The sequence below is a fragment of the Gymnoscopelus braueri genome (genome assembly GCF_963280865.1).
Source record: "Gymnoscopelus braueri genome assembly, chromosome: 9".
Lineage (NCBI taxonomy): Eukaryota > Metazoa > Chordata > Actinopteri > Myctophiformes > Myctophidae > Gymnoscopelus > Gymnoscopelus braueri.
The window spans coordinates 5,703,972-5,848,150 of NC_137610.1; the positions used below are offsets into that span (position 1 = coordinate 5,703,972).

The 144,179-nt window shown below is 41.9% G+C and overlaps 4 protein-coding genes across 6 annotated transcripts in view; 1 reads left to right on the forward strand and 3 right to left on the reverse strand.

The window, feature by feature from the left end:
• Window positions 1-281: 281 nt before the first annotated feature.
• On the reverse strand, window positions 282-30,861 carry LOC308091541 (protogenin B-like; the record flags this gene model as incomplete). The annotated part of the gene is made up of 20 exons (XM_080437203.1): window positions 282-345; window positions 3,742-4,121; window positions 4,242-4,340; window positions 4,701-4,784; window positions 5,898-6,054; window positions 6,459-6,582; window positions 7,338-7,529; window positions 8,392-8,562; window positions 9,356-9,483; window positions 11,640-11,829; window positions 12,564-12,659; window positions 16,754-16,963; window positions 19,176-19,496; window positions 20,050-20,214; window positions 20,945-21,192; window positions 22,319-22,478; window positions 23,377-23,670; window positions 24,392-24,525; window positions 25,018-25,177; window positions 30,552-30,861. Coding segments are annotated over 20 exons (3,687 nt in total), but the record flags the coding sequence as incomplete, so codon positions are not given.
• A 16,791-nt stretch (window positions 30,862-47,652) lies between these two features.
• LOC308091542 (low-density lipoprotein receptor-related protein 1-like) lies at window positions 47,653-75,213 on the forward strand (the record flags this gene model as incomplete). Its single annotated transcript, XM_080437204.1, has 11 exons — window positions 47,653-47,664; window positions 48,398-48,523; window positions 49,587-49,668; window positions 52,310-52,522; window positions 62,755-62,840; window positions 62,964-63,080; window positions 66,561-66,748; window positions 68,143-68,351; window positions 68,848-69,036; window positions 69,745-69,893; window positions 75,202-75,213. 11 exons carry the CDS (start codon window positions 47,653-47,655, stop codon window positions 75,211-75,213), a joined length of 1,383 nt encoding a protein of 460 aa, XP_080293330.1.
• Window positions 75,214-96,118: 20,905 nt separating this feature from the next.
• On the reverse strand, window positions 96,119-114,115 carry LOC308091543 (aquaporin-9-like; the record flags this gene model as incomplete). Its single annotated transcript, XM_080437205.1, has 6 exons — window positions 96,119-96,362; window positions 96,877-97,094; window positions 100,657-100,775; window positions 104,161-104,298; window positions 111,606-111,732; window positions 114,014-114,115. The coding sequence occupies 6 exons, from the start codon at window positions 114,113-114,115 to the stop codon at window positions 96,119-96,121; spliced, it is 948 nt and encodes a 315-aa protein (XP_080293331.1).
• Window positions 114,116-114,749: 634 nt separating this feature from the next.
• Window positions 114,750-144,179, reverse strand: part of LOC308091678 (cingulin-like protein 1) — a 32,936-nt gene continuing 3,506 nt past the window's right edge. For all 3 annotated transcript variants that reach the window (XM_080437347.1, XM_080437345.1, XM_080437346.1), the window contains exons 4-22: window positions 143,381-143,551; window positions 142,811-143,013; window positions 141,405-141,526; window positions 140,050-140,101; window positions 139,389-139,484; window positions 137,721-137,869; window positions 137,454-137,595; window positions 135,077-135,289; window positions 133,936-134,142; window positions 133,703-133,807; window positions 133,450-133,602; window positions 132,285-132,455; window positions 127,719-127,871; window positions 125,362-125,451; window positions 124,803-124,886; window positions 124,050-124,174; window positions 123,858-123,966; window positions 117,024-117,187; window positions 114,750-116,860 (exon numbers count right to left, since the gene is read on the reverse strand). In XM_080437347.1, the coding sequence (XP_080293473.1) occupies window positions 116,791-116,860; window positions 117,024-117,187; window positions 123,858-123,966; window positions 124,050-124,174; window positions 124,803-124,886; window positions 125,362-125,451; window positions 127,719-127,871; window positions 132,285-132,455; window positions 133,450-133,602; window positions 133,703-133,807; window positions 133,936-134,142; window positions 135,077-135,289; window positions 137,454-137,595; window positions 137,721-137,869; window positions 139,389-139,484; window positions 140,050-140,101; window positions 141,405-141,526; window positions 142,811-143,013; window positions 143,381-143,551 (2,579 nt within the window). In that variant the 3' untranslated portion in view covers window positions 114,750-116,790. The remainder of the gene's footprint in view (window positions 116,861-117,023; window positions 117,188-123,857; window positions 123,967-124,049; window positions 124,175-124,802; window positions 124,887-125,361; window positions 125,452-127,718; window positions 127,872-132,284; window positions 132,456-133,449; window positions 133,603-133,702; window positions 133,808-133,935; window positions 134,143-135,076; window positions 135,290-137,453; window positions 137,596-137,720; window positions 137,870-139,388; window positions 139,485-140,049; window positions 140,102-141,404; window positions 141,527-142,810; window positions 143,014-143,380; window positions 143,552-144,179) is intronic.

A 144,179-nucleotide genomic window follows, 5' to 3' on the forward strand; every position in this document is an offset into this window, starting at 1 on the left:
ACTCTCGTTGACCTCTCAAGCTTGAAATCAAAAGCACGATAAAGACCTAACTAAATCTTGATGTTAAAAAATACCTTTTCCAAGGTTCAAAAGCCCTGGAAAAAATACCATCACATTAATAAGCAAATAAATGGGTTTGTTTTTTCTTTCTTCCTTCAAAATGCAAACCAAAGAAAATCACTAAATAACAGAGATTTTTCCACACATTTCTTTGGTCACAAAGATATAATGATTATGTTGCTCTTCACACCGTCGTAGGGTTTTTTATTTTATTTTGATCGTCACAATCCTTTGTCATTGTCACACCTGGACAGGGTTGTCACACCTGGACAGTCATTGTCACACCTGGACAGGGAACATTATTTAGAGTGACAACATGCAGCGTTTTCTCCAACAGGGTTCCATTTGTAAAAACTACAAAATCTTGCTTAACCCATTAAGACCGGGGACGCATCTGCGTCTCATTTTAAGATTTCTTTGGGCTATTCAAAAATAGCAGATATACAAGCTCATAGCGCGGCACCGAGTGCCGCGCTATGAGCTTGTAGATCTGCTATTTTTGAAAAATATTGAAAAAATATTTTCCAGATTTTTTTCAAAAAACTGTTGAGATTTAGATTTTTTAAAGAATCGCCTCAGGTTTTAATGGGTTAAAAGGTCATGCTCCTTCCAACCTCGTTTTGCACAGGCTTTCTGATCCGAAAAAAAGAAAATGGGGAAAAGTTGGAGACTAATTTTGGACAGAAGCATCCGCAAAAGAAAAATAAAACTTGTGAATGAAAATAAATTGTGAATGATGTCAAATTGTAGTTATCACCTCCCTCTCCGAAAAAAAGAGAAGAAAAAAGTTCGGACATTGGAAGAAGCATGTATTGCGCTTAAGCCCCATACACTTGCGAAAATAGCTGATCTACAAGCTCACAGCTTAAGCTATTTTTGAATTCATATTTTCTTTTATATATTTAGAAGAAATTTGGCAAAGTTTAATTTTACATTTTTGAGAGAATTTGCCACAAATGTGGCATGCCAATGCCATAGATTGTAATGAATTGTGATTTTATCAAACATAAATATCAGACAGTCTACATTTCCCAAAAGGTATATGCATGTAAATGGAACCCTGTTTTAAGACCACTGTCACTGTCACTGATGTTGTGACCCCCGTATTATTCACCACAGTCACACTGATGTTGTGACCCCCGTATTGGTCACCACAGGATTAAAAGCTATCATACCCATTCATTATTAAACCCATACTCCTGCGGAGGCAAAGACAACTCTTTGGATAATAGCATCGTGATCTAGAAGGCAAACGTTATGGTGCTAATTAAAGCTTTTCATCAGCACATTAAGGTAACAACAAACGCTATGGTGCTAATTAAAGCTTTTCATCAGTACATTAAGGTAACAACAAACGTTATGGTGTTAATTAAAGCTTTTCATCAGCACATTAAGGTAACAACAAACGTTATGGTGTTAATTAAAGCTTTTCATCAGCACATTAAGGTAACAACAAACGTTATGGTGTTAATTAAAGCTTTTCACCGAAACATTAAGGAACATTAGCATAAATGAACACCGAAGACTAAATAATTTATACTCTGTGGAACGACGGTGTCATTGTAGCTTGAAGTTAATCTAGAGCAGTAATTTCTTCATTTTTTTTTTTTTCAAGGATTCCCAGTTTGATATGCATTAGATTAGACCATAGAACCCCTATCTGATACCCCTTGCATCTCTGGGAACCCCAACAATCTACACTGCATTATAATCAGTATTAATCTAACTCTGAGAGTGTACGGGTCCATTTGGTTCCATTCGTACACTCTCAGAGTTACAGACCCCGTAAGGGTCCATTTGGTCCCCCTGGAACCTCCTCAAGGACCCCTGGGGGTCCCGGGACCAGTGTTTTAGGCAGAAAACAACACTGTTAGTGCGATGGTGTATAGAATAATTAAAGCATTCCCAGCACCATTCCCAGGTTAAATTTACACCATCACACAATAATGCAACCTGAGCGTTCTTCTCTATTGGACACGGACAGTCCATCTTTGGGTATAATCTTCTTCTTCTTTGGGTTTCATTATCTATCATAATAATATGCCAAAAAAAAGCCCCTTTCCCACGTTAAGGCCATTTTAGTTTTTTTTGTTTTGTTTTTAAAGCTTTTCAAGTTCAGTGCACTTAATGACAAACAATATTTATACTTATACGACCTCACTCACATCCTTTGAGAATTTATAATACACTTTCTTTTTCTTTCACCTCCACAACTTAACAACTCAAATCCAGTGGTGGAAAAAAAAAGTAAGTACATTTACTTAAGTACTGTACTTAAGTAAAATGTTGAGGTATTTGTACTTTACTTGAGTAATTCCAACTTCCAATACTTTTAATTCTACTCCACTACATCTCGGATCCAAATATTGTACTTTTACTCCGCTACAATTATTTGAAAACTTTAGTTACTAGTTACCACTTCAGCCCTATATACATTTTGGCCATTTCAAAATATCAGATCTACAAGCTCACAATGTGTTTGCGATGCGACACATTGTGAGCTTGTAGATCTGCTATTTTCAAAAGATTTGTATACATTTGAAAACTTGAAATGGGACATTCTGCATAATGAGTACTTTTACTTTTGAATGATTTTGATGCCAATACTTTTGTACTTTTACTCAAGTGCATTTTGAATTCCGAACTTTTACTTGTAACAGAGTATTTCTAGATTGAGGTATTGATACTTTTACTTAAGTGAAAAATGTAACTACTTTTTCCACCACTGCTCAAATCATGTGAAACGAAAAAAACAAAACTTGACTTTGAACGTTGAACAGAAAAACTTTCTACCCGACGCTCCAAAAAAAACACCTTAACAAGATGCGGTGAAAACATGAAACGTCATAAAGATGACCCCTGAGTCAGAGAAAATACTGCATCCATTCATTGATTCACTCATTCACTCACTCATTCATGTGTAAATTCATTCGTTCATACTGCACTGTGTAGTGTAAAAAAGGAGGTAGTCGTGCTTGTACAACAAAACAGAGAACTGAGGTAGACATTGAGCAAGCAGGGTTCAAACCCACAACCCTCTGCTGCAGTGGAAACTCATTAGAACTCATTAAATAAAACTTTTTTAAAAAAAAATTCATTTTGGACATTCATCGTTTTGGTGAGCTTTGGTTATTATTAACCGGAGTCATATATTTAAGATGCGTTGCCGCGGTGTCACGCCCCCATAAAACCGCTGAGTAAGAATCAGACGTTAAGGACAGACAGACAGACAGACGTAAAAGTAAAAAATCCTCAGGCAGAGAGGAAGTGAAACCATGATAAAAACCTGCTTCACTTCCTGATGTTCTGCTGTAAACCAAGGAGGGCGGAGTTCAGCATGGAGGTGGGCGTGGCATTGCTTTAAACCCCTCCCCGCCCTGCCAGGCTCCAGAGGAGGGTGTCAGGGGCTGTGTCCCCCCAACAACCCAGGGGGTCCTTGGACCCCATTTAGAAAACCACTGCCACAACAGTGGGCGTGGTTTAGTCAGCGTGTCGCCTTCGCCGGCCGTGCAAGGCACGCCCACATTTCAAATGTATCCAGATGATTGGTAGCTGGAGATAGGAGGAGATATCCCATTGGCTGTGCTATGAGAGACTAACATCCCACTGCCTGGAAGGCGGGACGAGGGACGTGCCCCCCCCCCCTCTCCTCAGGAGGGTCCCAGAAGAGAGGAGGGGTACCGGACAGGATGAGACAGGTCCAGGGGGTCCTGGAGGAGGCAGCGAGGTTGTAAGACCACAGCGGTGTCAGGGAGCAGAGCCACGGCGTGACAGAAGGACGGACTCAACGTGTCCTCCCTCGGCTCTCCGTCGGAGCCGCTAGACCCACATCTGGACGAACGCTGGCGGTCGGCGCGGTCGGCACGGTCGGCGCGGTCGGCGCTGTCTTCGTTGGAGTAGTGTCCCGAGTCGCCCGTCTCCCCGCTGCCCTCGCTGCTGCTCTGGGAGGTCTCGGAGTGGAGAGGACCCCCGTAGACGAGTCCTCTAGAAGCCAGAGCCAACCGTTCATCGTAGCACAGAACTGTCTTACCTGCTTCGTACAGGCAGGCTCTGTTCTCCACCTGCAGTAAACAGTTATGAGTATTAATAGTCTATACAGTTATGAGTATTAATATTCTATACAGTACACACAGTCCACAGTTATATGAATTACTTAAGCCCCTCCAAATGATCCAGAATGCCTCAACACGCTTGGTCCTCAACATGCAGGTCTTGGTCCTCAACATGCAGGTCTTGGTCTTCAACATGCAGGTCTTGGTCTTCAACATGCAGGTCTTGGTCTTCAACATGCACAGAGCCGTGCGGGAGAAATGCGGGGCCCTGTGCGAACTCGCGTGCGCGCCCCCGTCCCCGCGCGCGCGCGCTTCTTTTTTGGCGGTTTTGGGCGGATATTTCCGAGTTTTTGGTGGTTATTTGCGGTTATTTCTTTTTATAACTCTTAATAAATGTGATTCTGTTCATTTTTTTTCCGTTTTTTTGCGGGGCTCCCCCAAGCGCGGGGCCCTGTGCGGCCGCACCGTTCGCACTACCCTTGGCACGGCCCTGAACATGCAGGTCTTGGTCCCTGGCTTCTTCAGCCACAAAGACACACACGTTCGTTCACTGATTACATTTGAACTCGTTACATTCTGTGAACTCACGTCATTCTTGTTGGGAAGGTGTTTGTCTCTGTTGAAGAGCGTCCACCTCTGGCTGACCGGCCCGTTCACACTCATCACCACGTCCTGAAACAGTGAAAAACAACAGGCCTCGTTCACTAATGTGTGCCTACACACATGCTGCACAACAAATCAGTGTTTAAAAGGAGGATTTGAGGCGACTGTCACATTTCTGGTGGCATCATGTATTCAGTATAAACCAGGCCTTAGTGATTGAGTAACTGTGATGCTGCGTTCACACTGGCAGATACAGAGCTACAGGCTACCATTCATTTTCAATGGAAGCCATCCACATGAACTAACTTTATATTTCTCTCGCTTGTCGGACGCACTCTGACGTCAACACGACGACACGACGTCAACACGTTGATTCAATACTTTAACTCATTCAGTGCCAAAGACGTGTAACACGTCAGTGTTTACGCTAAATGGGACTGCTCGCCAACCTCTGAGTGATCCTATTTTTTCTGTGTTTTTGTCGAGAACAAGCTATATTCAACAGCCAATAACTAAAGAACGGAGGGTCGCGGTGACACGCTTTTTTTTTCTCCGATGGAAGCAGTGACACTTCTCCGTCTTTTGCGACACTCAGTGTGTCGATCGTCCGGGAGTGAAATATTTTGTGGCTCTTGAAAGGTTAGTAAAAATGCTCAAAAACGCTGGCACTGGCTGACTTAAAGATTAAAGCTCTATATTCTGATTGTAATCATTACTATAGAGTGTTTGTTCAGTCACAGGGGTCTCCCTGTATCTCCAGCTCTTTAATAAACAGAAAATACATTTTCAGGTAGGTGACAAAATTCAAGCCAATTCCAGTTCCGATTTGTTCTGCTCCTTTCTTGTTTAATCTGTATCCTCACTGAGTTCTCTATCCTGATTGGATAAAATTGGTATCCTGACCTGAAAATGCATTTTCTGTTTATTGAAGAGCTGGAGAGACATGGATACTCCTGTTACTGAACAAACACCTCTAAAGCAATGAGTACTATCACAATATAAAGCTATTTAACACTTATTTTGACCAAAGAAAATCACTTACCCTACCTTTAATTAATTAATTAATTATTACAGATATGCCATATCGACTTGTATCTTTGTATGTCTTGTAGCTGCCAGGGTGAACTCTGCGTAATCATCAACATCAACATATAGAGATGATATGAACACCTCAGGTGTCACCTTGTTGTTGTGGTTGAAGTGTTGAGGGGACATCATGGGAACCAGGACCTCAGAGTTGTCAGGATGCTGCTGCTCACCGGACCCCCTGGACGGACCCCCGGGGTGTCGGGGTCCCTCCACGATCCCCATGCCCACCACCTTCGGATTGAACGACTTCCTGTTGTCGTAGAAATTACAAGATCATCATCCAGGACCAGTGTTGGGCAATATTACTCAGGAGAGTAATATGCTAACTAACGTTGCGATGGGAACGATGTACAAAAAAGAATTTCACCCACTTTTTTACCTTGTAAACCTGTGATGTGACAATAAAACTGATTCTGATTCTGATTCTGATTCTGCTACTTATTACATATTACTCCTTAAAAAAGTAATAATATTATATTAATTATTACTTGGAATCAAGAGTAATGTGTAGTTTGTATAGGTGGTTGGTAGTGTGTAGTTTGTAGTTTGTGTAGGTGGGTGGTAGTTTGTAGTGTGTAGTGTGTAGTTTGTGTAGGTGGGTGGTAGTTTGTGTAGGTGGGTGGTAGTGTGTAGTTTGTGTAGGTGGTAGTTTACCCGGAGCGGCTCTTGCTGATGAGGATCAAAGCACACATGACGATGCACGCCAACGCGATGACCACGCCCACGATGATGCCCGTCATGCTGCGTTGGTCCATGTGGTACAGACTGTCTGGGAACACTGAGAAACAAAAGGTTCATTTATAGACCGTCTGGAGCACTGAGAAACAAAAGGTTCATTTATAGACTGTCTGGGAACACTGAGAAACAAAAGGTTCATTTATAGACCGTCTGGGAACACTGAAATAAGAGATTTATCAGGTTATGTCTTTCTGTTCAGTAAATAGTTGTGGAAGACAAGTTCCTGATTTTATTGGGTTTAACATAATCTCTCAAGACAGATTCTGCTGACAAAGGGGAAAAAATATCACTTTTACCAAATTGTTTGCCAGATTGGGTTTAACAACAGTATATAGGACCACAATGGAAACAAGTGTGTTGTGCTTTTAGCATAGATTGTTAATTTGTACTGCCATTCTGTTTAATCAAACAATCAATCAATCAAACAAACAAACAAACAAACAAACAAACAAACAAACAAACAAACAATCAATCAATCAATCAATCAATCAATCAATCAATCAGTCAGTCAGTCAACACTTAGCAGTTCAGCACGTTCACACAAAGTGTTTTTATCATTAAACATTTTCTACTCACGTACCCCCTGTAGTACCTCCACGTACGCCTAGGCTTACCCTAAGGGTACGTACCCCTCGTACGTACCCCTCGTACCCCCATTTGACAATCACCGCTCTATGCTACGGCTGCCTCCAAAAAATGCAGGGGGTGCAGTTTATTTCTGCACCACCACTTGTATATTTATCAATGGTTCTGTAATCAATTCTGTTGATGGGTTTGAGTGGAGGTATATCTGACCTGCGGGGTCCTGAGCCGTGTTGTCGGGCGGGTGGGAGTGTCGGTTCCTGCGGTGGGACCCCGCACGGTGCAGGGGGGCCAGCTCCACCGGGCTGCAGAAGGGTCCGTCTCCCACCTGGTTGGAGGCGGAGATCTTCACCAGGTAGGTGTTCCCTGGTTCCAGCTTCTCCAGCAGAGCCATGGTGTTGCTCCCTGTTCAACAATTTGCATATTAACCCTTTAAGACCGGGAACGCATCTGTGTGTCATTTTAGATTTAATAGCCTATAACCATTATTTTATACTAAAAAATAATAGCAGATCTACAAGCTCATATGAGCTTGTAGATATCGTGAAAATTTGTGGAAATCTTTGAATATATTTTCTCAAATCTTTGCTTCTGGGGAGGTCCCTGGAACAAAACCTTTTTCATGTCAAGGACCCCCAAAATTATATGTATTCGGCCGCGGACCCCCCCCCCCCCCATCACAAAATATTTTGTTCCAGGGACCCCCCCCAGGAGTAAAGATTTGAGCTAAAAATGTTCGCTTAAAAAAATTATAATTCTATATTCAAAGAGTTGCACACATTTTCATGTTTTTTTTTCAAAAATAGCAGATCTACAAGCTCATAGCGCGGCACTCGGTGCCGCGCTATGAGCTTGAGTATAAATGAGCTATGAGTATAAAATATGGATAAAGAGGTTACACAGACGCGCGTCCCCGGTTTGAATGGGTTAATATTACTAACATTCATACTGGTATACACAAATAATACATAATAATAATAATGTATTTTATTTGTATTGCACTTTTCATTCACAAGGAAATCTCAGAGTGCTTACGGAGTGAAAAGCATGAAATCAATCAATTACAAAATGTTAAAAACAGTGTCAATCACAAAAGGATATTATTACTGACAGCAGCTGCACACGATTTAACAGGAAAACGCCTTCCTAAATAGAAGGGTCTTTAGGCCGGACTTAAAAGAGTCCAGGGTCTGCAGTTCCCTGACTTAAACCTCTACCACTCACCCTCAGTGTGAATGACCTCTGACCTTTAGGACAGTCCACTCACCCTCAGTGTGAATGACCTTCCAGCGTTGCTCCATCCAGGCCTGGTGGTCAGCGTACAGGACGGTGTAACTGGTCACCAACACGTTGCTCTCCTCAGGCTCCCTCCAGGACACCAGGGCCACGCCCTCCTCGATCAGCATGACCTTTAACCCCGCCGGGGGTTGGCTGGGCGCTGGAACATCACACATTATTATTATTATCACAAGAGTATTACTTTTTGGTACATTGGTTCAATATTTATAAAACACACACACTTAACACTTAACCCCTTTCACTTAAGAAAAATTATAATGATAAATAGTTAAAATATCAAGTCTACAAGCTCACAACACGTCACATAGCGACCCCGTTGTGAGCTTGTATACTTGATATTTTTTGTGACTTTTGACAGACACTCGATGACGTTGGGCATTAATTTACCCAAAGAAATATTTAAAGTTGAAACATGACATTCTTTCTTTCTTTGTATTTGCTTCGAACACCATACAATAAAAAAAAAAGTCACAACAAAACAATAAAGTAACGAATACAAAATATTCTAAAAACTATTCCAACTATCTCAATGAACAATAAATCAGAAGTGTTCGAAAAGGAGCAGGAAGAAGCTAATGCTTATAATATCCTACCCCCTATTACATGCTCTGATGAAGGCTCATGGCCCAAACGCCTAAGTGTTGGTTTATTGGTGTGTGAGCCAATAAAAACAACATTGAAAAGTGAGTACCCTGACATTTGGGATGAGATACCTTTTTGGGATTTGTTTTAAATTCCTGTTTTTGAAACATGATATTATGGACAAGGTTTCTGGCCTGGCATTAAGCCAGACTGATAACGTGGATTCACTCACACGTTCCTCCACGGTAGAGGAACGTGATGTGAGTGAATCCACCTTTCACAGATATTCATGTAATCATGGATGGGTAACAGACTTTATTGTAAAAACTATCTGCAAGTAACAGCCCCACCTGCTGGCGGGGTGTGGTGGTACACCACAGAGCTCCAAGGACTGGACCTCTGATCCACACGAAGACGAACCACCAACTCATAACGACTGTTCTGGTCCAGATCCTGAACCTCCACACTCTGTGTGGTACTGTGGAGAGAACCAGAGATATTTAATATGTTAATAATGAACCTCAACACTCTGTGTGGTACTGTGGAGAGAACCAGAGAGATTTAATATGTTATAATGAACCTCAACACTCTGTGTGGTACTGTGGAGAGAATCAGAGAGATTTAATATGTTATAATGAACCTCAACACTCTGTGTGGTACTGTAGGGAGAACCAGAGATATTTAATATGTTAATAATGAACCTCAACACTCTGTGTGGTACTGTGGAGACATACAGTCAGAGTTAGGGTCAGGGGTCAGGGACATACAGTCAGAGTTAGGGTCAGGGGTCAGGGACATACAGTCAGAGTTAGGGTCAGGGGTCAGGGGTGATTCATGTCTGACTATGATGTCTATAGAGCTGTTGAACCCTAAAGCCCGCCGTGACACGAGAATAGGTACGACGGAGCATAAATTATTCAGCGACAAAACACTGCATAATGCTACTGCTGCATACAGTCAGTGATTGATTGATTGATTGAATATTTTATTAGGCAAAAAATGTAAACAGCACAGTTACATTTAAAATACTTTGTCTAACAGGTCCGTTCATAAAAGTCCTTGCGGACTTGTTTCCAATGAGGGCCTTGGTATTCAATTCATAGGCATATATAGTGGCACCACAGTTCAAATATCATTACAAAATAAACAGCAAAAAAATATATAACACTATGTACAACAAAAAAATAAAAAAGAGGGGGAAAAAAAAATATGTACAAGAACAGGGGGGGGGGGGGGGGTCTGCTGTCTAACGGGAAAATGGTACTACCTCCTCCTTTGGCCTCCTGAAAGGTGATTTTTTAAGGCTCTTTTAAATGAGCCCAGTGAACTGTATTTTTTGAGGGATGGAGTTAGACTATTCCAATCCTGGGTGGCAGTGCTGTAGAAGGAGAATTTGCCCATGTTTGATTTATGGGTGGGTGGTACCAAATTGTTGTTAACGCTCCCTCTGGTATTGTGACTGTGGGTGTCGCTAACCTTTTGGAGGTATTTACTCAGATATGCGGGAATAGGGGGCATATCGGGCAAATTTGCATTTACAATTTTGAAGGCCAGTCCCATTTTTAGTTGTTTAACCCTGTCTTCCACCCTGAGCCAGCCTAGGCTGGCAAAATGGGTGGGAGAAAGGTGGGTCATGGGCCCCAATCCGAGGAGTAGCCGAATCAGTTTGTTTTGGGAGGTTTGAAGCTTAGTCTTCAGTGACACTGAGGTGTTGGAGTACCAGGAGGTGCAAGCATAGTCAAAAAGTGGTTGAATCAGGGCCCCAGAGAGGGTCCTGAGGGCCTGAGGGTTGACAAAAGAGGAAACTCTGCCCATAAATTTGGTTCTCTGGTTTACTCTTTTGACCACCTTTGTAGCCATGCTTTCACCTGTCAGGTATTTGTCAAGAACACAACCCAAATAGGTAATCTCTTCTTTGCTAGAGATAATTGTGTCATCGACTTTGACCTTGAAATCATTTACATCCATCTGTCTGAGGGAATGTTTGGTCCCAAAGAGAATGGATTCAGTTTTCCCAAGGTGTAGTGACAGTTTGTTATCGGTAAGCCAAGTACGGATTTTTGAGAGTTCGGAGCTGAGCGCCTCCTCAACTTGCAACTTGTCCTCTCCCGAGATCAGGAGTGCCGAGTCATCAGCGAACAGGAACAATTTGCAGTTACAGGCAGCACTCATGTCGTTAATGTATAGAAGAAACAGTAACGGCCCTAGAATGCTGCCCTGAGGAACCCCACAGCTCACCGGGAGGGATGAGGACATGGTTCCGTTGATGTCAACCACTTGTTCTCTTCCCTCCAGGTAAGATCTCATCCAGTTTAGTGATGTGCAGTCAAAACCAATCGCCCTCAGCTTATCAAGTAAAATTGAGTCTGTCTGTCTGTCTGTCTGTCTGTCTGTCTGTCTGTCTGTCTGTCTGTCTGTCTGTCTGTCTGTCTGTCTGTCTGTCTGTCTGTCTGTCTGTCTGTCTGTCATATCATATCATATCATATCATATCATATCTAGTCCACTTAGTTAGTAGCAGTGTCTGAGTGCGTGTGAGCGCGCATGTGCGTCCACAACTGGTTCCGGCCCACCTCAAGTCACCATTTGACCAATCTGGCCCCAACCCCAAAATGAGTTTGACACCCCTGACTTACACAGTGAGGTATCGTACAGCCTCAGCGCTGTGTGTTGCTACAGGCGTACAGCGGACGGTGTAGCTAACGATCCGCTCAGACGGGAAGTTCGGCCTCCTCCAGCTCAGGAACACAGAGGAAGAGCTGCCATTGGCCACGGCGGTCACATGGTCAGGGGGCGGGGGGGCGGCGACCGGGTGGTCTCGTGTAGCTGAGGAATACACACACACACACACACACACGCACACGCACACACACACACACACACACACACACACACACACACACAGGTTTACTTTTACTATACTTGTGAGGATAACAACATTTTTAACCATAAGCCAAATCCCCAAAAATAGCCGATCTACAAGCTCACGATGCGTGGCAGCGCGACACATTGTGCACGACGACACCAGTGAGCAACTATATGTAAACAAAAGGCATTCTCTCTAATTCTAACTCCTAAACATAACCTCCAAATGCCTAATCCTAACCCAGACTGAATTAAAGTTAGACAATAAAAACTGCTGATTTCTTTGCAACTCATTGTGAACAGATCCTCAATTTTCACTATTTTTGAAACAGAGCTTAATGGGTTAATCCATAACATGCATATTTATGTACGTTTGGGTCAGAGAGTCTACAAATGAATGGAGTCACAAGAACAATATGTGTCTTTGAAATGTAGTGAAAGTTTAAGTGAAGTAAATACTCAAAAATACAACAAAATGTAGTGCAGTACTCAAGTAAATCTAATTTGTTACTGAACACTACTGCATGTTGAACAAAAACCTGTGTGTGTGTGTGTGTGTGTGTGTGTGTGTGTGTGTGTGTGTGTGTGTGTGTGTGTGTGTGTGTGTGTGTGTGTGTGTGTGTGTGTGTGTGTGTGTCTGTGTGTGTGTGTGTGTGTGTGTGTGTGTGTGTGTGTGCGTGCGTGCGCGTACTTACACACACATCCAGGCGTGCTGACAGTCTGGTCGGCATGGTAACCGTCTCCAGCATCACTGAAAGCCAACAGTTTGACCTGATATTTCCTCCTTGGATCTGAAACACAAATAAATAAATAAATAAATACATAAATACACACATAAATAAATGTATGCTTAAATGTTTCAGAAACTTATTCCGGTGCTGTTTATCTTTAAAAAAAACATGATGATTTCAAAATGCATTATCATTGTGTTTGGAAAACGTATTGACAGCAACATGTCATGATGCATTTTTTGTTCAAATTGGTTGGTACCTGCTGATCCATTAAGATGGACTTTTGGGGACTTTTCATAAAATAATACGTTGATTGATTGATTGATTGATTGATGTACTTTATTTAGTAAGTCATGAGAACAACAGTACATGGAAGTACACATTCACAATACAAGGTCTACTAAACTGGAAGACTCATTAAGCACTGAGCTTGTTTAAGATGAGATCCCCATGCACACAAATCATGATAACATATAAGAGACAGACAGATATACACACTACTATACAGAACGTCATACAATCAGTTTACAGATTACTGGTATGAAGAGTGAAAAATATGTACAAGAGAAGAAAAAACAGGGAGGGGGGGTGGGGGGGTAGGTTAAGATTTAGACAGCGGCCGAATTGCAGCCTCCTGAAGGTGTATCTTTAGGGCAGTTTACATGAAAATGTATTCAGTTTTTAGCATCTATCATTAACTCTGTGACCATTATGACATGTTTATGATCTATAAAGTAACTCGGTGATCGTTATTACAAGTTTATGATCTATAAATTAACTCTGTGATCGTTATGACAGGTTTATGATCTATAAAGTAACTCTGTGATCGTTATGACATGTTTATGATCTATAAAGTAACTCTGTGATCATTATGACAGGTTTATGATCTATAAAGTAACTCTGTGATCATTATGACAGGTTTAGGATCTAAAGGGATATGCTCTAAAAGTGTGAAAACTATTTTAAAATTTTCATTTCAGGCAATCTAAAAAAGAAACTCATCATGCCACTAGGTGGTGCTATAATGCTGATGTAAGTCTCATCCAGACAGCATACACAGCAGTGGCTCTCCAACTCTTTCATGTCAAGGACCCCCAAAGTAATATGTATTTGGCCGCGTGGACCCCCATCTGAAAACGTGTTGTGCCAGGGCCCCCCCTGAAGAGAAGATTGATGTTAAAAAATATATATAAATATTATTCAAATTGTTCCAAACATTTGAAAATAGCAGATCTACAAGCCCACAGTGCGTCGCGATGCGACACGTTGTGAGCTTGTAGATCTGCTATTTTCAAATAGTCTAGGTATAAAATAGAGCTAAAGTGGTTAATGTATGTTTTATAATGTAATAATTTATACCTGCAAAGTAACTAAAGTTTTCAAATAATTGTAGTGGAGTAAAAAGTACAATATTTTGCCTTTGAGATGTAGTGGAGTAAAAGTAAAAGTATAGACAATTGGAAATACTCCAGTAAAGTAAAAGTACCTCAAAAGTGTACTTCAGTACAGTTCTTGAGTAAATGTACTCAGTTACTTTACACCACTGCACCAGTCAGTCCAGTCAGTGTGAATAAAGGTCAGCCTGTGAGTAGAGAGTAGTATTGACCACACTGTTGTCCAGAGATGTGGGGGAGGGGTTGTTCAGCTGCCCGGGGGACGGGGGGGGGGGGGGTTGACTGGGGTCAAGAGGTCAGGCTAAGATAGAACAGAAGGAATCCGGGCTCAGGGCCGCGGACGGGGGGCCGAGAGGGGCTTTTGTTTGGCTCTTTATGTTCCTGTGTTCTTGGCCTTTATAGAGACTTCAACTTGAGACTCTGAAGGAAAGACCCTGAACTCTACAAACACAATAATACCGTATATGTATGTGTGAACACAATCCTGTGTTATATTTTTGAACTCTGAGAATGTGCAAAATGTAACCAAATGGACCCTCACGGGTCCATTTTGCACATTCTCAGAGTTAAAAATGTATAAATTGGTGAACCTACGTACGCAGCAAACCTTTAGAGTTCATGTTAAGGTGCTGAATGTGATATGTTTTGGTTTAAAAAGGTGTTTTTTGTCTTAAAAAATTGAATTAAAAGAAAAGTTAAAGCTCTATATTCTGACAGGTCAGGATATAATTGATGCATTTAGTAGACGCTCTTTATTCAGAGAACCTTTCAATAATAAGCAGGATAAACAATCATAAAACATAGAATGCAGAGAATAGGACCATAACATCTGTCTAAAACAGGGGTCTTCAAGGTTTTTCAGTCCAAGGACCCCTTAGCTGAGAGAGAGAGATGAAGCAGGGACCCCTTGGCTGAGAGAGAGATGAAGCAGGGACCCTCACTACATATTGTATAGATGAGAGATGAACGGGGGTCCGTGACATAATGTCTATCAAACCCCCAACAGCATAGATCAGGTCACATGGCTTATTTGCATATTGGACAGCACAGAGGGAAGGGGGGGGGTCGGTCCCACGGCTAGAGGTCACGGTTCTGTGTGTTCAAGTCCAGCTGAAGGGAGGGGGGGGGTCATAGGGGTCAGAAGTCATAGGGCGTGGGTCAGTTCTGGCCTCACACACACACACACACACACACACACACACACACACACACACACACACACACACACACACACACACACACACACACACACACACACACACACACACACACACACACACACACACACACACACACACACACAGCGGTCATTATGCAAAAGCCAGGGACATCTGGACCCTGACCTCTGAACCCTAGGAGGCCATGCGGTGGGGGGGAGGGGGGGGGGGCTCCGTATTGATCAGAGATGCTAATTTATTTTTCAGTCAAATACGTTTTAATCACTTTGATTAAAAAACCCATAAAGTGTCTCTGGAGTCGCATCTACATTGATTATTACACTCCTCTCTTATGCATGGATTTTATTTAATATATAAGTGTTTATTTTGATTTTATAACAGAGTAAAAATACTCTTTTACAAGTAAAAGGCCATGTGTTCAAAATGTTACTGAGTAAAAGTACAAAAGTATAGGCATCGAAATATACTTAAAGTACCAAAAGTAAAAGTACTAATGTTTAAAAAATAGCCCATCTACAAGCTCACAACGCATCATCGCATCATGACGCGTTGTGAGCTTGTAGATCGGCTATTTTCAAATTGCCATCTACATCGATTGTTACACGAATACATGGGTTTTAAAAAATATATATATAATTATGTTTATTTTGATTTTACATACCTTTGTCCCATTGCATAAGATGACTCAGCGTTACTTTAATTGTCTTAATTCACTTTAATGTATTACAATGTGTTCATGTGTGATCTTAACAACCTGAGTTACATCATCCAGTTGTTCTCCTAAAGTAATACGTCTATTATTAACAACATTTTCAAACGTGGTCTCTCTCTCTCTACAACCTCTTCAGATGTACAGAAGGTTCTTCACATGGCATGTTGTTTAGATAGATATTAGGTTCATTGTTTAACTGATATCCTATCGTTTCTTTGAGACACTGTTTTTTTTTTCTCACATTCCTGAGACAATTATCCAATATTTGATATGAGAAGAAAATACTGGATTTGTGTACATTGACTGCCATAGACGCAGATCTGCGTTCTATTAAATTAATCCGTGGGCTGCCAGAGCTGCGTTCTGCGTTCTAGACGATCGCGCTGTTTTCTGTACATTCCGAGATCAGGTTCCCTTTCCACTTACTTCCGACTCACCCAGATGCAAAATTCAGTGGGTTCCGTTTCCGGTTTTCGGTTTTAGCTTGAAAATGTGATTTTTAGACAAAATAGGGCAAAACACGTCTGTCGTGTGTGTTTATAAACACAGCCAGACAAACGATTTTAATGGATATAACAATTCTGTGACCGGTTGAAAAGGGTTATAAAACACAAATCGCTGGCACTGGGGGAGTACATTATGAATAAACTCTGGCAGTCAATGTGTTGTTAAGGAGAAATAATGTAAACAAAAATATGTTTCAGTCATTTGTCTGGAAAATAATTTTGTGTTAAAAAACTCGTATCGTGAACTGATATTGTGATTGGAATCTTATCGTGAGTTGAATGAATCGTTTCAGGCCTAATGTAAGCTTTGAACGTGTTAACTTTAACTTCCTGTATGTGATGCCAGCGTCATGTGATCACTCACCCAGGCCGCTGAGGGTCAGGTGGGTATGGTTGGTGCTCAGGGTGACGGTGGGTTGTTCTGGTTGGTTCTCCTCGTGGTACCAGAGCCGGTAGCCCCGCACCACTAGGCTACCGCTACCACTACCGTTGCCTGGAACGCTGGCACTGTGCCAGCGTGCCAGGATGGACGTGCAGTTCAATGGTTCCAGCTGGAGCGTAGGGGCAGTGGGCACTGAGGAGGAGAACACGCGTGCGCACACACACGCACACGCACACGCACACACACACACACACACACACACACACACACACACACACACACACACAATGAACACAATATTAATGCTGTTTTTATTAATCATGTTTACACAGACATTATAACTATATACTTTGTTTTGTGATGAATCAATGCTTGTGAAGTTTGAAAATGGTAAAAGTTTCTGAATTGTTTACATTTTCTGAAATGTTCTGATTTTTTTTTTTTCTGATCTTGTTCACTTTCTCACTTTTTACCCCTATTGTTGCCTATAGATATTAATAATTTATAACTTTTCCCCAAATGAGGGACATCAGGCTGAGAGTGGTGAAACTTGGTGGTTTATAAATGACGAAGGTCAGAACAAAAGATACATGAAGATAAGGTCAGACTCAGAACTCTAAAAGATTCACCAGAAGCAGAATCTGATCATGAATGTGATTTTGGCGTCTCTGTTCCAGACACACACACACACACACACACACACACACACACACACACACACACACACACACACACACACACACACACACACACACACACACACACACACACTTCTTTATGACCCATGACTGAGGCGGCTCTCACACCACTGACAGCCCGGGTCAAAGGTCGCTGCACGGGTCCCCAACACAAAGCCTGCAGCGAGACAAAGCTGCTGCTCTGGTTGTCAACATCTGGCCCGGGGTCCCTTTACAGGTCTGTAACTCTGAGAGTGTACACATGGAACGAAATTGACCCTTACAGGTCTGTAACTCTGAGAGTGTACAAATGGAACCAAATGGACCAACAGGTCTGTAACTCTGAGAGTGTATGCTCTACAGATCCTCTAGCCCCGCCACCACACGACACATGTGAGCAGAGGGACAAAGCGCTGGCTCTGAGAAAACGTCCAGGTCTTTGTGTCATCTGGACACAATAATATCCAGGTCTTTGGCAATGGTGTAAAGTAGCTAAGTACATTTACTCAAATACAACATTTTGAGGCATTTTTACTTTACTTGAGTAATTCCAATTTCCAATACTTTTACTTCTACTCCACTACATCTCAGAGGCAAATATTGTACTTTCACTCCACTAAAATTATTTGAAAACTTTAGTTACTTTGTAGATTTTGATTATTATTACAAAACATACATTAACCACTTCAGCCCTATATACATTTTGGCCATTTGAAAATAGCAAATCTACAAGCTCACAATGCGTCGCGCTACGACAACAAACATTCCAACCGGCTCGGCCCCTTCTCATGGAGTCCCATGTGAATACCATTTCTCGTCAAAGATGCACGCTTCTCCTACTCTTTCAGCTTGCCACAGAAAATGTACATCCCTTATGATCGCGTGTACGACTGTTTAAAAACACACAGGTACGTGTGTGTGTCGCCCAGAGAAAAAATATTCCATCCGAGACATTTCCTTCTCCTGTAGCAGCAGTTTCAAAACAGCGTGTCGCATAACACGGCGGGAAAAAAAAAACTCGAAATAGAGACGTTTTAATGAAAAAGTTAAAGAGGTGGTGCCATGGTTTTGCACTTTTTCTGTTTTTCATGTGTCTATTAGGTTGATAGAACTTCATTAAGCCCCCTGGTGGTGTTTTTATGGTGTTTTATGTCTTCTCTGACTATTTTGAGTTTCTTCCTGGAGGCTGAAACCTTGAGGGTCAAACGTGCCAATAGAAAAACAGCGCTTTAATGACACAGTAGAAATATACCCTCCCCCTCATTATCATAACACAACAGGTGTGGGCATGAGGAGGAGGAGGGACTAGGACAGGTGGGAGGTGCTAAGGTGAGAACCAGGTATACTGAACTGGAGGCGTGTCCACATAAAAACATAATTTTAACACTTTCTGTACACTTTTTTGAAAAAAATCTTCCTCCTAGTTATAACCATAATACCTGATGATCATGTTTTAGGGGGGGGAAAAAACACTGAAAATCACGGCACCCCGTCTTTAAACAGGAAGCGGACGGAAACGGAAATCTTCGGATGACCGTATCCGGGTGAGTTACAGTGAAAGTGGTTATTGCGGGTGATAAAGAACAGTGCGGTCTTTTATAAAATCTAATTTAAAAAAAATATATGTTTATTACGTCTGTGGCAAATGAGTTAATGGGTTATTCCACGAGTAGGCTATTTAATCTGTCCACCAGGTGGTACTGTACAGTATATGCCGTACGATATACCTTTGGTGCTGGAGGTCCGGGGGGTCCGGTGAGAGGTCCATGCGGTGGGTTCACACCAGCCCACCCTGGTGGAAGCCGCCATGCGTAGCAGGTAGATGGTGTCTGGCTGCAGGTCTTCTAGGAGGTAGCGGGTGGCGTTGTCCGCCAGCTCCACAGTCTGCACCGCCTCGCCCTCGCCCGCCGCCGCCGTGGCGCCGCGCCACGCCAGCCGGTACGCCTGGACCCGCCCGCGGCTCAGCTTGGCGGGGAGGGGCCGCCAGCTCACCTGGATGTCTGTGGGACTGGAGCTGCTCAGGGACAGCTCTGGGGTCCTCAGCGGTACTGCAGAGAAAACACCATCATCGTCATCAGTGGTGGATAGAAACTAAGTACGTTTACTTTAAGTACTGTACTTTTAAGTACCATTTTGAGGCATTTGTACTTTACTGGAGTATTTACAATTTTCAGTACTTTTTACTTCTACTCCACAACATCTCGGATCCAAATATTGTACAAAACATACATTAACCACTTCAGCCCTATATACATTTCGGCTTTTTGAAAATAGCAGATCTACAAGCTTACAATGCATCGCAATGTGATGCATTGTAAGCTTGTAGATCTGCTATTTTCAACTTACTCAAGTCCATTTTGAATTCCGGACTTGTTCTACTCATAACAAAGTATTTCTACATTGCAGTATTGATGCTTTTACTCAAGTAAAACATTTGAGTACTTTTTCCACCACTGCATATCATCCAGATCGGTCCAACAGAGCTACAAGTACTTGCATGTTTTATTTAACTCATGAAGATCTGAGGCCCATTCTACAAATGCCTTCTAAATCAGTATTTATTTTTTTGAGTACCCCCAAAATGATATTTATTTTTCTCACCATCTTCCAGGGTGTGTTGGCTGACTTGGTCCGACATGCGACTGGCGCCCATGGGCATGTAGGCCACGATGTAGAAGCTGTAGTTCCTCGCCGACTCCAGGTCGTCGATGATGTAGCTGGTGGTGTCGTTCCCGATCACCGCCTGGTACTCCTCGTTGTTCAGACCTGAACGACGTGCAAAACACGTGAAGAAGAACCACAAAGACACGTTAAGATGAAAGCCTGACACATATGTTTCGGTTTGGCTGTTATATATATCTGCCATTATTAGACATTGGTGTCACCAATTCTGCGGCCGATGTGTGAAGCAGCTTCGCAGGGGGTCCCTAAATCGTGCCTTGTAACTAAGAGTGATCGCCGTCCGAGCTCCTAGGAATGCTTAACCAATCGTCTCAATTGGCCTCACTGACTTTTAAATCACTCTTAAAACCTATATGTTCCAGAAAGAAACAACCTCTTACCTTCAGCCTTCATGTAGTGTATGGAGTAGGTACTGTACCTTCAGTCTAATGGATAGAGTAGGTGCTGTACCTTCAGTCTAGTGTATGGAGTAGGTACTGTACCTTGAGTCTAGTGGATAGAGTAGTACTAGGTACTGTACCTTCAGTCTAGTGGATGGAGTAGGTACTGTACCTTCAGTCTAGTGGATGGAGTAGGTACTGTACCTTCAGTCTAGTGGATGGAGTAGGTACTGTACCTTCAGCCTAGTGGATAGAGTAGGTACTGTACCTTGAGTCTAGTGGATAGAGTAGTACTAGGTACTGTACCTTCAGTCTAGTGGATGGAGTAGGTACTGTACCTTCAGTCTAGTGGATGGAGTAGGTACTGTACCTTCAGTCTAGTGGATGGAGTAGGTACTGTACCTTCAGCCTAGTGGATAGAGTAGGTACTGTACCTTCAGCCTTCATGTAGTGTATGGAGTAGGCGATGACTTTGTCAGCGTTGTAGGTGGGTCGGCCCCAGGCCAGCAGGATGGCGGAGCTGGAGATGGTCTCGGCGTGGACGTCCCGCGGCGCGCCGGGCCGGTCCTCAGACATCACCACGATGAGCCGCGCCGTCGACAGCACCGAGCCCGCTCCGTTCTCCGCCACGCACTGGTAGATGGCGTCGTCCTCCAGGATGATCTGAGTGATCACCAGTTTACTGAGGAGACAACCATCCATCAGAATACACTTTATTGTCACATCAACAGGTTTACAGGTGTAAAGAAGTGGGTGAATTCATTTTCTTTCTTTGCATGCCTTCATTTTGTAAGTTTTCTATCATCAGAATGGAGATGATAGAGATAGAGAGAGTAAGAACAGGAGAGGGAACAGAAAAGGTAAATCCACATAAGGAAATATCAACGTAATCTACATGAGGGAAGGTAATCCAGCATAAGAAGACTAGATCCTAACGTAATCTACATGAGGGAATGTTAACACATTGGGTGCCAGAGGTTTATTAAAATATTATACGTTGAGTGCCAGCATTTCTTCCATCCACTTGCGTTATACATTTCGTGCTGTGAGAAGCCCTGACGCGGAAGTGCATGTAAACAAAGCGTGCGTGCGAGACGGCGGAGGGTCCCGACTAACGCCTGGAACAATAATATTTCCAACGCGACCCTCCATTGCAGCGTGATCGCCGATCGAAAACGGCTCGTTTCCACCACATTAAAAAGAAATGGAGATATTAAGCTTTTAATCAAGGAGATAACATTGAAAACGCCGACCGGAAGGATTTTTGACATGGAGCCACATCCAGCCTCTTCTTCTCAGAAACTGCTTGGGTGATGTCAAAGTTTCGTTTTAGCGCCCCACGTGGCCCACATGTATAAAAATAGAATTGGGTCAAAAACGGTCCGGACCGTTTTCGGCACTTCTCGTTTGGACCCTCAAAAACGGTCCGGACCGTTTTTGGCATTCAATGTGTTAATTCATGTTAATTAGTATTAGTTGTGGTAGTACAATATTAGTAGTAGTAGTAACAATATGTTTATATATATTATAATTCATTAGTGTTAATTAGTATTGGTAGCAATAACAATATGTTTATATTATAATTAATTAGTGTTCATTAGTATTGGTAGTGATAACAATATGTCCATATTATAATTCATTAGTGTAATTAGTATTGGTAGTGATAACAATATGTCCATATTATAATTCATTAGTGTAATTAGTATTAGTAGTAATAACAACATGTCCATATTATAATTCATTAGTGTAATTAGTATTGGTAGTAATAACAACATGTCCATATTATAATTCATTAGTGTAATTAGTACCTGTTGTACATCTGGATCCTGCCATTTAAATGCACTTCCTGTGCGTTCTTGAGCCAGGTGATGTGAGGGGCGGGCACCCCGTCAGCCTGGCACATGAAGCGGGCAGTGCCCGCCCTGGGCCTGGTCTGGCTCTCTGGGCGCTCAGTGATGGACGGAGGGACTGGAACATACATGATAATGACCATTTATTAAAGAGTGCTGTACTGGAACATACATTACATTCACCATTTATTAAAAATAAAGATAACGATAAGAACAGAGACCCGAAACACCCTATGACCCCAGGCTACAACACTGATGATACGTCCCAGGTGCATCCATGTGATGTTGTCTTTATAGTGATTCTATTTATAGTGGCTCATAGGAATAGACTATGTGACAACCAGGAATAGTTTGGTGACCACTGGAGAGACGGTTGACAGCCTGAATGTAGACGGCATCCGGGAGCAGTATGGGTTAGCGCCCCAGCCTGTGTCCTCTATGAGGAAGAAGCCCAACAAACCCACGGTGAGGCCTTTAAGGAGGACCATTCAAGCAAGCCGCAAGTGGAGCCTGCAGTACCACCACGGCCCAAGAAACCATCACGCCAGAAGGAAATGTTTGGAACGGGGGAGTCTGGTGCAACGCTCAGGTCCTGGACCTGGTGAGACGAAGGAGGAGCCCGGCCAGGAGGCCACCCACAGAGCCTAGTCCCTCCACGAGCCAGAGTATCTCCTCTCCCCCCAGTCCCGGGAGAGTAGTTCCGGAGAAGCGGACTGAGGGTCCCTGTCTTTCCCTAAGAGGACTGACCGTGGGTAGGTACTGGGATGTAAGTCGGGGCTTGATCAACCCCGGCTGGGTCACCTGGGTGATGGTGTATGTTGTTGCGAGACCCGAAACACCCGATGACCCCAGGCTACAACACTGATGATACATACCAGGTCCATCCATATGATGTTTTCTTTATAGTGAGGTTGGTATTAGATCTATAGTTTTACCCAGAACAGTGAGGTTGGTATACAGTTAGATCTATAGTTTTACCCAGAACGGTGAGGTTGGTATTAGATCTATAGTTTTACCAAGAACAGTGAGGTTGGCAGCAGCCATGGTGGAGTTGCGGGTGCCCGGCGTAGTGGCTCGGCAGAGGTAGAGTCCGCTGTGGCGGGCCTGGGCGTCGGTGATGAGCAGGTTTCCGTTGCCTAGCACCCGGGTGTTGGCGTCGATGGGCCGGCTGTCCGCCCGGCTCCACGATACGATGGGCTGCGGGTTTCCCCCCGCAACGCACTCCAAGACCACGCTCTGATGGAGAGAGGCCGTCACGTTCTGGGGAGCAGCGAGGATTCTGGGTCTTTGTAGAGCTGCAAGACCAGACCCTGTAAACAGAGACACATACACATACATTACTAGAGCTGCAAGACCACAACCTGAAACAGAGACAAGGATACATATATATACTGTACATGAACAGATATCTATTTAGGGGGAAAAAGTCAAAATAGATAGTAAGGAGTATACACGATTCCCATTTTTTGTGAATTTATTTTTGTGTGTGTGTGTGTGTGTGTGTGTGTGCACGTGTGCAGTTCTGGCTTGCACGTGTGCAGTGCTGGCTTGTGTGTGTGTGTGTGTGTGTGCACGGTGCACCTCGCAGGTCTGCATGTTACGTGTGCGCGTGTGTGCGTGTGTGTGTGTGTGCGTGCATATCTTTAAGTGGCGCATGTGTTGCACTGTCTCCTGTTTGTGTTGAATCAGTGTAACTGGTTGCATGTTTGTGTTGCAATCAGCTGCAGCTGTTGTTGCCGTGCTCGGACGGACGGACACACAAACACACACGGTCAAATGTAGCAGTGGTTGGCACCACTAAAAAATTGTGAAAATGTGTGCAAATCTTTGAATATATATATATTTTTTAGCGAACATAAAATCTAAATTCACATCGGCTATTTCCACAATTTCTCAACAGATTAATTTATTTTAGTATTTTTCTTCAACAGATGATTCTGTGATTCTACAATTCTATCGATCACGTCAAACAATACTGGTGATTATCTGTAATAATAATGTCAGTCAGGTGATGATGATGTAACTAATAACCTTTGATGACGGTCAGTGTTGCGTCATCACTCTTCACACAGCCGATGACGTTGGTGGCGACACATCGGTACTGACCGCAGTCTGCCGACCGCACGTTGTAGATCTGCAGGACCCCGTTGGGCAGCACAGTGATTCTACACACACACACACACACACACACACACACACACACACACACACACACACACACACACACAGACACACACACACACACACACACACGTGTATAAAATAAAATAAGTTGAAAAGATCTGAGCACTCAAAAGCAATGGTTAAAACTGTCTATGTGTGAACATGCAAATAATGTATCTAAGGATCTGAGCTGTCTGTCTGTCTGTCTGTCTGTCTGTCTGTCTGTCTGTCTGTCTGTCTGTCTGTCTGTCTGTCTGCTTGTCTGTCTGTCTGTCTATCTATCTGCCTGCCTGCCTGCCTGCCTGTCTGTCTGCCTGCCTGTCTGTGTGACTGTAAAAAGTATGGACAGAGTGACGCCATTTGGTTTCTACAGACCGTAAAATTAAGCCTATTTTTCAACGATTGCATGCATGCCTGTCTGTGTGCATCCATACCTGTCTGTGTGCATATGTACCTGTCTGTGTGCATCCATACCTGTCTGTGTGCATGCGTACCTGTCTGTGTGCAGAGGAAGTGCGGTGTGGTTGTGTTCCCAGGTGATGGCGGGCGCGGGTTGGGCGCGGGATGATGATGTCATCACTGTGCAGGAGAAGCGAGCCAGAGAACCTTCAGTCGTTACCATGGCGACAGGATGCTCTACAAACTCTGAGGCACCTTAAAAAAACAAACAAAAAAACAATGATGTCACACATACTGTAGTTAAAACGAAAGTAAAACATAGCGGTGAAAAAAACCTGTCATCATGATTCAATTAACAATGCATTCATTTATCAGACGCTCTTTATAGGATCATAAAATACAGAGAGACAGTGTAGTGTCTCAGTAAACTATAGGATCATAGAATACAGAGAGACAGTGTACTGTCTCAGTAAACTATAGGATCATAGAATACAGAGAGACAGTGTAGTGTCTCAGTAAACTATAGGATCATAGAATACAGAGAGACAGTGTAGTGTCTCAGTAAACTATAGGATCATAGAATACAGAGAGACAGTGTAGTGTCTCAGTAAACTATAGGATCATAGAATACATAGAGACAGTGTAGTGTCTCAGTAAACTATAGGATCATAGAATACAGAGAGACAGTGTAGTGTCTCAGTAAACTATAGGATCATAGAATACAGAGAGACAGTGTAGTGTCTCAGTAAACTATAGGATCATAGAATACATAGAGACAGTGTAGTGTCTCAGTAAACTATAGGATCATAGAATACAGAGAGACAGTGTAGTGTCTCAGTAAACTATAGGATCATAGAATACAGAGAGACAGTGTAGTGTCTCAGTAAACTATAGGATCATAGAATACATAGAGGCAGTGTACTAGTGTAGTGTCTCAGTAAACTATAGGATCATAGAATACAGAGAGACAGTGTAGCGTCTCAGTAAACTATAGGATCATAAAATACAAAGAGACAGTGTAGTGTCTCAGTAAACTATAGGATCATAGAATACAGAGAGACAGTGTAGTGTCTCAGTAAACTATAGGATCATAGAATACAGAGACAGTGTAGTGTCTCAGTAAACTATAGGATCATAGAATACAGAGACAGTGTAGTGTTTCAGTAAACTATAGGATCATAGAATACAGAGAGACAGTGCAGTGTCTCAGTAAACTATAGGATTATTGCGAACGCGGAAGGAGGCGCGGCGAAGCCGCGCCTCCGACCAAGTGGAGCTTACTATGTAACCCTGCTCAGGTTGTGTGTCTGTCTGTCTGTGTGTATGCACTACCTATGTAGAGGGCGCCAGAGTGCAGGAATTTAGACAATGCTCTGATTTAAATGCAACCACACACACACACACACACACACACACACACACACACACACACACACACACACACACACACACACACACACACACACACACACACACACACACACACACACACACACACACACACACACACACACACACACACACACACACACACTTCTCTCCCCATCACAGTGAAATAACACGGATTACAAGTCCGTAAATACACAATATTTTCGAGCTGCGTTCGCTTCCAGCGTTCGCGCGTCTTACTTGTAGAATACAGAGAGACAGTGTAGTGTCTCAGTAAACTATAGGATCATAGAATACAGAGAGACAGTGTGTCTCAGTAAACTATAGGATCACAGGTAAACCAAGAACCTACAGCATCAGTCTAACATTATAATATAAATAAAATAAATACATAAACTGTACATGTAAGCTATACAAAGTATAGGATGCCAGGTCTACAAATGAACCTGGCATCCGTCTAAATAACATGTTAGGGATAAATTACATTTTAACCTTTGCATAAGAAGGTAAAAAAAGAAGATAATACAAGCTTGAGCTTGTATATCTGCTATTTTTGAACAGCCAAAGAAATCTTAAATTGACACACATGTGTTCGGTCCGGTCTTAATGGGCGAACAGGGTGAATGATGTGATGGATGTGAATATTGATCATCATTATGTGATTCCATGATGCAGCTCCTCTGACCAGCTGAGAGCTAAGGGCTCACTATCGACCAGCTGGCTCCGATCGATGGATCAATGGATCAATAGATCAATGGATCAATAGATCCATCAGTCTGACTGATGCGGTTATTGATAAAACACAGATCAATTCACTGCCTCAACCATCATCCACTTGGACTAGAACCAGAATAGTTTAAAGGTGCATTAAGTGATATTTCTTTTTTTTTTAAATAAGTGTTAAATAGCTCTATATTGTGATAGTAATCATTACTATAGAGTGTTTGTTCAGTAACAGTGTTAAATAGCTCTATATTGTGATAGTAATCATTACTATAGAGTGTTTGTTCAGTAACAGTGTTATATAGCTCTATATTGTGATAGTAATCATTACTATAGAGTGTTTGTTCAGTAACAGTGTTAAATAGCTCTATATTGTGATAGTAATCATTACTATAGAGTGTTTGTTCAGTAACAGTGTTAAATAGCTCTATATTGTGATAGTAATCATTACTATAGAGTGTTTGTTCAGTAACAGTGTTTTATATCTCTATATTGTGATAGTAATCATTACTATAGAGTGTTTGTTCAGTAACAGTGTTAAATAGCTCTATATTGTGATAGTAATCATTACTATAGAGTGTTTGTTCAGTAACAGTGTTAAATAGCTCTATATTGTGATAGTAATCATTACTATAGAGTGTTTGTTCTTTAACAGTGTTAAATAGCTCTATATTGTGATAGTAATCATTACTATAGAGTGTTTGTTCAGTAACAGTGTTAAATAGCTCTATATTGTGATAGTAATCATTACTATAGAGTGTTTGTTCAGTAGCAGTGTTAAATAGCTCTATATTGTGATAGTAATCATTACTATAGAGTGTTTGTTCAGTAACAGTGTTAAATAGCTCATAGTAATCATTACTATAGAGTGTTTGTTCAGTAACAGTGTTAAATAGCTCTATATTGTGATAGTAATCATGACTATAGAGTGGTTGTTCAGTAACAGTGTTAAATAGCTCTATATTGTGATAGTAATCATTACTATAGAGTGGTTGTTCAGCAACAGTGTTAAATAGCTCTATATTGTGATAGTAATCATTACTATAGAGTGTTTGTTCAGTAACAGGGGTCTCCATGTCTCTCCAGCTCTTTAACTCTTAGATCTCAGAATCGTGTATACTCCTTACTATTGGTTGACTAAAACATTGCTGATCTAGGATCTGACCAATGGAGGTTTCTTTATGTTGTGGTCAGTGTGAATAAGCTGAGTCACATGGTCGTATCTATTTATTCTAAGCCTCCACACAAACCTCCACCCCATGACAATAACCATGAGCTTCGACCTTCGACCTTTGACCTCCACACCCCCCCATCCTCCGCAGTCCCAGGAAGTCAATACCATGTTGGATCAATGTCCCCCTCCCCCCTTCCACCCCCCCCCTCACCCTCTGTTTGAGGACCACTGTGCTACACTGAATGGAACAGAGCAGGACAGGGCAGTGACATCACAGAGCCTCTTCCTGGTTGACCTCTGACCCCCAGGGCCCCTATAGTTGGACAGAAGGAGAGGGCAGGCAGAGGAGGCTCCTCCCCCTCTTAACCCCTCCCTCCCTCCCTCCACCTTTAACCCCTTCACTGCCATGCAGGGTCTGTCCTCCACTGGACCACAACCTTTTAACCTCCTGCCTGCCAGCCAGCCATGGAACCCCCTCTTCTTCCTCCTCCTCCTTCTCCTCCTCCTCCTCCTCAACCCCAAACTAAACCCTTAGCCCCTCCCCTTCTCCCCCCTCCCCTCCCCCAGCCCAGTCCAGAACCTTTTAACCCCCTCACTGCCAACACGTCACTCCTCTAGTTCTCACACAACCTTGACAGTGGTTTTGTTGTTGTTGTTGACGGTATAGAACTCTGAGGAAGAAGAGCCTGACAACAACAACGGCTCAGAACTCACAATCTGCAAACAGAGGGAAAAAAAACAATCCCAAAGTCGCTTATAATAAGCAGACATGGCAACCAACACTGGGGTATGGGATGTGTGTGTGTTGTTTGCACTTTTTCCATCTATAATAATAGTGATGAAGACATGTGTGACGATAGATGATGAAGGTAGTAATGCTCTAATAGATGAGATGTAGAACCAGTTAGGTTCTCATGTGAAGCCTCACAGCGGTCTCTATGAGGAGGAGAGGAGGGGGTCACGTTTTTGTCCGTGACCCCCCCCCCCCACACCGTCCCCAAAGTCAAAATGCAAAGTGTGTGAGCGTCCGCTCAGGCCTGGTGAATAGACCCAGCTGTCCCTCCTGTCCGTCCTATACTGACCACCACAGTCTGCTGTGTTCTTCCAGGCCGGGGTCAGAGTCAAGGGTCAGCCAGGGTCAACTCAAAACAAAGAGTGGAAAGTGTGAAAAGCAACACACAAAAAAAACTGGCCTTTGGAGAGATTCATGCTGCCTGGCAGAGCAGCCCACACACATACACACACGTGTGTGTGTGTATGTGTGTGTGTGTGTGTGTGTGTGTGTGTGTGTGTGTGTGTGTGTGTGTGTGCGCGCGCACACAGACAATAATCACAAACACACAGCACAGCAGGACCTGTTAAAGCCCTTTTGTTAGTTTTTTCCTTATATGGAACAATATGGAACATTTTTGATGAAGTGCGTTTTGATCCATTAAGTCGGTGTATATATATATATATAAATATACACACTTATATAAACTTATATAAACTTATATAAACCACAACCGATCGACATGAGTATTACATTTATAAGCTTCTAGATCAACTCCATCCATGTTTTACAGCCTGTATAAAGTACACTGAACATGATACATTTTAAATCACTGGCAAGAACGTTTACATTTATTTTATTGAGTGGCTATTTCACATTGGAAATATCAAAACACTACATCACTATGAACTGAGTACAAAAGGACCCCAATTGAAACAAGCCATGGCTTCCTTGGGCTTTTTAATCCTATTTAGTTGAGCTTGTATTTGAACTGTACTTTCGTGTGCTTTTTTTCTGCAGACTTCTAAATAAAGAATTCAAAACCATGATGTATTGTTTTTTAAATGCTTCCAAACTGAAGCAGATTTGAGCTCTTTTGTTGTGTTTTTTAGGGTTCCCCCAAACCAAAGAGCTTCATCGCACTTTTTGTTGTGACTTCCAAGATCTGAGCACTCTAGATCAGGGGTTCTCAACCAGTGGTCCGGGGACCACCAGTGGTCCTTGAGGGAGCACCAGGGGGTCCCCAGCGAAATTAGTTAACATAGCGTCAGAATCATTTTAACCGCTTAGCCTTGGCTATTCAAAAATAGCAGATATACAAGCTCATAGCTATGAGTTTGTAGATCTGCTATTTTTGAAAAAACTTGAAAAAGTGTGCATATCTTTGAATATTTATATTTTTTAAAGCGAAAATTAACTGATATCTTTGCTTCTGGGGGTCCCTGGCACAAAACATTTTCAAATGGGGGTCCGCGGCCAAATGTATATCAATTTAGGGGTCCTTGGCATGAAAAGGGTTGAAAACCACTGCTCTAGATCCTTGTATTGTTTTTTCTCTCTTCTGCACTTACTTGCGATAGTCAGTCGTGATCTTTGGCTGAGGATGGCTCCGTAGCGGTTCTGGGACAGACACTGGTAGAGGCCCTGGTCTGAAGGAGAACCTGAAGGCAGGTACAGAGAGCCGTTGGGCAGGAAGCTCCGCTGGGCCTCCTCCTCTGCCAGGAGGAGGACGCCATCTTTGAGCCACTTGATGCTGATTGGAGGCTGGCCGTGGGCCTGGCAGTCCAGGACCACCGGGGTCTTTGGTACGACGGTGACGTCAGAGGGTTCTGTGATGAAGGACAGCTCACTGAAACATAGGACACCTGGAGGAGGAGAGAAAAGCACCCATTAGATCAGTGTTGATTTCGTCGACTAAAACGATGACGAAAAATGTTGGTCAACTACCTTTTCTCACTGCAAAACCAAATAAAAACTAAGCTACGATGACTAAAACTATGACTAAATATAATGACAATTTTGTCAACAAATAAAAACTAGACTAAAAAGAAAATAAATCCAGTAGAACTAAGACTAGCGGAGAAGAGATCCAGTAGAACTAAGACTAGTGGAGAAGAGATCAGGTAAAACTAAGACTAGTGCAGAAGAAATCCAGTAGAACTAAGACTAGTGGAGAAGAGATCCAGTAGAACTAAGACTAGTGGAGAAGAGATCCAGTAGAACTAAGACTAGCGGAGAACAGATCCAGTACGACTAAGACTAGCGGAGAAGAGATCCAGTAGAACTAAGACTAGTGCAGAAGAGATCAGGTAGAACTAAGACTAGTGCAGAAGAGATCCAGTAGAACTAAGACTAGTGCAGAAGAGATCCAGTAGAACTAAGACTAGCGGAGAAGAGATCCAGTAGAACTAAGACTAGCGGAGAAGAGATCCAGTACGACTAGTGGAGAAGAGATCCAGTAGAACTAAGACTAGTGGAGAAGAGATCCAGTAGAACTAAGACTAGTGCAGAAGAGATCCAGTAGAACTAAGACTAGTGCAGAAGAGATCCAGTAGAACCAAGACTAGCGGAGAAGAGATCCAGTAGAACTAAGACTAGCGGAGAAGAGATCCAGTAGAACTAAGACTAGTGCAGAAGAGATCCAGTAGAACTAAGACTAGCGGAGAAGAGATCCAGTAGAACTAAGACTAGTGCAGAAGAGATCCAGTAGAACTAAGACTAGCGGAGAAGAGATCCAGTAGAACTAAGACTAGCGGAGAAGAGATCCAGTAGAATTGAAGACTTTTAAAAAGTCTTTTAATGTTTGGTTGCGCTCGGGTGTTGTGCTCTGAAAATAGCCGATCTACAAGCTGACAATGCGTTGCGCTGCGATGCTGTGAGCTTGTAGATCGGCTATTTTCAGCCATTACGACGTCATCAAGGCACCGCCAAAATAAATTTTAGTCGACTTAATCAACTGTAGATTTAGTCAACTATAATCTTATATTTAGTCGACTAGAACTAGACAAACAGTAAAACATTTCAGATGACTAAAACTAACTGGAATTTCATTCAAAAGACTATGACTGAAACTGAATAATTTGTTGTCAAAATCAATTTACACTGTACATGACTACTGTCAGTCAAACCTCCTAACTCCACCTTCTCATTCTAATCAATGATGGACAAAACATTAATGGGGAAAAACCTCCTAACTCGACTGGAGCTGTATTTGGGTAAAGTGATGATAATATAATGACACAAGTATCTGACAATATATAAAGTCACCAACTTTGATGACTGAGGCAGGATTGTGTTAAAACATGTTTTTTTGTCATGTCACTGAAAAGTTAATATTTTGTACATAGCTGGTTTCTGCCTGACAACCGAGATATGAAGGCTCTGTGATGAAGGCTGACTCACTGGAACATGACACACCTCATAACATCCATAGGGTTTAGAAGGTTCTGGTCCAGCAGTGTGGTCCTCAACCTTTTTTTCATTTCAAGGACCCTCGGTTTGATATGAATTCTTAGGCCATGGACCCCTGTTTGACACCATTTATCTTTAAATCTCTGGGACCCCAACCTGCCGTTCTCAATCACAACATCACCTTACACAACAATGTGTGTCCTTATACAATTGGGTTACCCTGTCACCTGGTCTTCCTGGTCATGTGATCTGACTAACCAATACACGATGACACAATCTACACTGTAAAATGCTCCTTATTTAACTCTGAGAGTGTACAAATGGAACCAAATGGACCCATAAGGGTCCATTTGGTTCTATTTGTAAACTCTCAGAGTTACAGATACCCCTCAAGGATCACGTAGGATCAATTCTGCAGGCCATTGGTTCTCAAAGTGGGGTCTGCGGACCCCCAGGGGTCCTTGGGGGGGTGGTACCAGCTATAGGGGGGCCCCAGAGAAATCAGGTGATATGGCTCAATACATTTTTATACGTTTGGCTATTAAAAAATAGCAGACATATACAAGCTCATTGCGCGTCACCTCGTGTTGCGCTATGAGCTTGTAGATCTGCTATTTTTGTGAATTTTGTGAATTGTGAAAATGTGTGCAAATCTTTGGAATATAGAATATCAATTATTTTTTAGAGCGACCATTTTTAACTCAAATCTTTAACTCAAATCTGGAGGGGGTCCCTGGTACAAAAGGTTTATCTTTTTTTTCAGATAGGGGTCCACAGCAGAAATACATATCATTTTGGGGGTCCTTGACATGAAAAGGTTTATGCACCACTGCTGTAGGCCATTGGTTCTCAATGTGGGGTTTGGGGACCCCCAGGGGTCCTTGGGGGAGATACCAGGGGGTCCCAAGCAAAATTAGTTGCAAGCGTCACAATCATTTGAACCCCTTCATCCATATTTTACACTTTGGCTTTTCAAAAATAGCAGATAAGCTCATAGATCTGCTTTTTTTTATCAAGAAAATGTGTGCAAATATTTGAATATATACTTTTAATTTTTTTTTTACTCAAATCTTTGCTTCTGGGGGATTCTACAAATGTCTTCTATAAATCTTTTTTTTTTTAAAGAACGTATGTTGCTATAATATCAGTGCTTCTCAAACTTTTTTCATGTCAATGACCCCCAAAATGACATGTATTTGGCCACGGACCCTCATCTTAACATTTTTGTTCCAGGGACCCCCCAGAAGCAAAGATTTGAGTAATTTTTTTTTTATAATATTCAAAGATTTGCACACATTTTCACAATTGTTTTTTCAAAAAGAGCAGATCTACAAGCTCATTCATAGTGCCACGCTATAAGCGTGTAGATCTGCTATTTTTTCAATAGCCCAGAGAAATCTAAAACACACACACACACACACACACACACACACACACACACACACACACACACACACACACACACACACACACACACACACACACACACACACACACACACACACACACACACACACACACACACACACACACACACACACACACACACACACACACAACCAAACAACACAGCCAACAAACACACAACAACAACATTAAAGTGTTACTTACTTAAAGGTATAAATAAAGCATAGTAAAGCATCCAGGACATTAAGGACATTCCTTTCATCTTGAACTTGGTCATTTTATCCAGTCTGTGTGGTTATAATCCTCTCCTCTCTCCTCATACATGCTGCCCCTCAGGAGGGTCCTCTGTGAATGAAGGTTGGATGTCTGGGGGTCCCCGGACTCTACGGGACACGCCCCCCCCCCCCCCCCCCCAATGACCATAGCCCCTCCCCCTGCCCCTAAACACAGTGGTGTAAAGTAACTAAGTACATTTACTCAAGTACTGTACTTATAAGTGCAATTTTGGAGTTTTTTTGTTTTGTTTTGTTTTACTTTACAGGAGTATTTCCAGTTCTCAGTGCTTTTACTTCAACTCCCACTAACATCTCAGATATAATATTGTACTTTTACTCCACTGCAATTAGTTCACAATGTGTCGTGATGCGACGCATTGTGAGCTTGTAGATTTGCTATTTTCAAATGATTTCTATTCAATTGAAAACGTGAAATGGGACATTCTGTATAATGAGTACTTCTTACTTTTGGTACTTTAAATATATTTTGATGCCAATACTCAAGTCAATTTTGAATTCCGGACTTTTACTTGTAACAAGAGTATTTCTACATTGCAGTATTGATGTTTTTTACTTAAGTAAAAAAACTTGTGAGTACTTTTCCCCCCATTGGATAAACCCTGACATGGTAGTTTACCCAGAGTTTTAAGACATAAACATTGAAACAGTGTTCATTTTTAAAACAAATTCTGATTTAGTCTTAGTCTTTTGAATAACACATCATTTAGTCTTAGTCCCATTTTAGTCTTCTGAAATGGTTTAGTCTAGTCTTAGTCGACTAAATATCAAAACATTAAAAGTCTTTTAGTCTTTTAGTCTTACTCAAAAAAATTAACACTGCATTGAACAGAGAATGAATGTATAATAAAGGTAAAGACAGGATGAACAAACACATATCGATGGGTTCAGTCAGTCAGTCAGCTGCTTATGAATTAATTCACTTATTGATCAGCCTGCTGACAATGACCCTCATTCACGGCACAATGAGCCCCCCCCCCCTTCCCCCTCACCCCCCCCCATCCCAGCTGTGAGGTCAGATGAAGCCCCTCCCCCACACACACACACACACACACACACACACACACACACACACACACACACACACACACACACACACGTTGCAACACAAGAGTGTGTTGCAATGGTGGAAAAGTAGGATTTTACTTAAGCAAAAGTATCAATACTGCAATGTAGAAGTACTATATTACAAGTAAAACTTGTAAAACATTTTGACTTTTACTCAAGTATTGGTATCAAAATGTACTTAAAATACCAAAAGTAAAAGTACTCGTTATGCAGAATGTCCCATTTCATAAGTTTTCAAATGTATAAAAATTACAAGCTTGGTCTAAGAGCTTGTAGATCGTCTATTTTCAAATGGCCGGAATGTAGGGCTGAAGTGGTTAATGTAATATATTATTATATATATATCAACATATATCATATATATTAATTAATGAATTAAATTATATTTGTTCGTATTTTTTATGCAAAAAAAACTTTCCATCTTCTTCTGAGCAGAAGTTCAAAGGTCACTCTGGCCATCCGGCATGACCCCTGGGGGTCACCTGCTGGGGGGAGGGGCCTCCCCCCTCCATATGCACGGCCTCTGACCAATCGGAGAGAAGTGTGCTTACATCCTCTGGCCAATCAGAGCGCAGCGTGGAGGTTTTCCCATGATATTAATGATATGCTAATGACCTTTGGCCTATGGATCACATGACCTCCAGACCTCACCCTGACCTTCATCACTCCTCTTCCTCACACACACACACACACACACACACACACACACACACACACACACACACACACACACACACACACACACACACACACACACACACACACACACACACACACACACACACACACACACACACACACACACACACAGATACAAAGACTGACCTCTTCATATGATAATAGTGCTTTTTAAACACAAATATAACTCGTATTGTAAACAGACATTTTATATTTTAAAATTATAACAACACATTGTAACAACACAGAAACATATTTTAGATTTTTCATTGTTTTCCAGTTTTGGACAAATACAGAAAATAAAAGAATGTTAAATGTTTAAAAGGGTTAAACATGTTAAAGGGTCTGTATGCGTAAAGAGTTAAACATGTTAAAGGGTCTGTATGCGTAAAGAGTTAAACATGTTAAAGGGTCTGTATGCGTAAAGAGTTAAACATGTTAAAGGGTCTGTATGCTGCTACATCTCACAACGTGCGACCACAACTTGTGAGCTTGTAGATCTGCTGTTTTCCAAAAATCTTGAAATCAATGTGAAACATTTTGAATATCTTTTTTTTTGTGCTATTTTATAACACAAATCTTGTATGGGGGTCCCTGGCACACAATATGTTCAGACGGGGGTCCACGGATAAACACACGTTCATGTGGGGGTCCTTGACCTGAAAAAGGCTTGAGAACCGTCGTAGATGATGATTATCCTTGAGCATATTGTTTAATAAGGAAACATTATAGAACTGTGTGTGAAAATGTCATTAAATAAGCAAATTATTGCCCTCGGTTCCCTTTAATTAAATCAATAGTTATATGGTCTAATCAATAATCAATATGTAATTATACTCTGAAGTGAACAACTAGATTGGATGTCCTTATAAACCCACACGTTATATCATCATACAATGAAACACATTGTGGGACAAATGAAATGTTACATTATTATGGAGTTGTTACTTTCAATCGTAGTAACGCAGCGTCACAGTCATTTTAAGCACTTTATCCATTTATACGTTGGCTATTCAAGAATAGTGGATCTACAATCTCGGTCTCTGTCTCTCTCGCTCTCTCCCTCTTGTTATGACCCTGGCCTATAGGGGGACCAGGGAACACAACAAAAATACAGGGGAGACAAAGTTTACAAAGAAATTAGTGTTTATTAAATAATCAAAATGAAAGAACAGATCATGAATAAACAGATGAGGTGTGGAAATCAGTAAAGTCAGTAGTGTAATGTGTGTATGCATGAGTGCATTGTATAGTGTCAGTAGTGTAATGTGTGTATGCATGGGTGCATTGTGTAGTGTCAGTAGTGTAATGTGTGTATGCATGGGTGCCATTGTGTAGTGTCAGTAGTGTAATGTGTGTATGCATGGGTGCATTGTGTAGTGTCAGCAGTGTAATGTGTGTATGCACGAGTGCATTGTGTAGTGTCAGTAGTGTAATGTGTGTATGCATGATGGGTGCATTGTGTAGTGTCAGTAGTGTAATGTGTGTATGCATGGGTGCATTGTGTAGTGTCGGTAGTGTAATGTGTGTACTGTATGCATGGGTGCATTGTGTAGTGTCAGTAGTGTGTGTATGGGTGCATTGTGTAGTGCAGGGATGCCCAAAAGGTAGATCGCGATCTACCAGCAGATCACAAAGGCTGTGCAGGTAGACCACATTATATTACATGCCCCTAAAAACATCATTTTAATATAAAAAAAACTATTTTTGGCATCTGCCACTTGAATTAAGGTGACATGATTGATTGACATCAAAAAGGGCCTGTCAGCTCAAACCCACAATGCAATACTTTGTTTACAAGAGTGTTAAGCTCAAACGTCAGTAGCATTACAAAGAAAAAAACCCCCACCAATTCCATTTTCCCCCCTCCATTGTAGAGTACAAAGAGTTATCGCATATTTACTTTCACTGTCAATTAACAGTCTGATGGCCTGTGGGGAAAAAACAGTTCCTCAGCCTGCTAGGGCGCGCTGAGAGGATCTTGTATCCCTTCACTTTAGGACTTTAGAGGGGAAATAAGTATTTTATGGGGGTGGGTGGGGTCTTTAATATGATCCTCAGGGATGTATTGAGGCAGCTCTGGGTGTAGAGGTCCTCCAGACTGGGTGTAGAGGTCCTCCAGACTGGGTGTAGGGGTCCTCCAGACTGGGTGTAGAGGTCCTCCAGACTGGGCATCTCACACCCAGTGATGTTCTCTGTCCGTACAGAACGACCCTCCTCAGGGCCTTGTGGTCTCTGTCCGTACAGAACGACGAGAGGTTGTGGTTTAGCTTCCTGTCATCAAGAGCGCTGCCACTTTCCAGTGAAACCATGTGATGATCAGATAAGGAGGACATGTCAGCAGCAGCATTCACATGGTGTGATAAACGTCCGTCCAACACATCCTCCATTTTGTCACCTGCAGAGTTCAGTGGTCCTCCATTTTGTCACCTGCAGAGTTCAGTGGTCCTCCATTTTGTCACCTGCAGAGTTCAGTGGTCATCCATTTTGTATCCTGCAGAGTTCAGTGGTCTTCCATTTTGTCACCTGCAGAGTTCAGTGGTCCTCCATTTTGTCACCTGCAGAGTTCCGTGATCCTCCATTTTGTCACCTGCAGAGTTCAGTGGTCCTCCATTTTGTCACCTGCAGAGTTCAGTGGTCCTCCATTTTGTCACCTTCAGAGTTCAGTGGTCCTCCATTTTGTCACCTGCAGAGTTCAGTGGTCCTCCATTTTGTATCCTGCAGAGTTCAGTGGTGGTCATTCATTTTGTATCCTGCAGAGTTCAGTGGTCCTCCATTTTGTCACCTGCAGAGATCAGTGGTCCTCCATTTTGGAACCTGCAGAGTTCAGTGGTCCTCCATTTTGTCACCTGCAGAGTTCAGTGGTCCTCCGTTTTGATGCATATATGCTCCTCTGTCGTATGTAGGGCAGGTTGTGGTTTAGCTTCCTGTCATCAAGAGCGCTGCCACTTTCAAGAGAAACCACTTGATGGTCAGATAAGGAGAGCTGACGTGTCACACATAATAGTTAGGGAATTTTAGCAATATGTGTGGACCATCTGTGAAAAAATTTACTACCAATAGCTTTCTTCACCAATGTGTTCTTATAGGTGTCTAGAATCACCTCTCAATTAATATAAACCCAAATCCTCGCGGAAAATCCTGGAGAGCCAATCAAAGTTAAGGAGCCCAGAGGGCTTGGGTGAAAAATATGTAAGTCTAAAATGAACTTGTGAGGTGTCTAACTAGGGGTTTTCAGGGGTGCTGAATCCATTCCAACCATTATTTTTGAGTAAAAATGTCTCCCTGGCCATCTAATATTGGTATATTGGTTATTGTTAGTGTATAATCAGTGTATAATCAATGGTAGGGGATTGGGGTGTTGTTGAATTGATTCTATTCTGAAAAATAAAATAAGAAAATATTGCTAAACACTTGATAAGAGTGTACACGGGATACACTGTCTGCATGTGGGGAAGGAGCGGGAGTGTTGCATCCTGGCAAATATGTCTGGACGATTTTAAGGTACGGTAGTTTATCTACTTTTTGGCATTTATTTTCCTCTGCTGGCAAAACTTTTGATTACTGTGAATTTAGATGTCAATTTTCTCTAGCCTATTGCTTACATTGAACAACCATTAGTTAAACAATCATGACACTTGTCTTTTAGTAGACAACATGGAAGAGGATTCTGTAACTTGTGGCTTAAGGTGCTTCATCTGTGGTGGTCCTGAGACTGAGCTCTCAAAAGTCACCCAAAAAGGCTATGCATAGATTTTGTCTTATTCTGAGAGTGTGGATGATGCAGCATTAATCAGAAGACTTCATGAGGACTGGAAAAACTGAGATGACCCCAAACTAAGATACCATTTGGAATGCAAAACCGAGCTATACAGTTGTGTAAGAAGTATATCCACTGGAAGTTTTTTTTCATTGTGATGAAAGTTGCCACTTGCAGATTTCAATCCTATTCTATGTTGTGAGTGACATCATGATTTAATAAAAACTTTAAACATAATCTATTCTTTAGAGCAAGACCAACGGCCAGACAGGAAGAAAAGACGCAGGGCATTGTCTGGGTCAAGTAGTTCAAGTGCTAGCTGGCACACTTGATCTACCATAATACTTGCATCCTTTGCAATGAAGGTATCAATGTTGGCACATTGAAAAGAAACCCTGGTAAGTCTTTTGTATGTAAGATTCAAATGAATTTTTATAATTGTTTTTCTTGCTCCTCATTGTAGGCTTCCACTCAAAGTCAAATAATTTAATCATGCACATACTGTATGTGGCTACCTTTTATCCAGACAGAGCTTGGCAGTTGTATCGTGCACCTGATAATGTCTACCAGGACCGACTGAAAAGGAGTTTGATGCAGAGAGGAAAGCGACGAGGTGATGACTGGGGACTTGAAGTCGCTGGTCGCCTGGTGGCAGAAGAGGCAGTATATCATATTCGATGCAGAAGAGACTTTGAGAACCCTGTTACAAAGTCTGAAGTAACATTATATGGATACACAATACAGCTGTACAATGCAACTCACATTTCTTATCCTGAGGGAAGAAATATAATTTTCAAAATCATTTATTCTGCAAGATTGAAATGGGTCTAGGAATGAGGGGGACTAATAAAGGATAATAAATGTGAGTTGTATTGTACAGCTGTATTGTGTATCCATATAATGTTACCTCAGACTTTGTAACAGGGTTCTCAAAGTCTCTTCTTCATCGAATATGATATACTGCCTCTTCTGCCACCAAATCTATAATACCAGACAGGCGACCAGCGACTTCAAGTCCCCAGTCATCACCTCGTCGCTTTGCTCTCTGCATCAAACTCCTTTTCAGTCGGTCCTGGTAGACATTATCAGGTGCACGATACAACTGCCAAGCTCTGTCTGGATAAAAGGTAGCCACATACAGTATGTGCATGATTAAATTATTTGACTTTGAGTGGAAGCCTACAATGAGGAGCAAGAAAAACAATTATAAAAATTCATTTGAATCTTACATACAAAAGACTTACCAGGGTTTCTTTCAGCAAGTATTATGGTAGATCAAGTGTGCCAGCTAGCACTTGAACTACTTGACCCAGACAATGCCCTGCGTCTTTTCTTCCTGTCTGGCCGTTGGTCTTGCTCTAAAGAATAGATTATGTTTAAAGTTTTTATTAAATCATGATGTCACTCACAACATAGAATAGGATTGAAATCTGCAAGTGGCAACTTTCATCACAATGAAAAAAAACTTCCAGTGGATATACTTCTTACACAACTGTATAGCTCGGTTTTGCATTCCAAATGGTATCTTAGTTTGGGGTCATCTCAGTTTTTCCAGTCCTCATGAAGTCTTCTGATTAATGCTGCATCATCCACACTCTCAGAATAAGACAAAATCTATGCATAGCCTTTTTGGGTGACTTTTGAGAGCTCAGTCTCAGGACCACCACAGATGAAGCACCTTAAGCCACAAGCTACAGAATCCTCTTCCATGTTGTCTACTAAAAGACAAGTGTCATGATTGTTTAACTAATGGTTGTTCAATGTAAGCAATAGGCTAGAGAAAATTGACATCTAAATTCACAGTAATCAAAAGTTTTGCCAGCAGAGGAAAATAAATGCCAAAAAGTAGATAAACTACCGTACCTTAAAATCGTCCAGACATATTTGCCAGGATGCAACACTCCCGCTCCTTCCCCACATGCAGACAGTGTATCCCGTGTACACTCTTATCAAGTGTTTAGCAATATTTTCTTATTTTATTTTTCAGAATAGAATCAATTCAACAACACCCCAATCCCCTACCATTGATTATACACTGATTATACACTAACAATAACCAATATACCAATATTTGATGGCCAGGGAGACATTTTTACTCAAAAATAATGGTTGGAATGGATTCAGCACCCCTGAAAACCCCTAGTTAGACACCTCACAAGTTCATTTTAGACTTACATATTTTTCACCCAAGCCCTCTGGGCTCCTTAACTTTGATTGGCTCTCCAGGATTTTCCACGAGGATTTGGGTTTATATTAATTGAGAGGTGATTCTAGACACCTATAAGAACACATTGGTGAAGAAAGCTATTGGTAGTAAATTTTTTCACAGATGGTCCACACATATTGCTAAAATTCCCTAACTATAAAGACAGGGACGACAGCGATCGTCGATCAGTGCTGTTCAGGACATCAAGTGTTGATCAGTGCTGTTCAAGACATCAAGTTGATCAGTGCTGTTCAGGACATCAAGTGTTGATCAGTGCTGTTCAGGACACAAAGTGTTGATCAGTGCTGTTCAGGACATCAAGTGTTGATCAGTGAAGTTCCAGACATCAAGTGTTGATCAGTGAAGTTCCAGTTGAGAATCCAGTGTGAGTGAATCCAGACATGGATAAAACAGGGATAGTTTTCCTCCTTCTGTGGAGCTCAGGTAAGACTCTGTTTTAATGACACTTGTTGGTTGATGTGGATGTGAAACACACTGAGGCACAAAGTGTGTGAGACACGTGAAGTGATATTATTATAATATTTCTTCGGCTGCCATGATGTCATAATGTCAGGCTGCCATAAGGGTACAGACACATCGTATCTGCCTATGCAGTCTGTACAGAGGACAGGTGGTTGATGTGTTGTGAAGGTGGTCTGTACAGAGGACAGGTGGTTTATGTGTTGTGAAGGTGGTCTGTACAGAGGACAGGTGGTCTATGTGTTGTGAAAGTGGTCTGTACAGAGGACAGGTGGTCTATGTGTTGTGAAGGTGGTCTGTACAGAGGACAGGTGGTCTATGTGTTGTGAAGGTGGTCTGTACAGAGGACAGGTGGTCTATGTGTTGTGAAGGTGGTCTGTACAGAGGACAGGTGGTCTATGTGTTGTGAAGGTGGTCTGTACAGAGGACAGGTGGTCTATGTGTTGTGAAGGTGGTCTGTACAGAGGACAGGTGGTCTATGTGTTGTGAAGGTGGTCTGTACAGAGGACAGGTGGTCTATGTGTTGTGAAGGTGGTCTGTACAGAGGACAGGTGGTTTATGTGTTGTGAAGGTGGTCTGTACAGAGGACAGGTGGTCTATGTGTTGTGAAAGTGGTCTGTACAGAGGACAGGTGGTCTATGTGTTGTGAAGGTGGTCTGTACAGAGGACAGGTGGTCTATGTGTTGTGAAGGTGGTCTGTACAGAGGACAGGTGGTCTGTACAGAGGACAGGTGGTCTATGTGTTGTGAAGGTGGTCTGTACAGAGGACAGGTGGTCTATGTGTTGTGAAGGTGGTCTGTACAGAGGACAGGTGGTCTATGTGATGTGAAGGTGGTCTGTACAGAGGACAGGTGGTGATTATTGCAGATATGTACGTAGAGCATATTGTCATCATCATGGACGCCATGGAAGCTGTTTGTTTTGACTTGTTGTGTTGTTATGGCCCTATATGGTCATGTGTGTTTCCCTGTGTGGTGTTTTGTCCTGTGAATGGCTCCCCCTCATTGGTATGGTGCTGATTGGTTACCAGCTGGTGTGTGAGTGGTTATTGGTTGTGGTTGAGCGTGAGTGGTTGATCACTGGGTGGAACTAGCTGGTGATTGGCTCCTGTGACGATGGGCTCAACTATAAAGCTGGAGGTCACCAGTCGTCTGATGTCTTCCTCCTGACCAGCTCTGTGTCTAATTTATACTGGAAATATTTTGTGTCAGGGACCCCCATACAAGATTTGTGTTGTTAAAACGATCCAAAACTATTCCTAAATGTTTGGAAAATAGCCAATCTACAAGCTCACAATGTGTCACATCGTACAGTTAACACACTATTATACACACTGTACATTATAATGTTGGCCATTGCTTAGAAATAACCATCAGAAGGTTAAATGAGTAGTTCATCCAAAAAATTACTTATTTTCTATCAATTACACACCCCATGAAGCCTTGATTTCATGGAGGTGTTTTAGTTTTTGTCACATTCCTGAGACAATAATTTGATGACTAGCTGAAAAATGCTAATGTATCCGGTAGCTTTGAGTGTCCTACCGGAGAGACTGCCGGTGATCAAATTATTGGCTCAGGAATGCGACAAAAACTAAAAATGTCTCCATGAATCCAATGCTTCATGGGGTAAGTAACTGATCAAAAACTAGAAAAAGTGTTCCTCGGAGAACAGGTCTCCGCCAGGTCAGATTATTATTATTAGGTTATTGTGGCCTCCTGGTGGCGCTATAACAGGCCAATGTGAAAAGGCTGTAATTTATTCCTCTGCCTAGTGGGAATGTGTGTGCAAAATTCCACAGATATTGCACGTTATGTTCATGTTTTGATCTTTGGAAGCCAATGTTAGCCAATTAGGATGGAATATGAAAATATCAAGGGGTTTCCTGTTTACCAGTGTTGCCATGTCTGCTTATAATAAGCGACTTTGGGCTCTTTTTTTAAGTATAGTTGCTTATTTGGGCTGGCTAATGTTTTTTTAAACCGGTGGTTCCAACATTGTCTCATGTCAAGGACCCCCAGATTAATATGTATTTATATTTAATATGTAATTTCTTGACAAGGCCTGGTCAATGAGGAGGAGGGCCATTTACATGTAAAATGGCATTGTCTCATTTGTTCTTATTTTGTTCATATAAGTACTGTACGCATGTTTATTTATGTGGTACATGGTATGTTATAAGGAAGGACGTAATATGAACAGGAATTACTGTTAATGGACTGTTAATGTCTTGTTTTATTTCTGTGTAATGTGTCATATAACCCCATATGGGATGGGACTAAATGGTGGCATTACACGAAAATAAAAATGTCATTTATAGATTCATTATTTGTCTGCGGACCCCCATCTGAAAATATTTTGTGCCAGAGACCCCCATACAAGATAGATCTTTAAGTTCACAACGTGTCACGTTGTGAATTTGTAGAATTAGTTGCTTCTTTGGGGCTTGTTTTCATAGACCTGACCGCTTGACCGCAAAATCTGTCAAAACACCGATTACCTGCATTACACCTGCAGCCTATTAGGAAGTGACCAGATGAATGAAGCAACAGAAAAGGTCAATGACAGGAATAAGGTGAATAAATGGAACCAAATGGACCCGTAACGGTCCATTATACACTCTCAGAGTTATGGGGGTATGGTACTCAAACCTTTCAATTTCAATTTCAAGGAACCTCAGTTTGGTATACAGTAGACCACACTAGTCTTTAGGCTATTCTGTTTTATAAGCATGAAGCGAAAATAGATAGTTAGAGAGAATAGTTAAAATAAATCAAAACAATGTAATTTTTACATGTAACAGTGGGAATATTTTAATTGTGTTGCATCAAGTTTCTATGGAGTTGACAGTGACTGAAAGGTGATAATGGGGGAGTGATTAGAGGAGTGGCTAGAGGTTGAATAAATTACCCATTGTTCACGCCAATTACCAGGTGCTGAGGGGTGCTAGAAGTGCCAATTCTTTAGAAGGGATTTTTTCAGCTTGGACTATTATTGTTTAACAAGATTCTGATGAGCATATCTTCTTCTATTATGTTCCCATTTCAATGAATGACACGTCATTTGAAAGCTTACATTCTGCACTTTCATAATCTGTAAACAGCTGATGAATGACCATGAGCTGTTTGTGTCTCAAACCACTGTACTGAGTCACATGTACCTGTATATAAGGTTGTTTTTCTTTCCTTTATAGTCATCATCATACAGTATGTCCAGCTCAATGGCTGCTGCTGCTGCGTTGTTGTAGTTGCCGGGTTTAGGCCTATATCATCTATTGATCTATTGTCGTACCGTTTTTTGGGGGTGTGTGTGTGTTTGTGTGTGGGGGGGGGGGGGATATATATGCTGGGAGACTAACAGTGAATCACAGCAGCAGTGGTGCTGCTGATGTTGTGAGAAAGCAGTGAGGTTCCATGTATTATCTCCGCCAGGACGGACGGCTGAAGGCCGGAGTATACGATTTCACCCCTGTTCATCCGTGTGTCTGTGAGCAGCTAATCTCCGGTACCGTTGGACCAATCAGCGTGAAACTTTGCACACACACTCCCTGGAGACCTGTTATAGCGCCACCAGGAGGCCAATTTTTGCAAAGCACATTTTCTGATATTACTTCTACAGATTTTGTCCAAACCTCACATAAATCGGTACAAATGATGGATTGGCTATGATTGGCTTCCAAAGTTTGCTGGAGTGGCACACAGAAGTTTGCATAAAATGCCACAAAACATGAACGCAGCGTTCGATTGCTGTGAAACTTTAAACGCATCCATACATGTTATATTATGTATGTATGTTATAATTATCTTACTCATTGTCTTCATCAGTGAGTGTTGAACAAAAGGCAGTGAAAATATGATTGTTTTAAAAAAAGTTTTCTGGTGTCTCACTTTACCCCAGGTCTGGGGTAAAGTTTTTTTAAAACAATCATATTTTCACTGCCTTTTGTCTTGAATACATTCTGATAATTTCCATTGTTAGGAAACATCCCAAATGTATGGGAAATGTGTAAATTTTACTGATATATCATTTTAGCTCACCTAGAGGGGAGAACATGTAAAAGGTGTCTCACATTACCCCACTCTCCCCTATGTTCTTGGCATTTTCTACAATGTTTATGACATAAAAAGTAAAACATATGCAATGTAATATTAGATTAAAATATGTTTAAGTACTAAACTTAGACACTTAGGGTAAAGTGAGACAGTGTCCAACTTTACCCCAAGCCATTTGTCTCACTTTACCCCACAGCCACATTTTGGTGAAAAGGACCACTTTTAGCAATTCTGGCTAATCTACAATTAGCATTAATCACATGGATGTATAGGTTTGTAGTTCATCAACATGCATGACATAAGTTTTTCTACCTGAATCAATTTTCTTTGACACAACAGCTGATTATGTTGACAGCCCAAAAAATTACTTTTACATGCAAAAAACATATTTTAGTGAAAAAAACATGCTTACCACAACACAATGAGGTCCTCTCCTCCATGATAAGTGGGAAATGGGAGGGGCTTCAAAATCTAATGGTCATATGACCACACAGGTGTTGTGGTCAGGTGATAAGGGGGGTGTCTCACTTTACCCTGTGTCTCACATTACCCCATTCTCCCCTACATGTTAACTTTGTAGTCACTCTTAGCTCTCACAGGGAGCTCTGCAGCACAAATGTCCTTTTCTTGATGCCACTTGACCCCCTGAAAACTTGTCAGGCGTGTTCCACAGCCAACTGAGTTTGAAGGACAATTATTAGTGTGGTTGCCCGAATGGGCAACCACAGTATAGTACTCTACCGACTTTATTCTTCTTCTTCTTTATTCTAGATAAACTTTATTTCATCGCGCTATTTCTCCCACAGTTTTTTCCCCCCAAATTTCGCTATGTCAAAATCACCGGCTTCATCGGGAATCCAGGGCTTGTACTTTGCTAAGAGATAGGTTGTATAGTTTAATTGATATTGATTTATTAGTGCATTAAATGTCCCCATCCACTTTAATGGGAAAATGAAAAAACTCAAATTCAAGTATTTTTAGAGTTACAAGACCACTTTACGTTTTGGCCTATAACTCTTGAACCGTAGGTCGTAGAATCAAAACATATTTACCCCTGGATTTCTTGGGTCATGACGCAACTCCCCAGAAAAAAGGAGATCTTGTCCTGTATTTCAACAGATAAACCACAACTACAACCAACCAGCTGTTACACTGAAGCTCATTTAGTTTTTATGTTTCTCCTCAGCTCTCCAGAATGAACCAACACACAACACAACAGGTAAGACTGTCTGTCTGTCTGTCTGTCTGTCTGTCTGTCTGTCTGTCTGTCTGTCTCTCTGTCTCTCTGTCTGTCTCTAAAACTCTCATACTTGAAATATGTTGACATTTGTATTTAAAGTGAATAAAAGGTGAGTCAGTAAATACAGCAGCTTCACTGTGTCAGTGGTGTGTTTGACAAAGAGAGGAAACACTTCCCAACCTTTTTAAACATGGTGATCAATAAGTTTACATTTATAAGGTTATTTATGTATCAATATGTTACATTTATGAGCGTATTAACCCATTAAGACCTGAGGCCCATTCTACAATTGCCTTCTAAATCAGTAGTTCTCAAACCTCTGCGTGTCAAGGACCCCCAAAATTATATGTATTTGGACGTGGACCCCCATCTGAAAACGTTTTGTGCCAGGGACCCCCAGAAGAGAAGATTTGTGTTAAAAGAAATCTGAATGATTCAAAAATTGACAAAAATAGCAGATCTACAAGCTCACAGCGCGGCACGAAGTGACACGCTGTGAGCTTGTAGATCTACTATTTTAGAATAGCCAACGCTAAAATCTAAAATGAAACGGATGCTTTCCCGGTTTTTGTATATTTTAAAAGGTAAACCAACTCAAATGTAATGTCTCACTTTCTCCAGAGGTGGAGCCCTTCCTCATCGTAGCCACCAGGTACAACCTGATGAAGATCAGCTTGGACGGCTCCAGCTCCACAGAGCTCAAACAGGTGAAAACCATTAGACACATCCTATGTAATCCTATACAATATTCTACACACACTGCTTTTAACATGCTGGAATTTATTCCAGTCTGAGACTAACACAACTGATGTGGTGTGACAGGACTTGAAGGGTGCGAAGGCTCTGGACTTTGACTATCAGCAGCAGATGATCTACTGGACAGAATGGGACTATGTCACCAGGAAGGGCAGCATCAGTCGCATGCACATCAATGGCAGTGACGTCCAGGTCAGTGTGACAATGACAACGATGAGGATGAATGACAGGGAAGAGAAACCGAATTCAAATTACTTACAGAACACATGTAATTCAGAGTAGTTATGCTTGTATTTAAAATACTTTGTGACATCAGTGTTAACCCATTAAAACTGGGAACGCATCTGTGTTACCACTTAAACCATTATTGGCTATTCAAAAATAGCAGATCTACAAGCTCATAGCGCTGCACCGAGTGCCGCGCTATGAGCTTGTAGATCTGCTATTTTATAAAAATTATGAAAATGTGTGCAAATCTTTGAATGTATATTTTTTGTGTTGTATATGTAACATTTTTAACTCAAATCTTTGCTTCTGGGGGGGTCCCTGGAACAAAATATGTTTTGTTGGGGGTCCTTGACATGAAAAGGTTTGAGCACCACTGATATATTGCAACATAAGTTAGGATTTCGAAGACATTTGTAGAATCCCCAGGCCAGAAGCAAAGATTTAAGTTAAAGATGTTAGCTTTAAAAATATATATATTCAAAGATTTGCAAACATTTTCACAAAAAAAGTAGATATACAAGCTCGTAGCGCAGCACCGAGTGCCGCGCTGCGAGGTTGCATATCTACTTTGTACATCTGCTTTGCTCTGGTCTTAATGGGTTAAATATAAAAGCAGAAAACAGGGTGTCTGGTGTTTCAGTCAGTTAGTGTACAGACCATGTGCTCCTTGTGAGCCGTGAGGATGTGAGTTTGAATCTGACTCCTGGTCGTGTCTCACATGTTTCTCCTCTTTCTGTCTTTGGTTTCCTGTCTCTCTACACCAGGGCTTCACAAACTGTTACATGACAAGGACCCCAAAATAGCAGAACTACAAGCTCACAACGCGTCACAAAGCGACACATTGTGAACGTGTAGATCAGCTATTTTCAAATAGAAATGTTCAAAATCTAGAATATTTGTGAAAAACGAATGAAAACACTCTACACTGCCCTATCTAAAACATAATTGTAATAATTGCATTAACAAAAAAGATAAAACAATAAAATATAGTGAGTATATTCAGAGTACATGTATGGTTGATTGACAGGTCCTTCACAACACGTTGATCAGCTATCCAACCAGTCTGGCTGATTGGGTGGTAGGAAACCTGTACTGGTGTGACAGAGTCAGTGAGACCATAGAGGTGTCCAAACTAAACGGGTCGTACAGAACAGTCCTGGTCAACACCGGCCTGGACTGGCCAAGCTCCATGGCTGTGGATGTACGCTACGGGTAAGATCACTGTGGTGACATCATTAACCTCACACTGTGGTGACATAATGAACCTCACACTGTGGTGACATCATGAACCTCACACTGTGGTGACATCATGAACCTCACACTGTGGTGACATCATGAACCTCACACTGTGGTGACATCATGAACCTCACACTGTGGTGACATCATGAACCTTACACTGTGGTGACATCATGAACCCCACACTGTGGTGACATAATGAACCTCACACTGTGGTGACATAATGAACCTCACACTGTGGTGACATCATGAACCTCACACTGTGGTGACATCATGAACCACACACTGTGGTGATATCATGAACTTCACACTGTGGTGACATCATGAACCTCACACTGAATGTATCAACCATCCTGTGAAACACCACGGATACAAGAAGACTGAATTACATCATATTCTATACATCTTGTATGTAAGTAAGTGAAGTTAAAAAGTCACTTAATAGATGTTTTTTTAGTAGAACTAGAAGGGTAGAGTTTACCTCATGAGGAACATTTAAATAGTATCATGTAAGTTGTCACTAAATTGAGTGTGTAATTGGCACAGCCAATCACCTTGTGATTGGCTGTGCTTTCTGGAGCTCCTATGAGGCAAATTCCAAACATATGACACCTAAGTATTCTAAAACTAATGATAAAAAGTAAAGTATGTCTGATTTGTTGTGAATAATGTGTTGAATGTTGTCATTGTTCTGTTGTTATTTATTCCCTATGTATCCCATCCCTCCCCCGCATGGAAGACACACACACACACACACACACACACACACACACACACACACACACACACACACACACACACACACACACACACTACTTGCATGTAAGTGTGAATTACTGTACATGTTCACACAATGTAAATAAGCTGTTGGCTTCAGTGTGTTTTATCATATTGATATATGGTTTATGTCGGGTGGGAAACTCATACTGTGTGTCCAAAACTATTACTTTTCAGGAAATGGTAAAGAAAATAATCTGTGATCCAATGTTATTTAGTCTCAAGCTCTTTATTAACACATTGGGTGCCAGCATTTTATAATAAAAGATTACGTTATGTGCCAGAAATTTCACCGTTGAGCTGTGCAGCGCTGTTTAAGCTGTAGACTCCGCGACGTGCATTCCCTGTGAAAAAAAGCATGCCTCCATTTTGCCCGATGGTCCTGACTAACGCCTGGAACGATAACATCTCTTACGTGAGTAACAATGGCGGAGCGATCGTGCGTTTCGGAGTTATAGGGGTTTTAGAGAAGGAGATAGAACGGAAGCGGTAGGGCGCCATGTTTTTGACACGATGATCCATCTGGCCTATCCTTCTCAGAATCACCACGGGTGATCCCAGAGCTGCTCCAGCCCCTCCTGTGTGGAAAAAACTAAAAAACAAAAAGACACCAAACACGGTTCAGACCGTGTTCGGCACCAATGCGCTACTCTGTGAAAACACGGTACAGACCGTGTTCGGCACCCGATGTGTTAATACTTTTCATTGGTTAAATATATATATATAAAACCCAAAGACACACTCAACCACTTTCACTTTAAATAAAAGGCAGCTATATAAAAAGATCTACAGGCTCACAGTGTGTGACATCATGACGCATTGTGAGCTTTTACATCAGCTTTTTGCTACTTTGGTGACACTGTGGTATTGTGGACAATATAGGGCATTAATTTACAAAACAAAACAATAGTTTTTAAATATGGAGATACAAAATTTCTGCCCGACAACAACAATATGTTACAATGTCAGTAAAGATGTCAAACAGTGACCCTGACTCAGTGTCTCCCTGACAGGTACTTGTACTGGTCAGACAGAGGTAACAACAACCCCCACATAGAGAGGATGGGGATGGACGGCACCAACAGGAGCATCATCGTGAAGGATAAGATCTACAAGCCCTACGGCCTGACGTTAGACTACATCAACGATCACATCTACTGGAGCGACAACAAGGAGAGACACATTGAGTTTGCCAACCTGGATGGAACCAACAGACACACAGGTAACACACACACACACACACACACACACACACACACACACACACACACACACACACACACACACACACACACACACATATGGGAGGAAGAAGTACTCCGATTATTTACTTACATATTGTATAAGTAAAAGTAATCCCTATTATACTTAGTTGACTGGAGTCCCCCAGGGGTTTCTATAGGCCCCTCCTTTTATCCTCTTCACAATACATATTTTTTCAGAAAATAGCCAATCTACAAGCTCATAACATGTTGCAATGTGATGCGTTGTGAGCTTGTATATCTGCTATTTCCGTGAAAGTTCGTCCCAGAATAGGATCACTGGGTTCATGTGGTTAAATTAACACTCCAGAGATGTTCATTTTTACATGAAGAAAAAAACAAAGAAAACAGTGAGAACATTGTTTACTTTTGTAAACTTTATAGATGCATTTTAACTCTTGTTATAATATTCTTTATAATACTTTGTTCATGTATTTTATGATATTGTGACTCTTTTGGTTTTGTGTGTCTGTAGTTGTGAGTCAGGACATCGACAGCATCCTGGCTATTACTCTGTTTGAGGATCACATCTACTGGATAGAGACTAGGGGGATCAGCCGGGGGATCAGAAGGACCAGCTCCATCTACAGAGCCAACAAGACTCAGGGAACCAACAAGATCGGTCTCATCAGCTACCTGAATCAACCATCTGACCTCCACATGTATCACCCCTATAGACAACCTGAGGGTCTGTACCACCTACTATACAACACTCTCACTATTCACTCTTCATGCTGTTTTATGACTTTTATTTATTGTAGTGTTATTGTATTATTTGATCTGTTTTGAAAAGGGTTACATGAATACACATTGTTATCATTATTATTATGGTTCTTCTTCTTCTTCTTCTTCTTCTTCTTCTTCTTCTTCTTCTTTTTCTTCTTCTTCTTCTTCTTCTTCTTCTTCTTCTTCTTCTTCTTCTTCTTCTTCTTCGTGGTAGTGGTAGTGGTAGTGGTGGTGGTGGTGGTGGTACTAGTAGTAGTAATTTGAAATTGATAGTTCTGTTGCTTGATTCTGATTAGCTGAATCCTGTTGTAAAATACTGAATAACCACACATATGGATCATATGTATACGTGTATCACTGCTCCCACATCTTGTTTACAATATTCACCATAACTTTCCATGGATGAATTACTGTTTGTGATTTGATTCCTATAGCAAGGTAAGAGGAGCATTTACACGGCAACCTCCTAGTTGTTTACAGGCAGACAGGGACTACTTTCTTGTAGAAATTATTTTGAAATTGATATTGAATTCAGTTTTAATTGGGTTGTCTATGAATTTCATGTTGCCATATTTGGTGTTTTATCAAAGCAATAAACCATGTGAGGTGGTGGTTTACAGTGATTGTAGAACAGTTAGAGGGTTGTAGTCACTCTGCTCTGCATCGTTCCTAACAACACCTCATAGCTGCTCTAAACTCACATTAAACCACAGCCTGGTGTGGCTTATTGCTTTATTCTAACATATAGGTGTGTGTTCTCATGTTTGTTTGCATGTGTGCATGTTTTCTCCACCCTGCAGTGGCCGGTCACCCGTGTCAGACCAACAATGGAGGCTGCAGTAACCTGTGTCTGCTCTCACCTGGAGGAGGTTACAAGTGTTCCTGTCCCACCCACTTCTACTTGGCAGCTGATGGCAAGCAGTGCATGTCCAACTGCACTGCCAGCCAGGTGATTCACCTCGCCTTCACTTGTGTTAGGCTGTATGACTTTATGTCTCATGTCTGCTTTTGATACATTACTGATTCTAAACATAATCCTCTGTCTCCCCCATCAGTTTGTTTGTAAGAACTACAAGTGCTTTCCGTTGACGTGGAAATGTGACACAGTAGATGACTGTGGGGACCGGTCAGACGAACCTGCAGACTGCTGTGAGTTGAGATAGAAATATTACCTCATTAATCATGCTTTATTATCAGTGTTGGGACTAATGTGTTACTTTATAATGCAACTACTTTTTTTGTGGTAACTATAGTAACATAACACATTTTTTTTCCAGTTTGATTATGTTGTCACAACCATTGATATTTAAATGGGCACGTTATTCGTGACTTCACTTCAGAGGATGAAAGGTTTATTATGATCTGACTTCTGCTTCTTATTGGAGGTCTTTGTGCATGGGCTCTGCACAAGGACCAGGTCACATACTGTATGGGCCAAACCACAATGTGCTAAATATACACACAGGGTTAACGAGACATGACGAGACATGATGGCCTTTAGCAGGACCGGGCTGGACTGTTGGCCCTGTGCAGCCAGATCTTTCGGCGGCCATGATGTCAGGCTGGCATAATTCCATAATGTCAGAATGCCATAAGGGTACAGACACACCATATCTGCCTATACGGTCTGTACAGAGGACAGGTGGTCTATGTGTTGTGAAGGTGGTCTGTACAGAGGACAGGTGGTCTATGTGTTGTGAAGGTGGTCTGTACAGAGGACAGGTGGTCTATGTGTTGTGAAGGTGGTTTGTACAGAGGACAGGTGGTGATTATTCTCACTGTTACAGATATGTATGTAGAGCATATTGTCAACATCATGGACGCCATGGAAGCTGTTTATTTTGACTTGTTGTGTTGTTATGACCCTAAATGGTCATATGTGTGATTCCCTGTGTGGTGTTTTGTCCTGTGAATGGCTCCTCCCCCTCATTGGTATGGGGGATTGAGTGGTGCTGATTGGTTACCAGCTGGTGTGTCAGTGGTGATTGGTTGTGGTTGAGTGTGAGTGGTTAATTACTAGGTGGAACTAGCTGGTGATTGGCTCCTGTGACGATGGGCTCAACTATAAAGCTGGAGGTCACTAGTCCTCTGAAGTCTTCATCCTGACCAGTTCTGTGTCTGTCTGCATTTTAAATATGTGTTAACATGGGTTAGTCTACAGTCTTGGTAGTGTGTGTGTGTGTGTATGTGTATGTGTATGTGTATGTGTATGTGTGTGTGTGTGTGTGTGTGTGTGTGTGTGTGTGTGTGTGTGTGTGTGTGTGTGTGTGTGTGTGAGAGAGAGAGAGATCCTGGTACACAGAGGGGTCACGGGTGATATATTTATTCACAGCTAAGTATGGAGTCTAATATAACAGTGGTTTCATGTCAAGGACCCCAAATTAATTTATACTGGAAATATTTTGTGTCAGGGACCCCCATACAAGGATTCCTGGTGGTGCTATAATAGGCTCTTTTTTAAGTGTAGTTGCTTATTTGGGCTGGCTTCCTAATGTTTTTTAAACCAGTGGTTCCAACATTGTTTCATGTCAAGGACCCCCAGATTAATATGTATTTATATTTAATATGTCATTTCTTGACAAGGCCTGGTCAATGAGAAGGAGGGCCATTTACATGTAAAATGGCATTGTCTTATTTGTTCTTATTTTGTTCATATAAGTACTGTACGCATGTTTATTTATGTGGCATGTTATAAGGAAGGACGTAATATGAACAGGAAGGACTGTTAATGGACTGTTAATGTCTTGTTTTATTTCTGTGTAATGTGTCATATAACCCCATATGGGATGGGCCTAAATGGTGGCATGACACGAAAATAAAAATGTCATTCATTCATTCATTATTTGTCTGCGGACCCCCATCTGAAAATATGTTGTGCCAGAGATAGAAGGTACAAGATAGATCTTTAAGTTTTGTAGAATTAGTTGCTTCTTTTGAACCTTAAATTCTTTATCCCACGATTTTGTAACCCTATTTTTTTTACACCCAGTGCCAATTGTCTATGTAATCCTGGGCACTACCTGGCACTACCTTCCCTCTGCCAACCTAGGGAGGCCAGGGCCGAGCTCATGCCTCCTTCAATGCATGAGAGCCAACTGACCTTCTTGTCACCTGACAGGGGAGAGTTTCCCTGGTTGGACGTAGCGCGTGGAAGGAACATGTTATTCCAACCAGTTCCCTTCCCCTCCATCATTTTTTGTGAGGGTACCTACCCTAGGAGACACGGGGAGAACATGCAAACTCCACACAGAGTAGGCCCTTTCGCCAACCCCACCTAGGGTATGGCCACTGATGACGCGGAGGAGAGAACACGCCCCCAGCGCCCACAGCGTCCCCTGCGGGAATCGAACCCAGGACCTTCTAGCTGTGAGGCGACAACGCTACCGACTGCGCCAGGGCTGGGGAACATACGCCTACCAAGGGGGGGAAGGGGGAAAAAAATGGAAGGGGAGAGGGGGAAGAAGGGGGAAGGAGAAAAAAGAGGAGAAAGAGAGAAAGAAGAAAAAAAAAACGTGGAAAAGATGAAAAATGCAACAGGCACGTCTTTTTGTGCTTCTCCCCAGTGATTCATCCATGTACTTTATGAGTATACACGATAGATTAATGAAAATTGGGACTTTGTCAATTTTAGGTATGCTTGGTGAGAATCCAAAGGTCGGGGCTGGTCGTGGGTTCGATCCCCACCTACGCCATGAAAAAAAAAAACTGCAATTAATTAAAAAAATACATGTTCTTATTGTTTTAAACATCTAAATGGACCAAGAAATCGCTTTTCTCACCATCACCTAACCTATTTGTACTATTGTATGATCACATGTACAATATGTAGGCCTACATTGGCAAACTTTAATAGTCCTGTAGCAAGTCCTCAAAAAAGCCCTTAGTTTTTGAGATACCCCCACCCGAGTTAGAACAAAACACAACCATGTTTTTTCTTATCTTTAGTGTCTCCCATTAATGAAATGGATTGTTGTGAAATTTTATTTTGGGGCAAAATTAGTTTTTTGGGCTATTCTTTAGAACTACCCCAATCTCTGAAAAAGGCAAATCCGAATAGGGCAAAGGTGACCAAATATGCTATAACTTAAGAATGCTCACTCTTATCTTCATCAAATTTGCTGAGGTATGAACCAGGTGTCTACCTACATCACCAAAGAGTCAGAATGTAATTTACATAAAGAAATACTGAAATATAGTCCTTTAAACATACCTTTAGTTTAGGCGGAAATTGTACTTTTGTAGTGAGGACTCCTCTACTTTCCCTCATTTAGAAAAAAAACATACATTTATGTCAAATAAGCTGTTACTGCATAGCCTAAGATGCTATTAAACAATAACCAGTGGTTGTGTGGAGAGATCTAGTACAGTTTTATTGCAAATTAGACTTCTTTAGACATACCCCTTCTCTGGAAATAAAACATTATAAGCGGGTGCAAATATGGTTTGACCCAAAAATTATTATAACAAAAGGTTTCTCAATGGTTTATTGTAGTATCAGGTGTACTTAATAACATATCAAAAGTTTACTAAAATCTGATCATTAGAAATGTCAAATTTCCAAGATGGCCGCCACCAGTTCCTTAAAAGACCATTACTCCTTCATTATTTGCCCTACACAAGTAAGTTTGGTGCCTAACCCCATGTTTTGGTGATCTAGGAATCCAATTTGCATATATAAATTATAGTCAAGTGATTATAAGTACAATTATATATTAAAGCAATTGGTTATAAGCATATTTAACAATGTAATTTGACATGTCTCCCTTTTCTACATGCCATAATGCCCAGGATTGGTGAATTCATCACCTATACATGTAATTCACATTCTGTTGAAGCTTTCAAGATTTATTTTGATACCAATAAGGAATACATTAATTATTACTGGGTGGTACTGTGACTTTTGTAAAAACATGGCTGCCAATGTGATAGACTGGGAATATTACACAAATCTTGGAAGAAATTCCTTACCGGGATTTTTTTTCACCAATTTGTTTGTAAAGGTGTCTGGTTCCCAAACGGGGGGTCCCCCAAATGATTTTGGGGGGTCCCCAGATGGCTAGCTTGATGTGCAACATTGTTCTCTCACTCAACAGTAAACAAACCAACATACAGTATAAGTGTATACAGGGTATCTGCACATTTCTAAAGTTACAATTTAATTACTCTTAAGACTCAATATTATCTCAAATATTAGGTAAGAAAAAGACAAACATTGTGAAAATAGCCGATGCACAAGCTCACAACGCTACACTCAAAAAAGATGGCCACTTGTCTGGTCTATGGGGAAGATGGACTCCTCAGTGGGGATACAGTGGAGAGAAATGACCCCTTATGGGCCTAGAGAGGGTGTGCAAGTCAGTACAGAGCTATCACAACATGTATCTAGTGTCTGGGTGTCTAGGCAGGGGTGGAGTGTGGCGTGGATAAGGTGCAGATGTGCTTGTCACAAACATCTCCTTATTCCTGAGACTAGTAGTTGTGTGAGGTTTTAGTGCAAAATTAATTTCACATGTCTTTATTTTGTGATTGGTACTGCTGGCAATAAGCTTGAACCTTGATCTTTTTTCTGGATAATTTTAACAGCAAGAAGGTACGTATAGGGGACAGCCCATGACGCCCTGGGCTCCAGTCTCCCCATAGAATCCCAATCTAACCGACCTCCACACCCATAAGGGGCTGTGTCTCTGCTGCTATCCAACAAACAAGCATTGCATTCGGCAAACACCAAGTTTTTGTTCTGGAGCTGTTCTGGAGAGGGGAGAGGACGCTCTGAGCCATAATGATAAGTCACTGGGGGCCCCTGGGAATATTAATGGTCAGCCACCACCGACTCTCCTGTGAGCCAGTCCGACATACACCCTTGTCCGCCTGACACACAGTCATGCACCACCACGTGGAGGTCTTACAACCACCACTATGGGGGGGGGGGCCGACCCTCCTCACAAACACCTATGCCCACTCACAAGCGCCTATCTCAGGCATAGGAGCCAGCCAGACCCGCCAGGAGGTTCATTTGGGGCCAGAATACATACATATGTATATGACACAGTCTTGCAACATGTCGAGGTCTTACAACCACCACCACTGGGGATTGTCCTCACTACCTATGCTAACTCAAGAGAGCCTATCTCGGGGGTGCCTATCTCGGGAGCCAGCGTGGAGGTCCACTTGGGACCAGTGGGACTATCCAGTGAGCCAGGCGACATAGGGACACTCCTCTCAGCCTCACGCATTAGCTAAATTCCAATACCTTAATTTCTGCCTCCTCCTCACTCCGTCCTCCAGCGTGCTGTGACTTAAAAATCGTTTGCAAAAATTTCGTTGAAATGGCGTATAATTTCTGTTGGAGATTTTGCACATCGGACATGGGGGAGAGGAGAAGCTCAGGGTCTCCTTGGCTCCTAACCTTGCTCTTCTGCGCTCCAAGTGCCCAGGAAGTAATCCAGTGACCCCCATACTCCCCTCTACCCACCTGAGGGGAACCCTAGGCCCACTAAACTCTAGACCAGACCCACCCCCCATACTCCCCTCTGTCTAGGCACCCAGTAGATACTAGGTTCTGACAGCTCTACACTAACCTCCATAACCACCCCCACCCCTCTTGCACACTCACACTGATTGCCTTCCTAATGTGTTAAAACATCTATTTAATGTTTTTCAAAATCTTGTATCTACAAGATGACACTGCGCTAAAAAAAAAATATTCTCATGTATGTCGGGGAGGAGTTATGAAGTTGGGTGGGTAAGGGGAGGGGTGCAGAGAGATTGGTTCATAATGCAAGAAATTTTTTTGGGGTGGGGTGTATAGTCAAAGATGAATTTAGTTTGGGCTAAATTTGATCCACAGAGCTATCCAAAACCTTTCAATATTGAAAACAATACTATCTATCAACTGACAATATTCTCTGCCACCACCTTCTGAATTACTGCAAATTGTGACTATTAGTTTTGTTGTGTTTTGAGAATATCTTGAAGCCTTGTTCCAGTAAAATTTGGGGCAATGTTGAGGCAATTATGTATGTTAGCAAAGTACTGCACCATATTCAATCACACTCACACATGATTGCTGTGTGTGGCAGGGGCAACATGAAGCCATGTTATAAATTAATTAATGGAAATATGAATTTATGATTTCAGTAAGAACTTTTTTATATACACATCCTAACCAAAGGTGCATAGATTCATTGACTTTGTTGAGAATTGCAGGCCTCAATACAGAGAAGCATTACACAAATGGAATACTGTGATTAGGGGTATGTCTAAAGAAGTCTCATTTGCAATAAAACTGTACTAGATATCTCCACACAACCACTGGTTATTGTTTAATAGCATCTTAGGCTATGCAGTAACAGCTTATTTGACATAAATGTATGTTTTTTTTTCTAAATGAGGGAAATTAGAGTCCTCACTACAAAAGTACAATTTCCGCCTAAACTAAAGGTATGTTTAAAGGACTATATTTCAGTATTTCTTTATGTAAATTACATTCTGACACTCTTTGGTGATGTAGGGTAGACACCTGGTACATACCTCAGCAAATTTGATGAAGATAAGAGTGAGCATTCTCAAGTTATAGCATATTTGGTCACCTTTGCCCTATTCGGATTTGCCTTTTTCAGAGATTGGGTAGTTCTAAACTAAAGAATAGCCCAAAAAACTAATTTTGCCCCAAAATAAAATTTCACAACAATCCATTTCATTAATGGGAGACCCTAAAGATAAGAAAAAACATGGTTGTGTTTTGTTCTAACTCGGGTGGGGGTATCTAAAAATCTGAGGGCCTCTGCTACAGGACTATAAAGCATGACCCTTCAGAGACTGTACTTCATTCATAGACTTATATTGTAGATTATTCACTGGTGATAGATGTACACGCTACACAACTACAGTTTATATAAATGTATATATTCACTGTACATTTTATGTTTTATCGTTAAACTGTACATAATTATTTTCACTTATTTAGAGATCCACTGCAAATGCAGATCAGTCTATCTATTCTAACTAATGCTGCTGCCATTATGATAAATCTACACACTTTTTACTACTTATTTTTATTTCATCTTACTCTGTAGGAAATGTAATAATTAAACATCTTGCATATTATGACACCTGAACTTATCTCCCCTCCAATGGGATCAAACAAGATGTATCTCAAGTCTCAGAACACTGTTTCAGAGGATGATTTACAGCAAATAACTCATTGACTAATGTAGGCCTACTAGTGGAGCAGGGAAATAGAAGAATGCCTGGTATGTTACACATTGAAGTAATCTGGATCCTTGAGGTAAAAGTATAACATTCACTAAATAAAGAAAAGGTATTCAACTGCATGAAAAGTAAATATACTTTTAATCTATAAATGTACATAATACAACATTGTGATATGGGTGGAAACCTTGCATGTCCAAAATAGTTTCTTTTTTTACTAAGCCCATTTAAAAATATCTAAAATAGTGAAAATAGCCGATCTACAAGCTGACAACACGTTGACGTGTTGTGGGCTTGTAGATCTGCTAAAATAGTGAAAATAGCCGATCTAAAAGCTGACAGCACGTCGACGTGGTATCTGCTATTTTCACTCCAACAATAGTTTACAAAAATGTTCTGTAGGTGGCAGAGGGCTCACACTTGCACAATAATAACAGTCGTTGACGGACAGCAGGTGGGGTGGCCTCAACTTCATCCTTTGACCTTTTTCTTGTCTTAGCTTGCCCTACTGTACTCTGTGGCAGGTGGTAGACATGCTGAATACCAGGCGGTTGAGGAGGAAGAGTGGGCGGACATTAGCTGCTAGAAGGGGCCCATCACTGAGGGTCCCACCAAAACGACGTTTCTCAAACAGGAAAATAATGTCAGAATGAGCAAAAAAAGGCTATAGGCTACAAACAACACAATATCGAATCATCTCCTTTATCATGGTAAAATGTAACCAGCTGTTACACTGAAGCTCATTTAGTTTTTATGTTTCTCCTCAGCTCTCCAGGATGAACCAACACACAACACAACAGGTAAGACTGTCTGTCTGTCTGTCTGTCTGTCTGTCTGTCTGTCTGTCTGTCTGTCTGTCTGTCTGTCTGTCTGTCGCTCTGTCGTTCTGTCGTTCTGTCTGTCTGTCTGTCTGTCTGTCGCTCTGTCGCTCTGTCTGTCTGTCTGTTTAGGGGACCGTACCTATGTTCCCCAGGTTCGATGTTCCCCAGGTTCTATGTTCCACACGGGACCGTACCTATGTTCCCCAGGTTCTATGTTCCCCGCTTTCCTAGGAGAGCGGGGAATATAGGACCTAACCTAAACCTAACCCTAACCATAACCTTAGTGGGGGAACATATGTCCGGGGAACATAGGTATGACCCCTCTGTTTAGATTTGTGTTAACATGGTTTAGTGTACAGCCTTGGTACTGTAGCGGTTAACGTGTGTGTGTGTGTGTGTGTGTGTGTGTGTGTGTGTGTGTGTGTGTGTGTGTGTGTGTGTGTGTGTGTGTGTGTGTGTGTGTGTGTGTGTGTGTGTGCGCGCGCGCGGTCATCATGGTACACACACACTGTCTGTGTGTTTTAATTAAATCACAGCCCCTTAAAAACATCCCTCTAAAACTGCTCATATTGGAACCAGTGAAATATGTTGATATTTGTATTTAAAGTGAATAAAAGGTGAGTCAGTAAATACAGCAGCTTCACTGTGTCAGTGGTGTGTTTGACAAAGAGAGGAAACACATCCCAACCTTTTTAAACATGGTGATCAATAAGTTTACATTTATAAGGTTATTTATGTATCAATATGTTACATTTATGAACGTATTAACCCATTAAGACCTGAGGCCCATTCTACAAATGTCTTCTAAATCATTAGTTCTCAAACTTCTGCGTGTCAAGGACCCCCAAAATGATATGTATTTGGACGCGGACCCCCATCTGAAAATGTGTTGTGTCAGGGACCCCCAGAAGAGAAGATTTGTGTTAAAAGAAATCTGAATTATACTTATTTTTTTTTCAAACACTTTAAAGATTTTTTCAAAATGTTCAAAAATAGCAGATCTACAAGCTCGCAGCGCGGCATGAAGTGACACGCTGTGAGCTTGTATATCTGATATTTTAGAATAGCCAACGCTAAAATGTAAAATGAAACGGATGTTTTCCAAGTTTTTCTATGTTTTTAAAGGTAAACCAACTCAAATGTAATGTCTCACTTTCTCCAGAGGTGGAGCCCTTCCTCATCGTAGCCACTAGGCACAGGCTGATGAGGATCAGCTTGGACGGCTCCAGCTCCACAGAGCTCAAACAGGTGAAAACCATTAGACATAACAACACATCCTATGTAATTCTATACAATATTCTACACACACTGCTTTTGACATGCTGGAATGTATTCCTGTCTGAGACTAACACAACTGATGTGGTGTGACAGGACTTGAAGGATGTGACGGCTCTGGACTTTGACTATCAGCAGCAGATGATCTACTGGATAGAAGGATACACCCCCTCCATGATCAGTTGCATGCACATCAATGGCAGTGACGTCCAGGTCAGTGTGACAATGACAACGATGAGGATGAATGACAGGGAAGAGAAACTGAATTCAAATTACTTACAGTACACATGTAATTCAGAGTACTTATACTTGTATTTAAAATACTTTGTGACATCAGTGTTAATCCATTAAAACCGGGAACGCATCTGTGTTACCACTTAAACCATTATTTTATACTTTGGCTATTCAAAAATAGCAGATCTACAAGCTCTTAGCGCGGCACTCTGTGCCGCGCTATGAGCTTGTAGATCTTCTATATTTGAAAAATCGTGAAAATGTGTGCAAATCTTTTGTTGTATTTTTTAAAGCAAACATTTTTAACTCAAATCTTTGCTTCTGGGGGGGTCCCTGGAACCAAATATTTTTTGGGGGTCCTTGTCATGAAAAGGTTTGAGCACCACTGATATATTAGGGTTAGGGTTAGTTTGCAACATAAGTTTTTCAGGAAACTGTCAAGATTTAGAAGACATTTGTAGAATCCCCCAGAAGCAAAGATTTGAATTAAAGATGTTCGCTTTAACACATTGGGTGCCAGAGGTTTATTAAAATATTATACGTTGAGTGCCTGCATTTCTTCCATCCACTTGCGTTATACGTTTCGTGCTGTAGAAGCCCCGACGCGGAAGTGCATGTAAACAAAGCGTGCGTGCGAGACGGCGGAGGGTCCCGACTAACGCCTGGAACAATAATATTTCCAACGCGATCCTCCATTGCAGCGTGATCGCCGATCGAAAACGGCTCGTTTCCACCACGTTAAAAAGAAATGGAGATATTAAGCTTTTAGTCAAGGAGATAACATTGAAAACGCCGACCGGAAGGATTTTTGACATGGAGCCACATCCAGCCTCTTCTTCTCAGAAACTCCTTGGGTGATGTCAAAGTTTCGTTTTAGCGCCCCACGTGGGCCACTCGTATAAAAATAGAATTGGGTCAAAAACGGTCCGGACCGTTTTCGGCACTTCTCGTTTGGATCCTCAAAAACGGTCCGGACCGTTTATGGCACTCGATGTGTTAAAAATATATATATTCAAAGATTTGCACACATTTTCAAAATGTTTCAAAAATAGTAGATATACAAGCTTGTAGCGCGGCACCAAGTGCCGCGCTATGAGGTTGCATATCTGCTATTTTTGAATAGCCAAAGAAATATGAAATGACACAGATGCATTCCCGGTCGTAATGGGTTAAATATAAAAGCAGAAAACAGGGTGTCTGGTGTTTCAGTCAGTTAGTACAGACCATGTGCTCCTTGTGAGCCGTGAGGATGTGAGTTTGAATCTGACTCCTGGTCTTGTCTCACATGTTTCTCCTCTTTCTGTCCTTGGTTTCCTGTCTCTCTACACGAGGTCTTCACAAACTGTTACATGACATGAAGGACCCCACAATAGACACAGACTCTGGCTGGGGCCCACAATCTAAAAAATAAATAAATAGCGGATCTACAAGCTCATGACGTGTTGTGAGCTGTAGATCAGATCTTTTAAAAAAGAAACACTCAAAATAGAACATTTTTGAAACAAAATATTTGTGAAAAAGACTACACTATCTTATCAATAACATAATTGTAACTAGAAAATGTGCTCCTCGGAGCACAAGTCTCCGCCAGCAGACTATAGCAATTATATTATCATAGCAATAACTAATGAGATACAGTAGAGTAAAAGATATATACTGTAGTTAAATAAAAAGGTGTATGTTAAAGAAATATTTATGAATGAAGTGACACACCTATTTATAGAATTTTATTTCGTCATGCGTCCCTCTAGCCAATCAGAAACATTGGTGTCAACAAATTGACACGTGTCACGTGGAGCTTGCCCAATGTTAGCTTGGCTAACAATGTTTGCTCACACAAAGCGAAAACAATATCTATCGTTCCTGTATAATTTCCAGGTTTAAACTCTGTCACTGATTCTCTGTAGAGCATTCGTTCACAGGAACCACAGACATAATTGGGTCCACTTTCGGACATCTTCTTTAAGAATGCGAGAGCAGCTTCATTAACTTCTAATTCTTGTGATCTGTATCGTTTCTTCTTACTCGTGTTATGTGCTTGTTGATGTTGTCTTTCATTATTTAAATACTCTGACCAGTTCCCTTTTTTCCTTTCGATGTTCTCTTCAGACTCTTCTACTTTTTCTTCCAGAGATTGTAGCAATCTTTGCTGTGTCATATTGTAAGCATTCATGGCTAGTCTTCGTCTTTTGTCATTTAGCGATTTTTTGTCTCTGATTAATTTCATTCTTTCTTTATGATTCTTAGCTCTGTTTAATTGAAGCAATGCTCTGTTTACATTGAAGCAATCTATCATATGGGAGTCGTCATAATTGACTGGTTTGTTCAAATACTTGTCTGTCTTCTTCATCTTCATTGTCTTGAACAGTTTCAGCAGTTGATTGGTGTGTTTGATCAGCTTTGGCCTTCTGCGCCTTTGTTTGACCAATGTTAGGTGTTCTCAGAGGGACACACACACGCACGGACGGGTGATTTGGACTAGAAGATACTGTTCCAATCAAGACTGATTGATCCTGTCTTACCTCGCTTCAAAAACGTAAACGGTTTTTTGAAGTGACACACCTATTTATAGAATTGTATTTCGTCATGCATTCCTCTAGCCAATCAAAGGCATTGGTGTCAACATATTAATACGTATTAAGATTTCGGTCTTGTTGTGGGATCAATTCAACTCTAGTCCTCTTCTGTGTTACTGTTGTAGATGAGTATGCTTTCTTAGCTTTGGCCTTCTGCGCCTTTGCTTGACCAATGTCAGGTGTTCTCAAAGGGACACACACACGCACGGACGGGTGATTTGGACTAGAAGATACTGTTCCAATCAAGACTGATTGATCCTGTCTTACCTCGCTTCAAAAACGTAAACGGCTTTTTGAAGTGACACACCTTTTTATTATAGGATTGTATTTCGTCATGCGTCCCTCTAGCCAATCAGAGACATTGATGTCAACATATTGACACGTATTAAGAGTTCGGCTTTGTTGTGGGATCATTTCAACTCTAGTCCTCTTCTACGTTACAATTGTAGATGAGTATGCTTTCTTAGCTTTGGCCTTCTGCGCCTTTGCTTGACCAATGTTAGGTGTTCTCAGAGGGAAACACACACGCACAGACGGGTGACTTGGACTTACTGAAGGTACTGTTCCAATCAAGTCTGATTGATCCTGTTTTACCTCACTTCAAGAAGTAGGGGCTTTTTGAAGTGACACACCTATTTATAGAATTTTATTTCGTCACGCGTCCCTCTAGCCAATCAGAGGCATTGGTGTCAACGAATTGACACGTGTCACGTGGAGCTTGCCCAATGTTAGCTTGGCTAACAATGTTTGCTCACACAAAGCGAAAACATATTCTCCACCTTCGGCGGAGACAATAATTGCAAAAAATATATAAAACAAAAATATAATATAATATATATAATATATAAGAAAAAATCAGAGTACATGTATGGTTGATTGACAGGTCCTTCACAACACGTTGATCAGCTATCCATCCAGTCTGGCTGTTGATTGGGTGGCAGGAAACCTGTACTGGTGTGACAGTGGCATGGACACCATAGAGGTGTCCAAACTAAACGGGTCGTACAGAACGGTCCTGGTCAACACCGGCCTGGAGAAGCCACGCTCCATGGCTGTGGATGTACGCTACGGGTAAGAGCACTGTGGTGACGTCATGAACAGGGGTGCACATAACTGGTGCGCAGGTGCGCATGCGCACCCAAAATAAATAATGCGCGGCACATCAGACGACGCGAGGCGCTTTTGCGTACCAGCTGGGACAGGAATTTCCAAGCTTTTATTTTTTAGCCAAACTAAAAAATAAAAGCCTGGAGATCGAGGCTAGGAATTTACTTCCTGAAGCCACTCGCATCTCAGCCACTCGTGTCTCGCATCGCCTCGCATTGCCTCGCTGCGTGCACGCAGCCAGCAGCGGCTGTTAGAGGCACTCGTCACCGATGATGAACGCACCGTAATGTTGCAAAAATATGCCGTGAACGTCCCAATCTGACGGATAAAAACAGCGCAGCACAGGGCACCAACCTTGGGGGCTTCACCAAACGGCGTGAGAGACAAAGAAACGGCGAAAATCGGCGGAATTTGGAAGCAGAGCGTCCTTTTCTCTCGTGCAGCACCCCCCCCCCCCGTTGACAAAACTGTCCGGTGGGCACCGTGCTGAATTCCCCCACCCCCCCACCCCACCCCCACCCCCCCCACCCCACCCCCGACAAAATGGCACGGGACCATTTATTTTGTGCGCACCAAGTCACATCTCCAGGTGCTCTTCTGAGTACTAGACCTAAAAAGTTATGTGCACCCCTAGTCATGAACCTCACACTGTGGTGACATCATGAACCTCACACTGTGGTGACATCATGAACCTCACACTGTGGTGACATCATGAACATCACACTGTGGTGACATCATGAACCTCACACTGAATGTATCAACCATTCTTTGAAACACCACTGATACAAGAGGACTGAATTACATCTAAACATTAAACTGATGACATTGCATCATATTCTGTACATCTTGTAAAGTGAAGTGAAAAAGTCACTTAATAGATGTTTTTGTAGTAGAATAAGAAGGCTAGAGTTTACCTCATGAGGAACATTTAAATAGTATCATGTAAGTTGTCACTCACTGAAAACTCACTCACTGATTGGCTGTGCTTTCTGGAGCTCCTATGAGGCAAATTCCAAACATGTGACGCCTAAGTATTCTAAAACAAATCATAAAAAAAAAAAAAAAAAGCATCACGCACGCACGCACGCACGCACGCACGCACGCACGCACGCACGCACGCACGCACACATCTACAGGCTCACAGTGTGTGTAATCGTGACGCATTGTGAGCTTGTACATCGGCTATTTGTGCTACTTTGGTGACACTGTGGTATTGTGGACAATGTAGCCATTAATTTGTAGAACAAAACAAAGGTTTTGAAATATGGAGATACAAGGTTTCTGCCTGACAACAACAATATGTTACATTGTCAGTAAAGATGTCAAACAGTGACCCTGACTCAGTGTCTCCCTGACAGGTACTTGTACTGGTCAGACGTAGGTGACAACAACCCCCACATAGAGAGGATGGGGATGGACGGCACCAACAGGAGCATCATCGTGAAGGATAAGATCGACCAGCCCTACGGCCTGACGTTAGACTACATCAACGATCACATCTACTGGAGCGACTACAACGAGGAACACATTGAGTTTGCCAACCTGGATGGAACCAACAGACACACAGGTAACACACACGCACGCACGCACGCACGCACGCACGCGCACTCGCACGCGCGTGCATACACACACACACACACGCACATGTACTGGAAGAAGTACTAGATTATTTACTTATTTAGTTCCCCAGGGGTCTATTCTAGGCCCCTCCTTTTATCCTCTTTACATTAGATATCTTTGCAGAAAATAGCCGATCTACAAGCTCATAACATGTTGCAGTGTAACACGTTGTGAGCTTGTAGATATGCTATTTCCGGTGTATGTCTGGCCCAGAATAGGATCACTAGGGTTCATGGGGTTAAATTAACACTCCAGAGTGTTACTATGTATAAGAATGGATTATGTTATTTTTACATGAAGAAAAAAACAAGGAGAACAGTGAGAATATTGTTTACTTTTGTAAACGTTATTGATGCATTTTAACTCTTGTTATAATATTCTTTATAATACTTTGTTCATGCATTTTATACTATTCTGACTCTTTTGGTTTTGTGTGTCTGTAGTTGTGAATCAGGACATCAACAACATCTGGTCTATTACTCTGTTTGAGGATCACATCTACTGGATAGACCTGGGGACCGACTCCATCTACAGAGCCAACAAGACTCAGGGAACCAACAAGATCAGTCTCACCAGCAACCTGGACTATCCACGTGACCTCCACATGTATCACCCCTATAGACAACCTGAGGGTCTGTACCACCTACTGTATACAACACTCTCACTATTCACTCTCTCTGGGGGCGGCCATATAGCTGAGTGGTTAGAGAGCCCGGCTGGGCAGCCAGAGGCTCTACAGTAGTTGTAGCAGGTTCGATTCCAGCAATGTGTCCATGTGTCCCTGAGCAAAACTCAAAACCCCTAATAGCTCTCAGAGCGCCGTAGAATGGCTGCTCACTGCTCCTAGTAGTTATAGGATGGGTAAATGTTGTTCTGTTATAACCACACATATGGATCACATGTATGTGTATAACTGCTCCAACATCTTGTTTACAATATTCATCATAACTTTCCATGGATGAATTACTGTGATTTAGTAAGGTAAGAGGAGCATTTACAGTACAACCTCCTAATTGTTTACAGGCAGACAGGGACTATTTTCTTGTAGAAATTATTCTGAAATTGATGTTAAATATAGTTTTAATTGGGTTGTCTATGATTGTCATGTTGCCATATTTGGTGTTTTATCAAAGCAATAAACCATGTGAGGTGGTGGTTTACAGTGATTGTAAAACAGTTTGAGGGTTGTAGTCACTCTGCTCTGTATCGTTCCTAACAACACCTCATAGCTGCTCTAAACTCACATTAAAACACAGCCTGGTGTGGCTTATTGCTTTATTCTAACATAGGTGTGTGTTCTCATGTTTGTTCCATGTGTGCATGTTTTCTCCACCCTGCAGTGGCCGGTCACCCGTGTCAGACCAACAATGGAGGCTGCAGTAACCTGTGTCTGCTCTCACCTGGAGGAGGCTACAAGTGTTCCTGTCCCACCCACTTCTACTTGGCAGCTGATGGCAAGCAGTGCATGTCCAACTGCACTGCCAGCCAGGTGATTCACCTCGCCTTCACTTGTGTTACGCTGTATGACTTATGTCTCATGTCTGCTTTTGATACATTACTGATTCTAAACATAATCCTCTGTCTCCCCCATCAGTTTGTTTGTAAGAATGAAAAGTGCATTCCATTGTCGTGGAAATGTGACACGATAGACGACTGTGGGAACTGCTGTGAGTTGAGACCTTGCGCGCACGCACACACACACACACGCACACACACACACACACACACACACACACACACACACACACACACACACACACACACAGACACAGACACAGACACACAGATTCATTGTTGGTACTGAACAATGGACAGTTGTGTGTTGTGTAACCTTAGAGAGTTGATGAAGCTACAGAAAGACTGTGGTCACTTGTAGCTTCAGTCAGTGGTGTAAAGCAACTAAAAGTGCATTTACTCAAGTACTGTACTTAAGTAAAGTTTTGAGGTATTTTTACTTTACTGGGGTATTTCCAATTTCCAATACTTTTAATTCTACTCCACTACATCTTGGAGGCAATTATTGTACTTTTACTCCACTACAATTATTTGAAAACTTTAGTTACTAGTTACTTTGCAGATATAGATTATTACATTATAAAACATACATGAACCACTTTAGCTCTATCTTATAAATAGGCTATTTGAAAATAGCTGACCTACAAGCTCACAACGTGTCGCATCGCGACGTGTTGTGAGCTTGTAGATCTGCTATTTTCAAACCTTTTAGTACTTTTACGTTTGGTTCTTCAAGTACATTTTGATGCCAATACTTTTACTTTATTTTTACTTAAAGGACGACTTCACCGATTTTCAACCTATCTTCATATAATTGGTCCTCACTAATACTCTTGATAAAATGGTAAAAAAAAAATCTACTCGGTCTGTGGACAGTTCAGAGTCCCGTCCCAGTCCCAGTCCCCAGTGACATCATCAATGGGGAATCCATGCTAATAGAAACTGCAGGCTTTCTATTCCTGGAAAGTTGCAATGCAATAAAAGAAGCCATTGTTCGCGTGTTAATAAAAATCTAAATAAAAAATGTGAAATCTTGTTGGAAAAAAAAATCATGCCTAACGATGATGTCACTGGTGGACAGGTTTCTGGACTGTCCACAGCCCTCCTATGAGACACAGACGAAGTAGAAAAAAATGGTACCATTTTATCATGAGTATTAGTGAGGACCAATTATATGAAGATAGGTTGAAAATCGGTGAAGTCGTCCTTTAAGTAAAGAATTTGAGTACTTTTTCCACCACTGGTTCAGTCAACATATTTATGACAAACTTCAACACCTTGTAAAGTCAATGCAAGCTTCCACACCAGTTTCGCGAAGTGAAAAAGCGTCTTTTAATTATTCGGAACGAGTCCGAATTTTGCGTATATTCGCATATTCGCCGGTGTGTAACCGCCTTAAGACTTTGATTTGTATCAAGCTTGGTCGAGCGCACAAGGTACTGCCATTCACTCGAATCTGAGCTTGATTCCAGGTATCGTCTGTGATGGATTCCCCAAGTTCCCCCTCCCAGCCTGCCTTAATTCCATCCAGAGAGGTGAAATGTTATAAATGAAAGACATGAGCCCCTTTACGTGCCTCTATCCAAGATAGACTCCACTCCTGATCTGTGGGAATGTTAGGGAATGAGGGATTATGTTCTAACAAAATTGCGAATTTGAAAATATCTGAACAGGTGTGAGTTTGGCAGTTCATATTGATAGGAATCTAAATAAATAAATTAGGTGAAATACAATTAGGTCAGTGGAGATCTCAATTCAGTTCAACAGAGTATCCCTTGGCATTATGCATTAATTAGATTTTTCAAACAGAAAGTGACACAATTAATTGTATTTGCTCTATCAACAAACTATATTTCCTAAAATTGTTGTCAATACTGTATACATATTATTTTAATCTATTTTGATATAAATCATACATTTCATCATTAATTATCAGTTATTCCCAGCTTGTGAATATCAAATAAATATCATCAAACAGGAGAAACAAAGGATTTATTCCAACACATCAACAAGCTGCTGTACTGGCAGAGAGGATCCATGTTCTCTGTTAAAGTGAAACTCATTTATTTGATGATTTTTCTCCTCAGCTCTCCAGGTTAAACCAACACACAACTCAACAGGTAAACAAAGATGAAAGAAGAACAACTGATCATAGATTACAGTGTTGTAATAAAATGATGTAATGTTGTAATGAAAGTAATACTGCTTTAATGCTTACTCTGTACAGAGTCTGATGATGTCAGGTTGTTGGGAGGAACCAGTAACTATACTGGTTGTCTAAATAGTGATTAAACAAGTGTAAAGAACACCAATAGTTATTTAACCCATTAGACCTGGAACGCATCTTTCATTTTTTTATTTGAGCTAAAAAGCATTATTTTACACTTTGGCTATTCAAAAATAGCAGATATACAAGCTCGTAGCGTGGCACCGAGTGCCACGCTACGAGCTTGTAGATCTGCTATTTTAAAAAAATCTTGAAAATGTGTGCAAATCTTTGAATATATATATTTTTAAAGCCAACATTTGTAACTCAAATATTTGCTTCTGGGGGTCCCTGGAACAAAATATTTTGAGATGGGGGTCGGCGGCCAAATAGATATAATTTTGGGGGTCCTTGACATGAAAAAGTTTGAGAACCACTGACATAGAAACATACGTTTTTCAGAAAACTGTTTTAGGAGACATGTAGAATCGGCTTCAGGTCTTAATGGGTTAAGGTGTCTTGTGGCCAGGTCTTAGACTTGTGTAGCTTAGACGTATATGTGAGCAGGGCTGGAGATTTGGGGATCAACTCGTCAGTTTAGAAAGGGTAGAAAACAGCAAATTAAATGCAATTTTTTTTTTTTTGTGTTTTTCGTTTTTAACACAGTTCGAATGTTGAAGAAGGTTTGTATTGCAAAAGATAGTCGTTTTAGAATCATTCAATGGTTACATTTATATGGCAAGGTAGGTTGCTTTTTTTGCGAGTCTGTGTGTTATTTTGGGGGATTTGCATAGTGGTTTCGATTGGTCATGGCTAGGCATTGTTCTCCGGTTTCACTCTGAGCACCGCCTATCTTCCCAAGATGAGCCGGTGTTGCCAGGTATTTTTATTATAAGTTAGCCCCCAAGATTTTTATTTGAAAATAGCAGATCTACAAGCTCACAACGCGTCGCTCGCGATGCGACGCGTTGTGAGCTTGTAGATCTGCTATTTTCAAATAGCCGATGCATACAGTAGGTTTAAAGTGCTCATGTGGCCCATTGTCGCTTCTTTTGGGCTTGTTTTCCTAGACCTGGTTGTCGCTCTGATCTGCTCAGCAGAAAGGATTATTCATTCATTTTCAATGTTACAAAAACACCCCAAACCAAAGAACCATATCATTCAATAAAAAGCATTTTGATCCGATTGGTAGCCATTGTCTCCGTTTTTTTCAACTACGCGGCCGTAGCGGTTGGGGGGTGTATTGCACTCTGATACATTATAACTCTATGAGAAAATGGCCGCCGATCGGATTAAAATGCTTTTTATCAAACAATACGGAAGATACGGGTACTTAGACCCACCCGAAGTGAATTGTAACATCCGTGGCCATGATGTAAGCACTTTATATTTTAAATCTGAACGTTTATGTAGATGTACGGGTTGTAAATGGAGAGTGCAAACACCAGGTTGGAGTTAAGCCAGGACGCCGTGTGTGTCTTTATTATTAATAGGTAAACCTCGACGATAGTTGACTACCAGAGGGTCAAATTTAGTGGTGAAAGAAGCACTTGGTGGTAGCAATACCACAATATAAAAAGTAAAAGGCCTGTGCTCAAAATGTTACTTGAGTTCAATCAAAGTAAAAGTACAAAAGTATTGGCATCAAAATATACTTAAAGTACCTAAAGTAAAAGTACTAAAATGTTTGAAAATAGCTGATCTACAAGCTCACAACACGTTGCAATGCGCATTGTGAGCTTGTAGATCGGCTATTTTCAAATAGTCTATGTATAAAATACCTAAAAAATGTACTTAAGTACAGTACTTGAGTAAATGTACTTAGTTACTTTCCACAGTAAAAATCAGAAAATCATGTGTTGTAGCGCATGGGCAACATTTTAATTGTGTTGCATCAAAAATTTCTATAGAGTGGACAGCTAACTGAAAGGTTTCAATGGGGGAGTGGTTAGAGGAGTGGCTAGGTTGAATAAATTACCCAATGTTCACGCCCATTACCTGGAACTGAGAGGTGCTAGAAGTGGAAATTCTTTAGAAGGGATTATCTCAGTTTGGACTATTATAGATAACAAGATTCAAATGGTCACATCTTCTTCAAATGTGTTCCAATTTCAATGAATCATATACATCATATGAAAGCTTATATTCTGTACTTCAACAATCTGTAATAAAATGAAAAATGCCCCCTTGCGGCCTAAAGCACTGTACCCGCTCACATATGAGCTCTAGTCAAGTCTTAAGGTCCTTACACACCGGCGAATATGCGAATATACGCAAAATTCGGACTCGTTCCGAATAATTAAAAGACGCTTTTTCGCTTCGCTTTTCCGCTTTTTCGCGCCATGTATGCTTGCATTGACTTTATAAGGTTTTTAAAAAAAGCGTATTATTCGCACGAAAAAATCGCCCCGGTGTGTAAGGACCTTTAGACTTAGAGTATGGAGCTTAGACGTATATGAGCTCTAATCTAGTCTTAGACTTAGAGTATGGAGCTTAGACGTATATGAGCTCTAGTCAGGTCTTAGACTGAGTATGGAGCTTAAACGTATATGAGCTCTAGAGGACATTGTTTCATGTTAGTTAGACGTATATGAGCTCTAGAGGACATTGTTTCATGTTAGTTAGACGTATATGAGCTCTAGAGGAGGACATTGGCTCATGTTAGTTAGACGTATATGAGCTCTAGAGGAGGACGTTGTTTCATGTTAGTTAGATGTCTAGGAGCTCTAGAGGAGGACATTGTCTCATGTTAGTTAGACGTCTATGAGCTCTAGAGGAGGACATTGTTTCATGTTAGTTAGATGTCTAGGAGCTCTAGAGGAGGACATTGTTTCATGTTAGTTAGACGTATATGAGCTCTAGAGGAGGACATTGTTTCATGTTAGTTAGACGTATATGAGCTCTAGAGGAGGACATCGTGTCATGTAACATGTTAGTTATTTTCTTTCTCTTTCAGTATTGAAATATTAATTCAGTTTGTTTATGGGCTTACTGTTAGAAATGTATATTGTTGCGTATCTATTAATTGTAGGTATTATTTAACATTTAATATTTGTATTTCTCTCTTTGTGTACAGAGGTACAGTTAAACAACTTGTATTCATATTTATTATGTTCATATTTTAAATTATCATGAAGACTGCATACGATGGGACCTTTTTGTTATTTTTTATTATTTTTTATAAATGATGCATTCCTCTCTCTCTCTCTCTCTCTCTCTCTCTCTCTCTCTCCAGAGTCGGTGAGGTTGGTGAATGGGACTAGTGTGTGTTCAGGCAGAGTGGAGGTGAAGTCTAATCAGTCGTGGGTCTCAGTGTGTGAAGGTGACTTTGACCAGCAGGATGCAGAGGTGGTCTGTAGGGAGCTTGGCTGTGGGGCTCCTTCAGTACTCCAGGGGGCGCTTTATGCAGAAGTAAACACTCCAATGTGGACCAAAGAGTTCCATTGTGAAAGCAATGAGTCTGCTCTCCTGGACTGTGGAACCTCAGACTCAACTAGAAATACCAGCTCACCTAATAAGACTTGCTCTTAAGTCTCTTACCGGCTTAGGTAAGAGACTTTAAACTTTAGGTTTGGATTATTACTTGCCAAAAATATGAAGTATTTTATGCGATGAAAATGCTGCATAATAGGTTGTTAACATTACATTATGACATCTCTCAATTCAATTAATGTTGTTTGTTATAAACAAACTGTCAATTTTATTCCTGTATACATGTTATTTTCATCTGTTTTTATATAAGTCATACATTTCATCATTCACTCATTCCCAGCCTTTGAATATCAAATACATATCATCAAACAAGAGAATCAAAGGACATATTGTCCTGTATTCCGACACATCAATAAGCCGCTGTATTGGTAGAGAGTACTCTGTACTCTTACAGTGAAACTCATTTATTTGATGATTTTTCTCCTCAGTTCTCCAGGTTAAACCAACACACAACTCAACAGGTAAACAAAGATGAAAGAAGAACTGAAAATAGATGACAGTCCTGAAGATATTTTAATTAAAGTAATGTTTTCTACCGCTTATTTTCTGTACAGAGTCTGATGATGTGAGATTGGTGGGAGGAACCAGTAACTGTAGTGGCATGCTGGAAATGAAACACCAGGGAGAGTGGAGACCATTGTTGGCTTGGTTTGACTGGAACAGGATGTCATCATCTGTAGTGTGTAGACAGCTGGACTGTGGCTTTGCTGTCTCAACAGAATTTACTTCTCTTTCTACACGTCAAGCTGGATGGGTGATTCCATCTTCCTGTGTTGGCTCTGAGTCTTCACTGATGGAGTGTGGACCAGTAAAGTCTTATGATTCCACTGTCACACTGAAGGTGAACTGTTCAGGTAAAACAATTACTTCAACAATGACACTAATCTTTGCACTCTCTTATATCATTGCTCTCTCTCTCTCACACGCACTCTATAGCTTGTCTCTACTGCTCATACATCTGTGTCTGTGTGGCTTTTAAAAGTTGTGTCATTATCAAAATGCATTTAGAATGTGCCATTTCTGTTCACAATTAATTCAGTCCATTTAAAATAGTGATTTGGCACGTGTAAAGAACTCCATTTGTTATTTAAGTTGTCTCGTGAAGTTTTTTTAAGTGAGATTTGGAAAATTTGTTTTTTTCAAGTTATGGTTTTGTCCATCATAAAGAGTGTTTCAATAAATGTATTTATCTTTTGTACATGATTGATCGACTCCATTCAGTATTGTGATTAGCTAGCAAGACACCGCCCACTTCACACTGTGATTTTTACTAGATACATGCATATTGAGTCACATGACTTGATAGTAGAGCAGATCTATGTTTATACTTAATAGAGTATGTAGAGTTCCAGATGTATTCTTTAACACTCGCATGACTGAGGTTTCATACTCCTCCACCAAGCCTGAAAAAATATCATTTTGATCCCCAAATCAGGCTATCCTATTGGCCACTGTCTCCCTCTGTTCTCCAGACTAGTTCACACTTTCTCCCCCAAACAGTGGGGGGTTCCATTGTCTTCTAAAAAGCAGAGAGTTGAAAATGGGTTGCCAAATTTTGAGAGAGAAATAAGCAGGCAGGTCTATGAAAGTGTAGGCAGTAGGCTAGTGTGTATTTCTATCTGTCTCCTATATGTCATCATGATTTGTGATTTGTGTATGTGGGGATCTCATTTTTTACTTCCATGCAGTGTTGATTTCGTTAACGAAAACTAAACGAAATATGTTCGTCAACGCACATTTTTCAAAGGACGAAGACGAGACGAGACCACCACCCATGAATAAACAATAACTGGGACTAAATCATTATGCAATTTCGTTGACTAATAAAGACGAGACGAAAATGTAGTTCACTAAATAAAGACTGGACTAAACTCTATGGTCATTTTAGTTCACGAACAAAGACGAGACGAAATATTATATCATATATTTATTATATGATTTTGTCACTCCCTGTCTCCTTTGATAAGCAGCGCAGGGCATGCTGTTCCTCACTCACACACACACACCCTTTTAAAGTTGCAGCCGCGCACGCACACACACACACACAGAGTCACACCGTCAAATGAATGGCAGGAGGATTCAGATTTCAGAGCGAAACTTTACAAAATAAAACTGTAAAATGCTTTGCACGGGGCTCGGGAGAAAGAGAAGAGGTGATATGGACACATTTTCGCTACATCGATGTGGAGAACAAAACACAATGCTTGATTTTATCCGAAGCCGAGGCAAGCAATGTGGGAAAAACACAACAAGCGTTCACCACAAAGAGATCGAGTTATAAGTTAACAAAAGGTTTGCACTTTCTCCATTTACACCCCATACATCTACACAAACGTTCAGATTTCAAATATAAAGTGCTTACCTCATGGCCAGGGATGTTACAATTCTATTCGGGTAACCCATAAGTACCCATATTTTCCGTATTGTCCAATAAAAAACATTTTAATCCGATCGGTGGCCATTTTCTCCGTATTTTCTCCATGCTTTCAACTACGTGACCCTATCGGTTGGGAGGTGTAATTGCACTCTGATACACTATAACTCTATGAGAAAATGACCACCAATCGGATTAAAATGCTTTTTATTGAACAATACAGAAGTTACGGGTACTTATACCCACCCGAAGTCAATTGTAACATCCGTGGCCACGGAATAAAAACTTTATATTTGAAATCCGAACGTTTATGTAGATGTACGGGCTGTAAATGGAGAAAGTGCAAAAAACAGGTTGAAGTTTCGTCATGACTGTCATAATATGACCGTCATGTAATGCTGCTTTACATTTAGTAGCAGCAAGCGAACTATAGTAACTTGTAAACAACCCAGTGACAAACCTATATTATTATTATTCACAATAATAATATTCACATTATTGTCTGAGCGTAAAGCTCTCATTCTCTCAGCTGTCCACGTCGCTGACAAACGCGTCCTCCTCCTCCCTCAGTGCAACAAGTGAACACAATGCTATGTTCCACAAATGTGCTCAATCCTGCGCAAAATATCTGATCTTCAAGCATAAAACAGTTGCTGCGTGACAAGCTGTATGCTTAGATCCTATCTTTTTCCACCGCTTTGCAGTGAAAGGGAAAGTGGAAACTGGGTCGCCAAATTTTGCGAGAGAAATAAGTCAGGTCTATGAAAATGTTACTGCATGCGTCGTTGTGCCCTGAGAAAACAGTTAGGCATGAATGGGGTAATAGCCGAGGCTAATTTGCAACACCAGTCCCTGGTTAGACCTTTCTATATAAATATATACCTAATAAAAATGCATGAAGCTCTAATCTAAACAAGTATGAAAAGATATGTATATCTGCAAAGTAACTAGTAACTAAAGTTTTCAAATAATTATAGTGAAGTAAAAGTACAAGATTTGCCTCTGAGCTGTAGTGGAGTAGAAAAGTATTACCATTATAATGTAATTATATATATAATTATAATATTAATAATAATAGTAGAAAGACGCGAAAAACAAGCCCAAAGTCGCTTATAATAAGCAGACATGGCAACATGGACTCGCTGCTGCGTAGGGAGTCTGCTCGTCTACGGGCCGCTCTGCGGGGGGTCTAGAGGTGTCAACTGCTCTTGCCTGGGGGAGAGAGGGGGAGAGCGGTCAATTTAGCCGAAATATAACGGTTGGGATGGTATATATGGTATATATTTCATATTTATAATACGTTTCAGAAGAAAAAAAAAACGGAGATGATTTGAAACAAATATTTAGGAAAAGTCATGAAAGGGGAACTTTCTCAGAGCTTCATGAGAGAAGATAATCCACTTTAAATTCTCAAAATCGGTCATATTGATAGCTTAGTCATGCAAGTGTTAAAGATTCATGTATCCATTGTTGTGGTTTAATACATAGATCTTTTAAATTATAATGCTTACTCTCTCTCCATACTATGCAATAAATCTCTCCCTAGAATGCTTTCATGTAGTAATCATGTATCCTTTGTGGTGGTTAAATAATGTAACCTTTTAAGTAACAATTATTTATCTTTGAGCGAGACTGGATGATATTGTTTCTCATTTATTCGAAACCTCTCTCTCTCTCTCTCTCTCTCTCTCTCTCTCTCTCCAGAGTCTGTAAGGTTGGTGAATGGGATTAGTGTGTGTTCAGGCAGAGTGGAGGTGAAGTCTAATCAGTCGTGGGTCTCAGTGTGTGAAGGTGACTTTGACCAGCAGGATGCAGAGGTGGTCTGTAGGGAGCTTGGCTGTGGGGCTCCTTCAATCCTCCAGGGGGTGCTCTATGAAGAAGTTGACACTCCAGTGTGGACAAAAGAGTTCCAGTGTGAAGGCAACGAGTCTTTTCTCCTGGACTGTGGAACCTCAAACTCAACTAGTAACACCGGCTCACCTAACAAGACTGTTGAACTCACCTGTTTGGGTAATAGACCAGACATTTTCTTGCTTTGGATTAATATTCTAGAAGACAGTAATTGCATTGCATTAATGTTTACTCTATTGACTCTTTACAGTGATTGATAATGTCAGGCTGGTGGGAGGAATCAGTAACTGTACTGGTAAACTGGAGATGAAACACCAGGGAGAATGGAGACCAGTGGATGGTGGGTTTCACTGGAACCTGAAGTCATCATCTGTAGTGTGTAGACAGCTGGACTGTGGCTCTGCTGTTTCAACAGAAAGGAGTTCTGGTTTTACACCTCAACCTGTATGGAGGATTACACCTTACTGTGCTGGTTCTGAGTCTTCACTGAGCGACTGTGTCATAATGGAGACTTTTGGTATCAAACGGAAAGGTTTGATTACAGGCAGACCCACAGTGATCTGTTCAGGTAACGAAAAACAATGACTTGAACAATGACAGCAATCCACAGTCACTCATTTAATCTGTCTGTCTGTCTGTCTGTCTGTCTGTCTGTCTATATTGCCCTCTCCATGTGTTTATTTATGTCTTACTATCCATTCATCACTTTATCAGTTTGCATGTGTTCGTGTGTGCATACGCTTGTGGATGCATTCACGCGCGTGTGTGTGTGTGTGGGGGGGGTTGTATATATAACAACGCCACCTGCTCGACCAATTCTATCTATTCTAAAAACATTATAATTGTCTAAAGCTAGATCAGAGTCACTATCTGTCTGTTTTAACCAGGATTCTGTCAACACTAAAATATCTGGAGCAGCCTGAGAGACCAGAATTTTGTGATTTTTTTTGAAAAAGTGATCTAATTTATGGCGCTTTAATATGCTTCTGATGTTTAAATGAACTAGACCCAGGCCCTTCCTGTTTTTGAAGCTGTATGGGTCATTTAGAATTGGTGTGGGTAGGCCTACCAAGCCAGGTGGTAGAGGTAAAGTAGGTGGTTGTGAAGTGATATTAATAAGATGATTTGGTATAACCCCATGTGGCCTTGATATATGCCGAGGCGTGGTAAATATGAAATATGAATTAAGTACAGCAATGCGGGGGTGAGTATATAGTTCAGACATAGCAGATTTCTGTTTATTACAAAGAGGTTGCACATAGGTGAAGCTAGTGAGCTGAATGGGGGATTTCAGATTAAGTGAAGAAGAACTTCCTTCAGCGACTGGCGTTGTTATTTTGTACAGGGTGCGCAGGTGTGTTGCATTACATGATTGTCATATATGTGCTGTGATGGAAACAGCGTGGAAAATGTTTGCAGCCAAGGCATAGGAGCCCTGTGGACTAGGGTGAAGACCATCTCTGTTGAAAAAAGACGCTCGCTCCCAGAAAATATTAAAATTATCAATGTAATGGATGTTGTGTATGGAGCATTCCACCTGGAGCCATGAATGGAGACTAAGCAGCCTGCTGAAACTCCCCATGCCTCGACGGAAGGAGGGGATTGGCCCGGAGATAAAAGCATTTTTGTTGCAATCTTTGAGTTCCTTAAAAAATGACATTTTAGTTTTTCACTTTGTTTAGAAACTATATCATTTACACTTACGTGGACCACAACGTTTTTGGCGTGAGGATGCTTATTCAGGATAGATGGGACCAGTGGTTTTGTCATATCCAAAACTTTGGCACCGGGGAAAAAGTATGTTGTCGTTTTTAATTCAACATTTCTGACTATAGTGTCACCGATGATCAGCGTGTCAGGGGAGGGAGGGGGCCTAGGGGTCTGACTCTGACCCGAGGGTGCCGCTACAGAGGATGGCATGCGCTGCGGGGAGCGTGCCCTCTCTGGCCTGGACATCAGAGCCGAGGGTCGGGCTCCAGGACAGGGTGTGAAATGCACGGAACTAGGGGCACGTCGCTGAGCACTGCGGGGAACAGAGATGGACTGAATGCGTGGAGGGGGGCTGTGGTAACTGGTGAGCGGGGGAAGCTCCCTCTCGTCCAGTGTGTCAAACCTATTTGACAATTGGAGCGCTGGTGGGATGGCATGGGCTGATGACCTCCCACTTTTTCGCCCATTTTTCACCACTGTACTCCACTGGTCCCTGGGAGTGGAGCATCTTGGGGCTTTGGGCTTGGCTCCGAGTGCCAACTTGATCCGGTCATTTGCAGCCTTAATGTCCGGGACAGTAGTGTCCAATTCTCTGGTGATGGGGCATCTCGGGGCCTTTGGTTTAACTCCTAAGTGGAGCCGGTCGTCTGCAGACCGGGTGTCCGGAACGGCTGAGTCCAAAACTCTGGCGGTGGAAGTGGCGTCATCCGAGCCGCACAACACCACAGAGTTGGTGTCCCGTTCTTCCTTTCTGTCAGCATAGAGGATGGATATTCTTTCCTGTAGTATGGACATTTTCTGAGACAGACGGTGACAGCTGTTGCATCCGGATGGCGAGGTGAGTTGAGACATATTTCGTTGACACAGGTCCAGTCTGGTGGTGGTCACTGGGGAAAGAAAACAGTCTATGGCGAGTAAAAGGGGTCGTAGGTTTAGTAGTAAGCTACTGTCAGGAGTATTAGGCCTAGGCAGATAGCAGCTCGGGGCAAAACTTACTCGCAAGGGTTCCACAACGGGAAACCACAGCGGAGAATAGGCTTGAGCAGAACCAATAAACACAGGAGGTCCAACTGGGAACAACACTTACCGACATAGGCCCAGTCTGCTGCCTCACTGCCAATTGCTGTTCCATTATGGATGCATTTCAAAATGCATCCATAATGGATTCAGATTTATATTCAATAGTGGATTCATAAAATGATCTTCTAAATTCTCTCTCTCTCTCTCTCTCTCTCTCTCTCTCTCTCTCTCTCTCTCTCTCTCTCTCTCTCTCTCTCTCTCTCTCTCTCTCTCTCTCCCTCCAGAGTCAGTGAGGTTGGTGAATGGGACTAGTGTGTGTTCAGGCAGAGTGGAGGTGAAGTCTAATCAGTCGTGGGTCTCAGTGTATGAAGGTGACTTTGACCAGCAGGATGCAGAGGTGGTCTGTAGGGAGCTTGGCTGTGGGGCTACTTCAGGACTCCAGGGGGCGCTTTATGGAGAAGTAAACACTCCAATATGGGCCGAAGACTTACAGTGTGAAGGTAACGAGTCTGCTCTCCTGGACTGTAGAACCTCAAACTCAACTAGAAACACCAGCTCACCTGACGAGACTGTTGAACTCACCTGCTCAGGTAGAATACAAACTATACTTTAGGTTATCATTTTATAATGAACATAATAGTTTAGTTTTTTTACGTTTACTTTCTTGTCTCTACAGAGTCTGATGATGTCAGGTTGGTTGAAGGAACCAATAACTGTACTGGTCTACTGGAGATGAAACACCAGGGAGAATGGAGACCAGTGGATGGTTGGTCTGCCTGGAACCTGAAGTCATCATCTGTGGTGTGTAGACAGCTGGACTGTGGCTCTGCTGTTTCAACAGAAAGGAGTTCTGGATCTACACATAAACCTACGTGGAGGATTGCGTCTTCCTGTGTTGGGTCTGAGTCTTCACTGAGGGAGTGTGGAACACAGATGTCAGCTACTTCCTTGTACATACTGGAGGTGATCTGTTCAGGTAACAAGCTACTACTACTACTACAACATCAGTAATATTTACAGTTTATTTTACAGCCCTGGGTTCTGCACCCCCCAGGAGGTTTAGAACTAAATAGTAATGTGTTTGTGTATTTTTACTGTATATATTGTCTTGTGGGGATGTAACAATATTGTCATTATCGTGATATCACAATAACACATATCTCAAGATTATCGTGGGTCTGTGACGGCAACTATCATCTGTATTCAGGTAGAACATTGTATTGTTTAGTTTAGTTTGAACATCAGGTCTCTCTCTCTCTCACTCACTCGCTTTCTCTCTCTCTCTCTCTCTCTCTCTCTCTCTCTCTCTCTCTCTCTCTCTCTCTCTCTCTCTCTCTCTCTCCAGAGTCAGTGAGGTTGGTGAATGGGACTAGTGTGTGTTCAGGCAGAGTGGAGGTGAAGTCTAATCAGTCGTGGGTCTCAGTGTATGAAGGTGACTTTGACCAGCAGGATGCAGAGGTGGTCTGTAGGGAGCTTGGCTGTGGGGCTCCTTCAGTCCTCCTGGGGGCGCTCTATGGAGAAGTGAACGCTTCAATGTGGACCAAAGAGTTCCAGTGTGACAGCAACGAGACTGTTCTCCTGGACTGTAGAACTTCAGACTCAACTAGAAACACCAGCTCACCTAATAAGACTGTTGAACTCACCTGCTTAGGTAAAATACAAACTATATTTTTGGTTTGGATGATCATTTTCTAATGAAATTACTTTTTTTCTCTGATGTTTACCCTCTTGTCTCTGTACAGAGTCTGCTGATGTCAGGTTGGTGGGTGGAATCAGTAACTGCATTGGTATACTTGAGATGAAACACCAGGGAGAGTGGAGACCAGTGGATGGTTGGTCTGACTGGAACTTGAAGTCATCATCTGTAGTGTGTAGACAGCTGGACTGTGGCTCTGCTTTTTCAAGAAAGTGGAATTCTGGTTTTACACGTGAACCTGTTTGGTGGATTGCATCTTCCTGTGTTGGGTCTGATTCTTCACTGAGAGAGTGTGGAACAAAGGTATCTGGTAATTCCAATTCCAACTGGAGGTGATCTGTTCAGGTAAAACAGTGACTTCCTCAATGGCATATATACATTATTATCTATCTGTCTGTCTGTCTGTCTGTCTGTCTGCCTGTCTGTCTGTCTGTCTGTCTGTCTGTCTGTCTGTCTGTCTGTCTGTCTGTCTGTCTGTCTGTCTGTCTGTCTGTCTGTCTGTCTGTCTGTCTGTCTGCACAGTGTTTGCACATTCACTTCAGTTTTAGGATAACTGAGAACCTACCTAACTTTTTATTTGAAATGTGATTTAATACAAAAGTACTCATGATTCTTAATAAATGAGCTGATTATTGCAGATCTTTACCTGAGTCTTGATGTTGTCAAGATTTTCCTCAGTTTAGAATCAGACACATTGATTCATCAGTCTATTTAGAGCCAATGATGTTTATTATTATAACTTATTTCCAATCTTTTGATCTTTCTTTCGTTTGACGTAATTGTCATTTTCTCTCTCTGTTTATACATCTGTTGTATCAGTCAATCACCTCTGTCTTGTTACAATTCTGCCGTTTAATCCAAACATCACCTTCTTCTCCTCCTTCATGAACGGGGTTTCTGAGGGCCAGCATCAGGGGCCAAAGGCGATGGAGGGTTCCAGCTTCTCCATCAGCTGCTCCATCCAGCCACAGTACCCAGGAGGATCCTTTCACCTCACCTTCACTGGATCCAACACAACACACAACTACACCCAGCCAGCTGTCAATCACTCTGCCAACTTCCTGTTTCCTGTAGCAAACCACACCCACCAAGGGAACTACAGCTGTATTTATCACATCAATGTTTACTCAAATGACTTTTACTATAAGAGCCAGTTCCTCTCTGTCACTGTCACAGGTAACCAGAATTACATTGACTTTTCAAGTTACAATATGAAACTCAATCAAACAAAAATACATAAAGCAGGATTGACATAAATTAACAAATGTTAAATAATGACATCAAATACACTTTTTAATGAGAGTTGATCTTTACTTAATGTTTGATGTTGTAAAATATTTTCTCTCACAGCTTCTCATCTGACATCTAACATCCTCAAAGTTACAGTCATAATGCTGCTGCTGTTGGCGGTGATAAGCTATGTCCTCTATCGTGTCTGGAAGGTAATGTATACGTCTTTATTCAATCTGTATTCATCTTCATTCAATACCAGACCAGAATATAAATTAAGTAGTTCCACTGTTTGTATTGAAGAGAACCTGATCTGATCCAGTAAGATCAAGTTATGTGCTGCTGTGTTTCTCCAGGCCAACAGAGGGCGGAGAGCCGGAGTGGAGACCAGAGTTTATTATAATGTAGGACGGGAGAACGTTGAGGTGGTTTATTACAACACTGTTGGTTCCGATGCTGAAGCTGGACCCAGTGAAGAGACAGAATACCACCAGTATGAAGAGATAAACCTCCAAGAAAGGTCTGAAGCTGGACCCAGTGAAAAGACAGAATACGACCAGTATGATGACATAGATCTACCAGGAGGGTCTGAAGCTGGACCCAGTGAAGAGACAGAATACCACGAGTATGACGACATAGATCTACCAGGAGGGTCTGAAGCTGGACCCAGTGAAGAGACAGAATACGACCAGTATGACGACATAGATCTGCCAGGAGGGTCTGAAGCTGGACCCAGTGAAGAACCAGGACACCACGTGTATGAGGTGGATCTCTAAGGAGTTCATGTCACATCCATCACATAACTGTCCATCACCTCAGTCAATGTTTGAACATTTACACTGAACTGTAAATGTAGCAGAAAAAAAGTGTAAAGTGAGGTTTAGAAGAGGCAGATAACGTATTCAGTGAAAACATTAATGAGGATACAAATCAGAAGACAATGGCACAAGAACAAGAGCTCTGTGTTTGAAGATCAGATCACATTGGACCGTGTCTGTCTTCACCCTCATGGTGTTTCATCAAGTCATTATAACTATCAGTAATTTGTTATCAATAAATGCATCTATTGATCCTACTGTACACAATACATGTCAATGCAGCCCAGGTGTTTCTGTCATTGTTCATTAGTCATTCATGTCATAGATTGTCACACAGTGAACCATCAGAGTCTGAGCTACACAACTATTGATCTCTTTACATATTACATTTGCTTCTATTGGCACAATATAATGTGGAGATGTGTTAATAAATTATGTATATAGATTTCTTTATATAATTAACTTCTTACTTTTAGATGTTTAAGTATTACATGTTTTGAACACTGCTTTTGAGAATCTGTTAATAATAAGGTATTATTGTAATTGTATTGTTTTTTGTTTCTTTAAATTTGTATCCCACAATTTTTGTAACCAATTTTTTCACCCAGTGCCAATTGCCTAAGCTTGTAATCCTGGGCGCTACTCTCCCTCTGCCAGCCTGAGTAGAGCCCCGAACTGAGCTCATGCTTCCTTCAATTTATGAGGAGCAGGCCGCTTCTTATCACCTGACAGGTGACATTTTATTGTTAATTACAATCATGCATTGTGTCTTTTTTATATTGGGAAACATTGCTGTTTGATTGGTGTTTTTAAACGAGGCTTGTTATGAACAATACATCTTAATGTTTTTATTGGATAACTTAAGGGGCGTTCCCGTGGCCAAGTTGCTATTTTGTGCCACCATCCTTATCCCTAAAACCATAGACATATAAAGGTAGAAGCCTCCTTCGGCTCTGAGGCATTGGTATCTCGGGCGCCATTTTAGAGGAGGAAAGCTTCCGCTTGTGTCACAGAAGGGGGCGTTCGGTAGGCCAATCAGAGGCAGGTGGGGGCGGGTCTTTTCGTAAGAGGCAGCCGCGCAGCAAAAGTCAGTTAGACACACTGGCCCTCATTTATCAACGCGGTGCAGACCAAATAATGGGCGTACGGCGAGATCACAGCACCTTTCGGCATTTATCAATATATCCTGACGTTGGATTGGGTAGAGTGGCCGGGTAGAGTGAACTGGAAAACCGCAAGGTTCCCAGTTCGATCCCGGGCTGGGGCGCTCCCCTAGAGTTAGTGTCGAAGTGTCCTTGAGCAAGACGCTGAACCCCTAATTGCTCCCGATGAGCAGGTTGGTGCCTTGCATGGTTTCCTCCACCATCGGTGTATGAATGTGTGTGTGAATGGGTTAATGGCACAATCAATGTAAAGCGCTTTGGATAAAAGCGCTATATAAACGCACCATTTACCATTTTACACTAATAAATAATCCCTGTGAAAATATAACATTTTATAAAGTAATTTAAACAAACTGCTTTAACAGTCGTTAAGATAAGATTGCAGATCTGGCTCCATTGAAAATAGCAGATCTACAAGCTCACAAGCCAGCGTCCCACCGCGAGGCGCTGTGAGCTTGTAGATCTGCTATTTTCAAAATATACGACGAGCGCTTCTGCGAGGGCACTTTCGGGAGTTTAGACCGGTGCAGCGGCGCTGCTGTTATATTTTCATGGCCACCGGGAGATTTAACCCATGGTCCAACACGCACCAGCCTTCATCCATTAATGTTCTCTCCAGGCTATCTCTCATTAATGCGGAGCGGGACGGGACTCGCCCGTCCGACGGTCCGAGTCTCACTGGGAAATGGGGCATGACGGCTTTATTTTAGTGTAACTCGAACGCGCACTGCTCGGTATGGGTTAAATACATGAATATACAAAAGTATTCCATTCATGGTGATTGTGATTGGTATCATAATATGTCATTCATGTAGGCTACAAGCCTACGGGACAAAGATTGTACCGCTACGCTACGGATTACATGAAAGACAAAGTTATATACATACTTATTGGCTTTTCATGCTTTGTTTGGGTCGTATTCTGGTTCTTCATGTCGTGAAGTCAGGGCTTTTGTGAATATTTAAGGGCGTGTTATTTAAATGATGCTCGTTTTCAGACGTGAGATTTATCAAAGCGCCGACCTGATGTACGCTAGAATCGGCTGTATAGGATCCTTTGATAAATGTGACTTCGACGTTGGTGTACGGCCGAATATCTGGAAAAATATACGCCGGTTTATACGCTCCGTTGATAAATGAGGGCCACTGTGATTGGCCAGTAGTCAACGTGCTGTGATTGGCCAGTAGTCACTTTGAATGGTAGCCAAAGATTGTTAAAGAGCTGGTGCCATGTTTTTGCACTTTTTCTGTTTTTCATGTGTCTATGAGGTTGATAGAACTTCATAAAGCCCCCCGGTGGTGTTTTTATGGTGTTTTATGTCTTCTCTGACTATTTGGAGTTTCTTCCTGGAGGCTGAAACCTTGAGGGTCAAACGTGCCAATAGAGAAACAGCGCTTTAGTGACATCACAAAGCCATACCCTCCCCCTCATTATCATAACACAACAGGTGTGGGCATGAGGAGGAGGAGGGACTAGGACAGGTGGGTGGTGCTAAGGTGGTGGAGGAGGTGCTAAGGTGAGAACCAGGTATACTTAATGAACTGGAGGCGTGTCCACATAAAACATAATTTTAACCATTTCAGTACACTTTTTTTTTGTTGAAAAAAATCCTTACATAATAATAATACCTTATGATCAGGTTTTAGGGTTGAAAAATATCATGGCACCCCATCTTTAATATAGAAAGATACACAATCTCCATTGGAGCCACTAGAGGCGAAGTAGTACACAAATCCCACAAATGGTCTCCTAAGTAGGCGTGGTTTGCTTCTCCCCCGACCATCCCACCACCCCTCCCCCTCCCCTCTCCCTGGCTGACAACGTCATGTGGATGTGCATTTGTGTATTTTCTTCATTAAAGAAAATAAATGCTTTACATGTTTGAAAGTGCACTGTTATTGGCAAAGATGCTTTTAAGAATGAATGACTCATCTACTGATCACTGCTCAATGGATGACTCATCTATATCAATGAAATGTGGTTTTAAATGGGACTAAATGTCCTTTCAATACATCTGCTCTCTGTTTTGGTCTCTGCACACTTTTGTCAGTGTTAAAGATGGTGTAAACTGTAAATGATATGTTATTGTTAAAATAAGTGTTAAATAGCTATATTGTGACCAAATTGGAACATTCTACAAATATATAAGGAGGTTTTACTCAGGCAGGTTTCTGAACTGTCCACAGCCCTCCTCTGAGACACAGAGTAGACAGACATGCATAGCCGCGGGAAGACCTTTTATGCGGACCACGGATTTTCTTTGCGGTTCTGGGCGGATTGGGTTAATTATTTTGCGGTTCTGGGCGGATTGGGTTAGTTTTTTCCCCAGTTTTTGGTTTCTTTATTTCGGTTTTAGGGTTAGGATTAGGGTTAGGTTAGAGTTATCTCTCCGCGGACAAAAAAACAAAACACTTCAGCACCACGGACAGTGGACAGCGACACTGTCACTGCCGTTGCATAAACACACTACGGCATTGTTTTATTGACAGACTGCTTTAGCTTTTTAAGACCACAATTAAGTTAAGAACGGCAAATTATGAACAAACTGACACAGGCAATTAACCAGGCTTAGTTGAAAGGCAACAGCATTTTTATTAACCTAAATCTGTTTTTGACATAATTGCAGACTTGTCATGCAATGTAGCAGGCAGCATATCAAAATAAATAGCCTAAACTTAACATGGCGCACACACAGAGGCCACGCCACGCCAGCAGGCTATGGCACAGAACCGCATCAGAACAAATAGGCCTGCCAATTTGCCAAGGCACCGATTATCAAAACATATGAATTACTGTGGCACAGCGGCAGCACACGACACACACTGGCCATGCCAGGCAGGACAGGGCGGCTAAAGGCTATGGCACAGAAACCCATCAGAACAAATAGGCATAGGCTACACAACACACACAGTATGGCAAGGCGCTGATTATCAAAACACAATACAGTACAGTATCATTATTAATACGTATATAAAATTGCAGCAGCTGGCACAGCGGCCCAGCCTTCAGAACACAATAGAATACTAGGCTATAAATAACATTTATTAACAGAAGCAGTTGGCACATGTGGCCCATCATCATTACACAATACAATAAATGTTATTAATTACCTTGGCTTAAAGTTTTCCAAATGTGCTCTTGCGCTCTGGGGTGATGGAGATAAATTCCCTCATCAGCGCATGTATGTCCATGGTGTCCAGAATGTCACTGTGAACATGCATAAGGGTCAGATGTGTCAGTCTTTTCTGGGTCATTGTACTGCGCGTCCATGTTTTCAGGCGCCGAAGGGTAGAGAATGATCTCTCTGAGGATGCAACAGATATTGGCAGACTGAGGCACAACTTCATGAGGTTTTCGACATCTCTGAACATTTCTCTGGTTTGTGGCTGAAGTTTGGTGAGACATGAACCCACGTCTGCGACTGTAGCGCATGGGGAATCCTTAACTATGTCTCCGAATGTAATGGAACATTTTCCCTAGTTTACTTTACTGCCTCTAGAGGGCATAGTTGTTCCTTTTCGCTAGTGTTTAGTACCCCCCTGCCTCCAGGGGGCGCTGTTTATGTTCTTGAGCTGCAGCTGATATGCTACAGGAAGTGATTCAGACTTCCCAATTCCCCTGTAAACAACATGAAGGATAGTGTGTTGAGTGTTGTTAGTCATCTTAAGCCATCAGTGGTTTCTACCCCTTTGCAGTGCAAAATAAGTAAGTAGGCATTTCAACCAACATTGTGACTATTTATTTTAGGAAGTATTGTGACATTATTTTCTACTTTTGTGCAAACTTTATTAGCATGCATGGCAGTGTTGGAAGTTCTGGCTTTTGGCCTACTGTTATAATTTGGATGCTGTTATGTACCTAATTTGTGCCTTTTGTATTTCATGTGTTTCAGTTTTAAACTTTTTTGTAATAAATCAGTCCTTGATCAACAACTGCCTGTTCCTTGGAGGATTACAATTACAAGGGAGAGTTTAACTGGCTGTGAAAGCCCAATAAGGACAGCCACTTTGGGTGTAACAGTACCTTTGCTGCGTTGATAACGGTCCTCTCTCTACTTGCTGCTATACGCATGCTGTCCTGGTCAAATCTCCTCTCCAGTTCTGAGTGCACCAAATCTACAGCTTCATAAAACTCGTGTCTCCACTTGAGTTCTGCTGATTCAACAACCACCATTTCGGGTACCTCTGTGTGACCAAAGCGGGATGGGGTTTTGCTCACTCTTGGCGTGTCTGTGGGCATCTTCAGGCCGAGTTTGGAAGCACATGTTTTCACATTGGCAGTCATATTGGCCACTACGTTTTCCTCCCTCAGTGCTGCTACCCTTTCTCTCAGGACATTTGCGCATTCGAATGCCCCAAGTGCACTTGCCTTTGAGCTCTGTAAGCTATTGGCGACTGCCTCACAGGGCCTGAACAATGCGTCACAGCACAGAAGCGCAAAGAAAGTTTTATGCTTTCAATGCCTGTTTGTGCAGGCCCTTGATCTGAACGGTCATCGCGGGCACTCGCGGTCGTCGCGGGCACTCGCGCCTGGAGGCGCTCGGGCGCGACTCCTTGGCCTCAAGGTCTGCTGAGTCGGCGCGCCTCCGTCATGGTCCAAAACTATACTTTATCGACGGAAAAAAGAAGTTGACTGCCGCTCCTCCACCGGCAGTTCCGCGGCAGTTCCGCTGCTGCCGCTCCTCCACCGGCAGTTCCGCGGCAGTTCCGCTGCTCCGCCGGCAGCTGCCGCTCCACCGCCGGCAGTCACTGCCGGCAGCTGCCGCTCCTCCACCGGCAGTTCCGCGGCAGTTCCGCGGCAGTTCCGCGGCAGCAGCCGCTGCCGGAAAATGCACTCGCTCCTTCTGACTCCAGGTTCTTGTCCACATATTGTAGGCTGCTACTGTTCCATAGTACTAACGACGGTTGTGCCATCAGCTGTCAATCCATAGAAGGCACATTCTGATGAGCGTGACACTATCTCCCTCTGTATAGCGCGGCCAAACATTTGAATGATCTCATTCTGGATAGTATCTGACATCCAGTTATCTCGCTTGCGCACCCACTCGTTTTCTTTTTGGAGATTGTATGTGCGTTCCAGCATGTACTCATAGAGAATCCCGTCACGAGTACTATCCCCTCTGAAAAGAACTCCCTTGTGCCCAAGGAAGCTAATAGATCGAAACAACAGTTCCAGTACATTCCTAGCTGTTTTTTGCTGTTGAGCAGCTATGTCTGATAACATGGCACTGATTGGTGTGCGCCCTAGACTACTCAACTTCACCACCGACTTGGAGTGTGCTTCTGACCTCTCATGCTCTTTGAATTTTTCTGTTGCTTTGCGCCAATTAGTGAAACCACCGTTAACTAACGGGTTGTCGAGCCTAACAGTATCTTGACTGATACGTTTTTTTCTCCACTGCGGAAATGCAAGAAAAACACATAACACAGTCACTGTCCTTCACGTAGTGTATCCATGGCCATTTTTCAAACCAAATAGGCTTGAATGATCGGTTATATGTTTCCTTTCCAAAACGTCTCCCCAGGAAGTTGAAGTCCTTGGGCTGGAATGGTTGATCAAGTGCAGCTAAACTTGGCACGGTGGTGCAGGCAGACTCGGTCCCGGAGTCGGCCCGGACTGGATACTGCTGCTGCTGGGGTCATGATCTCCCCTAGGCCGTACAAACTCAACGTTCTCCTCTTCCTCCTCCTCCGATGACAACAACTCGACAATCACAGACTCATCAATGGTAGTAGTTGCTTGACTTGCTTCTGTATTCTTTTTTGATTCGGGCCCGCCACCAAAGAAATCAGAAATTATTTTTTGAGCCATGGTGTAAACTGAACAACCTGTGACAGCCTAGGAGCTTGTGAGTGGGCCCCGTGCGTAAAGTAAACACTGACTAAACAGGAAACAGCGGACAGGTGACCGAACTGTCCGTAGGCACACGCTGATTCGTGATGATGATAATACAACCAAAAGGCGTAGTTTAGCATTTTAGAATATTTATTTCTAAAATAGACCTATTTTCTTTTATTCCCCAACCCAGTCCATTTTTTATTTATATGAATAACGTGAAATTATTATTATTTTTTTATCCTACCCCTCTCCTGCCAGAGGGGGGGCGGTAGGGGGTGCGGTACCACCTGGGGGGAGGGGGGGGCGGCCGTACCCCCCGCACCCCTACTTCCCGCGGTACTGCAGACATGGTGCTATCTGATGAACATTAGTGAGGACCAATTATATGAAGATTGAAAATGGGTGAAGTACTCCTTAGGCTTAAAGTAAAGTGTAAACATTGCTGGTCGCCATCCTCATCATCATCATCATCATCATCTTCATCCTCATCATCTTCATCATCCTCATCATCATCATTTCTACATGGAACTCATCATCATCATCGTCATCATCATCATCATCATCATCATCATCATCATCACTCCATATCACCTCAGGCTGCTGTCAGTCTGTCCTGCAGGTGCATGTGATGGCCTGTAGGAGTCACTGTGGAGCTGCTGGTAAGTCTGTTTGGACATTGCTCTCCTTCCATCGCCATTCTTGTGACAGGATAAATATGTACATATCCATTTATAGTAGAGGATTATTATATTATATTATTATATTTATATATCCATTTATAGTGTAGGATTATTATGTTATATTATTATATTTATATATCCATTTATAGTATAGGATTATTATATTATATTTATATATCCATTTATAGTATAGGATTATTATATTATATTATTATATTTATATATCCATTTATAGTATAGGATTATTATATTATATTATTATATTTATATAATATTTCATCAGCTTGTTTGCTCCGTGACATAATGTCTAATGGTGGCGAGCCAATAGATTAGCGTTGATGTTATTATTATTACGGCGTCACCCCTCCCCCCCCACACACCGCACGCGTCGCAAACCCCTCTGCACTTTCGCCGTGGTTTCTGAGGAGGAGGGTTTCTCTTTTGTGAAATCCCTTGGTCGCTCATAACAACGTCCATACATGTGGGATAATAATACACTGGCCTCAGTAGTTTAGTTGTTGTGGATGATGTGCTGCTCAGTGTTTTAGATCAGTCTGCTCACATGATTGCGCAACACAGGGATTCAAGGGCAAAGTAAATGTTGTATTATATATAAAGAAAACGAAAGTGCAGAGGGGTTCGCGACGCGTGCGGTGTGGGGGGGGAGGGGTGACGGCGTAATAATAATAACATCAACGCTAATCTATTGGCTCGCCACCATTAGACATTATGTCACGGAGCAAACAAGCTAATGAAATCAGCTTATATATATATTTTGTTATTTATGTCTGTTTGTAATGTAGACCTAGCTTCTTTCAAATGATATTGCAGCGTGCATCCATGTATCTCTGATGTCAGTCAGCTGGGGACTGTGTAAACTCTCGGCCAATCACCGGCAACCTGCAGTGTAGCATGCGGCCTCGTGATTGGGAGCAGCAGCGATAGGGGCGGACAGACAGACAGGTGCATCTGGATTCTGACAAGTTCCGGAAAGGACACGCTGTGATTGGCTACTAGTCGCTTTGATTGGCAGCTGCGTCTTGTTAGTGTTTGTCAGCGTGATCTATATGAGACACTGGCATAGACTCCCATCGTAAAAATGGAATGTAGAAATGCTCTGTCTATCTCAATGAGGAAGTATGTTATGTGTTATCTATGTTATATTTTATTTTATATTTGAAAATAGCCGATGGGTTAGGCTGGCGCAGGGCTCCAGACTAACATTTTGTTTTTATTAATTATTATTATTAATACAACATAAGAATTAATTAATTAAAACAATATGCGCGCACAGATACATTTTTGCGCCCGCGAGTCTCTCTTTGTGCTCCTCCACACAAAGACAAACTCAGGCGCCCATGGACTCCCAAATACATATTATTATGTCCCCGGGACGTCAGGATTCCCTTTGTCTCGAACCCTGGTCTGGCATGTAGGGCAGCAACAAAGGATGTCCAGTCCTGTGTGTTCTGGGATGAAGAAGAAGTGAAACATCTTCTTTTTGTAAGTTTTCTGGCAAATTTTATTTAGGAAAAAAAAACTAAACCAAGTAAAAGTAATAATATTCATTTGGTAGGAAAATCCCTCTTGACTTGAAAAAACAATGAATACATCTGCACCTGATGTTACATGAGCATGTATATTTTAGAAAACAAACAGATACATCATTCTACTTCTATGTACAGGTAAATAAAAGCGTACCTGAACACTACTGTATCTGTATGTGAAGGGCCGATATTTACACACAATATTTACAGCAGGAGGGAAACATACCGGGGAGAAATGTCCTCGTTTCCTGAAACTTAAACCCTAAATATTAAAATGTGGAGGTGATGTAGATGTTTACTTTAGTATCGTTTATATTTATAACTCAGCAGCTCATTAAGATGCATATTTTCAAAGTGTTTAGTGTTAACTGAAACGCAATGACTTTTTCAGTTCATGTTGTCACTTAGAAAATGTACATTTTTATAAACCTCTGAATTATAAATGTACAGAATATTATCGTAAAAGATGTGTGTGTAGCAGGAGGTTCTATTTGTCATTACTGACAGAGTAAAAAACATTTTGTTTTTTTACTCTGTCTGACAGACTGTCTGACAGACAGACAGACAGACAGGGTCAGTCCTTCATGTTAATCATCTCATATTTGTCCTTCACAGAGCTGTCCTCTTCGTCCTCTATGTCTTCGTCCTCGTTCTCCTCTTCCTCGTGGGCGGTGCCCGTGTCGTCCTCATCCTCAGCGTTGACGCTGCCGTGACAACGAGGGTGGTGCATCTGGATGAGCAGGTAGTAGAGCACTGCCCCAACTAGCCCCCCCAACATGGGCCCCGCCACCGGAACCCACCACCAGTATCCTCCTGTACTGTAAACATAAACATATATACATGATAAACCCACCACCAGTATCCCCCTCTACTGTTAAACATATATATAACCATATATATATACATATACATGATAAACCCACCACCAGTATCCTCCTGTACTGTTAAACATAAACATATATACATACATTATAAACATGTATACATTATAACCCCCCAGCATGGGCCCTGCGACAGAAACCCACCACCAGTATCCTCCTGTACTGTAAACATATATACCCAGCTACAGTATCAGTTACCAGGTGTACCCAGCTACAGTATCAGTTACCAGCTATAGTATCAGTTACCAGCTATAGTATCAGTTACCAGCTACAGTATCAGTTACCAGCTATAGTATCAGTTACCAGCTACAGTATCAGTTACCAGCTACAGTATCAGTTACCAGCTACAGTATCAGTTCCCAGCTACAGTATCAGTTACCAGCTACAGTATCAGTAACCAGGTGTACCCAGCTACAGTGTCAGCTACAATATCAGCTACAGTGACAGTTACCTGAACACTTCCATGCCGTACCCGGCCACAGCGGTGAACAGTCGGGGTCCCAGGTCCCTGGCGGGGTTCAGAGGGTATCCACAGTTCAGACCCATGGACACCCCGATGGCCATGATGATCAGACCAATGGCCAGAGGCTCCACCCCTTTAGGAGCCCCGATGTTCCTCCCGTCGATGATGGCCAGAATACACAACACCAGCATCCCTGTACCCACAACCTGCAAGATACACAACATGTACACACAACCTGAAACATACACAATAAAGCAACACACTGGATCACAGGGGTCTTCAACAGGGGGTCCAGGACCCCTAGGAGGTCCTCAGAGGTACTGCAGGCGGCCACCAAATCTTTGTGTGATAGGATTACTATATTATTATTTTTCCATTAACAACTTGAACCCTTGCGTCCCTATTCTGGGGGTAACCATAGCCGCAAATAGCAGATCTACAAGCTCACAACGCGTCGTGAGCTTGTAGATCTAATATCGGCTAAGAGGTTTGGTGTACAGGGAAAAAGAGCAGACCAAGTATTGAGTCAAAGGTCAAGTTTACAAAATGTTGAGGGTTTGTCGTTAAATGTCTGAACAAACATTTAACATGAATCCGATATGTAGTGATGGGGGGTCCCTGCTTTCTCTCTCTCTCAGCTAAACGGTCCTTGGCCTGAAAAACGTTGAAGACCCCTGTAGAAACAGCCTGGAAAAACTACACAATACCATGTACACACAACTTGAAACACAATACCATGTAAAGAAAACCCTTTTACCCTTACAAACGATCTAGAATGCTGCAGCACGCTTGGTCTTCAACCAGCCTTTCTCTCTCCCTCCATTGGCTTCCAGTCACCTAGACTCTTCTCCCTTCTCTAAAACACCCTGGACAACACTCCACACATCCTAGACACTTCTCTCTTCTCTAAAACACCCTGGACAACACTCCACACGTCCTAGACTCTTCTCTCTTCTCTAAAACACCCTGGACAATGCTCCACACGTTCTAGACTCTTCTCTAAAACACCCTGGACAACGCTCCACACGTCCTAGACTCTTCTCTAAAACACCCTGGACAATGCTCCACACGTCCTAGACTCTTCTCTAAAACACCCTGGACAACGCTCCACACGTCCTAGACTCTTCTCTAAAACACCCTGGACAATGCTCCACACGTCCTAGACTCTTCTCCCTTCTCTAAATACCCTGGACAACGCTCCACACGTCCTAGACTCTTCTCTAAAACACCCTGGACAACGCTCCACACGTCCTAGACTCTTCTCTAAATACCCTGGACAACGCTCCACACGTCCTAGACTCTTCTCCCTTCTCTAAATACCCTGGACAACGCTCCACACGTCCTAGACTCTTCTCTAAAACACCCTGGACAACGCTCCACACATCCTAGACTCTTCTCCCTTCTCTAAATACCCTGGACAACGCTCCACACGTCCTAGACTCTTCCCTAAAACACCCTGGACAACGCTCCACACGTCCTAGACTCTTCTCTAAAACACCCTGGACAACGCTCCACACGTCCTAGACTCTTCTCCCTTCTCTAAATACCCTGGACAACGCTCCACACGTCCTAGACTCTTCCCTAAAACACCCTGGACAACGCTCCACACGTCCTAGACTCTTCTCTAAAACACCCTGGACAACGCTCCACACGTCCTAGACTCTTCTCCCTTCTCTAAATACCCTGGACAACGCTCCACACGTCCTAGACTCTTCCCTAAAACACCCTGGACAACGCTCCACACGTCCTAGACTCTTCTCTCTTCTCTAAAACACCCTGGACAACGCTCCACACGTCCTAGACTCTTCCCTAAAACACCCTGAACAATGCTCCACACATCCTAGACTCTTCTCCCTTCTCTAAATACCCTGGACAACGCTCCACACGTCCTAGACTCTTCCCTAAAACACCCTGGACAACGCTCCACACGTCCTAGACTCTTCCCTAAAACACCCTGGACAACGCTCCACACGTCCTAGACTCTTCTCCCTTCTCTAGAACACCCTGGATAACACTCCACACGTCCTAGACTCTTCCCTAAAACACCCTGAACAATGCTCCACACATCCTAGACTCTTCTCCCTTCTCTAAATACCCTGGACAACGCTCCACACGTCCTAGACTCTTCCCTAAAACACCCTGGACAACGCTCCACACGTCCTAGACTCTTCCCTAAAACACCCTGGACAACGCTCCACACGTCCTAGACTCTTCTCCCTTCTCTAGAACACCCTGGATAACACTCCACACGTCCCAGACTCTTCTCGCTTCTGGCTCCTAAACTGTGGAACAAACTCCCCATTGCTGTACTGTGATTGGCTGACTCTATTGGCTGACTCTATTCAGCACTGTGATTGGCTAGCGAGACACATGATGACATTAATAACCTATAAATAGGATTATGCACTTCCAAAAATCATTTTTTTTTGGGAAGTGAGCTTCCATCACTATGATGACCACTGTGATGACCACACCGCCCACTTCACACTGGGTGTGATTTTTTTAAAAATATATATACTGTATAGACTGATGATATGATGTTCTTGGTTTACCTATGATCCTAGATTACTATTTCTATGCATTTGATGTATTACCTTGTGTTTACCTTGCTTACTGTAAATCTATCTGGATTAAGAGTGTCTGCTAAATGTGCACATTGTTAAAGGTAGGGTAAGTGATTTGCAATTATTCAAATAATTGCAAAATGGCTCTATGTTCTGATAGTGCTCGTTACTATAGAGTGTCCTGTCCATATAAGGAGTCACCATGTCTCTCCAGCTTTCAGTTTCAGTTTCATTTCCAATTTTATCCAATCAGGATAGAGAAATCAATCAGGATATAGATTAAACAAGTGAAATTGGAAGTGATGACACTAAGAAATGAGCATGCAAAATTGGAACTGGAACACTATAAAAATTAAGCTTAAAAATGGGTACTTTCTCCTGATTGGCTGAGATTTTGACACCTACCAGAAAATGTATTTTCTGTTTATTAAAGAGCTGGAGAGACGGGGAGACTCCTGTTACTGAAAAAACACTCTATTGCAATGATTACTATCAGAATATAGTGTTTTAACCTTTTAACAAAATACTTTTTGTTTTAACCCAAAAATATCACTTACCCTACCTTTAATTGTACAACACTTAATTTAACCATTTAAACCTGATACTTAGTTGTCTCGAGGGCTCTATACCAGCCCCACTCCTGTTTTCCCTTAGTATACACTACTGTAAATATCTTCGCTGAAAATAGCTGATCTACAAGCTCTCAAGGTTTGTAGGTCTGCTAGGGTGAAGCGTTGACATCAGTGGGTTTTATCTAAAATGTCATGTTTAGAGACAAACAGACGCAACGGATGTGAAGTAAAGATCTGAGCATCCATTGAATGACTGGAAGTGGGTCATTACAGCGGGGGGGGGGGGGGGGGGGGGGTAGTAAGTGGGACAGTCAATTTGCATTTAGACACAATTCCCACAGAACAGCTGTTTTCATGACTGAATAGAACCAGTAGCACAGACTGGTTATACAGGTTTTTAATTTCAAGGGCCCCACCACATTTTGATATCAATTATTAGGCCATTTACCCCCATAACTCTCAAGAGTTACAGACCCGTAAGGTTCCATTTGGTTCCATGTGTACACTCTCACAGTTACAGACCTATAAGGGTCCATTTGGTTCTATTTGTACACTCTCACAGGTACTTAAAGGACTTTAGGTGAGCTCTGCTGATGATCTGTTCAAGCTGCCTGGAGACTCAGGAGACTCACCTGGTCGACCAGCCCTCCCAGAACAGACAGATGTCTGCCAGGGTAGGAGGCAAAGATGTGGCCGGTGGCGTTGATGCCCGTTACCGACAGGATGCCGTTGGTGAAGTCCATGATGGAGTCTGGGAACACAGAAACACAACACGTTATTAATAGAGTTTAACATGATGGAGTCTGGAAACACAGCAACAGAACATGCTATTATTATAGTTTAACATGATGGAGTCTGGAAGCACAACAAGGCTGTTATTATGGTTTAACATGTTTCATCAGTTTGTCTCTGGTCAGATGAAGGAGGAGCCAGGCCCGGAGTAAACCCACAGTCTCTAGAGCCAACACTTGCTGTTAAACATCTCGCCTGCCACCCTGAACCCTAACCCCCTAATTAGCACTGTCTCTGACTCCCCTCAAGAGACAGTGGGGGGCAGTAGCATGCCAGTAGGGGGCAGTAGTGTCAGGATCTGTCTTGTACTTTTATTATGTAGTAATGTCCTAGTGTTTCCTGTTTAGCCTAGTTAGTGTTTCCTGTCTTGTCTCTCCTCCCTGTGATTACTTGTTTCTCCACCTGTGTCCTGTTAGTCTCCCAGCCAATCCCTGTGTTGATTGTAGTTATGTTTCACCTGTGTCTTGTTAGTCTGTGTCTATTTAAACCTCCCTGTGTTCAGTGTTCCCTTGTCAGATTATAGTTGTTGTCATGTTGTGTCCACCTTGTATGTCCTGCTGTATTGACAACTTATATTCAAAGTTTGATAATAAATCATCATTGAACTTGATCTATCTGCCTGCCTGCCTGGTTCTACACTTGGGTCCAAACACTTGTCTCACATCGTGACAGTATAATCTGACCAAATGGACCCAGCAGAACAGAGACTTTTTCAGCAAAGAGTGGAGGAGTTTGACCATGTGGTGGCCTGCCTCATTACTTCTCCTCCCAACCAGCATGCTGAAATGGAACGGAGCATTTCGGATCAGAAGCAATGGTTCAGCCAGAGACCTTGGGTCAGCCATTTTGTTCCTCATTTGAACATTGTCCAGGAAAGGCTAAAGGCCTATCTCCAGTCCAGCTCTGTCTCCCCTGCTTCCCAGCCTGCTCCTCCTGTCAGGATCGGGGCCCTGAACCTGCAACCTGCCAGCCCCAATTCTGCCCCACAGAAGATCCAGCCCATGGACTTGATGAGCTATATCCAGAGCAGGGTCAAAGTCCCTGTTTATTCTGACCCAGATTCAGATGATGACCCATACCTAGGCACCAGCCTGGCTCTGGGAGGTCCAAGTGGGGTAGGTGACCAGAACATCGTCCTGGGTCGTGTTTCCAATTCTGCCAGTGCCCAGTTGAAGCCTCGTAAGAGGTCTGGTCGCCGCCGCTCCCGTCGCCACCGGCGCACCCAATTGCCCAGCGATACAGAGTCACCCCCGCCCAGCGATGACGAGACGCTGCTACTGCCCAGCGCCAGAGAGGCTCAGCCGCCGCCCAGCAGCGTCACAGAGGCTCAGCCGCCGCCCAGCAGCGTCACAGAGGCTTCGCCGCCGCAGCTCAGCGCAGCAGAGGCTTCGCCGCCGCAGCTCAGCGCCGCAGAGGCTTCGCCGCCGCAGCTCAGCACCGCAGAGGCTTCGCCGCCGCAGAGGCTTCGCCGCCGCAGCTCAGCGCCGCAGAGGCTTCACCGCCTCAGCTCAGCGCCGCAGAGGCTTCGCCGCCGCAGCTCAGCGCCGCAGAGGTCCCGCCAGCGCAGCTCAGCGCCGCAGAGGTCCCGCCGCCTCAGCGCCGCAGAGGGCCCGCCGCCGCAGCTCAGTGCCGCAGAGGCTTTGCCGCCGCAGCTCTGCGCCACAGAGGCCACGCCGCCGCAGCTCAGCGCCACAGAGGCCACGTCGCAGCAGCTCGCCGCCACTAAGGCTCCGCCGTCGAAGCTCAGCACCATAGAGGCGCCGCCGCAGCGTGCCGCCACTAAAGCTCCGCCGCCGCAGCTCAGCACTACAGAGGCTCCGCTACAGCAGCTCAGTGCCACTGAGGCTCCGCTGCCGCCTTCTGCTCCACCTGAACCCCTGTCGGCTTTCTCAGCTGACAAACCTGACCAATCTGAACATTATGAACTTCCACCGGCACTCCAGAGGTCAGTCTTCGCCCCAGTCTCACCGCCCATCAACCCTTTTGTTCCCCGGGTCTCAGGGCCTCAGTTTCCACAGACTGTTACCTCTCCCCGGCCCCTCTGCTCGGCTCTGGAGCTCCATGCCCCAGAGGTTCGGTTGGACCACAAACCAACCCGTTGACTGGTCTTCCGATCTGTATGTCTGCCTGTCTCTCTGTCTGTATGTCTGCTAGCGTGTATGCCAGTCTTCTTGTGCGTTTGTCTACTCCCCAGTCCTCTAACCTGTTTACCCCCCCCGTTATGTCAGACTGCCTGTTTGTCCGCCTGTTTGGCTGTCTGTCAGTTAGTTTGTTTGTCTCTTGGTTTGTCTCAGTTTGTGCCTGTCTGTATGTCTTTGTGCTTATCTGTGTGTCTTCCCACCTGCTTTTCTGTGTGATTCCTTGTCTTGCCCTGCCCCAAGCCAATCAGTGTTTTCTTTGTCCTGCCCAAAGCCAGTCCAGTGTTTTGTCCGAACTTGTCCTACCAGTCCAATGTTAAGTTCTGTGTCCCTCCTTTCCGACTCTCCTCCACCCACCCTGTTTGGTGTTTTGACAATGTTTTTTTTTGGATGTCTGGAATCCATCCCTTGAGGGGGGGGTACTGTCAGGATCTGTCTTGTACTTTTATTATGTAGTAATGTCCTAGTGTTTCCTGTTTAGCCTAGTTAGTGTTTCCTGTCTTGTCTCTCCTCCCTGTGATTACTTGTTTCTCCACCTGTGTCCTGTTAGTCTCCCAGCCAATCCCTGTGTTGATTGTAGTTATGTTTCACCTGTGTCTTGTTAGTCTGTGTCTATTTAAACCTCCCTGTGTTCAGTGTTCCCTTGTCAGATTATAGTTGTTGTCATGTTGTGTCCACCTTGTATGTCCTGCTGTATTGACAACTTATATTCAAAGTTTGATAATAAATCATCATTGAACTTGATCTATCTGCCTGCCTGCCTGGTTCTACACTTGGGTCCAAACACTTGTCTCACATCGTGACAAGTAGCATGCCACTTGGACACAGGCCGGGGTCTGATCAGCCTCGGTCGGGTTGTCTGGAGGAGGGTGTCAAGACCCCAAACACCCAGGAAACAACACTGATGATGTGTCCAAGTTTGTGCATCAGATGTTTTTGTTGTCTCCGCCAGGCCGAAAGGCATGGCGAGAGTATGTTTTGCCCCCTGTCCGTCCGTCCGTCCGTCCGTGTGTCCGTGTGTCCGTCCGTGTGTGTGGTTCATTCTGTCTGTGTACAGCTAATCTCCGGCACTGTCAAATGTGTCATTTATACATTAACTAATGATGTCAAATATATAATTTATACAGTAACTAATGATGTCAACTGTCAATTTATACAGTAACTAATGAACGATATATAGTATCATATATAATCAAGTATATTTACCATAGTAAAGTCCAAAGACTGCAGCAGCTCCAGTGAACGCTCCCAGGAACTGGGCGATGACATAGAATGGAAACTTCCACACTTTCAGTTTACCCAGGATGACCATGGCTAGAGAGACAGCTGGGTTCACATGTCCTCCTGTATGAAGACATAATGTTATGTTTAATATCCCCATGGCTAGAGAGACAGCTGGGTTCACATGTCCTCCTGCATGAAGACATAATGTTATAATGTTTAATGTCCCCATGGCCAGAGAGACAGCTGGGTTCACATGTCCTCCTGTATGAAGACATAATGTTATAATGTTTAATGTCCCCATGGCCAGAGAGACAGCTGGGTTCACATGTCCTCCTGTATGAAGACATAATGTTATAATGTTTAATGTCCCCATGGCCAGAGAGACAGCTGGGTTCACATGTCCTCCATAATGTTATAATGTTTAATGTCCCCAAGGATAGAGACATGTCCGCCTGGATGAAGACATTTTATTGTTATCATGAATAGAGACATGTCCTCCTTTATGGCTAGTGACATGTCCGCCTGGATGAAGGACACAGCCGATCACACCCTAACATTCTAAAATGTAATAATGATAATGTTCAAATGTCCAAAACACTTTTCTCTGTAATTTATTTGTCAAAATATAAAGTAACTGGTAGATGCTGTTATCCAGTATTATACTGAAAAGCGTCTTTAGGCATGTGACACTGCCACATACATGTGTGAAATAATGTATTTCCTGTCCAGGTATGATGAGTATTTAAAGAAAAAGATACGTAAGACACATAACATACTTGGTGATAACAGGGGAATATATTGGTTAAAATATGGTTGAATATTTAACACCTAAATGTAGTATACGGAAAACATGTTTTGTTTTGTGTAAGTTGATTATGGCCATTATGATTCATTTTCTGTTGACATGGTTCACGCATAGGGGGCGCTGAGGGGAAAAAAAGCAGCACATGGGGCAAAAGTTCCAGGAAGTGATCACTGTGGAAAGTTCCACAGGAAGTGAGGTATCAGGAACAGATGTAAAAGTACAGGAAGTGAGGCGGCCGGGGTTCCATTTTAGGTAAATAGAAAAAAAGTGTTTGGTGGTGTCTGAGAAAGAGACTCTTGTAAGCCTAAACTAAACCACTGAGTAGTGGCCTGGGGCCGGAGAACTTATGGATCTGCAAGGAGAGAAGTTTGGTCGAGGAACATCTCTGGGTTTATATCTGAATCAATCCAGAGCTTTTGGACAGGGGAACCTCCTGTGGCCTCCTGACTTGACGGTTGGGTGAAGAATATATGTTTTCCTTTTTTTAATGCAATGCATTGCCTTTTTATTTGCTGACTTTGTGGATTACTTGATTTTCGGAAAATAGAAGATCTACAATATTCGTTGGATTTCTTTTGGATTACTTTTGGATTACTATTGAGAACCCGCAAGCTCAGTGGAGACATTTAAAAGAACTTTGTGGGGATAAAGATCAGAGTTTGATCATTTGTATTTTGAGGTGAACTGATTGTTTAATTGAATTGAATTATTATTTAGTTTGACCAAGGTTGGGTCAGAACAGATAAAATACAGCGATTTAATTTCAAAAGCAACAGTTTTGTGTTTTTTGGTCTGCATTACAGTTTGTTTACAGTATAAATAATGACGCAGGAACAGGACCTTTATTTCTTTAATAGAACTCAGACTGATTGTTAAAGGCTCTTTTAAAGAGGAGAAGATGAGTAAGAAATGACCTCAGATCAGATCAGATCAGAATGCGTTAAAAGTTTTCATTTCAATCAGGCATCAAATGCCTGATTGAAATGAAAGCTTTACATAATACTCATCTTATACACTTATAAGCCATAAACTTTGCAATAACAAAAATAACCGCTCTGCTCTCTGTGTGTGTGTGTGTGTGTGTGTGTGTGTGTGTGTGTGTGTGTGTGTGTGTGTGTGTGTGTGTGTGTGTGTGTGTGTGTGTGTGTGTGTGTGTGTGTGTGTGTGTGTGTGTGTGTGTGTGTGTGTGTGTGTGTGTGTGTGTGTGTGTGTGTGTGTGTGTGTGGAGTGTAGTTACAGAGCCAGAGGGTCAAACAGGGTTGGTGTGTGTGTGTAGTTACATGGTTGGTTTGGATTGACTCTTGATTCACTATTTAACACAGAGGAGAGAGAGAGAGACATTTACACAGGGTTGAGCTGGAGGGGCGATCAACTTCCTGACTGACTGAATGGTTTGGGATATGTACGTAAATAAATATATATGGACATGTATGTAAATAAATGAATAAATACAAATGTACTTTCCACTTTCCCAAAATAGGGAAGCAAGGTTGAAAATGGTTCAAGGAGAGCTCCATCCTCTATCATGTTCTGATGATTTGATGGTCATTTCCTCCCCTGATGGTTTGAATATACAAGGATAACTTTCATTATGTGTAACCAGTGGTGGAAAAAGTATTACCATGTTTTACTTAAGTAAAACTATCAATACTGCAATCTAGAAATACTCAAGTACATTTTTAATTACGGACTTTTACTTGTAGTAAAAGTCCGTAATTAAAAATGTACTTGAGTAAAAGTAGAAAGTATTGGTATCAAAATGTACTCTTAAGTATCAAAAGTAGAAAGTGGTCATCATGCAGAATGTCCCAAGTTTTCAAATGTATAAAAATCTTTTGAAAATAGCAGATCTACAAGCTCACAGCGACGCATTGTGAGCTTGTAGATCGGCTATTTTCAAATGGCCGAAATATAAATAGGGCTGAAGGGGTTAATGTATGTTTTGTAATAATAATCAAAATCTACAAAGTAACTAGTAACTAAAGTTGCCAAATAATTGTTGTGGAGTAAAAGTATAATATTTGCCTCTGAAATGTAGTGGAGTAGGAGTAAAAGTACTGAAAATTGGACGAACTCAAGTAAAGTAAAAACACCTCAAAATTTTACTTAAGTACAGTGCTTGAGTAAATGTACTTAGTTACTTTCCACCACTGTGTATAACATTCCTTTACAGTGAATGAAGAATCCAACCAAAAATCAAAAAAATAAATACTTAATTGAAGTAAACAGGAGGCCAAGATTAGCAACAGCAAAACTTTATGAATCTGCTGGACGCTCCAAACACGGTGAGGATGCTTGAGTAAGGTTCTTTTCCTTTTTGTATGATCAGTGTTTTTGATCCCCGTATTGGCCATTAGGATCACTATACATGAAAGAGATTGATCGCTGGGCTCCCGTGTGATGATCTGTACAGTAATGTGATCTATATGATGATCTGTACAGTAATGTGATCTATATAATAATAATAATAAACTTTATTTGTATAGCACCTTTCATGACATGAAATGCAGCTCAAAGAGCTTTACAGAGCAAGAATACAATTACAGTTAGAACCAATTTAACAATAAAGCAAACAAAAATAAAATAAAATAAAATAAAAGCAAAGGCATAAAACAACATTAAAATAGGCAATACAGTGAGGAATTAAAAATCAACCAAAGAATCAGCTAAAAGCAAGAGTGAAGTATGATGATCTGTACAGTAATGTGATCTATATGATGATCTGTACAGTAATGTGATCTATGTGATGATCTGTACAGTAATGTGATCTATATGATGATCTGTACAGTAATGTGATCTATATGATGATCTGTACAGTAATGTGATCTATATGATGATCTGTACAGTAATGTGATCTATAGGATGATCTGTACAGTAATGTGATCTATATGATGATCTGTACAGTAATGTGATCTATATGATAACCGTCTGACATGTTCATTTGGACTGTTTTTATTCATGTTTATTGTTGTATGTAATTGTATGTTTTTCTATGGACCATGAATCTGCAACAAAGACATACTTGAGTACAGTTACTCAAGTCCTGTACTTAAGCAAAGTAAAAACACCTCAGAACTGTACTTGAGTATTTCAAAATGTCAATACCTTTAATTCTACTCCACTACATCTCAGAGGCAAATACTGTACTTTTACTCCACTACAATTATTTGAAAACTTAAGTTACTTTTATTACAAAACATACATTAACCACTTCAGCCCTATATACATTTCTGCCATTTGAAAATAGCCGATCTACAAGCTCACTATGCGTTCCGATGTGACGCATAGTGAGCTTGTAGATCTGCTATTTTCCAAAGCTTTTTATACATTTTATGCATTAGAGAAAACTTTCTGGACATTCTGCATTTCTAATTTTGGTACTTTAAATACATTTTGATACCAATACCTTTGTACTTTTACTCAAGTAAATTTTTTATTCCGAACTTTTACTTGTAATGGAGTACTTTTCTACATTGCAGTATTGATACTTCTACTTAAGTAGAAATGTGAGTACTTTTCTACATTGCAGTATTGATACTTCTACTTAAGTAGAAATGTGAGTACTTTTTCCACCACTGCTGTTGAACGTTCACATGAGGGGGGTGTGTGTGTGTGTGTGTGTGTGTGTGTGTGTGTGTGTGTGTGTGTGTGTGTGTGTGTGTGTGTGTGTGTGTGTGTGTGTGTGTGTGTGTGTGTGTGTGTGTGTGTGTGTGTGTGTGTGTGTGTGTGTGTGTGTGTGAGAGAGAGAGATGGACGTGTGGCCTGTGTGACATCGATGGAGTTAGCAGGACAACCATCGCCCCGGGGTGAAGCCTGACCTCCAACGAGGCCAACGAGCTTCCACAAATCAATGGCCACTCACACCGTGCACATGACACACACACACACCGTTCACATGACACTGAACGTGAAGCGTTTGTGTGACACTAGAGGCCGAGGTGGCACATGGCCGAGCCAGCAGTCACTCTACAGACCGTATCAATATCACAGAGCAAACTGTTATTGTGATGGTAGCAGTTATATACTGTATAAACATCATATCGTTTGCTGTCAGGCAGAAACCTCTCATCTCCACACAGTGGCGTAAAGTAACTAAGTATATTTACTCAAGTACTGTACTTAAGTACAATTTTCAGTACTTTTACTTACTTACTTCTACTCCACTACATCTCAGAGGCACATATTGTACGTTTTACTGCACTTTAAGTATTTGAAAACTTTAGTTACTTTGTAGATTTAGATTATTATTACAAAACACACATTAGCCACTTCAGCCCTATATACATTTAGACCATTTGAAAATCGCAGATCTACAAGCTCACAATGCGTCGCGATGCAACACATTGTGAGCTTGTAGATCTGCTATTTTCAAGGATTTTTAAACATTTTATACATTTGAAAACTTGTGAAAGGGGACATTCTGCATGAGTGATTTTTACTTTTGGTACTTTAAGTACATTTTCATACCAATACTTTTGTACTTTTACTCTAGTAAACTTTGAGTTCCGGACTTTAACTTGTAACGGAGCATTTCCACATTGCAGTATTGATACTTTTACTTAAATACAAAATATGTACTTTTTCCACCACTGCTTATCTCCATAATCTAACTTTTTGTGTTTTTTTCAAAAAGTAATACCTTACTTGATCAAACTACAGCGTCACACAAAAGCATCAAAAGTAGCAGATATGCTACTTTTGAATTTGAATCCTGAAAAGTAAGAGTTCTGTACATAATGAGGTTTCCACCCCACAGAGACCATATGATATATTATATACAGTATATTTATGATGGTTGTGTATCTTCTGGTACATAATCTATCCACCATGTGCTGTTCTTTATATGAAAGAAAGACGGTCTAAAAGGAAGATTGATCTCAGTAAGTTCCAATAACAATGAATCCATTATGTAATAGTTTTTAATATTCTTAATATTATCAACTATTATGTAATATTAATATTCTATAACCATATGTGGATTGTAAGTGTGGGCTGTGGAGCCTCAGCCTGCATATTAGACCAGAGCGGAGCTCCATATAATGTATATACTGATAATGTACTGCAGGCTTTGATTTATTTATTAGATCCTCATTAGCTTACTGTACCATTACAGCAGATTTACCCTTTATAATCTATAGGTATTTATAACCTCCTCATTAGCTTACTGTACCGTTACATAAAATGTGTACTTTATAACCTATAGGTATTGCAGATCTACAAGCTCAAAACGCGTCGCAGTGCGACGCGTTTTGAGCTTGCCCGACAGTATATGCAATGTGTCCCTCTGGAGTGAGTGTGGACTTATAGTGGCCCTCTCCATCATCAAAGTTGCATCACCGCTGATCTAAAGCTATCTAAATAACTCAGTACATTTGTTGTCAAGAGCAACAAAACACTGAACAAGTAACCACCATACCATACTGTACTGTATATCTATATAGCAATAACTAGCATCTATTGACAAAAAAGGTGAGGAGAAGGGAGAAGGGACAGGGGTGAGGTGAGTGCAAGGGGGTAAGGTAATAATAATAATAATAATAATAATAATAATAAATAGTAATATACTCTGAAGAGCTCATACTCTATAGAGCATATTTAAAACTAGAAAAAGTGCTCCTCGGAGCACAGGTCAGGTAGGTTATTGTGGGCCAGCAATGTTCGGAATTCGTCATTCGCCATCAGGATGGAATATAAAAAAACGGACGGAACCATCTTTATCACTTGACTATAGAGATGTGTACCGATTTGCTTGATGTTTGGGGGGAAAAATTCAGGAGTAATCTAAAAAAGGAAAGCGTTGGAAAAATCGGCCTCCTGGTGGCGCTATAATCGGGCAATGTTAAAAGGGTGGCATTTGTTCTTCAACGTAGTGCAAATGTGCATACAAAGTTCCACCGCAATGGGACGCTGTGGGACGCTTCGGCCTGGCGGAGACAATAACCTCAGGTGTTGTGATCAAAGGCCATTGAAAAGAAATAAGTCTTAAAAAGAGACGTAAATGCTTCAATAGACTGGGCACTTCTGATGGTAAATGACATTCTATTCCAGAGCCTAGGGGCTACAACAGCAAAGACACCATCTCCCCTGCATGTAGCCTAGTTGTGGGAACAGTCAAGAGCCGCTCTGGCTGGAGCATAATCCTCCAAAAGATCAGATAGATATGTATGTATGTAGTCTACATGTACACATCATATTAACCATAGGCGGCGGGTAATGAAGGCTAGGGTAGGCTAAGCCTTCCTAAATGTTATGCTGGGAAATTCTTGGAATTGTGCAAATTATATAATAATATATGTGCGCAGCATTATTTAGTTAACTTTTTGATAATAAATCAGTAAAATCAGACAAAAATAAGAATTAAATAACCTAACCCTAACCCTAAAACCGAAATAAAGTAACCAAAAACCAAAAAGAAACGAACACAATCCGCCCAGAAACCGAAACAGATTTGTTTTGCGTGCACGGATTTCCCCAGTCTTCCCAATTGTCAAGCTCACCCGCCGCCTATATATTAACGTGATACAATGTGGTAGATAAATTCCTGAATAGATAGATGTGTATGGTGCTGTAGTCTACATGTGTACACATCATATTAACGTGATACAATGTGGTAGATAATTACCTGAAACTCCTCCAGAAACGTAGGCGGCCATGGCCAGGCCCACAGAGAACCCGATGTGGATGGTCAGAGGTTCTCCCAGAGTGTTCCTACTGAGTACAGTCTGAGCCACGGAGCCAACACCAAACAACTGGAACACACACAAAACATTCAGCTAGTGTCTTACTGAACATTAAAAACATTCATCAAGTGTTACTGAACATTAAAAACATGCATCTAATGTTACTGAACATTAAAGACATTCATCTAGTGTTACTGAACATCAAAAACGTTCATCTAGTGTTACTGAACATTAAAAACATTCATCTAGTGTTACTGAACATTAAAAACGTTCATCTAGTGTTACTGAACATTAAAGACATTCATCTAGTGTTACTGAACATTAAAGCCATTCATCTAGTGTTACTGAACATTAAAAACATTCATCTAGTGTTAATGAACATTAAAAACGTTCATCTAGTGTTACTGAACATTAAAAACATTCATCTAGTGTTACTGAACATTAAAAACATTCGTCTAGTGTTACTGAACATTAAAAACATTCATCTAATGTTACTGAACATTAAAGCCATTCATCTAGTGTTACTGAACATTAAAAACATTCATCTAGTGTTAATGAACATTAAAAACATTCATCTAGTGTTACTGAACATTAAAGCCATTCATCTAGTGTTACTGAACATTAAAAACATTCATCTAGTGTTAATGAACATTAAAAACGTTCATCTAGTGCTACTGAACATTAAAAACATTCATCTAGTGTTAATGAACATTAAAAACATTCATCTAGTGTTACTGAACATTAAAGCCATTCATCTAGTGTTACTGAACATTTAAAAAAATCATCTAGTGTTAATGAACATTAAAAACGTTCATCTAGTGCTACTGAACATTAAAAACATTCATCTAGTGTTGCTGAACATTAAAAACATTCATCTAATGTTACTGAACATTAAAGCCATTCATCTAGTGTTACTGAACATTAAAAACATTCATCTAGTGTTACTGAACATTTAAAAAAATCATATGTCTTATTGAACATGAAAAACATTAATGTCTTACTGAGCATTATAAACATTCATCTAGTGTTACGGAACATTACAAAACATTACAAACATTCATCTAATGTCTTACTGAACATTAAAGCATTCATCTAATGTTACTGAACATTAAACACATTCATATAATGTCTTACTGAACATTAAAACCATTAGCCAGTGTGTCTACTGAACATCTCTTAAAAACAAACAAACAAACAAAACAATCTCAACATCAACAATTATTGCAAAATTAAAAAACATCTAGATTTGAACCATAATATGAACCCTAGCGTCCCTATTCTGGTCATTTCATAACAGGCAAACATGGCTGATCTACAAGCTCGCAATGTGTCGCATTGCAAGTCTTGCAACACATTGTGAGCTTGTAGATCGGCTATTTTTGGCATAGAGATTTGGTGTGTGGAAGGAAAAAAAGGAGGGGACCAAATTTAGACCCCTGGGGGATGCCGGTCAACAAAGTATACAGGGTTTAAGTTGTTAAAAAAAGACCAATCAAAAAGCACCATTTAAAGTGGCTGTAAGCAGGGCCGGCGCGTCCATTAAGGGGTTCGGGACCGCTTATTGAGCAGAGAATTAAAGGGGTTGGTACGTCAGCATGTAGACTGGTCATTGCTTGATGTACGTAAAGAGGCCATGCGGTGGGTAAACGAGGGGGTAAGGCGACCTAGGCGGCCGCCTAGAGCGGCAGTTTGGAGAGGCGGCAAAAAAAGTCGGGAAAAAATAATAATAATGATAATAAATCGGTAAAATCAGAAATAACCTAACCCTAACCTAAACCTAGAACCGAAATAAAGTAGCCAAAAACGTATCATAACCCGCCCAAAACCCGAGGAATCTCGCCTAGAGCGCTGATCAGCCTAGAACCGGCTCTGGCTATAAGTGATATAATGTTTTGTTAGGTTCTATATTCTGATGGTAATCATTGCTGCTATATCATCAGGTTGTTAGTGTTTGTTCAGTAACAGGGCTCTCCCCGTCTCTCCAGCTCTTCAGGTGGAAAACCAATTTAATCCAATCAGGACAGAGAACCGATTCATCAGCTTCAACTTTGTAGTGTTCCAGTTCCAACTGTTTTTGTCTTCTCATTTTTGTTGTTGTTTTGTTTCATCACTTCCAGTTTCAAGTGTATGAGTTCACTCTCTCCTGATCGGATGAACTTGGTATCCCGACCTAAACATGCATTTTCCGCTTACTAAAGAGCTGGAGCTGACGGGGAGACTCCTGCTAGTGAACAAACACACTATAGCAATGACTTCTACCAGAATATAGAGCTATTTAACACTTATTTTAACAAACAAAATACCCCTTAATCTAAATAAATAAATACACATTAATTAATTAATAACTTACCACCAAGACGAAGGTTCCCAGGAATTCGGCCAGGAATTCCCGGAGGATGGTGTGTTTGAGGGCACAGCGTCGTCTCATGGTGTTCCTGGGTGTTGTTTCCATGGATGCTCTGATGTCCTGCTGACTGCTGAGGCTACTGACCACTGAGTCACATCTGTCTGACCACAGCTGTCTGTCACGCCCCACCCCCACTGCCAATCAGCCAATCAGCACGCAGCTCATTGATCCATGTCAGATGAACCACAACAATGCTGTTCAACACTGACAGAACCAGACCCACTCCAGATGTGTGTTCAACACTGACAGAACCAGACCCACTCCAGATGTTTGTTCAACACTGACAGAACCAGACCCACTCCAGATGTTTGTTCAACACTGACAGAACCAGACCCACTCCAGATGTGTGTTCAACACTAACAGAACCAGACCCACTCCAGATGTGTGTTCAACACTAACAGAACCAGACCCACTCCAGATGTTTGTTCAACACTAACAGAACCAGACCCACTCCAGATGTTTGTTAAACACTAAAGGAACCAGACCCCGGCCAGATATTTGGGTCACATCTGGATTTCGGAGAGTCCTAGACCAACGATTACCCAAGTTTTGAACGATAGTTTGTTTATAAACAATATAGCGCAAACTAAAAAATAAAAACTTTTGATTGAAGAATTTCTAAATGAGGACATTTAACTTATAAACAAACAAATAACACAAATAACTTTGAACTTCAATATATGAGAATAACATTTTACTTTAATTATACAATGAACAAGCAAACAAGTAAATATAAAATACACATGAGCAATACAATACAATTTTTTTTTGTATTGTAAAGCATCCTTGGGTTTCTGAAAGGCACTATGTAAATTCAAGTTATTACTATTATTATGAACATTTATTTATTTTTATTTAGCCACTAGAGCCATATTCCAAAATGTTCAAAAATTGCCGATCTACAAGCCAAACGTGTCGCAACGTGTAGTGTTGTGAGCTTGTAGATCAGTTATTTGTTTTACATTCTTGCAAGATTTGCCCAAAATAGGGATACCAGGTAGAAAGTTGTTAAAAAATTGGGACTTGGGATTGAGATCTACAAGCTCAAAACGTCTCGCTTCGTGACGCATTTGGAGCTTGTAGATCTGCTACTTTTGATGCTTTTGTGTGACGCTGTAGTGTGGTCAAGGAGGACGTTAATTTACGAAAACGTTAATTTAAAATATGGAGATAGAGAGAGGTTTCTGCCTGATGTTGTGAAAACAGTAAATAATGACTTATATATTGTCTCTCTATTCAAGACACAGTGAAAGGTGTAGAAAAGTGACAAGACAAAACTCATTGTTTTCACATTACAAATGGAACAAATGTTAATTACAAATGTTACATTTCATATTCAAGTCTTTAGGCACAGTTTCACAGCATGGATCATAATATAATATCCATGCTTCACTTCATATGACTTTCAGTCAGTAACACCATTCATGTTTGTGCAATTATTAATCATTCAAAGCTTACAATATTAACTCAAACAACGCTGTCATAGCTTAGGGACAAAGATTCATTCATTTACAGTCCATGTATGTAAATGAGCCATGAGATAAAACATGAGCCAGATGTTTATATGTAAATGAGCCATGAGATAAAACATGAGCCAGATGTTCATATGTAAATGAGCCATGAGATTAAACATGAGACAAATGTTTCTAAATGCATGGCCTGTGCATGCACAATGCACAGTGGTGGAAAGTAACTAAGTACATTTACTTAAGTACTGTAATTAAGTACAATTTTGAGGTATTTGTACTTTACTTGAGTATTTCCAATTTCCAATACTTCTACTTCTACTCCACTACATCTCAGAGGCAAATATTGTACTTTTAGTCCACTACATTTATTTGAAAACTTAAGTTACTAGTTACTTTTCAGATATAAATTATGATGTAATGAAACATACATTACCCACTTTACCCCTATTTTATACCTAAGCTATTTGAAAATAGCCGATCTACAAGCTCACAACGCGCGTTGTGAGCTTGTAGATCTGCTATTTTCAAATATTTAGTACTTTTGGCACTTTAAGTACATTTTGATGCCAATACTTTTGTAGTTTTACTCAAGTAAATTTTGAATTCTGGACTTTTACTTATAACAGAGTATTTTTATATTGCAGTATTGGTACTTTTACTTAACACTTTACCTGCCAATCACGAGTATAACCGTTGATGAAAAATACACCCGTTTACTGCCATCCACGAGTATAACCGTTAAAAAAAAAAAAAACTTTGGTCTTTTTTTTTCCAATTTATCCACACAGAACCAGAGATATCACGATCCAAAGATTTCTAGCTCCATTCACTCCTTGGTTAACTTATTACTTTAAAATCCTGTATCTCGGCTCCTGTGTAAAAAAAAAATTAAACACTGGCACTGGGGGAAGTAAACCCTCTAAAAAAAACCTCTGGCAGGGAATGTGAGAATTTGAGTACTTTTTCCACCACTGACAATGCACTTACAAATATTGCCACTAGAGGCCAGTCTTGTGCTGCCCACAACTCCCAATCATGACAAGACCACAGCTGTAATTAACAAAGTTAATGTGATCAACAGCAACATAAATACAGTTATATAATCAACAGGAACATAAATAAAGTTATATGATCAACAGGAACATAAATAAAGTTATATGATCAACAGGAACATACATGAGAGTGGAGATCAACATGTATGTAGATAAACGTAGATACATATGTGTGAATGTAGATCATAAACATTCAGCATCAGTCAGAGCCCAGGTCATCTTCATCATTATCATCATCCCTCATGAGAGACCTGGATTTCTTCTGGCTCCTGAGATGATGAGAACCAAACAGAATGTGTTAACATCTGAGATCATGAGAACCAAACAGTGGTCAGTGAACACCTTTGAGTACACACACACACACACACACACACACGCACACGCACACGCACACGCACACGCACACGCACACGCGCACACACACACACACACCTCGTGTGGCTGCGCAGGGCGTTCAGCTGGTCCTGTAGATGTTGGTTGTTCTCCAGCTGTTCGTCCATCTCTCTCTGCAGTCTCTTCTTGTCGTGTTCCAGTCTCTCCATCTCGGCCTCCACTTCGTCTATCTGCCGCTTGGCCGTCTTCAGACGCTGAGTCAGCTACAACGTTTATACACATGATTGATTGATTCAGACAGACGATTCAGACATCATCCCATCGTAGCATGGGACAATACAAAAAAATCACACTTAACACATTGAGTGCCAAACACGTAGATCTATGTTTTTGCTAAAAACAAAATGTTTTTCCACAAGGGGCGCTCTAACGCAGCTTAGGAATGATCCTAGGACCCTTTAAAATGGAATGGACCTAGAGACCAGATAAACAAATAGAGACCAGATATACAAATAGAGACCAGGTAAACCCAGGTCTCTTGTGGTTTACCTGGTCTCTAGTTGTTTACCTGGTCTCTAGTTGTTTATCTGGTCTCCAGTTGTTTATCTGGTATCTAGTTGTGTATCTGGTCTCTAGTTTTTTATCTGGTCTCTAGTGGTTTATCTGGTCTCTAGTTGTTTACCTGGTCTCTATTTGTTTATCTGGTCTCTAGTGGTTTATCTGGTCTCTAGTTGTTTATCTGGTCTCTAGTTGTTTACCTGGTCTCTATTTGTTTATCTGGTCTCTAGTTGTTTATCTGGTCTCTAGTGGTTTATCTGGTCTCTAGTGGTTTATCTGGTCTCTAGTGGTTTATCTGGTCTCTATTTGTTTATCTGGTCTCTAGTTGTTTACCTGGTCTCTAGTTGTTTATCTGGTCTCTAGTGGTTTATCTGGTCTCTAGTGGTTTATCTGGTCTCTAGTTGTTTATCTGGTCTCTATTTATTTATCTGGCCTCTATTTGTTTATCTGGTCTCTAGTTGTTTATCTGGTCTCTAGTTGTTTATCTGGTCTCTAGTTGTTTACCTGGTCTCTAGTTGTTTACCTGGTCTCTAGTGGTTTATCTGGTCTCTAGTGGTTTACCTGGTCTCTATTTGTTTATCTGGTCTTTAGTGGTTTACCTGGTCTCTAGTTGTTTACCTGGTCTCTAGTTGTTTATCTGGTCTCTATTTGTTTATCTGGTCTCTAGTTGTTTATCTGGTCTCTAGTTGTTTACCTGGTCTCTAGTTGTTTACCTGGTCTCTAGTTGTTTATCTGGTCTCTAGTTGTTTATCTGGTCTCTAGTTGTTTACCTGGTCTCTAGTTGTTTATCTGGTCTCTAGTTGTTTATCTGGTCTCTAGTGGTTTATCTGGTCTCTAGTGGTTTATCTGGTCTCTAGTTGTTTATCTGGTCTCTAGTTGTTTATCTGGTCTCTAGTTGTTTACCTGGTCTCTAGTGGTTTATCTGGTCTCTAGTTGTTTACCTGGTCTCTAGTTGTTTATCTGGTCTCCAGTTGTTTATCTGGTATCTAGTTGTTTATCTGGTCTCTAGTTTTTTATCTGGTCTCTAGTGGTTTATCTGGTCTCTAGTTGTTTACCTGGTCTCTATTTGTTTATCTGGTCTCTAGTGGTTTATCTGGTCTCTAGTTGTTTATCTGGTCTCTAGTTGTTTACCTGGTCTCTATTTGTTTATCTGGTCTCTAGTTGTTTATCTGGTCTCTAGTGGTTTATCTGGTCTCTAGTGGTTTATCTGGTCTCTAGTGGTTTATCTGGTCTCTATTTGTTTATCTGGTCTCTAGTTGTTTACCTGGTCTCTAGTTGTTTATCTGGTCTCTAGTGGTTTATCTGGTCTCTAGTGGTTTATCTGGTCTCTAGTTGTTTATCTGGTCTCTATTTATTTATCTGGCCTCTATTTGTTTATCTGGTCTCTAGTTGTTTATCTGGTCTCTAGTTGTTTATCTGGTCTCGAGTTGTTTACCTGGTCTCTAGTTGTTTACCTGGTCTCTAGTGGTTTATCTGGTCTCTAGTGGTTTACCTGGTCTCTATTTGTTTATCTGGTCTTTAGTGGTTTACCTGGTCTCTAGTTGTTTACCTGGTCTCTAGTTGTTTATCTGGTCTCTATTTGTTTATCTGGTCTCTAGTTGTTTATCTGGTCTCTAGTTGTTTACCTGGTCTCTAGTTGTTTACCTGGTCTCTAGTTGTTTATCTGGTCTCTAGTTGTTTATCTGGTCTCTAGTTGTTTACCTGGTCTCTAGTTGTTTACCTGGTCTCTAGTTGTTTATCTGGTCTCTAGTGGTTTATCTGGTCTCTAGTGGTTTATCTGGTCTCTAGTTGTTTATCTGGTCTCTAGTTGTTTATCTGGTCTCTAGTTGTTTACCTGGTCTCTAGTGGTTTATCTGGTCTCTAGTTGTTTATCTGGTATCTAGTTGTTTATCTGGTCTCTATTTGTTTACCTGGTCTCTAGTTGTTTATCTGGTCTCCAGTTGTTTATCTGGTATCTAGTTGTTTATCTGGTCTCTAGTTTTTTATCTGGTCTCTAGTGGTTTATCTGGTCTCTAGTTGTTTACCTGGTCTCTATTTGTTTATCTGGTCTCTAGTTGTTTATCTGGTCTCTAGTTGTTTACCTGGTCTCTATTTGTTTATCTGGTCTCTAGTTGTTTATCTGGTCTCTAGTGGTTTATCTGGTCTCTAGTGGTTTATCCAGCCTGATCTCCAGAGAATACCGTAACATTGCACGGAACGAGTGCACTTCATTCCGTGGATAGTCGCCTCGGAACTCCCAAATTGCGTGCATATGTACGGCGAGTCCCACGGTGGGCGTAACCAGTCGCAACACGGAAAAACCCGGAAGCAGAGCAGTCCGCACAATAAAATTTACGATTCTGTGCCTATCGGTACATAACTCAAACGGCGCTGAGTAGGCACAGGCGAATGTCCCACCGTTCAGGACAGCAACTCGGTCGCCTTAGCTCCCTCGGTGGTCCTTCACGGGGGGACAATTCGCCTGTGACTGCGCGCCTCCGAAATGGTTTTGTCACAAAGGCAGCGCCGTACCATATGCACGCAATTCGGGAGTTCCGAGGCGGCTATCCACGGAATGAAGTGCACTCGTTCCGTGCAATGTTACGGTAATCTCTGGAGATCGGGTTGGTTTATCTGGTCTCTAGTGGTTTATCTGGTCTCTATTTGTTTATCTGGTCTCTAGTTGTTTACCTGGTCTCTAGTTGTTTATCTGGTCTCTAGTGGTTTATCTGGTCTCTAGTGGTTTATCTGGTCTCTAGTTGTTTATCTGGTCTCTAGTTGTTTACCTGGTCTCTATTTGTTTATCTGGTCTCTAGTTGTTTATCTGGTCTCTAGTGGTTTATCTGGTCTCTAGTGGTTTATCTGGTCTCTAGTGGTTTATCTGGTCTCTATTTGTTTATCTGGTCTCTAGTTGTTTACCTGGTCTCTAGTTGTTTATCTGGTCTCTAGTGGTTTATCTGGTCTCTAGTGGTTTATCTGGTCTCTAGTTGTTTATCTGGTCTCTATTTATTTATCTGGCCTCTATTTGTTTATCTGGTCTCTAGTTGTTTATCTGGTCTCTAGTTGTTTATCTGGTCTCTAGTTGTTTACCTGGTCTCTAGTTGTTTACCTGGTCTCTAGTGGTTTATCTGGTCTCTAGTGGTTTACCTGGTCTCTATTTGTTTATCTGGTCTTTAGTGGTTTACCTGGTCTCTAGTTGTTTACCTGGTCTCTAGTTGTTTATCTGGTCTCTATTTGTTTATCTGGTCTCTAGTTGTTTATCTGGTCTCTAGTTGTTTACCTGGTCTCTAGTTGTTTACCTGGTCTCTAGTTGTTTATCTGGTCTCTAGTTGTTTATCTGGTCTCTAGTTGTTTACCTGGTCTCTAGTTGTTTATCTGGTCTCTAGTTGTTTATCTGGTCTCTAGTGGTTTATCTGGTCTCTAGTGGTTTATCTGGTCTCTAGTTGTTTATCTGGTCTCTAGTTGTTTATCTGGTCTCTAGTTGTTTACCTGGTCTCTAGTGGTTTATCTGGTCTCTAGTTGTTTACCTGGTCTCTAGTTGTTTATCTGGTCTCCAGTTGTTTATCTGGTATCTAGTTGTTTATCTGGTCTCTAGTTTTTTATCTGGTCTCTAGTGGTTTATCTGGTCTCTAGTTGTTTACCTGGTCTCTATTTGTTTATCTGGTCTCTAGTGGTTTATCTGGTCTCTAGTTGTTTATCTGGTCTCTAGTTGTTTACCTGGTCTCTATTTGTTTATCTGGTCTCTAGTTGTTTATCTGGTCTCTAGTGGTTTATCTGGTCTCTAGTGGTTTATCTGGTCTCTAGTGGTTTATCTGGTCTCTATTTGTTTATCTGGTCTCTAGTTGTTTACCTGGTCTCTAGTTGTTTATCTGGTCTCTAGTGGTTTATCTGGTCTCTAGTGGTTTATCTGGTCTCTAGTTGTTTATCTGGTCTCTATTTATTTATCTGGCCTCTATTTGTTTATCTGGTCTCTAGTTGTTTATCTGGTCTCTAGTTGTTTATCTGGTCTCGAGTTGTTTACCTGGTCTCTAGTTGTTTACCTGGTCTCTAGTGGTTTATCTGGTCTCTAGTGGTTTACCTGGTCTCTATTTGTTTATCTGGTCTTTAGTGGTTTACCTGGTCTCTAGTTGTTTACCTGGTCTCTAGTTGTTTATCTGGTCTCTATTTGTTTATCTGGTCTCTAGTTGTTTATCTGGTCTCTAGTTGTTTACCTGGTCTCTAGTTGTTTACCTGGTCTCTAGTTGTTTATCTGGTCTCTAGTTGTTTATCTGGTCTCTAGTTGTTTACCTGGTCTCTAGTTGTTTACCTGGTCTCTAGTTGTTTATCTGGTCTCTAGTGGTTTATCTGGTCTCTAGTGGTTTATCTGGTCTCTAGTTGTTTATCTGGTCTCTAGTTGTTTATCTGGTCTCTAGTTGTTTACCTGGTCTCTAGTGGTTTATCTGGTCTCTAGTTGTTTATCTGGTATCTAGTTGTTTATCTGGTCTCTATTTGTTTACCTGGTCTCTAGTTGTTTATCTGGTCTCCAGTTGTTTATCTGGTATCTAGTTGTTTATCTGGTCTCTAGTTTTTTATCTGGTCTCTAGTGGTTTATCTGGTCTCTAGTTGTTTACCTGGTCTCTATTTGTTTATCTGGTCTCTAGTTGTTTATCTGGTCTCTAGTTGTTTACCTGGTCTCTATTTGTTTATCTGGTCTCTAGTTGTTTATCTGGTCTCTAGTGGTTTATCTGGTCTCTAGTGGTTTATCCAGCCTGATCTCCAGAGAATACCGTAACATTGCACGGAACGAGTGCACTTCATTCCGTGGATAGTCGCCTCGGAACTCCCAAATTGCGTGCATATGTACGGCGAGTCCCACGGTGGGCGTAACCAGTCGCAACACGGAAAAACCCGGAAGCAGAGCAGTCCGCACAATAAAATTTACGATTCTGTGCCTATCGGTACATAACTCAAACGGCGCTGAGTAGGCACAGGCGAATGTCCCACCGTTCAGGACAGCAACTCGGTCGCCTTAGCTCCCTCGGTGGTCCTTCACGGGGGGACAATTCGCCTGTGACTGCGCGCCTCCGAAATGGTTTTGTCACAAAGGCAGCGCCGTACCATATGCACGCAATTCGGGAGTTCCGAGGCGGCTATCCACGGAATGAAGTGCACTCGTTCCGTGCAATGTTACGGTAATCTCTGGAGATCGGGTTGGTTTATCTGGTCTCTAGTGGTTTATCTGGTCTCTATTTGTTTATCTGGTCTCTAGTTGTTTACCTGGTCTCTAGTTGTTTATCTGGTCTCTAGTGGTTTATCTGGTCTCTAGTGGTTTATCTGGTCTCTAGTTGTTTATCTGGTCTCTATTTATTTATCTGGCCTCTATTTGTTTATCTGGTCTCTAGTTGTTTATCTGGTCTCTAGTTGTTTATCTGGTCTCTAGTTGTTTACCTGGTCTCTAGTTGTTTACCTGGTCTCTAGTGGTTTATCTGGTCTCTAGTGGTTTACCTGGTCTCTATTTGTTTATCTGGTCTTTAGTGGTTTACCTGGTCTCTAGTTGTTTACCTGGTCTCTAGTTGTTTATCTGGTCTCTATTTGTTTATCTGGTCTTTAGTGGTTTACCTGGTCTCTAGTTGTTTACCTGGTCTCTAGTTGTTTATCTGGTCTCTATTTGTTTATCTGGTCTCTATTTGTTTATCTGGTCTCTAGTGGTTTATCTGGTCTCTAGTTGTTTATCTGGTCTCTATTTATTTATCTGGCCTCTATTTGTTTATCTGGTCTCTATTTGTTTATCTGGTCTCTAGTTGTTTATCTGGTCTCTAGTTGTTTACCTGGTCTCTAGTTGTTTACCTGGTCTCTAGTGGTTTATCTGGTCTCTAGTGGTTTACCTGGTCTCTATTTGTTTATCTGGTCTTTAGTGGTTTACCTGGTCTCTAGTTGTTTACCTGGTCTCTAGTTGTTTATCTGGTCTCTATTTGTTTATCTGGTCTCTAGTTGTTTATCTGGTCTCTAGTTGTTTACCTGGTCTCTAGTTGTTTACCTGGTCTCTAGTTGTTTATCTGGTCTCTAGTTGTTTATCTGGTCTCTAGTTGTTTACCTGGTCTCTAGTTATTTATCTGGTCTCTAGTTGTTTATCTGGTCTCTAGTTGTTTACCTGATCTCTAGTTGTTTACCTGGTCTCTAGTTGTTTATCTGGTCTCTAGTGGTTTACCTGCTCTCTAGTTGTTTATCTGGTCTCTAGTGGTTTACCTGGTCTCTAGTTGTTTATCTGGTCTCTAGTGCTTTACCTGATCTCTAGTGGTTTACCTGATCTCTAGTTGTTTATCTGGTCTCTAGTTGTTGACCTGGTCTCTAGTGGTTTATCTGGTCTCTAGTTGTTTACCTGGTCTCTAGTTGTTTACCTGGTCTCTAGTGGTTTACCTGGTCTCGCTGGGTCTGCAGACTGATGTGTTCTTCATCCACTTGCATCTTCATTTCCTTCACCTTGCGCTCCAGTTTGCGGTTGGTTTGCAGCAGGTTGGTGTTGTCTCTGTGCAAGAGGAGAATATTAAAACCCACAGTATGCTAAGGTTTGACCTGTATCATGACTAGTTAAATCATCTGTACTTTCACCTCTCCTCTCCCTGCAGCTTCTCCTCCAGCTCTTGGATGCGACCGTTGAGTTTGGAGAGCAGCGAGTCTTGGTTGGTCTTCTGGGATCCTTCCAGATGTCCTAGTCTGCTCTTCAGGTCTTTGTTCTGACATGAAGACATGAATGCATGGTGACTCCCTGGCCTTTAACAAGCCCCTGACATGTGCATTAACAAAAGCACATATTGTTTACAAACGGCTGCGGCCACACTGGAGACATTAAAACCTGTTGATGCGTCTCTCTGCGCTCGGTTCCATTTTAGAACGTTGCCGCGCTGCGCAGTTCATCCAACGCAGAATGTTAAAGGAATAGTTCACCTCCAAAATGACTTTTTTTTATGGATTAGTCTCCCCATGGAGACTTGAATTTTTTGTTTTTTGTTTTTGTCACATTCCTAAGACAATAATTTGATGACCGGCAGCGGTTCTGGTAGGAGACACAAAGAGTCTCCTACTGGAGAATGTCAATACTTTCAGTGAGTCGAGGCCTAGAGCATGTCTGTCTCTCCTCCAGGGTGGTCTTACCCGTCTGTCTCTCCTCCAGTGTGGTCTTACCTGTCTGTCTCTCCTCCAGGGTGGTCTTACCCGTCTGTCTCTCCTCTAGGGTGGTCTTACCTGTCTGTCTCTCCTCCAGTGTGGTCTTACCTGTCTGTGTCTCCTCCAGGGTGGTCTTACCCGTCTGTCTCTCCTCTAGTGTGGTCTTACCTGTCTGTCTCTCCTCCAGGGTGGTCTTACCTGTCTGTCCAAAGTGGTCTTGTCACACTCCAGGTCTTGTCGGACAGCTTTCTCCTGCAGCAGTTCAACCCTCGTCTGGTCCATCTGCAGAACAATAACTACAGTAAAGTACATTGACTCAAGTTCTGGTGAAAGTGACCTTTTATGACCTTTTGTGGACTCATGTGGTTGAACCTGACCATGCACTGATCCTCTTTGCACCGTGACTTATTCACTGCCACTGACGTGTTTGACGTGGGCGCCCACACCACGCCAATGACGTGTTTCTGTGTTTTCAGTGTTTATGCTAGATGGCGCGCTTCACTAACCTATGAGTCACCATTTGACTCCCAGTGAAGCAGCGAAGCAGGAGATCACGTGATCGCAAAAAACAACCACATTCACTTCCATGTCAATGGATTAGAATGGATTTTTCTCTGCTTTCTGTTGCTTTTTGGCAAAAACAACCCACATTCAACTGGCAATAACTATATGGAGTGGATTATCACGACGTCACGCTTAATTTTTGACTGAACAAACTGAACAGGATGGGCTGAGACACTAAACAGATCTAACAGACCTGCTCCTTGGTTTTGTCCACTCTCTCCATCAGGTGGTCTGCACTGCTGCGTTCCTCCTTCAGGTCCTCTTCCAGCTGACTGATACGACCCTGAAGATGCACCTTAATGTTAATATACAATACATGATACGACCCTGAAGGATGCACCTTAATGTTAATATACAATACATGATACGGCCCTGAAGATGTACCTTAATGTTAATATACAATACATGATACAACCCTGAAGGATGCACCTTAATGTTAATATACAATACATGATACGACCCTGAAGATGCACCTTAATGTTAATATACAATAGTTTAGTTTAGTTTATTAGCACATTGTTATAACAAATATAGAAACAATACATTAAAAGACAAGTTACTGTGCGAGGAAAGGAAGAAGCCGGATGGCTTATTTGGAATCCTTTCCTTCATGGGAGAGTTCATTAAAACAACTGGATTAAAAGTTCAATAAGAACAATACAAAAAATAATAATAATAATAATAATACAAGTTTCCAAGGGGAGCAGTAGTGCAAATAAAGAAATAAAAACACAAAAACTGCTCAAAAGAAGAAAAAGACAAACAAAACAAAAAAAGAATAAACAATTTTGTAAATATGACTAAATCAATGGACTATAGTAAGGAAGAAATTAGATATTGTTTTAGATGTTTCTTAAATATTGGGAAGGATAGTGAAGACTTTAGAGATGCATCTAGCGAGCTCCACAACTGAGGGCCTCTAAATGTGATGAAATGTTTATGTTTTGAAGTACGACAAAAAGGTAAATTAAAATCATCACTTTGCCTTGTGGGGTAAGAGTGAACATCAGAAGTAACATGAAAAAAATTATGAAAAGAATAAGGAAGGTCTTGTTTAATTTTTTTTAATTTGAACATAAATAAGCAGGTTTGAAAAACATGAACCTTATCAATAGGCAATACAGAATATTTAATAAAGAGAGGTGCAGATGGCTCGTGTCTATTTGAGTGAGAGATCATTCTCAAAAACCTCTTTTGAATGATGAGTAGTTTAGTTAAATATGTAGGATAAGTAGCAGCCCAAACAATATTACAGTAGTTAATATGTGGGAAAATTAAACTAAAATAAAGAGTTAAATGAGACGAAGGATGAACCAGTGGACAGATTTTTCGCAATATGCCAAGCATCTTCATAGACCTCATAGCTACAGTATCAATCTGTTGTTTCCAATTTAGATGATCGTCTATAATGACGCCCAAACATTTTGTATGAGAAACCTGGCAGATTTCCGTACCATTAATTAAAATTCTAGATTTATCTATTGGGAATGTTTTGTTAATATTACTAAAAATCATGAAGTTACATTTTTTTATGTTGAGAGTAAGCTTGTTCAATTGAAACCATTTGAAGACATCAGATAATTCATCATTCACATATTTTACTAGGGTATTTAAATCCCTGTGCGAGGCAATGAGATTAGTATCATCAGCAAATAAGATAGGAAGAGACTTTTTACAGTTCATGGCTAAATCATTAATATAAATCAAAAACAACAAAGGACCAAGTATGGAGCCCTGGGGAACCCCGACTAAGACAATACATGATACAACCCTGAAGATGAACCTTAATGTTAATATACAATACATGATACGACCCTGAAGGATGCACCTTAACGTTAATATACAATACATGATACGACCCTGAAGATGCACCTTAATGTTAATCTACAATACATGATACGACCCTGAAGGATGCACCTTAACGTTAATATACAATGCATGACTGATACGACCCTGATGAGGGTCTATACATTTATGGAAGGCTGATTGTTATTGCTTAAATATTTAACATTTTGTGGGATATAATATGCTATATAGTTGTTAAAAAGTTACATAGTGCTGCTTTAACCTTCACTTTCAAAAATATTCAGAGTCAGAGACAATAGCCGATCTACAAGCTGACAACAGCTTGCGATGCGACCTATTTCTACCTTGTACTTTTACTTAAGCAAATATGAGTGCTTCTTCCTCCACTGGTCAGTGTAACTGTTTGAGTCACCTGGTAATGTAGCTTTTGTTGGCCTGAGGACACGTACGAGTAAATTGAAACATGAGTACTTTAAGGTATAAGTACTTTAAGACTAGTACGTTCAGACTGGTCTGACCACTTCTACAGTAAACACAAAACACTGTTTGTTGTGTCAACAGAAACTCAAAGGAGGAACTGCCCCCCCCCCCCCCTGGCCCCTGTACTCCTCTGTGAGCAGCACTCAGCTGGGTGAAACTGTGGGATTAAACAGGTTTAATTGTAAAGTGTATAGTTTAAACATGTTTATCTGTATAGTTTCAACATGTCTACCTTTCAGTTTGAACACGTTCATCTTTAATTACCTCCAGGAGTTTGACCTTCCTGTCTCTCTCGTCCAGCTGGGAGGAGCTCTTGTCCTCCAGCTCCTGCAGCCTCTCCTCCAGCTGTCTGCTCCTAAGCCGTGCCTCCTGCGACTCCCTGCGACACCTCTGGAGGTCCGCCTCCACAGGAAACAGCTGCACAACACACAAGTCAAGCACAGCATCGTTAGCATAGTTTAACGCAACACACCGCCAAGCACAGCAACGTTAGCATAGTTTAACGCAACACACCGGCAAGCACAGCAACATTACAACACACCGTCAAGCATAGCATCATTAGCATAGTTTAATACAACACACAGCCAAGTACAGCATCGTTAGTATAGTTTAACGCAACACACCATCAAGCACAGCATCGTTAGCATAGTTTAACGCAACACACAGCCAAGTACAGCAACGTTAGCATAGTTTAACGCAACACACCGCCAAGCACAGCAACGTTAGCATAGTTTAATACAACACACCGCCAATCACAGCAACGTTAGCATAGTTTAACGCAACATACCGCCAAGCACAGCAACATTAGCATAGTTGAACAGTTTTTATATTCGTTTTGACTTATTGTTTGACTTATTGTTTCAGACTGCGGTTGGATTGAAATCGTTTTTAATGTGGGTTTTCTGATTTTGTTTAGTTTATTATTTTGTTTAAAGGCTTAGTTTTAGTTTGTCTTTATTACTTTTAGCGTTACAGTTTTAGTTTTCCGCATTGCAACGCAATGTAAGCTATATTTCAAATAGCCTATATACCTGTGTGTATATATAGGGTTAAAGTGGTTAAACTGATCGTGATGCTATGTTAACTCATTTAGCTGGGGTTCCCCTGAAACCCCCCTGAAGGTCCCCGGACCCCATTTTGAGAACCTGTACATGCTATGGATTCAGAGACAGAATGATAATATTTATGTACATTATGGTATGTGTTGTCTTTTGTACATGGTATTCAGACACATCATGTTAATAATTATCTTACATTATGGAATGCTTGTCTATAGTATTATGGTATATGATTATCATTATCATTATTATTATTATTATTATTACTATTATTATTATTATTATTCGTCGGCTTCTGAAGTCCCATAGGACCATTGGATCAGCGCTTCTGGTTTCCCACTGCAGAGCTGGAGCAGCGCCTCTTGTGGCTGTAGAGCCCAATACGGGAGTGGCAGTCCTTCTGACACTGCTCACATATGAAGGGGGTAGCAGGTCTTTCAGACAGGTTTGTAGTGCTTCTGTGGGCCCTCTTCTCATCCCACTGAAGCATCAGGTGTTCTTCAAACGTCTGCAGCCCCTTCTGGGTTTCAAGCCTCCAGATGTCTCTGTTTTTTGCTGAGGCCTCCCATGTGGTTGTGTCTATGTTTGTGGCTTTTAGGTCTCGCTTGCATAGGTCTTCGTATTGCAGCTGTGGCCGCCCTCGTGGCCTTTTTCCCGAGGCAAGTTCTCCGTAGAGGAGGTCTTTAGGAATTCTGCCATCCTCCATACGGCACACATGACCCAGCCAGCGAAGACGTCTCTGTTTAATGATTGCGTACATGGATGATAATTTTGCACGGGCCAGGACATCCCTGTTGGGCACCTTGTCTTCCCAAGAGATGCAGAGTATCCGCCGAAGACAGCGCATGTGGAAGGCATGGCATGGAGTCTCCTTTCCTGATGAGCCTTGAGTGTCCATGTCTCACAGGCATAAAGGAGTGTGCTCACTACACAGGCCCTGTATACCTGCACTTTGGTGTGATCCGTGAGTTTGGTGTTCTGCCATACCCTTTTGGTCAGCCTTGCAAGAGTGGTAGAGGCTTTTCCAATCCGGCTATTCAGCTCTGTTTCCAGAGACAGGGTGTCTGAAATGACCGAGCCAAGGTATGTAAAATCATGGACAGCTTCAAGTTCATAGGATTCTATCCTGATGTGAGGGGGACTTTCCACATCTTGACCCATAACTTGTGTCTTCTTGATGCTGATGGTTAGGCCAAAAGCCCTGCATGCCCTGGAAAAACAGTCCATCTGTTCTTGAAGACTGTGCTCATCATGTGTGGAAACTGCAGCATCGTCGGCAAAGAGAAGGTCTCTCAGTGTGACTGTTCGCACCTTGGTTTTTGCCTTCAGCCTCGACAAGTTGAAGAGCTTCCCGTCAGACCTGGTATGGAGGTAGATGCCTTCAGTAGACTGGCCAAAAGCCTGCTTGAGGAGTACAGCAAAGAAAATGCCAAATAGAGTGGGGGCGAGTACACAGCCTTGCTTTACTCCGTTGCGGATGTCAAATGCCTCAGAAGTAGATCCATCATGTACAACAGTACCCTTCATGTTGTCATGGAAGGACCTCACAATGCTCAGGAGTGTTGGAGGACAGCCGATTCTCTCAAGAACCTGGAACAGACCTTCTCTGCTCACCAGGTCAAAAGCCTTTGTGAGGTCGATGAAGGCCAGGTAGAGAGGCTTACCCTGTTCTCTGCACTTCTCTTGTATTTGCCTCACTGCAAATACCATGTCAATTGTGGACCTTCCAGATCTGAATCCGCACTGGGACTCTGGATATACTCTGTCAGCAAGAGTCTGGAGCCGTTTCAGGATCACGCGAGCGAAGAGTTTGCCCACGGTGCTGAGCAGGGATATGCTGCGATTGTTGTTGCAGTCACCTCTGTCACCCTTCTTGTGGAGGGTGATGATGTTTAACCTCACTCCGTCAAATGGAAGAAGCTTGCGACACACATTTTGTTTCACAGCGTACTTGCATCTGAGACTTCGGGCGCAGAATCGATGACAGACGGAGTTTCATTTTTTCAAGCTACTAGGCAGGTGATTGGATGATCCCGCCCCTAGCAGCCGCTGATTGGTTCGTATGCGCAGCGGTTCGGGCAGCTTTACTCTGTGAGCAATCCCAGACCCTCCTTCCTGAAACCAAATGCAATGCAATGCATGAGATTTCCGGAGGGAGGGGGTGTTTACCAGGCTAGATGATGTTGGCATCTCTCATGTCCTCGGGCACAGCTCCCTCTCTCCAGCAGAGGCAGAGGAGTTGGTGGAGGTGGTCTAGGAGTGGATGTTTCGCACACTTCAGTATCTCTGCAAGGATGCCGTCACTTCCTGGGGCTTTACCAGCAGTAAGAGCCTCAATTGCTGAACTGAGCTCTTTAGCACTGGGTTCCACATCACGGATGTCCATGGTGGGCACGCGTTCCACAGCATGTAGGGCATATTCTGTGACAGTGTTCTCCCGGGAATAGAGTTCTGAAAAGTGCTCGACCCAGCGCTTCATTTGACTGGGCTTGTCCTTTATCACCTCGCCTGTGGCTGACTTCAGAGGGGCAGTTTTCTTCTGGGTGGGACCAGTAGCCTCCTTAATGCCCTGGTAGACACCTCTGATGTTGCCTACATCCGCCGCCAGCTGTATGCGTGAGCAGAGCTTGAGCCAATAGTCATTCGCACAGCGTCTAGCGGTCTGCTGCGTCTTGCTCCTTGCGGCTATCAGAGCTTGATGGGTGTGCTCATTTGGTAGCCGCTTGTATTCAGGGTAGCACAGCTTCTAGAGCACAGACAAACTTATCCACCATGATGGTCTGGGAAATCGCATTGGTGTTTATGCGAGGGGCCCCCTCCTTCCTGGAATAGTGCATCTTCTGCGGGCGCAGTTTGACCTTGGCACAGACAAGAGAATGGTCTGTGTCGCAGTCTGCACTATGGTAGCTGCGAGTAAGTTTGACACAGTTCAGGTTGGATCGTCTTGTCAGGATTAGGTCCAGTTGATGCCAGTGCTTAGACCTCGGGTGCCTCCAGGAGACTCTGTGTCGTGGCTTTGTCCCAAAGAAGGTGTTGGTTATGCATAGGTTGTTGTAGCTGCATAACTCAAGGAGGCGCTGCCCGTTGTCATTCATCCTCCCTATTCCATGGTGTCCGAGGCAGGATGGCCAGGATCCGTGATCTGCTCCAACTCTGGCATTAAAGTCACAGAGGATGAACAAATCTTGTTGGTGTGGTACGCCCTGGATTGTGGCATTGAGTTCATCATCATGGTCGTTGCCCAGGCAACAGGTCCCCCCTCTCCTTGTCACCAGCAAAGTCCGAGGGAAAGGCGAAGCCAATACACTCGGTGCAGATGACAGCGCAGAAGCTGCCGGAATGGGTTGAGTACAACTTCAGACCGCCTATGGGGCTTCAACTCCACGCGTAAGTTCTTCGGAGTACACTTCTCCTAGAGGGATGGCCAACCAAGGTTAAAGAGCTCCCCCCGCCCTACTATTTAACCCATAGCTGGGGTCGCTATTTAACCCATAACTGGTAGGCTAAGAGAGTACTACCGCTTGCCCAAGGCGGACTCCCAGGCTAGCAGAGGGAAGGAGGCGCCTTACTTCTCCATTGTAGACCGCCCCACAGTGGGGGGGCCCACCTGCTGCCCGTATTATTATTAGTGTGTGTATAGTATTATGGTATGTATTCATAACCTCTTCATGCTGTGTTTTAACAGTCTGTCTGGCTCTCTCCAGCTCCACTCCCTTCTCCTGTCTGTATTATTATTATTACGTCTATAGTATTATGGTATGGATGTATAGACCTCTTCATGCAGTGTTTTAACAGTCTGCCTGGCTCTCTCCAGCTCCACTCCCTTCTCCTGCAGCTGAGCAGTGAGTTCAGCCAGCGCCCTCTGGTGGACGTCCCTGGACTCTTCTATCTGCCTCTGGAGTCTGTCTGTGGAAACCTCACACTCCTGCATCATACTGGTCATCTACACGCACACACACACACACACACGCACACGCACACACACACACACACACACACACACACACACACACACACACACACAGTGTGTGTCCACTTCATGGTACAACTGAGCAGAAACACAACACACTATTGTTCTACACACAATAGAACACTTTAAAAGACAATCCTGAATGAGCTCCCTCTCCTCAATGAATATAATTCATTCACACACAAGGACAAGGATACTGTGTAGCTGGATTATCAACTGGAGTAGCCTAAGGCTATTTATGTTTGTTCCAATTGGAAACATCTATCTTAAAGGGATAGTTCACCCAAAGAAATACTTATTTTCTATCAATTACACACACCCCATGAAGCCTTGAATTCATTTTTTGTTTGTTTTTGTCGCCAATAATTTGATGACCGGCAGAAAGATGCTAATGTATCCGGTAGGAGACTCAAAGTTGACTCTTTGTGTCTCCTACCGGAGCCGCCGCCGGTCATGAAATTATTGGCTCAGGAATGAGACAAAAACATCATTTTTGGGGTGGAACTATCCCCTGTGTGCACGTGCGAGACTGTTCTATCACAGCCTTCACAGAGCAGGTTTAACTCTAGTGACAAACTCTATGACTCAATAAGTAAAAGTAGCTCATGTAATAATTAATGACTTATGAATGAATAGTGTGTTTACATGGAGTTTGTATCAGTGTGAATGTAATGGTGAAGACTGTGTTGTGTTGAAATCACAAACAGACGCTACATTTCTCTTAAACATTTAAAAAGGAAAGGATGTAAGTGGGAGAAACGTAGGCGCTCTGTAACAGTGTTGGGATGCAGCCATGGAATGGAGGGATGGGCAGGGAGGGGAGAGGTCAAAGGTCAGAGTTTACGAGGTGAAGTTTGTGAGAGACAATGGACTCTCTCTCTCTCTCTCTCTCTCTCTCTCTCTCTCTCTCTCTCTCTCTCTCTCTCTCTCTCTCACACACCATGCGTTGCAGATGTCTCTCTCTCACCTTGCGTTGCAGAAGGTCAACGGTTCGGTCCAGTCTCTTCTTCTCTTCATCCAGGTCACTCTTGGTTTTCCACAGATCTTCTGATTGGCTCTTCTGTTCCTTCAGTTTGACCTTCAGATCTCCATGCTCATGCTTCAGTTTGGTCAGCTGGCCCTGTCGATCAATATACTCACCTGTCAATCAACAGTATATACATATACATATACCACTAGTCAATATATGAATGAATATAATGTTCAGTGACCAGTCCTACCTGAACGTTCTCCAGGTGAACAGCCAGGGTTTGGTTGGACAGACAGACTTCATCCTCTTTCCTCCTCACCTCCACCAGTGTCTCTTCAACCTGTTGCTTCTCCACCTGGACACAAAATACCACATAACACAACATGACACATTTATCCATAAGGACACAAAATACCACACAACACGACACATTTCTCCAGAAGTGGACCAACATAGTTTTTGTGGACCACATGAACACTATACCTCCAGCTGGTTGGCTCTCTGCTCCAGATATTTCTCGAGGGCTTTGGACTTGTGGATGCAGTGGTTGAGTTCCTCCACCCGCTCCTCCAGATGTGATGCCTGTCTCCTCAGCGTCTCTCTCTCCTGGTTCAGGCCCTCCAGCTGTGTGTCTGCTGCAGCTTTCTGCTCCTCCATCTGAGCCTTCTGCTGACCCAGCACAGCCACTCTCTAACACACACGCACACATGTGCACGCACACACAGAGGAAAAAATAACATTAAATGAGCATGTCAAAGAGAACATAAAAATATCTACAATACTGTATATCGTCGCTATCGGGCAGAAACCATTTTTCAACTTTTTATTTTTTATAAATCAGTGCTATTGAACACCCTTTATGTCTGTGTAAGGGTTTTTACAAATATTGAACCAGTAAAAAGTGTTTCTGACTAAACATCCTAACTCTATTGGATCCTCAAACTGTCAGTCAAACCACCTAACCTAACTCCAACTTATGGAGAGAGTTGTTTTGTCCATCATTGATTAGACTGACCAAGTCTCACATTAATGGTCAAAAACCACTTGACCTCCACTGGAGCTGTATCTGGGTAACGTGATGATAATATAATGTATTTGGGTAAAGTGATAATAATATAATGTATTTAATATTATAATAATATAATGTATTTAATATTATAATAATATAATGTATTTAATATTATAATAATATAATGTATTTAATATTATAATAATATAATGTATTTAATATTATAATAATATAATGTATTTAATATTATAATAATATAATGTATTTGACTGCGCGCCTCCGTCATGGTCCGAAACCGAAACTGAACTTAAGTCATCTCCGTCGGTAGGTCAGTATGTCTTGATTACACCCAATGAATGGACTGATAAATCGCGGGTAGGTCAGTATGTCTTCTACTTCGCCCACGTGATATTCTCCCATTCAATGCATTGATAGCATCCGAATAGGGTGCCCTAGGCCGGGTTGTAACACCTACCAACAACAATACATGTTTGATGCTGACAGATTCTACTGTTGGCAGAATCTTCCATGATTACATAATGTAAATAAAAGCCTACGTCCCTAACAGGGCTCTGGTAACACTGTAATAATACTACTGAACAACTGTAACTTTACCTCCTGAGCCTGCTGGGCGTCTCTCTGCAGAACCTGGATCTTCTGCAGGAAGTCCTCTCTGAGGAGATCCATGTCTTTGTGGTGGCTGTCCACCTCGTCCTGCAGCGCCCCCTTCAGGGCGTTCAGCTCCCTCTCCCTCCGGCGTAGCACCTCCTCCTGCTCCTCCTGAACCTGCAGGAGCTCCTCCCACTCCGACCGGAGCTGAGTCATGTCCTACACACACACACACGCACACGCACACACACACACACACACTGTAGTAATGAGTCATGTCCTACACACACACACACACACACGCACACGCGCACACACACACACACTGTAGTAATGAGTCATGTCCCACACACACACACACACACACACACACACACACACACACACACACACACACACACACACACACACACACACACACACACACACACTGTAGTAATGATTATGTCCAGTGTTGGGTCACGTTACATTTAAAAGTAACTTGTTACGTTACTTGATTACTGCCACATTCACTGCCAATCACGTAAATCTACTTTTTTTTCACACAGAACCAGGAGATGACGTGATCCAAAGATAAACTGCTCCATTCACTTCCTGGTTAAAGTATTTGTGAAATATTCTGTATCTCAGCTCCTGTGTTTTACTATGTATTTTTGGTGAAAAATGCTATTTTCAGCGGCGTATAACAAGCGAACGGGAGGTCACGATGACTTTATTTTCTCTCACAGAAGCACAGTGAAAGCCTCCGCGATTAGCAACGATCAGGGGATCGATCATACTGGAGATAAATATTCTGTGACTACTTGAAAAGGTTGAAAAACCCTGGCAGAAGCTTAAAAAAACGGATGCATGGTACCTGGCAATGAATGTGTTAAAAAGTATTCCGTTCCGTTACAGGATTACCTTCTGAGAGAAGTAACTTGTTCGATAATTTTTGCTTTACCGATGATGAAAACCCACCTGCGAGGAGGATTGGTACAAACATAAAATCAAGAGTGCACCAATAAATCAAATAAAAGTAATGTGAATAAATCCAGGACCGTACTGGGCAACCTCTCTGTCTTCTCTCCATCTGTGCCATGTCGCACAGCTGCGACAAATTAATGTAATAAAAACAAGACCAGTAGTACCGTCAGCCGTGTGTCACACCAAAAGTGGTGACCCATTGAATAGAATGATTACGCAATCACCACAGACTGCAAGGCATCGGTCACCAATTTCCGTGTAACGGAGATGAGCTTGTCCATTTATCAGGAAACAGCGTAAATGCGTCGGATGGATTTTTCTTTTCCTTTGTGGCAACAGAAAGAACAGGGAAATATAGATCTTCAATGTAATGTACTAACGCCATTATTTTGCAAAAGGTAACTAAGTAACCGAGTACTCTAATTGTAAAACTAACGTGTTAGAATACACAAGAAAGTATTCTATTATGTTCCCCCAAACACGGGTCATGTCCTGCACCAACACCTGACTTAGTTTTTTGGTTTTTATGGTCTTATTTATGGTTCATTGATTCATGAATATTCTTCTGAATATTCATGAATCACACTCATCAGGAGGACCCTTTTCAGCCTCTTTTTGACTATGCTTTCACCTCCTGGTACTCCAACATCTCAATGTCACTGAAGACTAAGCTCCAAACCTCCCAAAACAAACTGATTCAACTGCTTCTCGGACGGATCCTAGACCCACCTTTTCCCCACTCATTTTGCTAGCCTAGGATGGCTCAGGGTAGAATACCGGGTTAAACAACTAAAAATGGGATTGGTCTTCAAAATGGTCAACGCAAATTTGCCCTCAATGCCCTCAATACCCGCACATATGACTAAATAGCACCAAAAAGTTAGCGACACCCACAGTCAAAATACTAGAGGGAGCGTTAACAACGATCTGGTACCACCCACCTATAAAACAAACATGGGCAAATTCTCCTTCTACAGTACTGCCACCCAGGTTTGGAATAACCTGACCCCAGCCCTCAAAAATGCAGATCGCCGGCTTCCTTTAAAACAGCCCTGAAAATTCACCTTTCAGGAGGCCAAAGGGGGAGGTAGTACCACTTCTCCAATAGACGGGTGACCCCCCCCCCCTTCTTTCTACTCAGTCTGTACAAATAGTGTTTGTTTGTTTTTATTTATGTATTATACTGTGATGATATTGAATGTTTTGGTGTTATTTTGTATGTCTATAAATTGGATACCTAGGACACCAATGGAAACAAGACCGCAAGGACTTTTAGACAAAGTGTTTGACTGTACTCATGCTGTTTTTTACATTTCTGTCTAATACAATATGCAATCAATCAATCAATCAATCAATCAATAATGATAATAAGGATGATAATCATTAATAATGAATGATAATGAATCAATGTCCAGACCTTGAGAAGGGTTTCTTTCTCTGTGTTGATGAGCTGCATTTCTTTGGCCTGGTCCAGCTCATCATGCATGTCAGAGAGCTGCTGTTGAAGGTCCTTCATCTCCAACCTGGATCTGTCTCTCTCCGCTGTCACCTGGACCAGCCTAATATAGAATAATAATAATACTAATAACCATAACCATAACCATAACCATAACCATAACCATAATAATAACAATAATAACCCCCTGCCCCCCCCCCCCCCCCCCGGAACCTACGATCAACCTACTTGTCCTTGGTTGACTTCAGCTCTGCCTCCATTCCAGACAGTCTGGTCCTGAGTTTACAGATCTCTTCCTGGTGTTTGGCCAACTGCTCCTGAAGGATGTTCTTCTGCGTTCTGGCCTTCTCACAGGCCTTAGCTAACATCTTCTCATTCTGAGACACAGATAAACACAGAGAACATTACATTACATTACAGTCATTTAGCAGACACTTTTATCCAAAGCGACTTACAATAAGTGCATTCAACATAGGTAGGCAAGGAAACTACTAATCACCGGAAGTCTTAAGTGCATTCTGAACAAGAAAAAGTGCTCCTCGGAGCACAGGTCTCCGCCAGGTCAGGTACGTTATTCTGGCCTCCTGGTGGCGCTATAATAGGCCAATGTGAAAAGGGTGCCAACCGTATCATTTATTCTTGCATTGACACTGCATTCATGATTTGAGGCATTTTGTTCCAAAAATGTGTTTTGCTAAATTAGACCTGCTGGTGGCGCTATAACAGGCCAATGTGAGAAGGGTGGCATTTCTTCCTCGGCTTAGTGGGAATGTGCGTGTGAAATTTCACGGAAATCGCAAGCTGTGTGTAAACTTTGAGGCATTTTGTTCAAAACCAACCAATCCTGCAAACTTTGGAAGCCAACCTTAGGCAATGAGGATAGAATATGGGAAATTGGACAGATCCGTGCATGTTGATCACATGACTATAGTGATACTGTGTACTGATTTGCATGACGTTTGGATACAATTTGTAGGAGTAATATAAAAAAATTGGTTTTGCACAAATCGGCCTCCTGGTGGCGCTATAACAGGCCCATGTGAAAGATTTGGGGCAGAAGTTCTGAATTGGCATCCAGGGAGTGTGTGTGCACAGTTTCGGAGCGACCGGGCCAACGGTGCCGGAGATTAGCTGGTGACAGACGGACACACAGACACACACACGGACACACGGACACACGGACGGACGGACGGACAGGGGGTAAAACATACTCTCTCGCCATGCCTTCGGCCTGGCGGAGACAATAAACTAAGAGTATACCTAGCGCTAAGGTAATAGTGCAATATATATCAGCTATACCAACTTTCTTAAACAGATGAGACAAATAGGAAAATCAAATGAGCAAGAGCTAAAACACATAAGTGTATCGACTAAACAAGATCCAATAAAACAAGAGTTCGCACAAATAATTGACCACAAGTAGGCCAGGCTAAGAGGAAGGGTCAGGGTAGTGTTTCCTGAAGAAAGATGGTCAGTGACTCTGCTGTCCTGACATCAGTGGGGAGTTCATTCCACCACTGTGGGGCCAGAACAGAGAAAAGCTGTGACCGTGTAGATCGGCCAGAAGGACCACTGAGCGCCGGGGAAACCAGTCGCCCCGAGGAATCACATCACAGGTGTAACAGGCAGGTGTAAAGTCTGTCAACAGGTGGGTCAGATTGCTCTTAGTACAAGCTCCATTATTTGTCGTTTTCGGGAAAGGTAAGAAGAAAAGAGTGCGGAAGAAAAAATAGATCATTTAACCAAATAATCATTTAATACTTGTGTGTGACGCTGTAGTATGATCAAGTAGGGCAATACTTTATGAAAAAACACAAAAAGTTAGAACATGGAGATAAGAGACGATATGTACATAGACACGCAGTCAGATATATTGATGACAATGATAAACCGTACCTTAGTCTCAGTGTCCAGTTTGTTCTTTAACACAGACACTTGTTTCTCCAGCACTGCTGCTTTGTTCTGTAAAGCCTTCACTACAGCAGAATGATCCTGGAGAAACAAGATATTTATTAAATGTATTACATGTTTTATCCCTTACAGGTCTGTAACTCTGAGAGTGTACACATGGAACCAAATGGACCCTTACAGGTCTGTAACTCTGAGAGTGTACACAAGAAACCAAATGGACCCTTACAGGTCTGTAACTCTGAGAGTGTACTCAGGAACCAAATGGATCCTTACAGGTCTGTAACTCCGAGAGTGTACACATGGAACCAAATGGACCCTTACAGGTCTGTAACTCTGAGAGTGTACACATGGAACCAAATGGACCCTTACAGGTCTGTAACTCTGAGAGTGTACAAATGGAACAAACCCCCCCCCCCCCCCCCATAATTTTTCACTTTTTTTTTTTATGTTTCCAAAATAGCAGACCAACAAGCTCACAAACACATCACATGGCAAAGTGGTGTAGAAAAGCTTGTAGATTGGCTATGCTTTCAAACAGCCAAAGATATCAAATAAAAAAAGTCAAAGTGTTCCTCATTTTGCTGGGGACCCCCTCAAGGACCCCTGGGGGGTTGAGAAACAGTTACTCTGCAGGCCTCCACTTTACCTTGCTAATGGTGTGATCTGTCATGTGGGTGGTGCCCCCGTTATCGACCTTCCTGAAAAAGCAAAAAAAATCAGACATGCACTGTATTATGGAAGTTTTCCAGAATTCAAACCGGCTCAGTAGGATCGGACATGCAACAGATTTTATGCGGGCAGGACCCTTGAGTTAAAGGGATACTTCACTTTCGGGCCGGGGACACATTTAAAAAAAATATTAAAAATAAATGAAAAAAGTTATGGAAAATTCATGGCCCCCTCACACATTAGTAGGACACTGCGTGTCGTGAGGGGGCCATGAATTTTCCATAACTTTTTTCATTTATTTTTAATATTTTTTTTAAATGTGTCCCCGGCCCGAAAGTGAAGTATCCCTTTAAGTCTGGGTAATGTACGATTTGGCTCAAGCCGATCTACGTGTGAATGGACGCAGGGACTGTACGGTGAATTTACATTCAGCGCTGACACTTCCCTCTGTGCGCACTTGGCTGTACAAATATTGCATTTGATCCTCGCATCTCCCTCAGGCTGTGCCTGGGTTATATTTAACTGGGAGTAGCTAATGTGTGCGTCTACCGTCTGCTACCCATACTACGCCGATACTGTGGGTGCCTCGGGGCTAAAGCACCCAGGTGAAATGAGAAGCACCCACTGGGTGCTGGTCAAAAAAATTATAATAATAAAAATAATAATATTTTTTTTCAAAATCAGATCGCCTGGTTCAGATCGCCACTGAATAAACCGAAATAAAGTTACAAAACCCCCCCAAAAAAGTAAATTATCCGGCCAAAACCCGCACACACGGGGCACACACGGGCTGCGCGCGTGCATGTGTGCCAGGTTGCGCACCCACTAGAGCTTATAAATATCGGCGCCCCTGCCCCCTCGCCTCATCAAACAGAGTGTTTACCTTCATGTGTGAACAGACATTCTCCTGTTGCATGCTACATGTGTGAACGCATCTGAAACAGACATTCTCCTGTCGCATGCTACATGTGTGAACGCATCTGAAACCTCCTGCTGCGCTATGGGCTTGTAGATCTGCTATTTTCAAAAAATCTTGAAAATGTGTGCAAAACTTCTAATGCATATTTTTGTTCCAGGGACCTCCAGAAGCAAAGATTTTGTTAAAATGTTTAAAAATATATATGTATTCAAAGATTTGCACAAATGTTCAAGATTAAAAAAAAATACAATCTACAAGCTCGTAGCACGGCACCGAGTGCCGCGCTACAAGCTTGTAGATCTGCTATTTTTGAACAGCCAAAGTATAAAATAATGGTTACAGCTAAAATCTAAAATGACACAGATGGATGTTGGTTCAGATGAAGCTGAAAACAGAGCTGACAGACTACTGACCCTTCCTGCGGCAGAGGGAAGTGGTTCTGCTTCACTGCGTCTCCTTCTGGCTCCACTGAGATCTGAGATCCATTGAGATCCACTGAGATCTCCTTCTGCCCTTTCAGAAGATCAGGAGTCACCTGGTTAAGGAACATAACAGAATAAATACTGTACGAGACACCTTCTAAAATAAATACTGTACAAGACACCTTCCCCATGGGTTTCAGGTCACTGTTCCATTTAGTTTTAGTCGCCTGAAATGTTACAGTCTAGTCTAGTTTTACTTGACTAAATACCATAAGATTTTAGTTGACTAAATCTACAGTTGACCAAGCATAAAATGACTTGGTTCTACCAGATCTCTTCTCCACTAGTTCTAGATCTCTTCTCCACTAGTCTTAGTTCTACTGGATCTCTTCTCCACTAGTCTTAGTTCTACTGGATCTCTTCTCCACTAGTCTTAGTCCTACTGGATCTCTTCTCCTCTAGTCTTAGTTCTACTGGATCTCTTCTTCACTAGTCTTAGTCCTACTGGATCTCTTCTCTACTAGTCTTAGTCCTACTGGATCTCTTCTCTACTAGTCTTAGTCCTACTGGATCTCTTCTTCACTAGTCTTAGTCCTACTGGATCTCTTCTCCACTAGTCTTAGTTCTACTGGATCTCTTCTCCACTAGTCTTAGTTCTACTGGATCTCTTCTCCACTAGTCTTAGTCCTACTGGATCTCTTCTCCACTAGTCTTAGTCCTACTGGATCTCTTCTCTACTAGTCTTAGTCCTACTGGATCTCTTCTTCACTAGTCTTAGTCCTACTGGATCTCTTCTCTACTAGTCTTAGTCCTACTGGATCTCTTCTTCACTAGTCTTAGTTCTACTGGATCTCTTCTCCACTAGTCTTAGTCCTACTGGATCTCTTCTCCACTAGTCTTAGTTCTACTGGATCTCTTCTCCACTAGTCTTAGTTCTACTGGATCTCTTCTCCACTAGTTTTAGTTCTACTGGATCTCTTCTCTACTAGTATAGTGCCTCCCTGACATTTTAGTCTAGTTTTTATTTGTTGACAAAATTGTCAATATATTTAGTCATAATCTTTGTCATCTCAGCTTAGTTTTTATCTAGTTTTCGTCAGTGAAAAAAGGTAGTCGACCAATATTTTTCGTAATAGTTTTAGTCGACTAAATGAACAGTGTTTCATGTCCAACTGTTTACCTGTGTGTCTCTCTCATCAGTCTGTTTACCTGTGTGTCTGTTTACCTGTCTGTCTGTTTACCTGTCTGTCTGTTTACCTGTGTCCTTCTGTTTACCTGTGTGTCCCTCTGTTTACCTGTGTCTGTTTACCTGTGTGTCTCTCTCATCATGTTTACCTGTGTGTCTGTTTACCTGTCTGTGTTTACCTGTGTGTCTGTTTACCTGTCTGTGTGTTTACCTGTGTGTCTCTCTCATCAGCGTCCTGGGTGTGGATGGTGGAGGTTGATCTGGACAGACCGTTGACCAGCTTCTTCTCCTCACGGCCGTTTCCCTCAGAGGAGGAATCTCCGTTGGCGAAGCGAACCCTGGTCAGCCTGGGTGTCCTGGCCGGTGCCCAGACTCCTCCAGGACTGTCCCGGTCCGGTGCCTGCTGACCTTCCACTAGGGGATGCACAATGACAGATTTTTAGTATTCAACAAAAAAAAAATCCAAAACGTATTGCCTCTCATTCAGGGTCTGGTGACGCTGTACAAGGCGGCGTTTTCTCGGTTGAAAATCTAACTGGCGGCCGGCCCGATCGGGTTAATCCAGTATGAACCAATCGCTAAAGAGTCCCACTTTGGCCACGCCCCCATCTCAGAAAACGGCTGCTCTGAGAGGGCCTTCAATCTGAATAATGGAGTGAAACCAAATGAAAGGCTGAGTGTCAGGCTAAAGGAGGACAATTTCAGCATAAATTAAAATCTCTGTGTTTTCTTTTTTTAAATCAGGATAATAACGGTTATGGTCTTCATCCCTAACCCCTACCTTCCACACTGCGGGACCTCCTCCTCCTCTCCTCCAGGTCCATGCTGCTCCTGGCTCCTCCTCGCCTCCCGTTCTGCTGTCTACAGCTGAACCGGTCTATCAGCCTCCCCACCGATGGGATGGAGTCTGTGTCCACAGAGTTTGGAGACCGGGCTGGGGGGGTCGCTGCATCTACAAGACAACATTTACAATGTAGCAGTGGTGGTAAAAGTACTCACATTTCTTACTTAAATAAAACTTATCAATACCGCAATGTAGATGTATTCTGTTACAAGTAGAAGTCCCGTATTCAAAATGCACTTGAGTGAAAGTACCAAAATATCGGCATCAAAATATACTTAAAGTACTAAAAGTAAAAGTACTCATTGTGCAGAATGTCCCATTTCACGTTCAAAATGTATGAAATATCTTTTGAAAATAGCAGATCTACAAGCTCGCAATGCAACAATTTGTACATGTACTTGAGTAAATGTACTTAGTTACTTTACACCACAATGTAGGCATTTAGCAGACTCTCTTAACCAGAGACAATTACTAGTGTGAAATTGGAATACGCAGAGTAATGAACTCTAGTCAATAAACAAGGTAAATATTCACATAAGTGCAGTGAGGAGGAGAGAACAGTGTCGCCCACGGCCTCAAAGACAGGATTCTAGGTAAACAATGAACCTATGTGTCTGAGCAACATGCTATCTGAATAACATTCTGTACAAAAATCTAAGAAACCAAAAACAGGAAAAGCAAATGACCAGCAAAAGATATTATGTCATTAGTAACCACAATATCTTATCTTGTTCTG